Source organism: Hyla sarda, chromosome 5 (genome assembly GCF_029499605.1).
Source record: "Hyla sarda isolate aHylSar1 chromosome 5, aHylSar1.hap1, whole genome shotgun sequence".
In the NCBI taxonomy this organism is placed as follows: Eukaryota; Metazoa; Chordata; class Amphibia; order Anura; family Hylidae; genus Hyla; species Hyla sarda.
The window spans coordinates 177435219-177579397 of NC_079193.1; the positions used below are offsets into that span (position 1 = coordinate 177435219).

Consider the following 144179-nt stretch of genomic DNA (forward strand, 5'->3'; position numbering starts at 1 on the left):
GGACTTTTTTAATTTTTTTTCGTTCACACCGTTCACCGTACGGGATCATTAACATTTTATTTTAATAGTTCGGACATTTACGCACGCGGCGATACCGAATATGTCTATAAAAAATGTTTTTTACGCTTTTTGGGGGTAAAATAGGAAAAAACGGACGTTTTACTTTTTTATTGGGGGAGGGGATTTTTACATTTTTTTTTACACTTGAATAGTCCCCATAGGGGACTATTCATAGCAATACCATGATTGCTAATACTGATCTGTTCTATGTATAGGACATAGAACAGATCAGTGTTATCGGCTATCTTCTGCTCTGGTCTGCTCGATCACAGACCAGAGCAGGAGACGCCGGGAGCCGCACGGAGGAAGGAGAGGGGACCTCCGTGCGGCGTTATGAATGATCGGATCCTCGCAGCAGCGCTGCGGGCGATCCGATCGTTCATTTAAATCGCGAACTGCCGCAGATGCCGGGATCTGTATTGATCCCGGCACCTGAGGGGTTAATGGCGGACGCCCGCGAGATCGCGGGCGTCGGCCATTGCCGGCGGGTCCCTGGCTGCGATCAGCAGCCGGGATCAGCCGCGCATGACACGGGCATCGCTCCGATGCCCGCGGTTATGCTTAGGACGTAAATGTACGTCCTGGTGCGTTAAGTACCACCTCACCAGGACGTACATTTACGTCCTGCGTCCTTAAGGGGTTAAAGGAGATCTCTGGCTATTTTTTTTTATTCTATCATTATGCCCTAGCTGTCGCAATTAAAATAATAAACTTTGTCTTACCTCCTGCTGTTTCCCTGGTGCCGCTGGTGTTGCTATCCTGTCCTCTGCATCGGTCTTCGTCCTGCTTCTGGGGGTTGTCAGGTAACACTGCAGCTCAGCTCATTGCCAGCCACAGCAATGTCCAGCCTCAGCCAGTGATCGGCTGAGCCTCAGTGTGATATATTGATCCTGGGCTGTTTTTTTGTTCCCAGGCTCAATACGTTACACTGCTGCTCAGCCAATCACTGGCTGCGGTGGGAAATCGATAAGGTAGACGATTAGCATCGCTGCAGTGTTATGTGTCTATCTCAAGAAGCAGGAGGAAGACCACATTGGAGGACTGCACTGGGGAAGTAGCGGGAAGTAAGTCCATCTTTATTTGCAGCAGCCTGCGTATTATGGGAGAATAAAAAAAAAATGCTGGATAGTCCCTTAAATACATAACAATAAGTTAAGTTTTAAGGTGGGATTTTGAGTAGGTTATAAGCTGGGTGGTTATTTGCTGATAAAGAAAGCTGTAGAGGAGAAAGTGTACAGAATTTTTAATGAAGACCTATGGAGAAATGTTTTTTATATCATTATTAGAACAAATCAAGAATGAAAAATATGCTTTTCCCATAGACTTTAATAACCTTTTTCATATTAATTGAGAAAACATCATGTAAATAAGAGAGACACACAAGAAAGTTAGGATGTAGAATAACTTTACTTAACAGCTCACAACTTCTGACATACAAATCAATATTTCCAAAACTGATTACTAAAAGTTGAGAATATAGTAAATCTGCAAAAAGGTAGATGGCGTCTGACGCTTATCAATCTGCATGAGACAAAAATGTGTCCAATTTGCCCATAGCAACCAAATCACAGCTCAGCTTTCATTTTACCAGCGCAATTTGGGAAATGAAAGCTAAGCTGTGATTGGTTGCTAAGGGCAAATAAGACATTTTTATCTCATGTAGATTAATAAATCTGGGCCAGTGTATATTTGTTAACAACGACAGGATTTCATTTACCACAGTGCATTTAAAACTGCAATCCTCTACGTATGAGATCCATAACTTTTATAAAGAACTCATTTTTACAAAACAGATTTTACTTTTTAATGACACCCTTTATTTTATAGTATAATGTATTGCAAAATTGAGTGGAATAAAAAAAAATTACCATGTTTTGCTTTTTTTTGTTTTGTTTTGCTGGTATAAGTGAATTTAACTTTATTCTGTGGGTCAGTACGTTTACAGCAATACCACCTTTTGTATAGTTTAGTTATTTCATTGCTTTGCATCTTTCTATTCTGTTTCATATTACTTTGTTTATTTTTTCCATCAAAAAAGCTGTGTAAGGACTCACTTTTTGCATGATAAACTGTAGTTTATATTAGTATTATTTGGGGAAGATGTGACTTTTCTTTGCTTTTTAATTCATGTTTTTTTGGGTAAAGGCAGGGTGACTGAAAAACACCAATTCTCGCATTAGCTGCCGTATTTTTTTGACAGTTTTTTTTTTTTTTTTTTTTTTTTTTTTTTTTGTACTCTAAATCTCCCCAGGGGGCTTGAACAATTGCAAGTACAATACATTGCAGTACTCCGGGAAATGGAAAATCCCCACTGGCCCTACAGGCAACAATGTCCGGCAGATGGTGAATTATTTCCATAGCTGGTCTGTTTAAAGCTGTATCGTCAAATTTTATTGTACTTTCTTAATGTATTTATGCGTATAATGTTCTGCGTCTTTGACTTCAATGGCCTGCTGTCTAGAGTAACATTTTATGGTTTCTGCCAATAGTAAAATGGAAAGTGCACAACAAAATTAAGATCTGACTGTAAACTAGTAGCTACAATTGAGTATCGCTGCTGTTTTCTTCAGCTGAGTATAGTGATAGTTATGTTCTGATATTGCCCTGTTGCTTAGTCCTCAGCTAATTAAACAGTAGACCCTACCCAGAACACTTAAAGGGGCAATCAGTCCCTAGACATCAGATAAGATGTCTGATCGTGGCACAGAATGCTTGTGATGTCATTGCCATGCCCCCCTTGTGACCTCACGGCCATGCCAGCTTAATGCAAGTCTATGGGATGGGGCGTGACGGCCCCATAGACTTACACTGAGAGGGCATGGCCATGATGTCATGAGGGGGGCATGGGCGTGACATCATGCTGCATCGCTAGTTGTCAGGCATGGAGCGAAATTCGCTCTGTGAACCAGATGACTGCGGTGCCGCAGGAGAGATTGCAGGGGGTCCTATCTTATAAGACCCCCTGCAGTGCATGTGCAGATACAAAAGATCCTTTTATATTTGTGCATCTTCTGAAGCCATATACAAAATAATATTTTTTATTGTCCAGGTAAAAACTAAATTTTCTCAATGGCTGGGGGTTGTATACAAATTAATTAATTTACAAATCTGTTTAACTTTCCGGAGCCAGTTGATATATATAAAAAAAAGTTTTTGACTGGAATACCCCTTTAAGCAGTCTTCTCATTACCAACACCTCTATTGTAAGGGCAAATTCACTGCAAAATCCAGCTTAGATATTCAGCTTGTAAATTCTGATGCAACAGTCTCCCATTGTTTTCAATTGGATTCTGAAGCACAATGCACACGGCAAAATTCCCGCAGTGGAAAGCTCTGTATTGGAAATTCAAATTCAAGACTTTGCAGGAAGAATGAGCATGTGAATTATTTTAGCAAAATCCTCTCGGAAATGCATTGCCGTCTATAGAAACCGTCCTTGTGCTGACTGATTTGTCGGCACCTGCAGCACACAGAATATCCACCTGAAATTTTTATAGGTGGATATTCTCCCGTGTAAGTAGGTCATAACAATGGAGTTTTCTCCGCTATGCAGCATACTACTGCTATGTATACTCAGTCCCGGGTAAGGGGCACTACATTGGGGTCAAAACTGGGGGAACTATTTAATGTGTCTGAAACACATGGGGGCATCACTACTAAAGAGGGCAGGAAACTATGCAGAGATGAGACATGACTGGAAAAAGTCATTGTGGTGGTCTGGACCTAATACAGAAACAAAAAGGGAAAGTGAACAACTTCAGTCAGAGAAGATGTCACCTGAGTGACTGCATTGTACTGTGTCTATATATATATATATATATATATATATATACTTATATACGGTCTACAGTGATTGTTCCATGCAGAGTGCTAGTGTAGTTCTAGCATGTGATCTTAATATGGGCACTATTATTGGTATGTGGTTAGAGAAATACATGTTCACTTGTTGAAATACGCTGCATATACGCCAGGTGGGAACAATCCCTAAAACACACAAAGAAACCTACACTCCATTCTTAGTAAATCAGGACCATTGTGTTATTTATACCACAGGGTGAATGCTAAAAAGAAAAAAAAATACAGAAAGTCAGACTTTGGCCAATTTGCCTCCCAAAAAACAAAAACAAAATTGAAAGTGTTTAAAAAAAACAAAAACAAAAAAAAAAAAAACATGTGTATACCAAAATGGTGCTAAAAACTATGGCTCACCCTGCAAGAAGTAGCAAAGTTTCATCAAAAGAAATTTTAAAAATATATGGGTTTTTGAATGTGGCGACGCTAGACTATAATTTTAAGTAGTGAAACATACCGTATTTATCGGCATATAACACGCACTTTTTAGGCTAAAATTTTTAGCCTAAAGTCTGTGTGCGTGTTATACGCCGATACACCCCCAGGAAAGGCAGGGGGAGAGAGGCCGTCGCTGCCCACTTCTCTCCCCCTGCCTTTCCTGGGGTCTAGAGCGCTGCTGCCGGCCCTTCTCTCCCCTGGTTATCGGCGCCGCTGCCCGTTCTGTCCCCCTGTCGGTGCCGGCGCCGATAGCCAGGGAGAGAGAAGCGGCGCCGACAGCCAGGGGGAGAGAAGGGGCAGCGGCACCCATTGCCGGCGCCGCTGCCCCGTTGCCTCCCCCCATCCCCGGTGGCATAATTACCTGAGTCCGCATTGATTGCATCCTGGTGTGAACTCTCTTTGAACGATTAAATGTGATCATGATTCCCAATGCCATGTTTTGTAACCAACTGTTTTTAATTAAGATCCATGTGGTCATGTGACCAAACTCATGTGTATTTTAACCTGCATTATTGAATGTATGTCCATCTACGATTAAGCACCTGAGGGTGCGAAACGCGTCAGATTGTGTCCTGCCTAAGCGTGTGAATAAAGCCATTGACAAGTTTTACCTGCATTTTCTCGAGTGCCGGACTTTTTCTTTTCTGTGAGAGTTCTACTAAGCCGGGAGCGGTACCGGTGTCCGCAGCACGAGATAGCGCAGCAAACGCGAGAGTGGTGAGCAGCCTGACCCTATCTGCATCAAACAGTTCCCGCATTGGAGTGCTCCCACCGCGTGGACTAACATGGCTGAATCTAATTTGGAAACGCCAAGGCTAGGACTGGGGGAACCTGTAACCGCTGATGTGAGTAATATGGACAAATATGGTCCGAGCAGAGATGCGAAAGCTCAAACAGTATTCAATGATTTTGTTACAACCACGGTTAACGTGGTTCCCCCTGACATGCTTGCTATTACAAGACAGTTGGAGAATCTCATGATTAAGGAGACGAAGACTTGGTGGGATAATAAAACTCTCACTACATATTTAGAAAAGAACATTGTGCCAAGGGGTCTGAGACTGAAAAAAAGACCCATAAAAACATACTCACAGGGATTCATTACCAAATGGGACTCCGCATTGCTGGGATGTTCAGCCAAACTTATGACATATATTGTGGAGGAGGAATCCCTGGAATTAGCCAGTATGCAGCAAGAAATGGAGGGCCTTAGGACCCAGCTGGCTATGTACAAAGAGCACAAGGATTTTGCCAGTGTGGAACAAGCAGCATTGGAGAAACTAGACAGTGTGGAAAACTCCATAATGGACATTAAAAAAAGTAAATTCCAAAGAGATATTTTGGATTACAACAAAGAACAAGTGTTCTCGTGGCATCTTAACAAAGGGGACAATCCAGATACACCGCGTTCTATTTTACGCACACCACGATCCAGATCCAAACGCAGAAATCATCCAAGGTCCCAATCTGCAAGGAAAGTGAGCTTTTCAGACCCTGAAAGTTCCCAAGAGGAAAACACAGGTGCACAATATTCATCAGTACAACAACAGAAAAAGAAATCAACATCGATTGCCGCACCATCCAAAGAACTTGGAGCTGTTCCAAAAAACCGTCTGGGCCAGACCGACAGCCTAAAGGGTCAAAAACAAGGAGAGCTGGACGCAAACATAGAAGAAAGAAGATATCCCCTGCGCTCGCTACTGGTTCCGAGATAAATCCGGTAATGAACTTATCTGCATGCATCTTATCTGCTGACCAAATTACTGTACTTGGTAAAGGACTGAATTTTGTGCCGACAAGTAAGTTTGAACTTTTTAATACCATATTAGATGTTAATAAATTGGCAAGAGGACTCACTCTCAAAAGACATTTTCACAAGGGGGTTATGAGTCATGAGGAGGGAGAATCCTCAGGTACAGTGGTGGAAGGATCAGTAGCGAACGATGGTGATGAAATTAATGTTAATGTTACTAATTTCAAGGATCAAAATGTATTATTACAGCTTACCTGCTTGCAGAAAGAAAATGCAGTTGTCGATGATAGTAGGAACAATAACTACCGCTCGGCCAACCCTGGTTTCTATCCTGTTGCCTCCCGTTCGGAGGCACTGGATAGATTCCAGGAGTTGGTCGAGCGGGACCTAGTGAAACTCAATGAACAGGTGTCTCGGAATAATGCTTATGACAATTTAAATAAAAATGAACGTATAGCATTGAAGGAATTATCTGAGAATAAATCTATCGTAATTCGTAATGCTGATAAAGGTGGAAATATTATTGTTCTGGATTCAGGGTTATACAAACAACTTAATGAGGATATGTTATTAGACACATCTACTTACTGTAAATTAAGAAATGACCCTACTAAAATGTACCAAATGAAACTTAAGAGAATATTGGAAGAAGGCGTAGCACTGGGGGCAATTAACAAAAAACTGGAAGAATATCTATTTGTAGAGAATCCAGTTACTCCAGTGTTCCACTCACTCCCCAAGGTACATAAAGGTGTATTTCCACCTCCCCTTCGGCCAATAGTTGCTGGCATTGGGTCGCTGGGTGAACGCCTTGGAGAATGGGTGGATCACCATCTCCAACCCCTGACTAAAATCACCCCCACATTCACACAAGACACTAAGCATGTGATCAATATCTTAGAAAAAATCGTGTGGGATGAGCAGTTGTCATGGGCAACGTGTGATGTTATAGGCTTATATCCATGTATTCCCTGGTCTAAAGGCCTCGAGGCCCTGTCCATTCATATGGAAAAGTTCAGCACATACTCCCCTGGTCTGCGGGAATTCATCACCATCGCCACGGAGTTTTTGCTCAAACACAATTACTTCGTGTTCGATGGTGGTTTCTACCTGCAGACCAGGGGAGCATCAATGGGTGCCAAATATTCCCCGTCCTTTGCAAATATCTACATGTTTCACTGGGAGCAACTTTTTATTTTCAGTGACAAAAACCCATATTATGATAATATACACTGGATCAGTCGCTACATAGACGATTTATTGATAATTTGGAGGGGTACGGAGACACTATTTTCGGAATTTGTCAAGTATATTGGAAATAACAACCTAAATTTGGGGTTCACCTCACATTTCGATAAAAATACAATTAATTTCTTGGACATTTCGTTGATTAGTGGGAGTGATGGCATAGAAATTCGCCCCTATAGAAAAGATACAGCCTCTAACTCCATTCTGCTAGCCTCTTCCTGCCATCCACGACATGTCCTGGATAATATTCCCTATGGCGAATTATGTAGAATAAAACGTAATTGCTCTAGTGAGATACAATTTAAAATTGCAGCAGAGGAACTACATACTAGATTGGAACAGAGGGGTTATAGTGAAAAAATATTAAAAAAAGCAGAAATAAGAATAGAAGGACGGAGACGTGAGGAACTAGTATCCTATTCCAGCAGGCATCAGAACAGAAGGGACTCACATAAGGTTGGAGATATATCGGCCAAAAATACAAATGAAAATGTAAATTCGAGTAAAGATAGACCACCATTTTTCGTGACCTCATACAGTACTCAATTTGGACAAATTAAGAAAATAATAAATAGATATATCCCGGTATTAGAAACAGACCCAATATTAAGAGATTTATTATCAGAAGGTATTTCTATTGTGTCCAGGAGAGGCCCCACTATTGGAACCAGGGTCTCACCCAGTCTATTTATTAGTCAAAAGGAAAGTGTAAAGGATCGGGACTGGTTGAGGAATATAGGTAACCGCAAATGTGGTCATACCAGATGTATCACATGTACACATATGGTGAATACAAATACTGTAACGTCTTGCACAACAAATAGAACATACAATATACATCAATACATCAATTGTAATACTAAATCCATCATATATGTAGCCACATGCATTGCGTGTAACTTGCAATATGTAGGATGCTCGGGGAATTCATTAAAAGTGAGGTTTAGGAAACATATTACGGATGCTAAAAGTAGTTTGACTAACATGTCCATGCTATCACGTCACTTTAGAGAGTCCCATTCAGGAGACACTACCCATTTACGAGTATTGGGAGTAGAAAAAGTCACCTTAGGACCTAGGGGAGGCGATCTTAGAAAGAAACTATACAATAGAGAGGCACATTGGATGTTCCTCTTGGGAACAAGATTCCCGCAAGGATTAAATAAAAGATTGGATTTAATGTTAACGTGTGCATAAATGGAATAAGTAAATATAGTGGATGTACACAATTTATTCTTAATCATGTAAGTCTAGTCCCCAGTGTAATATTTATTCTTCGTTTCCTGTGCATATATAATAAATTTTGAATTGTTGTAAATTATAGGGGGATGTTCACACGACGTGATGCATATCATGCGGTTATCGATTTATATATATAAATATCTCGGATTTTGATGTTTACATATAGTTCAAAGTGCTTATTTCGGTAAATCTGTACCTCTAAACCAATATGAATATCGGTACATACGATAAATTTTGAATTGTCGCAAATTATATAGGGGGTTGTTCACATGGTGTGATATACACCATGCGGTTATCGATTTATATATAAAAATATCTCGGATTTTTTGATGTGTAGATAAAGTTTAAATTGCTTATTACGGTTAAATATGCACCCCTACATAAATAGGAATATTGGTAATATTGGTAGATTAGTCTTTGGACCATTTAAGTTTGAAATTTTACTTAAAATGTGAAAGCCGCATTGATTGCATCCTGGTGTGAACTCTCTTTGAACGATTAAATGTGATCATGATTCCCAATGCCATGTTTTGTAACCAACTGTTTTTAATTAAGATCCATGTGGTCATGTGACCAAACTCATGTGTATTTTAACCTGCATTATTGAATGTATGTCCATCTACGATTAAGCACCTGAGGGTGCGAAACGCGTCAGATTGTGTCCTGCCTAAGCGTGTGAATAAAGCCATTGACAAGTTTTACCTGCATTTTCTCGAGTGCCGGACTTTTTCTTTTCTGTGAGAGTTCTACTAAGCCGGGAGCGGTACCGGTGTCCGCAGCACGAGATAGCGCAGCAAACGCGAGAGTGGTGAGCAGCCTGACCCTATCTGCATCATATATATACTTATATACGGTCTACAGTGATTGTTCCATGCAGAGTGCTAGTGTAGTTCTAGCATGTGATCTTAATATGGGCACTATTATTGGTATGTGGTTAGAGAAATACATGTTCACTTGTTGAAATACGCTGCATATACGCCAGGTGGGAACAATCCCTAAAACACACAAAGAAACCTACACTCCATTCTTAGTAAATCAGGACCATTGTGTTATTTATACCACAGGGTGAATGCTAAAAAGAAAAAAAAATACAGAAAGTCAGACTTTGGCCAATTTGCCTCCCAAAAAACAAAAACAAAATTGAAAGTGTTTAAAAAAAACAAAAACAAAAAAAAAAAAAACATGTGTATACCAAAATGGTGCTAAAAACTATGGCTCACCCTGCAAGAAGTAGCAAAGTTTCATCAAAAGAAATTTTAAAAATATATGGGTTTTTGAATGTGGCGACGCTAGACTATAATTTTAAGTAGTGAAACATACCGTATTTATCGGCATATAACACGCACTTTTTAGGCTAAAATTTTTAGCCTAAAGTCTGTGTGCGTGTTATACGCCGATACACCCCCAGGAAAGGCAGGGGGAGAGAGGCAGTCGCTGCCCACTTCTCTCCCCCTGCCTTTCCTGGGGTCTAGAGCGCTGCTGCCGGCCCTTCTCTCCCCTGGTTATCGGCGCCGCTGCCCGTTCTGTCCCCCTGTCGGTGCCGGCGCCGATAGCCAGGGAGAGAGAAGCGGCGCCGACAGCCAGGGGGAGAGAAGGGGCAGCGGCACCCATTGCCGGCGCCGCTGCCCCGTTGCCTCCCCCCATCCCCGGTGGCATAATTACCTGAGTCCGGTCCGCGCTGCTCCAGGCCTCCGTCGTGCGTCCCCGGCATCATTGCTATGCTATTACTAAGTAGGAAGGCTCTTCTAGGTCTCTGTAACTCACTGAGGATGGAGAGGAGTGGACTTCCTTTTATTCTCCAAGGTTTCCTGTTCCTAGGGGCGGAGTCCCTCTCTCAGGTGGTGCTGTCATGGCTTGTGAAAACAGAATTACCGGTGAGTAATTACCGGCTTTTTTTGTTTCCCAGAAAATGTGCCACTCTTGTCCATTGTTTATCATTGGTTTGTAGTTCCATCTTACAGGCCTAAATACTGTAGTTCTGAGCTGCAATGCCAGAAACAGCCCAAGGTCAAGAGTGGCTCAGTTTCTGGGGGAAAAAAACAGATCCATTTTTTTGAACTTGGACAACCCTGAGGCCATGTTCACACATCTGAATTTCTGTGCATAATTCCGCTTGGAATGTCTGCATAGAAATTCCACTGTAGCAGAGTCCCTTTGAATTCAACGGGATTCTGCTGCTCTGTGCGCACGGCGGAATTTCCGTGCAAGATGTTTCCGCGCACGGAAATTCAATTTTCCGTGTCCGCACAAAGAATGTATAGCCGCCTATGAGACGGCGCATTCCTGTGCTGTCCTAGCACCAGCATATTATGTCTGCGCCATGTAGTTTGCTGAATGTCCGCAAGGAGATTCACCGTGTGGACATTCCAGTGAGTGAACATAGCCTAAATGGTACATTCTGATGTGGTATACTTGCAGTCTGGATTCTGCACCACAACTCCACAGCTCAGTACAGCAAAATACAAGTAGGTTGGGTTTTGAAATCACCATTCAGATGTAGTAGAGGTTTTCTGCATGAAAAAGAAGTATGCTGCTGATTTTCAAACCCACAGCATGCTTATTCTGTTTTGGAAATGCCACAGATTTTTATGATTCAATATATAGGAATGATATCTGCAGTGAAATCACAGTAAAATCGGCAAGCAACATACATTGTGTCACCTGCCCACATGTGGTTGTCAATCTCTGCAAAATGTTGACTGTAAGAATAGGTTCACACATGCAGCAGTTTGCCGAAGCCAGTGGGTAGCAAAATCAGCTGCAGAAAGTACACAGCAAAATAAGGCACATGTGACCATACCCTAATACTCTAGTTTTACAGAGCTGTGATATGACTGTTTAAGGGGTATGGACCAAGCCCATTTTCACCTTAAGGACCAGGCCAATTTAATTTTAGTGTTTTCGTTTTTTTCCTCCTCGCCTTCTAAAATCCAAAACTCCTTTATATTTCCATGTACATAAGGGCTTCTTTTTTTGCGTGACCAATTGTACTTTGTAATGAAACCTCTCATTTTACCATAAAATGTACAGCGAACCCAAAAAATATTTTTTTAGTGAGTAAATTTAAATGAAAACCACAATTTTGCACATTTTGGAGGGTTTCGTTTTCACACTGTACACTTTACGGTAAAAATGATGTGTTCTTTATTCAGTAGGTCAATACGATTAAAATGATACCCATGGCTAGATACTTTTCTATTTTTTTACCGCTTTAAAAAAAATCTAAAACTTTTTGTACAAAACCAGTAAGCTGATTGCTCTTTTTTGACCACCTATAAGTTTTTCATTTTTCCATATATAGGGCAGTATGAGGGCTCATTTTTTGCACCATCACCTGTACTTTTTATCGATACCACATTTGCATATATAAAATTTAATTTTTTATACATTTTTTTAGGAAAGATGACAAAAAAAAGCAGCAATTTTTTTTTTTTACCTTTTTTTATTTTTTACGTTGACGCCGTTCACCATACGGGAACATTAACATTATATTTTGATAGTTCGGACATTTACGCACGCGGGGATACCAAATATGTTTTTTTTAAAAAGGTTAAGCTTTTTGGGGGTAAAATGGGAAAAACGTATAAATTTTCATTTTTATTGAGGGAGGGTATTTTTCACTTTTTTTACTTTTTATTTTTAAATTTGTCAAATTATTATTATTTTTTTTTTACACTTTTTAGGTCCCCATAGGGAACTATCTATAGCAATCCTTTGCTAATACTGTTCAATGCTATGCATAGGACATAGCACTGATCAGTATTATCGGCTATCTTCTGCTCGATCTCAGACCAGAGCAGGAGACGCCGGGAGATGGACAGAGGCAGGTGAGGGGACCTCTGTCCGCCATTACAGATGATCGGATTGCCGCAGCAGCGCTGCGGGCGATCCGATCATCTATTTCAACATGCGCATTGCCGCAGATGCCATGATCTGTACTGATCACGGCATCTGAGGGGTTAATGGCAGACATCCACACGATCGCGGATGTCGGCCATTACCGGCGGGTCCCCGGCTGCTGATAGCAGCCGGAACCTGCCGTGTATGACGCGAGCACCGCTCCCATGCTGGCGGTCATACACAGGTTGTAAATGTACGTCCTGGTGTGCGAAGTACCGCCAAACCAGGACGTACATTTAAGTCCATGGTCGTTAAGGGGTTAAAGCCTGTGGCCATAAAATGGTCACTATATATAGGCTATGTGTAGGGGCTGTAGATCATGTATCACCAAAATCGTGGTTCTACTGGTGATTTAAGTAGTGTTCTGGCAATGTGAAACTAGTCATGGTTTTTATGAATGTATGCAATACTGTGGGCAGCATGTCTGGCTTCAGTAACAATTAATTGACCAGAAGTAAAACAATGTATGCATATTGTTTGTAATACTAAAGCAATAGTGAACAGCTATTTTTATTACAAATGCAGATACGTATATACAGGAATTCAGATAAATCACATTACACAGAATTTATCATGTTTTAACACAATGTCATCCAAAGTTTTTGCACAGTGACCTATTTAGTTAAATACTATTCACAGAACAATTTCCTATTTACACTTTGTTTTGATAGGAATAGGGATCCAATTTTAATACACTGTGAAGGTTTTATTTACACCCAAGTATCTTGGTTTAACCACACTGCCATACAAAACCTAACAAAATTCACTTATTCTAAGCCTGAAATGTTCAGCCATCATGGATAGATGATCTTATGGTTTCCTGTCAATCGTCATTGTAGAGATCTCCAGCATATGGCAAATGGACTCTGCTGCCTGTAACATTTGGTAGACGTGAAAGATCTGGGAGGTTTTGGATACGTAGACGCAGTTCTTTGCGGACTTGGGAAACCCTTGCCAGTTTGCGCTTGTACTCCTGAAAATCAAGAATTGACAATATAAACTGTGTGATATACGGTCATTTTGTATATTGGCTTAATAGTAACTAGAAAATGGTTAATGACTTATCTTAGGCATCCTCGGATTGTTTTTTAATTTGTATAAAATGTTATGAATTTCATGTCTTTTTACAGTGTTATTCAGACAATGTTTAATGTGTCTTTTTTTTCATGCATCCTTCATGTCCTATAGAGAAGCTAATAACTGGCAGCAGCATTTTTGGCAATTTTCCCCCCAAAATACCATGACCATGAGAAACTACCCTTAGGGTGAATTCACACACACTGCATCCACTGAAGATTTGAAGTTGTGGATCTGCAATTGTAAATTCTGCAGTTGAGGATTTTACAAGGCGATCAAAAATACATAAGGATTGCCTGGTAAAATCTGCAGCAGATCTGTAAGTAATTAATTCATTTTCCTAACACATACAGTATCTTACATAAGTGAGTCCACCCCTAAAATTTTTGTGTATATTTTATAAGATCTTTTCATGTGACAACACTGAAGAAATGACACTCTGCTTCAATGTGAAGTAGTGAGTGCACAACCTGTATAGTAGTGTTTAATGATATGTCCCCTCAAAATAACTCAACACCTAGCCATTACTGTCTAAACCTTGGCAAAAAAATGAGTATACCCCTAAGTGGAAATGTTTAAAGTGTTAATATTTTGTGTGGCCACTATAATTTTCCAGCAGTTCTTTAAGCCCCATGGGCATGGAGTTCACCAAAACTTCACAGGTTGTCACTCTTCCACTCCTCCTACATGACAGGATCACAGAGCTGGTGGATCTTAGAGACCTTGTGATTCCCCATCTTCCGTTTGAGGATGCTCCACAAATACTTAGATTTAGTCTGGAGACATGCTTGGTTAGTCCATCACCCTCAGCTTCTTTAGCAAGGCAGTGGTCACCCTGAAGGTAGGTTTGGAGTCATTATTATGTTGGAATACTGTCCTGCGGCCCAGTCTCCAAAGGTAGGGGCTCATGCTCTGCTTCAGTCTACTTGTCTTTAACTCCTTCAGGAAGAAGGGCGTACCTGTACGCCCCTCGCCCGGTACCGGTGTCTAAAACACTTCACACCGGGTCGGTCCCGGCTGCTAATGATAGCCGGGACCCTGGGATAATAGTGTGCGGCACCAATTGTTGTGCCGCACGCTATTAACCCTTTAGACGCGTCGATCAATGTTGATCCCTGCGTCTAAAAATGAAAGTAAACGCTTCCCGGCAGCTCAGTCGGGCTGATCGGGACATCGCGATAAAATTGCGATGTCCTGATCAGCCAGGACGCGAGCGGAGACCCCCTTACCTTGCTCCGTTGCGTCCGATTGGCGTTTGATTGCTCCAAGCCTGAGCTACAGGCTTGAGCAATCGAGCCCCTATCTCGCTGATCCATGCAAAGCTATGGCTTTGCAGGGATCAGGGTAAAAGATCAGTGCGTGCAGTGTTATAGCCCCCTATGGGAGCTATAACACTGCAAAAAAAAAGTGGGGAAAAAAGGTTAACAAAGGTCATTTAACCCCTTCCCTAATAAAAGTTTGAATCCCCCCCCCCCCTTTTCCCATAAAAAAAAACAAAACTGTGTAAATAAAATATGTGGGAATGTCCGAACTATAAAAATATATCGTTAATTAAACCGCACGGTCAATGGCGTACGCGCAAAAAAATTCCAAAATAGCGTATTTTTGGTCACTTTTTATATCATGAAAAAATGAATAAAAAGCGATCAAAAAGTCCTATCAATACAAAAATGGTACCGATAAAAAGTTCAGAACATGGCGCAAAAAATTAGTCCTCATACCGGCCCGAACACGGAAAAGTAAAAAAAGTTATAGGGGTTAGATGATGGGAATTTTTAACATATAGATTTTCCTGCATGTAGTTATGATTTTTTTTTCCAAAGTACGTCAATATCAAACCTATATATGTAGGGTATCATTTTAATCATATGGACCTACAGAATAAAGATAAGGTATTACTTTTACTGAAAAATGCACTGCGTAGAAACGGAAGCCACCAAAAATTACAAAATGACATTTTTTTCTTCAATTTTGTCGCACAATGAATTTTTTTTCCATCATATGAAATTTTATGTGCAAAATTTAAAGCGTTATGATTTTTAGAAGGTGATGAGGAAAAAATGAAAATGCAAAAACGGAAAAACCCTGCGACCTTAAGGGGTTAACAATCTGCCATATTTTTTGCACTATAAGACGCACCTGACCATAAGACGCACCTAAGTTTTAGAGGAGGACAACAAGAAAAAAATATTCTGAAACAAACGGGTACTAAAATATTTAATAAACTATAACAGAATAATTATTCAACCATGTTATTCAACCTCCCTTGTGGCCAGCAAGACCCCCCCCCCCTTGTGGCCAGCAGAATCCCACTTGTAATTGCTTACTTATCGCCGCTCCGCAGCCCCGTACTTATCACTACCACTGCCCTGTTCTGCCGTCCGCATAATGGAGTCTATGGAGGAGCAGGTGTCACACACGTCACTCTGCTTCCTCCGTAGCAGGTAAGCTTCAGCAGCCTCCCCTCTGCAGCCTTCCCTCCTCCTTCCTGCCAGGCGCGATATGTCCTCCTCCATGCTGCAAGCCAGGATCTGCTCTCCGCCCCTGCACTTTGGCACACACATTCGCTCCATAAGACGCACAGACGTTTCCTTCCCACTTTTGGGGGAGAAAAAGTGCGTCTTATGGAGCGATAAATACGGTATTTGCAGGCTTTCTTCTGCTTCATATTTAGAAAATGCTTCCTTTTGGGATGACAGCCATATAGACCAATTTAATGCAGTGTGTGGTGTACAGTCACAGTCTGACTGACAGTCCCCTACCCAACCCTTTAACCTCTGCAGCAATGCTGGCAGCACTTAAGTCTATTTCCTAAATAGAACATCTAGAAATTACGCTGAGCACGTGCATTCAATTTTTTTGGTGGACCATGGGGAGGCCTGTTCTGAGTGGTACCTGTCCTGTGAAACACTGTTTGGTCTTGGCTAGAGATGAGCGAGACGAATCCAGCGAACCTGCATTCAACCTGCATTTTATGATTTTAGTGGCTCACGAACACTCAAGCTTTTACTGGTTTGGCTGGCACAAGCCGATAAATAGTGCAAAAAAGTGAAAGCATGGTTTTTTGGCGGGAACAAGCACGGCAGGCAGAGGGCGGTGAGAATTTGTCAGCGACATTAGCATATCACATGATAACCAAGGTCTATCATGTGATTTGCTGCTTACTGTGTCCATCAGCACAAAGGCCAATAAGACACAGCAAGGAGAAGGGCATCTTTACACAAATGAGAGGGCAGTGATATCACCCACTGCACACAGAGCGGCGAAACTCCTGGATGGAGAGTGACAGGGGGATAGAAAGAGAGGAAGTGACAGGTAGTGATTAGAAAGATAGAGAGAAACAGATTAGAAAGAGAGAAAAAGATAGAGAGATGCAGATTAGAAAGAGAGACCTTGTGTGTGTACAGGATTCAATCGCCATGCAATAATCCTATAGGGGCTCCTATACAGTAAAACAGCATATAAGAGGACATCCTAATCACATCATCTGAAGAGCTCATCTTTTGCTTCCACAAATCCAAAGCCTTTCTCAAGGATCATACCTGAATTGAATAGTGTTCCTCAACCAGCTACAGTAGCCAGTGAGGTGCATTGATATGTATCTAGCCTGTAGTGTAAATCCAGTTCTTGTGCACTACATATTGTTCCACAAACACCTTCAATACTCGTGCTGCCATCCCTGCCACGCAAAAAGTATGTTGAAGTTACACATATCTAGCCTGTAGTGTTAATACAGTTCTGGTGAATTTTATATTGTTCCGCAAACGCCTTCAGTACCCATTGTGCTGTCTGCCATCTCTGCCACGCAAAAAGCTTTCAAACTTACATTTGACAAGTAGGTTGGGGAAAATTCACCCAAAAAGGATAAAAGTAAGCAAAAAATAATATGTCTGGAAAATGAGTTGGTGGGCAGGGTAGAGGGCAGAAGCCAGTAAGAATGTTCGTGGCAGTACTGGTAGCGGCAACAGCAGCCAAGTGTTGTGTTGTAGTAGTGGCAGCTATGTCAGCCATCCCAAGTTCTCACTGCCTGAGAGAGCTTATGTGGTTTCACAGGATGATCCAGCTTTAACCCCTTCATGACCCAGCAAATTTTGATTTCTGGCTCATGTTTTTTTCCTCCTTACATTCTGAGACCCATTCTGCGTGACTAGTTGGACTTACCAATGATTCACTTTTTTGTTTTTTTATCATAGAATGTATTACAAAGCCAGAAAAAAAATATGCAGGGCAAAATAAAAATACGGAATTGCAAAATTTTGGAGGGCAATGAAACCTTGAAATATAAAAATTCTCACCCCTATAACTTTATTTTTCCACCTACAGAGCTGTTTGCTTTTTGCGCCATGAGCTGTAGTTTTTAACGGTACCACATTAGTGTAGTTCTGTTTTTTTTTATGTAATGTATTGGGATATAATGTAACCAAAAATCAGCAATTTTGGCTTTTGGAATTTTTTGGCGTTTACGCCGTTCACTGTGCACGATCAGAAACATAATTTAATAGTTCGGATAGTTTAATCATTGCGCATGTGGCGATACCAAATATATATATTTTTTTGTTTGTACAGTGTTTTATAAAAAATAAATGGAAAAGGGGGGGTGATTAGAATTTTTATTAGGGGAGGGATTTTTTAAATATTTTTATACACATTTTTTTACTTTTTTTATACACAATTTTAGGCCCCGCTAGGGGCCTATCATAAGCCATCATTAGATGGCTTACATAGATCAGTGTAATGCTATTGCATTACATTGATCTATGAAATCTGCGCTTGATTGTTAAGGGCTGCCTAAGTGAGCCCTAAACAATCTCAGAGCCAATGAAGATGCCAAGGAGCAGGTAAGACCTCGGGCTTCCCTAGCATTTAGTGTCTAAATGCAGTGATCTGAACAGATCACGGTATTTAACCAGTTAAATGACAGATCGTCAAAGTCAGTCATTACCGGCCGCTGATAGCAGCGTACATCTCCCGGTTATGACATTGACCCAACCTGCGGGACCCAGTCATGTCCGCCCACCCGACCCATGAAGTACATGTATGTCATGGGTCGGGAAGGGGTTAATGGAATATTTCTGTCATATGACTTCTGAGGAGGAATACTATATAATGGTGAGCCATGGTCAGTGGATTACTTTGAATCTACACTCACATGGGGAAGTGGAAAGGTCCATCTTAGATGCTGAGCTTCCTCATCTCTGACTTTGCCCCGCCCCCCCCCCCCCCACTACAACGCAGAAGGATAGCACTTGCCACGAAGAGGAGTTGTGTGGGGATAGTACATTTTTGGAGTGTGTTGGCGAGGTTGTGGAGGTCGAATTAGTGGTTGAGCCCAGCACAATTGGGACTGGTGGGGATACTGTAAGGTGTCAAGGTGGCTATGCTGAGAGGGGGAGCAAGGAGCCCAAGAATTCCATTCAGAGGGGAGTGATGTTGACGATAATGTAGTGTTGGAGAGAACATGGGAACCACCTGGACATGAGCTGACGTGTTCAGAGCAGGAGGGTAGTGGCAATGACAGCAAAGAAGAGCGTAGCCAAGGAAGGGGAAGAAAACCTGTAAAATGTAACAGATGTAGAGCTGCTGGTCCGATGAGCTCAGGTGATGGCAATGCTGCTGCATGTTCAGGTTCTAATTAAAAAAACATCCAGAGGAGGTTCGTGGTGCAGTCTATGTCTGATATTCTGATGTTTGGAACTTCTTTTTTACCTTACCTGATGCAGAAAACATGGCAATGTCATCCCTGCAAACAAAGTAAGCCGTTGCCAGGGTCCGAGTATAGGAACTATGGGGGAGATTTATCAAAACCTGTGCAAAAGAAAAGTTGACCAGTTGCCCATAGCAACCAATCACATCGCTTCTTTCATTTTGCAGAGGCCTTGTTAAAAATGAAAGAAGCAATCTGATTGGTTGCTATGGGCAACTTTTCCTCTGCACAGGTTTTGATAAATCTCCCCCTATGTCTCTACGTAGGCATATGGAGCGTCACTACAAGGCCGTGTAGAACAGTCGAGAAGCCCCACAACCTGAGGAAAACGCTGCTGCTACTACGGATGATCCTCCAGATCGCTCCCAACTGTCTAACAACCAGGCCTCTTCCCCAGGCAGTACATTTTTGGGATTTGCCTCCTCTGTGTCGTGTCCTCCCCGATCCCGTCAGTTATCCATTGGGGAATCCATGTACTCCAGACAATAGTATACTCCCAGTCTCCCTGTTGTAATGCACCTTAATTCATACCTGGCCAAGTTGTTGGCCTTTAGGCAACTAATGGGGTGTGCCTGAGGCAGACTGTATTAGCAGAGGGGGCTATAGCTGGCTTGAAGACCTAAAGAAGGACTCCAGCCACCATCTTAACTGATTGGAACTACTGTATTGCACTGAAAAGGACCTGATCAGACCCCAGAAACTCCTGGCATCTTTCATTTCCACTTTAAGATGTCATGATCAGCATTGATTGTAGCATTTAAACAGTCATTGAGGCCTAGCCACGTGTATAAAATGAGCTGAAGATATAGATATAGGATTTTGTAACGGCTGATTCTCAGGGTTTTTATAACAGAACATTGAACAGATCTTTAAAACGGATACATTTTATAGTGTGAAAGCAGCCTTAGACCCATATGAATGCTTGCTATTTGTAATTTGTAATTACATCCCTCATTTTACTACCAACTCTATGATGAAACAAAAACAAAAAAAAAAAAAATTATACACACATATTTCTGGGGTGGAATTGAAAAAATAACTATTTGTTATGTTTGGGGCTTCAGCACTTTTTTGATAAAAAAAACAAAAAACTAATTTGGCTTAATTTACTAAGGCTTCTCTGAGTAGATTTTTTAGGGTCTTGTGCGCTAAAAATAAAAAAAATTGTAAAAATAAAAAATAACTCTCCACTTTACTCAGAAAATCCAAAAAGGAGCGTGCCTTAAAAAAAAAAAATCCCTACATAAAAAATAAATAAAAATATTAATTTACTAACGTTCACACATAAAATGTGGTAGTTTTGAGCTCTGGGAAACCCAACAGAGCATGTGTAAAAAAATAAAAATAAAAAAAATAAGTATAGGAAAAATCACCAAATACAATAGTAAATACCAAAGTTCATAGAAAAAGAAAGCCAACACTGATACTCGCTGTGAAAGCCTAACCACACACTTGAGCTGCTAAACACAGTGTACGGGGATACAGATCCTCTCTCTGCCACGCTGCCGTGCTCTACCATCCAGAGGGTATACAGTTCAATACAGAGCATATAAAAAGAAGCCAGGTGGCACTCACGGTAAGGTGTGCAGAATCTTCTTTTATTAAGTTAGGATCTGTGCGTTAAAACATCCAGCAGGGTGCCGGACTGGCAGCATGTTCAGACAACAGCTATTTCACACCGCTCCCGGCGCTTCTTCAGGTCATGCCTTCTCTGACGCGGAAGGCTAGGTAAATATACCCTGAGTGCCACCTGGCTTCTTTTTATATGTACAATAGTACATACAATGGAAAAAAAATGTGTAGTTTTATAGTTTAGTATACATAGTATAGTAATTTTGTTTTACTAGTTTGAAAAAAAATTGTAGGCTTAAAATTTTCCTTTTCTGATCCCTATAACATTTTTCTTTTTAGGAGGCTTTATGAGGGCTCATTTTGTTTGCATTGTGATCTGTAGTTTTTATCAGTACCATTTTTGTTTTGATAGGACTTGATTACTTTTTATTTTTTGCTGGTATATGAAGTGACCAAAAATACACATTTGTGGACTTCTATATTTTTACATTCACGCCATTTTTTATTTCACTATGCTACAGGGGCTGTAAAGTTAGTGTAGTTCATAATATAGTGTCTGTACCTGTGTTTAATCACTGGTCTCACAATTTTTATGTGATCTTTGGCACAATGTTTATTTTTAACAGCATACAAAATGAGTGTCGTCTTAGGTTTTCCCAGGTTGCAGTGCGACCCAAGACATTACATCACTAGTCAGGTGATGAAAGGAGCCTGTCTGCTTCAATGGGTGGAGCGACCTCTGGGTGATGTCATTCTGCAGTAAATTGTAGTTTTGCAACAGCTGGAGGCACCCTGGTTAGAAAACACTAGTCTATAGCACAGCATGGGAGCACAGATGTGCTTCAATGGGTGGGGTGGCTGATGTGTGGGAAGAAGAAAATTGACCTCACACTTATAATCAAGGAATCCTGGGACTTGTAGTCCATTATTGTCTGGTAGGTAAGTATTAAAATCACCTTATGGTGGATAACCCCTTTAATTAATATTTTAATAGTGTGGACATTTACACACATGGCGATACTATGTATGTATATCTATTTTTGTTTACTATATTTTATTAAAGAGGGAGCGGGATTCAAACCTTTATTAATGAAGGGGCTTATTCACATTTAACTCCAAGTTGATCCAAGGACACATTAATTTTGCCATAGTAGTCATCATTTTCTCCATCGAATAGTCTACCTAAACCTGATATTTCCAACTCTGTGTGTTACTACCATAACTACTGGGCAGCAAGCTTGCTGTCTTGGAGTCTTGCTTGACTCAGATGTCTTTCACTTTCTCTATTCAATCCATTTCCTGTTCTTGTCACCTAAAAATATCTCAAAAATCCCCTTGTTTATTGAAACATCTAAAACTTTGTTGCTTTGATTAATTTGCATCTTGACTAATGTAACTCGAATAGGCCTTCCCTTCTCTAAACTCTCCCCTCTCCAGTTCATCCTAAATGCAGACTCATATTCCCTTCTACCCATTACACAGATGTCTCTCCCCCCCCCCCCCCCCCCCCGGTTACTACACTGGTTACCGATTCAGTCTAAAATTGAGTACAAAATCTCTCTCACCCCCCAAAGCTCTCCACAGTGCTGCACCTCCTTTTCTCTCTACAATCCTACACGTGCTCTCCACTCTGTGAATGATCTAAAACTAATCATCTATAATCCAAACCTCTCATTCCCATCTACAAAGACTTTGCTCATGCTGAATCAGTTCTCTGGAATGAAATATCCAAAACTCTCAGACCTATACCCAATATCCACAGTTTTAAATGTACCCTAAATATAACTCTTCAAGCAGGCCTATAACATTCCCTAATTGGTTTCCCCTACTATCAATTTGCCCCCTTTTGAGACCTTTGGGTCTTGGAGAGATCAAAATTGCCATATTTGCCAATCTTCTGCTATACACTTTAGACATTCAAAATTTATTTGGCAACTGGTTCACCCACCTTTATGTAACCTAGCCTATTTTTAAAACATGGCTGGACCATTGTATCAATAAAGCATTTTCTGCCTTTTGTCTTAACCCCATTCCTCAAAGTCTGTAAGTTCTTATTCCTCCTGTTTCAATATTTAGGGTGTAATATTGTAAAGCCTGATAATTGTCTTTATTTGTATCCCAAAATGTGTTGCGGAATCTGTTCAGAACTCATCCCACATGAGTCCCAGGGTATAATATACCATACAACATCCCTCTGGGAAACCCCCTAGGGAAGAGGTCCATTTAATTGGGACCCACTAAAATATAACTTTTATTGTGTAATTTAAAACAGAAATAATAGAAAACGCACATGTGAATTAAAACTATCAATGGTTCCTCCTACTCTATCTGTGCTCGGGATAATTTCTCTTATTCCACTTAGGTATACATCTGATGGGTACTATCAGGAGTCAATGGGAGGTTTCTCATGCCTTTCCCCATGTGAGGTCTCTCACACCTTCCCAATTGCAGTTCATAAACTCTTACTCTATTGTACCACTATGATATCTAATGTGACACCTTATATTGGGTCATATTGTTAGGAAGAACCATTGTTTAAAATCTTTATCACCATTCTCCTCGATGTTGTGCCAGAGCACTGGCTTTGTCAAAGGTTCATGAGTCTACTGGTGACCATGACACTCACTTGGCTATTTATAGCCTTTTGTCATGACATCACTTCAGGGTCTTTTACAACTTCTGGTATGAGACTGTTACATATCCACCAATAAGGAGCTGCCACATCATAGTGTTATACTCCCCTTCTGTCTCTGATCCAATTACCTTGAAGCTGTGACTCCATCTTTCATGTCATGTGACTCCCATATGACCTCTTGATGCTGTGCGTATAATCCTGCAATCTCTCGAGACCTGTCATGTGACATATGGTCTCGTGATCCCTCGGGATTACTTCTGCAATCTGTGCTGACCACTGCGCATGATCAAGATCTTCAACTTCATCTGCACAGTTTCACGGATTTAGTGCCATGCGCATGATCGCAAACTTAGTGCCGTGCGTATCAGGTCCATATCCTGTGCACATGATCACGGACTTAGTCTCCGGTGTGTTTCTCTTACTATTTGCATGTAATACTGCACGTCAGCTTCTATATCAATTGGTTCCAGCAGTTACATTCACATAATCAGTTTTATAGGTACTGGATCCATATCTGGCAAAGTCATAGAATGAATCTTCTGTTAGATATATTGATGTAATAGATGATAGTCCTTCAGCCAGTATCATCATCTCCCTTACATTTTATTAGCATATTTTCTCCATTGATATCAATCTCTCCTATATGGCAATAACTAGTATATTTGTGTGTGTATATATATATATATATATATATATACACACACACATTTTTTTTATTTTTTATTTGGTTCCTCTATTTATTTGGTTCCTTTTATCCTCTGACCAATAAAGTGTTTCCATCTGATTCTAAATTTGTTATAGTTCACTCTATTCCTTTTTACACTCTATTCCTCTTTCTGTCTGTACAGTCATGGCCGTAAATGTTGGCACCCCTGAAATTTTTAAAGAAAATGAAGTATTTCTCACAGAAAAGGATTGTAGCAACACATGTTTTGCTATACACATGTTTATTCCCTTTGTGTGTATTGGAACTAAACCAAAAAAGGGAGGAAAAAAAGAAAATTGGACAAATGTCACACCAAATTCCAAAAATGGGCTGGACAAAATTATTGGCACCCTTAACTTAACATTTTGTTGCACACCCTTTGGAAAAAATAACTGAAATCAGTCGGTTCCTATAACCATCAATAAGCTTCTTACACCTCTCAGCCGGAATGTTGGACCACTCTTCCTTTGCAAACAGCACCAGGTCTCTTATTGGAAGGGCGCCTTTTCCCAACATTTCCAATTTTAAGATCTCTCCACAGGTGTTCAATGGGATTTAGATCTGGACTCATTGGGGGCCACTTCAGAACTCTCCAGTGCTTTGTTGCCATCCATTTTGGGTGCTTTTTGAAGTATGCTTGGGGTCATTGTCCTGCTGGAAGACCCAAGATCTCGGACGAAACCCAGCTTTCTGACACTGGGCTGTACAGTGCGACCCAAAATCCGTTGGTAATCCTCAGATTTCATGATAATTTGCACACATTCAAGGCACCCAATGCCAGAGGCAGAAAAACAACCCAAGACATCATTGAACCTCCACCATATTTCACTGTAGGTACTGTGTTCATTTCTTTGTAGGCCTCATTCCATTTTCGATAAACAATAGAATGATGTGCTTTACCAAAAAGCTCTATCTTGGTCTCATCTGTCCACAAGACGTTTTCCCAGAAGGATTTCGGCTTACTCAAGTTCATTTTGGCAAAATGTAGTCTTGATTTTTTATGTCTCTGTGTCAGCAGTGGGGTCCTCCTGGGTCTCCTGCCATAGCGTTTCATTTAAATGTCGACGGATACTTCGCGCTGACACTGATGCTCCCTGAGCCTGCAGGGCAGCTTGAATATCTTTGGAACTTGTTTGGGGCTGCTTATCCACCATCTGGACTATCCTGCGTTGACAACTTCAATCAATTTTTCTCTTCCATCCACGCCCAGGGAGATTGGCTACAGTGCCATGGGTTACAAACTTCTTCATAATGTTGCGCACTGTGGACAAAGGCAAATCTAGATCTCTGGAGATGGACTTGTAACCTTGAGATTGTGGATATTTTTCCACAATTTTGGTTCTCAAGTTCTCAGACAGTTCTCTTCTCCTCTTTCTGTTGTCCATGCTTAGTGTGGCACACACAGACATACAATGCAAAGACTAAGTGAATTTCTCTCCTTTTTATCTGCTTTCAGGTGTGATTTTTTATATTGCCCACACCTGTTACTTGCCCCAGGTGGGTTTAAAGGAGCATCACATGCTTGGAACAATCTTATTTTTCCACAATTTTGAAAGGGTGCCAATAATTTGGTCCAGCCCATTTTTGGAGTTTGGTGTGACATTATGTCCAATTTGCTTTTTTTCCGTCCTTTTTTGGTTTAGTTCCAATACACACAAAGGGAATAACATGTGTATAGCAAAAAAAAAAAAAAAAGTGTTACTGAAATCCTTTTCTGTGAGAAATACTTTCAGGGGTGCCAACATTTACAGCCATGACTGTATATACCTCTTTATTCTCATCTTTTCATTCTATTATCACGCTCCATCCTTATTCCAAGTATCTACTTCCCGTTATCTCCATCCAATCCCATCATGGTCCCATGGAATTTCCCATGGAGTTATATATCGCATCTCAGGTATATTAACATAAATCTATCTTGATGTATGATGTTTGTTATTTATTGTGGAATTTCTTTAGGAGTTGCATTCTTTTTGTTGTTAAGTCATTGAGAGATAGATATTTTATCATTAGCGGATTAGATTTTAGATCATATGGAAATAGTCTATCACTGAAGGTCAGGCCACCATCCAAGCGGTCCTCCTCAGTCACCTCAATATCCCATTATATATATATATAAAAAAATACTTATTCCTAACAGCTCTGTATTGCAGTGAAATTAGTCATGAGGATTATGTATATTCTCCATTTCAATGATAGTATCCTAGGAGATTATATATTTATCATTTCATAATATTACAGAAGATTATATGCACTCTGTATTACCAGAAGGAGATTGTATATGCTAACTTTTATCGTCATTTTACAGGGAGACATTAGGCATTGATTTTCCATCATCTAGTTGGCAGTATATAAATTATTATATGTGTGATTACAGTATTGGAGGAAAGGGATAAGTTTATTGGGGAAAACTATAAAACTAAAAGGAGGGTCTAATACCCTACTGGACTGCCTCTAGCCTGGATACAAGATGAGATACGGCTGAGCATAGAGGCATACAGGTTCCACATGGCACCCTGGGGCACATTTGCCCAGAGATGTTGCAGTCAGGTCTGATAACTCATAGGTTACTTAAGCTGGTTTACCATAAATGGTGATTAACCTGGCAATGAGGCAGGCCAAGAAAGTGTTTCTAGATGAAACATTCCATGTAAATCCTTGCAGTGTTTAGGTGAACATTACCCTGCTGAAAAATGCCAATTGGAAGCCCTGCCATGAGGTAACAAATGTGGCCAAAAGATGCCCTGCACATATTGCTAAGCTGTGTCCCTTGTCACTACTAGGGGTGAATGTCATATGCATTGGTTTCCTAGATCATCAGTTGAGGCAGTGTGTCGCTCCACAGTAAAGGCAGGACTTAAAAGGTGTCATCTAGTGCAAAACATCCTATCCTCTATCTGAACACAGGGGTCCAACCACCAGACCCCTGTGATCTCCTGACCGGCACCCCAGCTTTCACCTGCACCAGAGTACCCCTTTAAGCACTCGCACAAGGCCTCCATACATGAATTCAACTAATATAATGGGTACTGTGATACCAAATTCCCTTCTGCTAAGCATCTTGAAAAAGTTCTGGGAGAGACGGGTGAGTAATGAAGGAGTCACCTGTATCTGGATGGTGAGCAACAGAATTTTGGGAGCTGCTCGTGCTTGTAGAGGGATCTAACGATCCTCTTTTATGGAGGTCGGTCTGACCCTCAGTAGCCTGTTCACTGTGTGTATTCCCAGCACCTCCTAACAGCTTGGTCAGAACAGCCGAATTGGCAGGCAAATCGTTGAAATTACCATCCGCCTTCTCTCAGTTTAATATGTCCCCTCTCAAAGTCTGAACTGCGCAAAATGTCTGTGTGTCAGAGAAACCAAAAAGTAGACTGAGGACCTTTATTTCTTTTTGTATAGGGCCCTCTTGTGGTATGAATCAGTGTCTAATCAGACCACACTTATAATTTACATTTATGGTATGGTACAATTCAATGACTTAGTTTTGCATCTGTATTTGAACATCTTTAGAATGCTGCATTTATATGCTGCTTTTTTTTTTTTTTTTAGATTGTCGAGCTTCCTTTACTATGCCAGCCAGGTTCTATTTAAGTGTTGTTTAGATGGAACAGGTTTGGCCATAATTATGCCCACATATGGCTAGTGAATTTGGTTAACCAGCTGATTTAGTTGTTAAGGGGGGGGGGGGGGGGGCAATACTATTTTTACATATTCCCTTCAATAAATTAAACCATAATTTCATTACACAGGCCACCTTCCACTGCTCCACAGTCCAGTTCTGAGTGTTGGTAGTGGTGAATAGAAACTAGCATGGCCACTCTGAATGGTGCTATAAAGAAAGCAGTGAAGCACTGTATGTTTTTTTTTTAAACAATTTGTGCTACAGTATCTCCTCTGTGGGATACATGTCCTTCCTTGAACCACTTTGATACTAACCACTGCATACTGGGCACACACACAAAACCTATTTAAAGATGCTCTGACCCAGTCTTCTAGGTAATAGTTGGCCCTTGTCAAAGTTGCTCAAACTCTGGGGCTGTAATCACACGGCAGAATTTCTGCACATCTGCACCAATTCGACTTCTGCATTTATTTGAGTGGTTTAGGTCTTGTGCAGAATTGGTGCGTAATCCGCATGCGGAAATTCAGAAGTGTGAATGGGAGTGCAGAATCCCATAGAAGGCTATTGATTTCTAATTTGAGGCAGAATCCACATGGAATTCCTACCGTGTGAATATATCCTTAGGCTTGCCTACATTTGGTGCTTCTAACAGCCTGGCCCTTATTTACTAAGAGTATAGGGTTTTTACTAGTGTGGAAATTTGTTTCAGACTAGCAGGATTCTACTCTATTTACTATGGGGATTCACAAGTTGGAAAGGTTTTCTGACCAGCTTTTTTTTGGCAGAAATTTCAAGCCATTTATTCACAGGATTTTCTGTGAATGTAATAGTAAATAAGTTGGGTTTGTGACCAATGCCCCTTTTTCGAATTTGTATGTTTATTTTGGCACAATGCGCCAAAAAAACTGGCACAGACAAGTTGTGGTTGAATGTGCCACATCTTGGCGCAGAAACTGAAAATACAGGTCGGGTTTACAATAGTAACTTGGGGCCCTTAAGTTCAAAAAAATATATAAATAAAACTATAGTTTACAAATAGAAAACAGAAAATTGACGTGTGCGTATCTATTCACCCACTTGGTTAGGAAGCCCATAAATAGCTCTGATGCAACCAATTACCTTCAGAAATCACATGATTAGTGAAATTATGTCTACCTGTGTGCAATCTAAGTGTCACATGATCTGTCATTACATATACACACCTATTTTTGAAATGCCCCAGAGGCTGCAACACCTAAGCAAAGAGACATCAGTAACCAAACAGTGCCATGAAGACCAAGGAACTATCCAAACAAGTAAGGGGCAATGTTGCTGACAAGCACAAGTCAGGGTTAGGTTATAAAAAAAAAAAGATTCAAATCTTTGATGATCCCCAGGATCACCATCAAATCTATGATAACCAAATGGAAAAAAAACAAGGCACAACAGCAAATCTGCCAAGAGACAGCTTGCTCAACAAAACTCACGGACCGGGCAAGGAGGGCATTAATCAGAGAGGCAGCACAGAGACCTAAGGTAACCTTGGAGGAGCTGCAGAGTTCCACAGCAGAGACTGGAGTATCTGTACATAGGACAACAATAAGCCGTACGCTCCACAGAGTTGGGCTTTATGGCAGAGTAGCCAGAAAAAAACCATTACTTTCAGCTAAAAACAAAAATGCATGCTTTGAGTTTACGAAAAGGCATGTGAAAGACTCTCAAAATGTATGGAGGAAGGTGCTCTCTGTCTGATGAGACTAAAATTGAACTTTTTGGCCACCAAAGAAAACGCTATGTCTGGCGCAAACCCAACACATAACATCCCCCAAAGAACACCATAGGACTGGGAGACTGGTCAGAGTTGAGGGAAAGATGGATGGCACTAAATACGGGGATATTTTTGAGGAAAACCTGTACCACTCTGTGCATGATTTGAGCATAGGGGTGAAGCATTACACTAGATCATGAATTTTGGAGGGATGGGGAACAGGAAAGTAGCCTTATAAGTGGGGAAAGTTTTCTCTGATAAGATACACTACAAAGTTTATTATATTTGCATGTACTACTAATTTATGCAGTTTGAAATAACAGACTACTGTCAGGTCCATAAATATTGGGACATCGACAAAATGCTAACATTTTTGGCTCTATACACCACCACAATGGATTTGAAATGAAACGAACAAGATGTGCTTTAACCCCTTCATGACCCAGCTAGTTTTGGCCTTCATGACCCAGTCCATTTTTTCAAATCTGACATGTGTCTCTTTAAGTGGTAATAAATTTGAACTGCTTTTACCTGGCAAAGTGATTCAGAGATTGTTTTTTCGAGACATATTGTACTTTATGGTAGTGGTAAATTTTTGTTGATACATGAAGAGATTTTTGTGAAAAAAAATCTAATATTCTGAAAAATTTCCATTTCTCTATGTTTGAAACTCTCTACTTGTAAGAGAAAGTCATGCCAAATAAATTTAGTTATTAATTCACATCCACAACCTGTCTACTTTATGCTGGCATAATTTGTTAAACATTCTTTTACTTTTTTATGACATTAGAAGGCTTATATTATTATGAGCATTTTTTCAAATTTTCTACAAAAGTTCAAAATCACTTTTTTTTGGGAACAATAACATTTTGAATATATATATATATATATATATATATATATATATATATACATACACACACACACACACACACGTGTGTGTATATACATTATATATACACACACACACACATATTTATTTATTTTACTTCTGTACAACAGCTCCCCCTTAGTGTCTAGTGCACAAAACATGCAGTAACAGGTTTAGGACACTAGGGGAAGCTGTTGTACAACTAAACAGCTCCTTTACAAAAAAAAAAAAAAGTGAAAGTGAAACTAAAGCATGCCGACGGGCAGAGCGTTGGCAGTTCGGGATGGTTAAGGGACACCTGGGGTATCCTAGCAGAGCAGTGTGTGTGTCCCGATCCCAATGCTGCTCAGGATTTTTCTGTGCGAAACGCTGCCATCAGCTAGTCAGATTTGACTAGCTGATAGGTGAGATCGCTGTGAGGGGGGGGGGGGGGGGGCGACAAAACTCCCCTAGGTCCCGAGGCAAGATGGCTGTCTGTCTGTGATAGCCACCATCTTACCAGGCGCGGCGGGATGCAGTGAGTAGTGACCGGTATCTGCATGACGTACATGTACGTCATAGATCGGGAAGACCTTCCCGTCATGACGTACAAGTATGTCATGGGTCGGGAAGGTGTTAAAGGGGAACTCCGGTGGAAAAAAGTAGAAAACAAATGTTTTCATATCAACTGGTGCCTGAAAGTGAAACAGATTTGTAAATGACTTCTAATAAAAAAATCTTAATCCTTCCAGTAATTATTAGCTGCTAGATAAACAGGAGAAATTTGTGAATTTCTATTCTGTCTGACCAAAGTGCTCTCTGCTGACACCTCTGTACGTGTCAGGAACGGTCCAATATATCCCCATAGAAAACCTCTCCTGCTCTGGACAGTTCCTAACACGGACAGAGGTGTCAGCAGAGAGCACTGTTGTCAGGCTGGAAAGAACTTCCACATTTATCTGAAGTATACAGCAGTTGATAAGTACTAGAAGGGTTAAGATTTTTAAATAGACGTGATTTACAAATCTGTTTAACTTTCTTGCCAGTTGATTTGAAAAAAAAAAAAACTTTTTACACGAGTTCTCCTTTAACGGCAGATTGTCAGCTTTAATTTGAGGGTATTTACATCCAAATCAGGTGAACGGTGTAGGAATTACAACAGTTTGCATATGTGCCTCCCACTTGTTAAGGGACCAAAAGTTATGGGACAATTGGCTTCTCAGCTGTTCCATGGCCAGGTGTGTTATTCCCTCATTATCCCAATTACAATGAGCAGATAAAAGATCCAGAGTTCATTTCAAGTGTGCTATTTGCATTCGGAATATGTTGCTGTCAACTCTCAAGATGAGATCCAAAGAGCTGTCACTATCAGTGAAGCAAGCCATCATTAGGCTGAAAAAACTAAACAAAACAATCAAAGAAATAGCCAAAACATTAGGCGTGGCCAAAACAACTGTTTGGAACATTCTTAAAAAGAAGGAACGTACCGGTGAGCTCAGGAACACTAAAAGACCCGGAAGACCAAGGAAAACAACTGTGGTGGATGAGCGAAGAATTCTTTCCCTGGTGAAGAAAACCCCCTATGCAACAGTTTGCCAGATCAAGAACACTCTCCAGGAGCTAGGTGTATGTGTGTCAGAGTCAACAATCAAGAGAAGACTTCACCAGAGTGAATACAGAGGGTTCACCACAAGATGTAAACCATTGGTGAGCCTGAAAACCAGGAAGGCCAGATTAGAGTTTGCCAAATGACATGTAAAAAAGCCTTCACAGTTCTGTAACAACATCCTATGGACAGATGAGACCAAGATCAACTTGTACCAGAGTGATGGGAAGAGAAGAGTATGGAGAAGGAAAGGAACTGCTCATGAGCCTAAGCATACCACCTCATCAGTGAAGCTCGGTGGTGGTGGTGTCATGGCGTGGGCATGTATGGCTGCCATTGTAACTGCTTCTCTTGTATTTATTGATGATGTGACTGCTGACAAAAGCAGTAGGATGAATTCTGAAGTGTTTCGGCCAATATTATCTGCTCATATTCAGCAAAATGCTTCAGAACTAATTGAGTGGTGCTTCACAGTGCAGATGGACAATGACCCAAAGGGTTTATTGAGGGAAAGAAGTGGAATGTCATGCAATGGCCAAACACCTGACCTGAATCCGATTGAGTATGCATTTCACTTGCTGAAGACAAAACTGAAGGGAAAATGCCCCAAGAACAAGCAGGAACTGAAGAGAGTTGCAGTAATGGCCTGGTAGAGCATCACCAGGGATTAAACCCAGCAATGTCTGCTGATGTCTATCCGTTCCAGACTTCAGGCTGTAACTGACTGCAAAAGGATTTGCAACAAAGTATTAAAAAGTGAAAGTTTGATTTATGATCATTATTCTGTCCCATTACTGCATTTAATGTCTAGGGGCACATACAGTGTTCCAGAGGTTCAAGAGTATCTTAACAGGCACTTTACCAACATTGATGCTTATTTTGTAGAACATCTGGAAGAGTGGAGAAAGGAAGCAGGAACTCAATTCATAGTGGTATAAACCTATCCTCTGTAAATATTCATTATCAACTGTTTTCACACAGCTTTGTAACTATTTAAACATTATATTATAAGGATGGTATAAAACTTCTGTTCGCAGTACATGATCACAGGCTTAGAAACCAAAATATGTTGTCAAGTTACATTTTAATAGTGGCCTGCTGCTCGCCATTTCCTGATGATGTCAAAATGCATGGTTAGTGCCTGTTCAGCCAATAGCTACAGAAGAGAGTTGGAACTTACTTTTGTCATGAATAGACTAGGAAGTAGTGAGCAACAGAGACCTGGTGCCATTGGAATGGAGGCGTAGAGGGACTGCCGTGGGTGAATTTAGCTTTCAGTCCAGCCTGGACACTAGAATTTATTTTGCAGCAAAGCAACATCTGAACCCAGCCTATAAGGGATTTTGTAAATAACTCATGTTTATTATAGAAAGGAGAAGACTGTAGCACTCCAATAAGATGAAAAGTGAATGTGGCTTTATTCCAATTCAAACATCAAGGCAACGTTTCAGCTGCACGCAGGCAGCCTTTGTCAAGCAGTTACATAGTGCACATGGTGCGGTATATATATGGTGGAAGGACATGACGTCACAATTACATCACATCATTAGCATATCAAAACAAACAATCAATCTGTATTATATTACACCATAATCATTATATATCAGGCAGTAGTGAACTTCAAGTGCATATTAGGTGTACAGTGGTAATAAACATAAGAGAATGTGAAAAGAACTCACAACGTAAATCTACAGAGACGGGATCACTGGGCGGGTCCTGCGTGATGTCACAGAAGAGCATCGGGCGCTCCGTCCTATGGCGGAGTGGCGCGCGATGTTCAATGCAGCGGAGAAATACTTGGACCGCAACCGGAAGGTGGGGTTGGAACGCAACCGGAAATGGTGCGATCGCACCCAATCGTATGGGTGGAAAGGAACAGAGGAGACTGCAGTGCGGGCATAGGGGGATGTCGCGCACGCGCAGTGAATGAGTGTCACATGCGCATGCGCAGAGAGAGCAAGAAAGCATATCTGGCCATTATTGTTAAGGGCAGCTGAAAGGGCAAAAATAAAATGAGGGAAAATAATAGAGAGAGAAATAAAGAAGTGGCGGAGCAGCAGAAGTATGATTAGGGGTGCACCTAAAAGTAGTTGTTGTCCTGTGTAAGGGCGAAAAGTCTTGTATATATCTCTCGCCTAGTACAGACAGCAATGGATAAATGGGGCCACACATCCATTGCTGTCTGTACTAGGCGAGAGATATATACAAGACTTTTCGCCCTTACACAGGACAACAACTACTTTTAGGTGCACCCCTAATCATACTTCTGCTGCTCCGCCACTTCTTTATTTCTCTCTCTATTATTTTCCCTCATTTTATTTTTGCCCTTTCAGCTGCCCTTAACAATAATGGCCAGATATGCTTTCTTGCTCTCTCTGCGCATGCGCATGTGACACTCATTCACTGCGCGTGCGCGACATCCCCCTATGCCCGCACTGCAGTCTCCTCTGTTCCTTTCCACCCATACGATTGGGTGCGATCGCACCATTTCCGGTTGCGTTCCAACCCCACCTTCCGGTTGCGGTCCAAGTATTTCTCCGCTGCATTGAACATCGCGCGCCACTCCGCCATAGGACGGAGCGCCCGATGCTCTTCTGTGACATCACGCAGGACCCGCCCAGTGATCCCGTCTCTGTAGATTTACGTTGTGAGTTCTTTTCACATTCTCTTATGTTTATTACCACTGTACACCTAATATGCACTTGAAGTTCACTACTGCCTGATATATAATGATTATGGTGTAATATAATACATATTGATTGTTTGTTTTGATATGCTAATGATGTGATGTAATTGTGACGTCATGTCCTTCCACCATATATATACCGCACCATGTGCACTATGTAACTGCTTGACAAAGGCTGCCTGCGTGCAGCTGAAACGTTGCCTTGATGTTTGAATTGGAATAAAGCCACATTCACTTTTCATCTTATTGGAGTGCTACAGTCTTCTCCTTTCTACATTGTGAAGTGTCTCCCGTGACCTGGGATTCCGACCGTGTGCACCCATCTTCGACCTATAATCTACAGAGTGCTGCTCCTTATCCTTTGTTTTTTTTTTTTCATGTTTATTATAGTGATGAAAAAAAAAAAAAAGGTTGATTGGTTTTGTATTTCTACTGTAAATGGCAGGGGCAGTCGATCAAATAGGCTACAAAGTCATTGCTGCAATCTATCCTATACTGAAAGTTGAAAATGTCTAGTCAAGCTAATAGTTGGACAGCAAAGGCATTGCTGAAAGAGCATGGGTCACTTTAAAGGAGTAGTCCAGTGGTGATTCAGTGGTGAGCAACTTATCCCCTATCCTAAAAATAGGGGATAAGTTGCAGATCGCAGGGGGTCCGACCACTGGGGCCCCCTGCGATCTCCTGTACGGAGCCCCGACAGCCCGCGGGAAGGGGGCGTGTCGACCTCCGCACGAGGCGGCGGCCGACACGCCCCCTCAATACAACTCTATGGCAAAGCCGAAGCGCTGCCTTCGGCAATCTCCGGCTCTGCCATAGAGATGTATTGAGGGGGGCGTGTAGGCCGCCGCCTCGTGCGGGGGTCGACACCCGCTATCTCGGCGGAGAGCCGGGGCCCCGTACAGAGAGATCGCAGGGGGCCCCAGCGGTCGGACCCCCCGCGATCTCAAACTTATCCCCTATCCTTAGGATAGGGGATAAGTTTTTCACCACTGGACTACCCCTTTAAGTAAATCATACCTAAATGGTAGAGGTTTTCTTCATTGTCCTGAAACCCCAATATATATGTAATATTAATCTCTAACACAACATTTAATAGTATATATGTATAATGTTAATACTTATTTAAAAGTTGGATTCACACAAGACATAATTTTACCTCATGAGCCAATACACTGCAAAATTTGTATAACGCCTGGATTTTGCAAAGGGTAAAGTCAGTGGCAAAGAGCTATGTAAGCAGGGCTCAAGTCCTGCAGGAACGGAGTTCCTGCACTTTTCCCATTAGCATGAGTCCTGCAGGACCAGCCCTGGAGTGGAAATCTTGGGTTCCCACACTTTTTTTTCCCCCAGGACTTGACCCTTGTATGTAAGGCTATGTTCTAGCTAAAAAACAAACAAAAAAAATCTTACCAAATGGCTTCTGGTCTGACCTTTAAGCCCTTGGCTACAGTTATGAACTAGTCTACACTTTGCGGATATTGTGGCATTAAACTAAATAGACATGGCATGGCTGCACTGTCCTATACATTAGCTTACTGTTCTGCAGTCTAAGTCCCCAAATATAGATAATTTTGTGGTAGATAAATTTGTGGCATAGTAAATCCTACCTAAAGCTAATTTAAAGGTAACTGGAATGTAATATGGGCAGTAACATTAAAATCTCTGTTTTTTATTGCTTGCTTATTTTCCAGAGTTCACTAGGAGTTTGGCTTTGGCTCTGTTCACCGATTCAGCAGGTCAGGTTTTTAATCCTGCAAAATAACACACAAACAGAAACTCCACATACCCTATTTAAAATGAATAGGACCTGCTGGATCCATTGTGACACACTGTTTAACGCTGCTGTAAACATAGCACCAAACAACCACTTTAGGCTTTACCCTATGCACAGTACATTTTTGGGATGTAGGACAAACTAATTTATCTAATGCCTTGGTAGGATAACATCTTATTAAGGATGTCTTCAAACAAGCTTGTCAAACATTTTTAATAGCTTACGCACTGCTCATACTGTGTTTGCAGTGTATGGGAAAGGTATACATAGGGAAATACTTCATAAGTATACATGTCCATTGCCCATAGTTTCCAAACAGCAGACTACACCTTCCTATAATAAAAAAAATTAAGTCCCATGAGATTGTGGTTTTTCACCTCCTGTTTAATGCCATGTCCGCTACTTGATTTCTACAGGAAATTACAGTAAGTGTGTGTAGTGTAAATAGGCATAGACGCACTAGGATTTGAAAGGAAATGCTGGAGTGTATAGAAAGTTATATCAATGCATGATTAAGCCATAACCAGCTCAGAAAGACCATCACAGTAATCATTTGATGGAAGCCTAACATAACTGACACTCTAGTTTAGTCTTGCCCACATACATGTTTAGTTAAGGTGTAAGCAACGGGGTTTACATTTTCTCTTGATGATATTTTATTCCTTATGATTATGTTCTTCAAAAAAACAAAATATAAAATTTCCACATGTAATAAATAACATAGCATGTGCTAACTTGTTTAGGCATCTCAATTAGAGAAGAGTGAAGTTACAGTAATTCGATTAGTCATGAACCTCGCGGCTCGGCAGTTGATGACTTTAGCCTGCATAAATTAGTTCAGCTTTCAGGTGCTCCGGTGGGCTGGAAAAGGTGGGCACAGTCCTAGGACTGTATCCACCTTTTCCAGCCCACAGGAGCACCTGCAAGCTGAACTAATCAAGTCAGCAACCACCGAGCCGAGAAGTTTATGACAAATCAAATTACTGTAACTTCACTCATCTCTAATCTCAATCTTTGCTTAAAAACTTGAAGAAAAATATCCTTTAATACAACAACCAATGTAAATTTTCTAGTACAGTAGTAAATATATAAGTCTCTTTCTTTTAATGAGGCACGTCTAATTCGATAACACCAAAAGGTTTTAGATTTATAAAAAGGGTAAAAAAAATACCCACCTATATTTTAACTGCCACTCCTCTGCTGTGTGTACTTCAATGATATGTACACTGTCCTTGTGACACTGAAGTAAATCACTGGTCTCAGCAGTTTGAGCTTGCATGTACTGCACATAAAAACTAAGGCCAGTAAATGGCTGCAGTATCACATGAACAATGTATATCTCATCATCACAACAGGCATTACAGGTGAGTAACTTTTCTGCTTTTCCAGCTGGACAGAAGTCCTAAAGAACTCCTTTACAAATAAAGAGTAAAAAAATAAATAAAAGTGCTATATCAGTTTAGGAAGTCAAAAAGGAAACGTGTGTCCTAGCTTATTTTGATCACTTCATACAGATCCACATCTTTGAGTGAAAATGAAAGAACCATCTTTAGTTACATTTGTTACACAACTGGTAATTGGTTCAGAAAGCCCTAAGAATGGCAAATCAAAATAGTTAAATAGAGAAAGATAGGCGATAGATGTGATACAGATCAGAAATTGCATAATCTACATCGAGATAAGGCCCACAATTAAGAGGTTATCTGCAGATCAATCATTAGGATGACTTACAGCAGGGCTTTAGAGATTGTCCACAACACCATCTTCCAACAACTCAGCACTACCTGGATTTTAACCTAACAATGTTTAACCCTTCTTCCCACCTGACACTGCAGGGTCCCCAAGTTTATGGCTGACAATGCAAGCACCACACCTGATCTAATATGGCAACACCACACCTGATCTAATGGTGCAGGGTGTATGGGTATGCCCTTGCGTCCTGATACTTAAGGACGCAGGATATACTTGCCCTGGTCCCGTTACCGGGGTTTGAAGCATGCTCACGAGCTGAGCACGCTTTATACCTGGTGAGTCCTGACTGCTATCTGGGTTAAAGACTGACAATGCCGATCAGGCGATGTCCGGCCCTAACCCTTAAGATCAAAGTTGATCGCGGCGACAAAAAAAAAAAAAATCATAGCAGCGGAGCTGATCAGGACCATCGTGGTGTCTTGATCAGCTGAGGGGAAGGCAGGAGGGCCCTCACCTGCCTCCTCGTTGTCTGTTCAGTGCTCTGATGCGCCCAGCCTGCCATGGAGCAGCAGAGCACCGATAACACTGATCAATGCTGAGCCAAAGCTTCAAAGCTTAGCATTGAACAGTGTATGCAATCGAATGATGGAGACTAAAAAGTAAAAAAAATAAAATAAATGTGAATAAGCTCCTCCCCTACTAAAAGTTTGAATCACCCCCATTTCCTATTTTTTAAATAAAATAATGCAATGAAAAAAATTTTTTTTGTATTGCAAGTGCATAAACGTCCAAACTATTGAAATATAATGTTAGTTAAACCGCACGGTCAATGGCGTACATGTAAAAAAACAAAAAAAAAAACAAAAAAACTTTTGGCCCCTTCATATTCCATAAAAAAAATTATAAAAAGCGACCAAAAAGTCCCAACGCAGAGATGGTACAGATAAAAACTACAGACCACAGCGCAAAAAAAATGAGCCCTCATACAACCCTGTATGCGGAAAAATTTAAGTTATTAGGACCAAGCCCATTTTCACCTTAAGCACCAGAGCATTTTTTTTGCACATCTGATCAGTCATTTAAACCATTAATAACTCTGGGATGCTTTTCCTAATCATTCTGATTCCGAGATTGTTTTTTCGTGACAGTCATGGCCGTAAATATTGGCGCCCCTGAAAATTTTCAAGAAAATTAAGTATTTCTCACAGAAAAGGATTGCAGTAACACACGTTATGCTAATTTATTCCCTGTGTGTGTGTATTTGAACTAAACCAAACAAGGGAGGAAAAAAAGCAAATTGGACATAATGTCACACCAAACTCCAAAAATTAGCTGGACAAAATTATTGGCACCCTTTTAAAATTGTGGAAGAATAAAATTGTTTCAAGCATGTGATGCTCCTTTAAACCCACCTGGGGCAAGTAACAGGTGTGGGCAATATAAAAATCACACCTGAAAGCAGATAAAAAGGAGACAAATTCACTTAGTCTTTGCATTGTGTGTGTGTGCGCGCCACGTTAAGAATGGACAACAGAAAGAGAAGAAAACTGTCTGAAGACTTGACAACTAAAATTATGGAAAAATATCAACAATCTCAAGGTTACAAGTTCATTTTCAGAGATCTAGATTTGCCTTTGTCCACAGTGCGCAACATTATCAAGAAGTTTGTAACCCATGACACTGTAGCCATTTCCCATGGGCATGGAAGGAAGAGAAAAATTGATGAAAGGTGTCAACGCAGGATAGTCCAGATGGTGGATAAGCAGCCCCAAACAAGTTCCAAAGATATTAAAGCTGTCCTGCAGACTCGGGGAGCACCAGTATCAGCGCAAACTAGCTGTTGACACTTAAATGAAACGCTATGGCAGGAGACCCAGGAGGACCCCACTGCTGACACAGACATAAAAAAGCAAGACCACATTTTGCCAAAATTAACTTGAGTAAGCCAAAATCCTTCTGTGAAAAAGTCTTGTGGACAGATGAGACTAAGATAGAGCTTTTTGGTAAAGCACATCATTCTACTGTTTACCGAAAATGGAATGAGGCCTACTAAGAAAAGAACACAGTACCTACAGTGAAATATGGTGGAGGTTCAATTATGTTTTGGGGCTGTTTTGCTGCCTCTGGCACTGGGTGCCTTAACCTCTTAAGGACGCAGGGCGTATGGATACGCCCTGCATCCCGAGTCCTTAAGGACGCAGGGCGTATCCATACGCCCGTGGGAATTCCGGCCCCCACCGCTAGCCGGTTGGGGACCGGAGCCGGATGCCTGCTGAAATCGTTCAGCAGGCATCCCGGCATATCGCCCAGGGGGGTCATTATGCCCCCCCATGTCGGCGATCGCCGCAGATCGCTGGACAATTCAGTCCAGCGATCTGCGGCGATTCCGGGTCAATCGGGTCTCCAGTGACCCGGTGACCCGGAATTACTGGCTGTTCGGGGCCGTCTCTGACGGCCCCGAACAGCCAGAGCCTGCAGGGGTGAGGTGGCACTGATGCCACCTCACGATCGCCCTGATTCGTCGGCCGGATTACCGGCCGACCAATCAGGGCGCCTGCTGCGGGCGTCACTCCCGCACCCGCTCCGCCCCTCTTCCGGAGGGCGTGAGCGGGTGCGGGAAGACGACCCCGGGTGCTGGGGACCCCGATCCCCGGCGTCCATGTTGGGATCGGGGCCCCAGGAGCGACGGCGGCGGCGAGGGACAGTCCAGCGATGAAGCAACAGCAGGAGGTGAGTTACAGCCTCCTGCTGTTGCTTAGCAACAGCTCCCAGCATGCAAAAAGTGCATGCTGGGAGCTGTAGTTATGCAACAGCAGGAGGCAGACCACCACAACTCCCAGCATTCCCTTATGGGCATGCTGGGACTTATGGTTTTGCAACAGCTGGAGGCACATTATTTCTATGGAAAAGTGTACCTTCAGCTGTTGTATAACTACAACTCCCAGCTTGCACAAACAGCTAAAGTGCATGCTGGGAGTTGTAGTGGTGCATCTGCTGGTTGCATAACTACAACTCCCAGCATGCCCGTTGGCTGTCGGTGACTGCTGAGAGTTGTAGTTTTGCAACAGCTGAAGGCACACTGGAGTTTTTTTTTTTACCTAACTCAGTGTTTCACGACCGGTGTGCCTCCAGCAGTTGCAAACTACAACTCCCAGCAGTCACCTTACACCATGCACCGTACATGCTGGGAGTTGTAGTTTTGCAACAGCTGGAGGCACACTGGTTTTGAAACACTGAGTAAGGTCACAAATTCCGTGATACATAACCAGTGTGCCTACAGCTGTTGCAAAACTAAAACTCTCAGCATGTACAGTCTGTCAGCGCATGCTGGGAGTTTTAGTTTTGCAACAGCTGGATGTCCCCCCCAATGTGAACGTACAGGGTACACTCACATGGGCGGAGGATTACAGTAAGTATCCGGCTGCAAGTTTGAGCTGCAGCAAATTTTCTGCAACAGCTCAGACTGCCAGCGAGAAACTACTGTGAACCCCCGCCCGTGCGACTGTACCCTAAAAACACTACACAACACTACCACAAAAAATAAAATAAAAAGTAAAAAAACACTACATATACACATACCCCTACACAGCCCCCCTCCCCTCCCCAATAAAAATGACAAACATCTGGTACGCCATGGTTTCCAAAACGGAGCCTCCAGCTGTTGCAAAACAACAACTCCCAGTATTGTCGGACAGCCGTTGACTGTCCAGGCATGCTGGGAGTTTTGCAACAGCTGGAGGCACCCTGTTTGGGAATCACTGGCGTAGAATACCCCTATGTCCACCCATATGCAATCCCTAATTTAGGCCTCAAATGCACATGGCGCTCTCACTTTGGAGCCCTGTCGTATTTCAAGGCAACAGTTAAGGGTCACATATGGGGTATCGCCGTACTCGGGAGAAATTGGGCTTCAAATTTTGGGGGGGTATTTTCTGCTTTTACCCTTTTTAAAAATGTAAAGTTTTTGGGAAAAGAAGCATTTTAGGTAAAATTTTTTTTATTTTTTTTACATATGCAATAGTCGTGAAACGCCTGTGGGGTATTAAGGTTCACTTAACCCCTTGTTACGTTCCCCGAGGGGTCTAGTTTCCAAAATGGTATGCCATGTGGGTATTTTTTGCGGTCCTGGCACCATAGGGGCTTCCTAAATGCGGCATGCCCCCAGAGCAAAATTTGCTTTCAAAAAGCCAAATGTGACTCCTTCTCTTCTGAGACCTGTAGTGCGCCAACAGAGCACTTTTCACCCCCATATGGGGTGTTTTCTGAATCGGGAGAAATTGGGCTTCAAATTTTGGGGGGTATTTTCTGCTTTAACCCTTTGTATAAATGTAAATTTTTTGGGAAACCAAGCATTTTAGGTAAATTTTTTTTTTTTTTTTTTACATATGCAAAAGTCGTGAAACACCTGTAGGGTATTAAGGTTCACTTTACCCCTTGTTACGTTCCCCGAGGGGTCTAGTTTCCAAAATGGTATGCCATGTGTTTTTTTTTCTGTCCTGGCACCATAGGGGCTTCCTAAATGCGGCATGCCCCCAGAGCAAAATTTCCTTCAAAAAAGCCAAATGTGACTCCTTCTCTTCTGAGACCTGTAGTGCGCCAGCAGAGCACTTTTCACCCCCATATGGGGTGTTTTCTGAATCGGGAGAAATTGGGCTTCAAATTTTGGGGTGTATTTTCTGCTATTACCCTTTTTAAAAATGTAAAACTTTAGGGAAACCAAGCATTTTAGGTAAAAATTTTTTTTTTTTTTTTTACATATGCAAAAGTCGTGAATCACCTGTGGGGTATTAAGGTTCACATTACCCCTTGTTACGTTCCCCGAGGGGTCTAGTTTCCAAAATGGTATGCCATGTGGGGTTTTTTGCAGTTCTGGCACCATAGGGGCTTCCTAAAAGTGACATGCCCCCCAAAAACCATTTGACGCTCCTTCCCTTCTGAGCCCTCTACTGCGCCCGCTGAACAATTAACATGGACATATGAGGTATGTGCTTACTCGAGAGAAATTGGGTTTCAAATACAAGTAAAAATTTTCTCCTTTTTACCCCTTGCAAAAATTCAAAAATTGGGTCTACAAGAACAAGCGAGTGTAAAAAATGAAGATTGTGTATTTTCTCCTTCACTTTGCTGCTATTCCTGTGAAACTCGTAAAGGGTTAAAACGCTTACTGAATGTCATTTTGAATACTTTCGGGGGTGCAGTTTTTATAATGGGGTCATTTATGGGGTATTTCTAATATGAAGACCCTTCAAATCCACTTCAAACCTGAACTGGTCCCTGAAAAAAAGCGAGTTTCAAAATTTTGTGAAAAATTGGAAAATTGCTGTTGAACTTTGAAGCCCTCTGGTGTCTTCCAAAAGTAAAAACTCATCAATTTTATGATGCAAATATAAAGTGGACATATTGTATATGTGAATAAAAAAAAAATTATTTTGAATATCCATTTTCCTTACAAGCAGAGAGCTTCAAAGTTAGAAAAATGCAAAATTTTCAAATTTTTCATCAAATTTGGGGATTTTTCACCAAGAAAGGATGCAAGTTACCAAAAAATTTTACCACTACGTTAAAGTAGAATATGTCACGAAAAAACAATCTCGGAATCAGAATGATAACTAAAAGCATTCCAGAGTTATTAATGTTTAAAGTGACAGTGGTCAGATTTGCAAAAAATGGCCGAGTCCTTAAGGTGAAAAAGGGCTCAGTCCTTAAGGGGTTAAATGTGTGCAAGGCATCATGAAATCTGAGGATTACCCACGGATTTTGGGTCGCACTGTATAGCCCAGTGTCAGAAAGCTGGGTTTGTGTCCCAGATCTTGGGTCTTCCAGCAGGACAATGACCCCAAACATACTTCAAAAAGCACCCAGAAATGGATGGTAAAGCGCTGGAGATTTCTGAAGTGGCCAGCAATGAAGCAATGAGTCCAGATCTAAATCCCATTGAACACCTGTGGAGAGATCTTAAAATTGCTGTTGGGAAAAGGTGCCCTTCCAATTAGACAGACCTGGAGCAGTTTGCAAAGGAAGAGTGGTCCAACATTCCAGTAGAGAGGTGTAAGAAGCTTATTGATGGTTATAGGAAGCGACTGATTTCAGTTATTTTTTCCAAAGGGTGTGCAACCAAATATTAAGTTAAGGGTGCCAATAATTTTGTCCAGCCCATTTTTGGAGTTTGGTGTGACATTATGTCCAATTTGCTTTTTTTCCTCCTTTTTTGGTTTAGTTCCAATACACACAAATAAACATGTATAGCAAAACATCAGCAGCAATTTTCCAATTTTTCGCAAAATTTTTAAATTTGGAATTTTTCAGGGATCAGTTCACATTTGAAGTGGATTTGAGGGGCCTTCATATAAGAAATACCCCATAAATTACCCCATTATAAAAACTGCACCCCTCAAAGTATTAAAAATGACATTCAGAAAGTTTGTAAACCCTTTAGGTGTTTCACAGGAATAGCAGCAAAGTGGAGGAGAAAATTCAAAATCTATTTTTTTTTTACACTCATGTTCTTGTAGACCCAGTTTTTGAATTTTTGCAAGGGGTAGAAGGAGAAAAAGCCCCCCAAAATTTGTAACCCAATTTCTCTCGAGTAAGGAAATCCATCATATGTGGATGTAAAGTCTTCTGTGGGTGCACCAGAGGGCTCAGAAGGGAAGGAGCGACAATGGGATTTTGAAGAGTGGATTTTGCTGAAATGGTTTTTGGGGGGCATGTCTCATTTATGAAGCCCCTTTGGTGCCAGAACAGCAAAAAATATATAAATAAATGGCACACTATTTGGGAAACACCACCCCTCAAGGAACGTAACAAGGCCAGGTCCTTCAGGCCAAAATGGGGTGAGTCCTTAAGGGGTTAAAGAGGACCTGTGGCCTCCCTAAATATTATGAGATTTTAATATTCCCTGAAAGCTTTGAGTGCCCTGATTCTAGAGGTTTTCTTATTTTAATACACCCTTTCCCCCCGACTTCCATAGTCAGTTGGCGCCCGTAATAGACAGTTGTCTGCCTAAGTAGTAAAACTCTTACAGTAAAGAATTCTCTTCTACGTTCATATAGAAACCTTCTTTCCTCTAGACATAGTATGCTGCCTTGTTATGCATAAATTCCTGAGTATAAACAGGTCATGGGAGACATCTCTGTTTAACTATTTTTATATTAATATATATATATATATATATATATATATATATATATATATATATATATATATATATAGATGAGCTCAAAAGTTTGCATACCCTTGAAGAATTGGCAATATATGTACCATATGTAAAAAACATGAGTGAGCAGGCAAAACACGCTTCTTTTATTTCTTGTAAGATTCACATTCAGCTGTTTATTATAACAGAATGGTACAATCATAAAACAAAGCATGACAAAAAAATTTAAATGACCCCTGTTCAAAAGTCTGCATACCCTTATTTCTTAATACTGTGTATTGCCTCCTTTGGCATTAATGACAGCGTGCAGTTTTTCTTTATAAATTTTCTATTGGACCTCCAAATTCTTGCAGGTGATACAGCTGCCCATTCGTCTTAGCAAAATGCCTTGAGGTAATGCATAGTATTTGGTCATCTTGCATGAACTGCACGTTCTAGATCTTTCCAGAATAGCTTGATGATATTAAAGTCTGGAGACTGGGATGGCCACTCCAGAACCTTCACTTTTTTTTTTTTTTTTGCTGTAACCACTGAAGGGACAACTTGGCCTTGTGCTTAGAGTCATTGTCATGCTGGAAAGTCTAGGAGCATCCCAAACACAGCTTTTGTGTGTATTTTCTAATATCATGCTGCATTTAGCGTGCCATCAATTGTTATGATTCCCTGTACCTTAAGCTCATCCTCACCTCAAAACATCAATGTGCCACCACCATGCTTCACAGAGGGGATGTATTCTTTTTGCTATATAGGCCTGGCTGACCCCTCTGCAAACAAAGCACTTATGGTCTTGGTCTTGTCACTCCAAATTACACTGTGCCAGAAGCTGGAAGGCATTTAAAAGGTATAGTCAGGCATATTGTAACCAGGTTTTTTTGTATGACATTGGCACAGTAAAGTTTTTTTTTTTTCCTGGCAACTTGACCTTGCAGCTCTTTTTCCAAAGCATTCATTTCTCCTGAGGTTACCTGCAGAATTTTCTTTGTATCTCGAATAATTCCACTGGCAGTTGTGGCTAAAATCTCTTGGTCTTGGCTTGATGTCCTTGAATGTTCTACTTCTTAATAAGTGACTGAACAGTATCGACTGGCATTTTAAGGCTTTAAATATATTAAATATATTTTTATATCCTTTTCCATTTCTATAAATTTCCACAGGTCTACATGTTTCAGTGTCCAGCATGCCATTTTCATCCACGTGAGAGATAATTAACTTATTGTCTATTTAAACACAAACATTAATTGCAATTTAAGGAGCCACAGGTGTGGCAAATCAATTTTCAATTGCCATTTTAATCTGTGCGTCATCTTGTGTGTCTAACAGGCCAAACATTCAAGGGAAGGCAACATTTTGATCAGGACCATTTGGGTGATTGTTGTTTTGGCTCCTTTTTAAATCATAATGATAACAGAAATGTCATAATAAATGGCTTCATATAATCACTATCCTTAAATAAAAGACAATTTATTGCATGATCAGTCATATTTTCTACATCAATGCCAAAATGTCAGTTTCTGCCAGGGTATGCAAACTTTTGAGCACAACTGTACGTAGTTTTTATTCCATTGTCTCCCCTCCCCACACACAGAAGCTTTAAATACTCTAATAAGGGGTCATCAAGACTGCTTATTGAGCCACTAGCCTCAATCCACATTTATTCCCAACATTATGCATGTTATGTCATACCACGTTCCACCTTTGAGCCTCCACATTTATTCAAAAACTGAAGAGAGAGGCAGCTATCTCCATACATTTTTATGTTAGTTATGGAAACAGTAGAGCATGAAATTTGTTGCATCATTAGTAATAGTACAGGGCTTGTTAAATGAAAAAAGTCTTAGAGAATCTGACAGCTGGTTTACCTGCACTTAACCCAGTATACTGTGTTATAGTGCGGGTGAAAAAATTTAAAACGTATGGTCACTAACTGTTTTTTCTCCAGGCTCCAGTGCAGAGTTATGGATTTTTACACTTTTATTCTCACAGCGTACCAGCGTGCATTGAAGGCAGGAAACTGGCTCGCCCAGCTTCCCTGCCTCCTGAATATTTAGCCCCTGGCTTGCCCCCAATCTGGAGTATCCCCCCCCCACTCTTCTGGCTCACATCCTAGTGACACGAGAGTGAAGGCTGAATTTTCAAATTTGCGGGGTGGTTGCAGAATACTAAGGAGGCAGGAGAGCTGGACGAGGTGGATCCCCATCTCCATTGCGTGCTGGGGCCCAATATGAATAAGAGTATAATGATTCATAACTCTGCAAAAACAGTAATCAACCTTTTTTACTGGGTCTAGTGTGGGTGAACCAGCTGTCAGATTCTCTAACTCATTAAACACCTTTACCCATATTTATTAATATGTTGGTGACAAAAATGGGTGTGATTTACCCACAAAAAAATCAATCACAGCTCAGCTTTCAGATTGTGAGCTCTGGTAAAATGAAAGCTGAGCTTTGATTGGTTGTTATGGACAAATCACACCAGTTTTGTGTGGAAATTCATTTGTAATATACAGCCTACTATCAGTCAAGAAAACATGTGCAGTTTGCCTTTAAGCTACTCTGCTTCCACTACATTGTAAACAAAAGCTTTGCCAAGGCCAATAGTTGTGGCATCAGATGCGCAATTTCAAAAAGTTAAAAAGTAACTTACCTGGGACCATGATCTTTACTAATCTTTTCTCCCTCCTAAGGCTATGTTCATACAGCCGAATGTCCACCCAGAAAATTTCTGGGCAGACATTCTGCAGACCGTTCGGAAATACGTTGTTTTAATAGCAATGCATTTCCAAGCGGATTCCACAAAAAGCATTGACAAGTCAATTCTTTTTCGGGAGGCTGAAATTAGAATTTCTGTGACAGATGTTTCGCAGATGGAATCTCCACTGTGTGCACATCACAGCACGATCCCATTGAAAGCAAATTCTGCCATGTGAACATAGCTTACCCTCACTGCCTACTATGTACTTTAAAGGGGTTGTATGGTATAAGAAAACATGCCTGCTTTCACCAAAAATATTGCCACACCTGTAAACTGTCCCTGTGTGTTATGGCAGCTCCATCCCATTCACTTCATGGACTGATGCTGTACTGTTTCAGTGTGGAAGCAGCCATGTTTTCCTAGTCCTGTACAACCCTTGAAAAAAAAGAATACCACTGTTATGTAACACTGTGGAAATGAAGGCAGATTTTTTTTCATTTGATCATATTCTTTACCTGAAACAAAAGTCAGAAAATGTTAATGTAATATTTAAGTTGCATTTCATATAACCTTTATGAGATGACAAACTGATACTTAGCACTTAATTTAGACATTTAAGTTGACTTATATGCACCTTTAATTGAGCTCAGCCATGTCTAAAGGAAAATCTGCATCAATAATGAACATAATGTGCAACAATGGCCTAAGGTTGATTGCTCTGACAAAGAAGCATGTCTGCTCCATAACACGTAGGATTTTGGTCCACTGTGCCTGCCATAGTGACACCACTATTTTCAGGATCTTTTTGGCTTTATATCCGTACAGGATTGAGACGCTGCAGTCCGGGGTGCTCCCCCCTGCAGTTGGATTAGACAATCACACCCTAAAACAAAGGGTGTGGTAGTTTTGCCTGGGACACCTTTACACACATAAGACTTGCATTTGAAGATACTTTCAAGGTAACTCATTGGTATAGTCCATATAAGAGCTTGCCAATTCAGGGAACAGGACACTGACAAACCTGTCGTGGATGGTGAACGTTGCTGTATACACAGAGACGACAGACTGGTACCATTGTCCGTTCATTGTATGCATATTTGTGATTGATGGCTATGCTGTAATTGATAGTAATGTGCAAGGGTCCGTATCGGGGCACTTACTGTATTCATTATTGATTTGCAATGACCTATGGTGGCTAAGAGCTGGAGGTATCTGTAACTTTTGAAATATTAATAAACTAATGGGGGGAAAAAAAAGCTAAAAACACAATTTTTATTAACTGCTCGAAAAAATTACTGTAGAGTACAGTGCAATACCTAAAATAGTATTTACATAAATCGATATTTTCAAGTTTTATTGCATGATAAGATTCTCATTTCTATTGCCTGCTTCCTAGACTGCTGCAGCCAGTGTTTTGCAGAGTGGGTAGGTCCTGCTCTTGTCTCAGAAGAAAGCATAGAAATGAATATCAGAGGACTGGAAGGAGACAAATGGTAACTGAAGTGGGACTGGATGTAAACAAAGTTTAAAGTTATTAAAGTTTTATAGTGGCTATCAGTCATGTAAAAGTATTAAAGTTAATCTGGCGTATATATGGCGATGGTGCAAGAGTTGTGCCACATCATCCATAGCAACTGTCAGCTTTATGATACAGCTAACACTCTGCTGCAAGGACCAGTATCAAAAGCCAGGCCATTTAACCTTTCAATGCTTACCTTGGAATCCAAGTTACTTAAAGGGATACTCTGGTGGAATTTTTTTTTTTTTTTTTAAATCAACTGTAATTATCAGCTGCTGTATGCTCCACAGGAAGTTCTTTTCTTTTTTAATTTCTTTTCTGTCTGTCCACAGTGCTCTCTGCTAACACCTCTGTCCATGTCAGGAACTGTCCAGAGCAGGAACAATTCCCTATAGCAAACCTATCCTGCTCTGGACAGTTCCTGACATGGACAGAGGTGTCAGCAGAGAGCACTGTGGACAGACAGAAAAGAAATTCACAAAGAAAATAACTTCCTCTGTGGTATACAGCAGCTGATAAGTACTGGAAGGATTAAGATTAAGATTTTTTAATAGAAGTAATTTACAAATATGTTTAACTTAACAAATCTGTTAAAAAAATAAAATAAAGTTTTCTACAGGAGTACCCCCTTTAACTCACACAGCTGCTATGTTCATGAAAAATGAAAAAGTTGTGGCTCTTTTTCAAAATTTTCAGATTGTATTGAAGAAGTTTTCTATACCCTCTCCTCAAAAGAGCCTTTATAAAAGCCATTATATGGCCATGTCAACAAAATTGTCACACACTGATGAAATAAAATAGTTAAATAGTCTCAACACTGAAAATAGCTGGACCCTTTGACAGAAAAAAAAAAATCTAATTGCAGGGAAGTTAGAGAAGGGTAAAAAAAAAAACTTAGTATAAAAGTCAGTATAAAATAGTTAAACATTAATTAATTTATTATAGGGAACCGATTAGCATATTTTAGCATATAACACACTTGGCAATGCGTTATATATGCTAAAACCGTTATCCTCACCAGGCAACGTTTGTGCCCCCACCCAGGCGACGTTTGTGCCCCCAGGGATGGTGAAGATATTAAGTTGAACTTGCAATAGAAAAGTAAAGTAGTGTTGGAGCACTCCCCTCATACACATATGTTTCAGCAGTAAAACATCGTTATAGAGGGAGTAGGTGAGCTTACAGCAGGGAGGTGGACAGATGAAACCAAGACGGGTGGGTTCAGCCGGTGGGCGACGGTCCGTATCGCGCTTCTTGCGTTTCGTCAGGCCTCTTCCGGCAGGTATGTATCAGACAGGTATATACAAAAGAGACGGGGAGGGGTCACAGAAAACACCAAACCTAGTGCACAAAATAACTCAATGCCAAAACCTATAAATGCCTTTAAAAACCAATCTAAAAGGATGGCAGCAACATAAATCAAGCTGAAAGTAAAACCATGAGGGGAATTATAACAAGGTATTCATTTCATTATTATCATTCAGTCCCAGAGGTCTTGTCGCGTGCAGGCGAAGGATCCATCTGGCTTCTTTTGTAAGTAGGATTTTATGTCTATTTTTTCCCCCGTGCGTTTTCTCCACTCGTTCCAATGCGGCAAATTTTACTGCTTTAGGGTCGCTAGTATGTTTTGCTACCATATGCTCTATAAAGCGGGTGGACCCTCTGCCAGTTTTCAAGTAGTGGAGGTGCTCTCTAACTATGGAATAAGGGGCGAATGGTCTTGCCCACATAATAAAAACCGCAATCACATATTAACGCATAAACTACTTGATCTGTTCTACAAGTAATGAAGTGGCGGATTTGGACATTGTAGCTCCCCAATTTTACTGTTTTAGCTTGCAGATTGTGTTTGCAAAACGAACATGATCCACAACAAAAATTGCCAACTGGTCTACTGTCTGACAACCACTCTTTATTCATGTTATTCTTTCTTTGATGTTGTTTAATGAAGTTGTGTATTGTGTTATTTTTCCTATATGTCACTATGGGTGTTTCTTTAGTGAGAGTGGTTAACTGTGCATCAGTTTGGAGAATATATCAATTCTTTAATATGGCTTTTTTTAAAGGGGTAGTCCAGTGGTAAAAAAAAAAACATATCCCCTATCATAAGGATAGGTGATAAGTTTCAGTTCGCGGGGGGTCCGGCCGCTGGGGCCCCCTGCGATCTCCTGTACGGGGCCCTGGCTCGCTGGCCAGATAGCGCGTGTTGACCACCGCACAAAGCGGCGTCCGACACTTTCCCTCAATACAACTCTAAGGCAGAGCCGGAGATTGCCGGTTCGGATCTGCCATAGAGTTGTATTGAGGGGGCGTGTCAGCCGCCGCTTCGTGTGGTGGTCAACACGCCCCCTTCCCGCGGGCTGTCGGGGCCCCGTACAGGAGATCACGGGGGGCCCCAGCGGTCGGACCCCCCGCAATCTGAAACTTATCCCTATCCTTAGGATAGGGGATACGTTTTTCACCACTGGATATCTCCTTTAATTGTGTTGTTCATATTTTATTTTTATTTTTTTTCCGTTTAAAAATACTGACGTTCCTGACCTTCTCTCTTTCTCGGACTTCTCAGCAAATCCTGTCAGGCTACATTATTAATTGTCTTTGGCTTTTTGGCTTATATTTTTAGGGTTATCTACTTCTCAATCAGGATTCTAAGTTCTCCGCCTGTCTGTCAAATCTTTCCTGTGTATTACTGATCCTTTTCAGCCAGACCAGTTGGCCATAAGGGATGCTATCCCTGACTTGGGGGGGGGGGGGGGTAAATCAGAGGATTTGTAGTGGAGGAGGTCGTTCTTAGAGATTACCTTCCGGAAACCAGATATCTGTTTTTCCACTATGTCTATTTTAATATAAAGGAATTCCAAAAAGTCACCCTGAAATGACCGAGGTGAACCTCATATTAACATCCTTTATGTCATTGAGGTAGGTGACAAACTCATGGAATTGCTCTCTGGACCCATCCCAGACGATCAAAAGATCATCCACAAATCGAAGCAACAATTTAATGTAGCGGTTAAAAGGATTTAGTGGTGTGAAAATGTAATTTGGCTAAAAAGATGTTGGCAAACGAACAAGATATCGGCATCCCCATCGCCGTTCTGGACAATTTGTTAAAACATTGTGTATCAAACTGAAAGTTGTTGTTAGTGAGGATAAACCGTACAGATTCTGCTACAAACTCTGATCTGAACTCCTGTAACGTGTACTAGTAAGGAATTCTTTGAGAGCCTGTATACCCGCATCCCTCAGGATACAGGCTCTCTACATCCACGGACACCAATGCAAATCCTGGCTGCCAGACAAATTTATCAAGCACTATTAAGGCATCCCCAGAATCTTTCACATATGTGGGGATGTTTTTAAGTAGGGGGGCAATCAGCCACTCTATATAGCTCGATATTCGATATATAGTACTACGTTGGGGAGTCTATCCCCGCTACAATCGGCCTACCTGGGGGAAGGTATAACCCTTTCATGTACCTTCGGGAGGATATACTATTTAGGTATGGTTGGAGTGTCTGGTAGCAGCTTCTCTGCGATTTTCGTAGTGATTTTGCCTTTCTCAGTATACTTCCTAAGGTGAGTATGCAGTTTCCCCATTGTTTCCCTTGCAGGGTAAACCTCCTTATTATTTAATTGTTTTAGGGATTCCTGCTGATAATCTAACTTCTTCCAAACAAAGTCTCCCCCCCCATTGTCGGCTCTAGACAATCGTGCAGGGATGTGGAAATCCTATCGCCCGACGCCCGGGACAAGTAGTTTTGGGCGCCGGGCAGGTGAATTGTTCATAGATTTAGCCCTGTATCGGGCTAGCAGGGACAGACCGACTTCTCCCTTATTTTTCTTTAATGCCGGTGTGAGGCGCAGGAGCCGATGCAAGTCTGCACCTCACACCGGCGCTCAGGGTGTATGGAGGGTGCGGCGGCCCCCAGCTGACCGCAGAGCCCGAGGTCGCACGTTTGCGTTACAATACATAATTAAGCCACACCCCTTTATCTCCCCTGATGGAGGACGCAGCTCAGAAGACACAGCAGGGTGAGAGAAAGGACGTAGACAGCTCGGTACACAGCTCCCTCCCCCGAACACAGCTCTGTCCCTCCCCCTGCTCTGTCTCCACAGGACCTAATCCACCACGGGGAGGTTGCTAGTTTGCACGGGGAAAACACAGAGCAGGAGGGGTGAGGGGGAGGACGGAAATCTCACCTCACACCAGCCAGTGTGACTACCGCTCTGATGTCCACTCATGGCCATCTCAGGTGAGGAGGCCAAGAATGCAGGCAGCGGCAGGAAGGGTGGTTGTATATGTATGGTGTGATTGTATGTGTAATGTATGATTGGGGGGGGGGCAGTGGCGGGTGTTTGTATGATGTGTGCATATGTATGGTGTGAGTGTATGTGTGATGTGTGTATGTAATGTATGATTGGGGGGGGCAGTGGCGGGTGTATGTATGATGTGTGCATATGTATGTGTGATGTGTGCATATGTATGGTGTGAGTGTGTGTGTATGATGTGTGCATATGTATGGTGTGAGTGTATATGTGATGTGTATGTAATGTATAATGTGTGTATGATGTCTGTCTAAATGTGATGTGTATGTGATGTATGATGTGGGGTAGGCAGCGGCGGGTGTATGTATGATGTGTGCATATGTATGGTGTGAGTATGTATGATGTCTGTCTATGTGTGATGTGTGTATGTAATGTATGATGGGGCAGCGGTGGGTGTATGTATGATGTGTGCATATGTATGGTTTGAGAGTATGTGTGTATGATGTATCTGATGTGTGTATGTAATTTATGATGTGTGGAGGATGATGTGTGTATGAAGTGGCGGGAGTGTGTGTATGTATGATATGTTGTGCCATCTAATTTTATTTATTTTTAGTGGCTTCTGGCCACCCGCACTAAATTGCACCACCAGAATCCCGCCCCTTCATACTCGCCCGCCGACCAAGAGCCCCACGGATGTTGCACCATAACCTAAAATGTAGAACTATAAAGTGCAACATACTGGGAGTTTTGGTTCGGGTCAACTGCAGAGCTATAGGCTGCATCAGGGCATGCTGGGAGTTGTAGTTACTAACTGCAATTCCCAGTATTCCTTGACACATCCTATGGCTCTTGAGCTGACACAAACCAAAACTACAACTCCCAGCATGTTACACAATAACCTTAACTGTACTACTATACAGTGCAACATGCTGCAACACCCACACAACCATAGACTGTATCAGGGCATGCTGGGAGTTGTAGTTATCTAGTAACTAAATGCAACTTTCAGCATTTTCTGACACAAAATGCACCACATAAACTGGAGAAGCAGAACACCCCCCAGTAACACATAAGTCCCTATTGAGACTGAAAATAGTGATTAAAATATTTTAAAAAGTGCGTATGTATGTGAATAAGCCCATTTCCTAATAAATGTTTCCATTTTTCTTTAAATAAAAATAATGTACAAAAATAAACATAAGTGGTATCGCTGCATGTGGAAATGTCCAGACTATTAAAATATAATGTTAATTTAACCGTACGGTGAACGGTGTAAATGAAAAAAATAGTCCAGAATTGCTAATTTTTGGTCACTTCATATGAGAAATTTTTTATAAGGTGATCAAAAAGTTACATCTAGACTTTTCTGGGCTTACCTCGGGTGTAAAAGGAGCTACAGCTCTCCCGCTGCTAATGGCCTGGCATGCTGAGATCACCGTGGCCGCTATTAAACCATTAGATCACCACTGTTAAAGATGACAGCAGTGTCTAAAGGGATCTTATAACCATCCCTGGTGGTCTAGTGGGGTGAATCGTACTATTTTGGTTGAAATTATTTTATCTACCAGGACAAGTGGATTTTCTTGAGGGACAAGCAGATTGTGTTCCGCTTTAGTCCTTTGAACAAGTAGTTTTTTTTTAAATTTCCACACCCCTGATCCTGTCTGCCGGCTTGCCAAATCAGGCCTCAAGTTCCTTTTCAGATATATTGCTTTCTGTTTTCGAGTACATCAAAGCTTTCACTTCCTGGCAAACTGACTTGTAGAACCAATCAATGGGGTTCCCTGGCACTATAGTGGGGGGGTTGAATCTTGATGGGTTACCACATGAAAAATACTGAGAGTGGTCCACAGGTAATTCTTGGGGTTCCCACATAGGACGTCCTGTCAATGTCACTAGGTTACTAACCAATTGTTCATCTTGGGTTGCTAGATTCCTCACTACACTAAAGCACAATCTACACTACACAATCTGAAAGCTAAAAAACAGTAAAATTAGGGAGCTACAATGTCCAAATCCGCCAGTTCATCATTTGTAGAACAGATCACGTAGTTTATGTATTAATATGTGATTGCAGTTTTTATTATGTGGGCAAGAGTCAGAGAGCATCTCCACTTGTTGAAAACTGCAGAGGGTCCACCTGCTTTATAGAGCATATGGTAGCAAAACACGCTAGCGACCCTAAAGCAGTAAAATTTGTCACATTGGAACGAGTGAAGAAAACACACGGGGGAAAAAAAAGACATAAAATCCTACTTACAAAATAAGCCAGATGGATCAGTCACCTGGATTCCCCTCTGCGTTTTACTCAGCTTAATTTATGTTGTTGCCACCCCATCAGATTGTGAATGCCAAAACCTATAAATGTCTTTAAAAACCAGAGTTAATTTGTGCACTATGTTTGGGGTTTTCTGAGACCCCTCCCCGTCTTTTGTATATACCTGTCTGATGCACAGCTGCCGGAAGTGGCCTGACTGAGTCCAAGGAGCACAATACGGATCATCGCCCCCCGGCTGAACCCACCAGTCTTTGTTTTATCTGTCTACCTCCCTGCTGTAAGTTCACCTGCTACCTCAATAAAGACATTTTACTGCTGAAACATATGTGTATGAGTTGAGTGCTCCAACGCTACTTTCTACTGCAAGTTCAAGTTCACATTGTCATTAGGCTGTGAGCACCACATACTCAACACACTGAAGTAATATACCCCCAGCACGGTTAGCGCTGATCCTGCAAGTACAGGAGTATCCTATTGGCGTAAGGAAGTAAGGACTGTGGCGGGGGAAATTTGCTTTGGAGAAGCGCAATATTTGAAGATATTAAGTTATAAAGTCCCAACCCCGCGCGGCAAGTAGTCCCCTGGACAGGGACTTAAACTTACCAGCTCCATTCGCTGCAGCCGTGGCCCCGCCCCGACGGCTTGAGTCACCGCTCTGCTCCGTCTGCTTAGAGAGCAGAGTGGTGACATGAGCAGCCATTCAAGCAGTCGAGGCGGGCCACGGTCGCAGCGAACGGAGCTGGTAAGTGTAAGTCCCTGCCCCGGGGACTACTTGCAGGGTGGCCGGGGGGGGCTGGGGACTTCATAACATAATATCTTCACCATCCCTGGGGGCACAAATGGGGAGGATAATGATTTTAGCATATATAAAGCAATGCCAAGCATTATATATATGCTAAAATATGCCGATTGGTTCCCTTTAAACCGCATGAGGAAGCAGAATCTCTTCATTTTTGTACTTTAGTTTTTTCCTTCTCACTGTCTAATCATAATGCTTTCAATTTTGCACCTACAGATCCATATGAGGGCTTGTTTTTTGCACAACCAATTGTAAAAAGATTTTAAAAATTTTTGGCCAGAAAATGGAAGAGAATTTTTTTTTTATTATATATATATATATATATATATATATATATATATATATATATATATTTATATTATCACAAGTTTGTAAATATGGGTACATCCGTTTCTACTAAGTACATTTTTCACTAAAAATGACACATTGGGAAGATCAAAACCTACATAGAGGAAAAGTGGTGCAGTTGCCAATCGCAACCAGATTGCTTGATTCATTTTAAAACAGGTCTCTGAAACAACAAAGAAGCAATCTGAATCTTCCAATTGGTGGAGATTTATCAAAACCTGACCAGAGGAAAAGTTGCCCAGTTGCCCACAGCAACCAATCAGCTCACTTTCATTTTTAACAAGGCCTCTGCAAAATGAAAGAAGCGATCTGATTGGTTGCTATGGGCAAATCTCCCCCATTATCTTTATTCTGTAGGGTCATACCATTACAATAATACCCACTTTATGTAAGTTATTTTACTATAAAAAAAAGAAAATTCTACATTTTTTTTAAGGAAAATTTGTATGCTTAAAATAGTCTTATTCTCCACCTATAAAATGTTTTCGTTTACGGGCTATATGAGGGCTCATACTTTGTGCTGTGATCTGTAGTTTTGTAGTTTTTATCGGTACCATTTTTGTTTTGATAGGACTTTTGATCGCTTTTATACATTTTTTCATGGTATATGAGCAGGCCAAAAAAAATGCAATTCTGGACTTTGGTATTTTTTTATGTGTACACTATTGACTGTGCGGTTTGATTAACATCCTATTTTAATAGTTTGGAAATATATGCACGCAGCGACGCCACTTTTATTATTTTATTTAAAAACTGGGAAAAGGCGGATGAATCAAAATTTTATTAGGGAAGTCGTTAATTCCTGGAGTAGTGCCGATCAGATGGCGAGAAGAAAGGTAAGAGACCTCCCGCCATGATGCGCGCTCAGCTCCTGAACGCAGGTCACAGAACGGGAGCGGGCACATGGAATACATTTGCGCCCAGTGTCCTTGAGGTGTTAAATGCAACTTTGCATTTAAACAGCAATATCTTGCTTTACTTGAAGTGTAACCGATTAAAATGATACTTACCATGAGCCAGTCCGTTCCTGCTTTTGCCAGTTAGCCTTCATTTTCCATTTATACAAAATCAGCAGCTTGGTGCACAGGCGGCGCTCATAAGCCTCCATGAGCACGCTGACATCACGGCTGCTGGTTCCTCACTCTGCCCAGCTAATAAATATTCATAACCCTCCCTCTGCCTGCTCGCTCTGAAATGCCAAACAGCGTGAAACGGCTACCATCGCCCAGGAGAAGATCCCTCTGAGTCTGCCTTGCACTTCTACGGCACAGATTATATTGCAAGTCATTTAAGTGTTTAAAAGAACCCCTTCACAGGTGAGTGCACTCTATTTACTCCTCAATGTGGACTTTATGTGATTTGGATCTGTTACCCTAGAGTAGCACCACTAAGTTGATCTACTCCTCCTTGCCTGTGAGTGGATTAGTATGATCCACTTCTGCACGATGTGGCTGTGTCGGGTGTATCTCTGTCTGCTAAGCAAATTTTTTTTTTTGTTATGTCACTCATTGTCTCCCTAATGCCATTTCTCAAAAATAACCAAATACATATTGTTAGCAATTTCTTCCCCAATAATTTGTCTAATAAAATGTCTAACACTGCACAGAAAACTTAAAATTCACTTTTGCTACTGTGTAATGTTAGTAAAGCACCAACAGCTATGATAATTCAAAGCTAGAAGATGTTATCTTTTTCACTGAAAAGCTATTGAAAAATAAATGTATGTATGCATGCATGCATGTATTAGAGAGACTTCTAAAAGTAAAAAACAACTGACTTTGCTTTATACAGTGGGTCAGCCACCAATTGTGCAAGTTCCCCCAATTAAAAAGATGAGAGAGGCCTGTCATTTTCATCATAGGTATACCTCAACTATGAGAGACATAATGAGAAAAAAAAAAATCCATAAAAAAATCAGATTTTTAAAGAATTTATTTGCAAATTATGGTGGAAAATAAGTATTTAATCACCTACAAATAAGCAAGATTTTTGTTGCTCACAGACCTGTAACAACTTCTTTAACCCCTTAAGGACCAAGGACGTATGAGTACGTCCTTGGTCCCGCTCCCGTGATATAACGTGGGGTCCCACGGTGACCCCGCATCATATCACGGCAGGCCCGGCGTCATAGTGAAGCCGGGACCTGGCCGCTAATAAGCTGAGCCACGCGGCTAAAAGTGAAAGTAAAAACTGCCGGTTAGCTCAGTGGGCTGTTCGGGATAGCCGCGGCGAAATCGCAGCATCCCGAACAGCTTACAGGACAGCCGGAGGGTCCCTACCTGCCTCCTCGCTGTCCGATCGCCGAATGACTGCTCACAGTGCCTGAGATCCAGGCATGAGCAGTCAAGCGGCAGAATCATCAATCACTGGTTTCCTATCAGAAACCAGTGGTCAATGTGAAAGATCAGTGTGTGCAGTGTTATAGGTCCCTATGGGAGCTATAACACTGCAAAAAAAAAAGTGAATAAAGATCATTTAACCCCCTCCCCTATTAAAAGTTTGAATCACCCCCCTTTTCCCATAAAAAAAAACAAAAAAAACAGTGTAAATAAAAATATATGGTATCACCGCGTGTGGAAATGTCCGAATTATAAAAAATATATCGTTAATTAAACCGCACGGTCAATGGCGTACGCCAGTTCAGGTTTGAAGTGGATTTGAAGGGTCTTCTTATTAGAAATACCCCACAAAAGACCCCATTATAAAAACTGCACCCCCCAAAGTATTCAAAATGACATTCAGTCATCATTTTAACCCTTTAGGTGTTTCACAGGAATAGAAGCAAAGTGAAGGAGAAAATTCACAATCTTCATTTTTTACACTCGCATGTTCTTGTAGACCCAATTTTTTTATTTTTACAAGGGGTAAAAGGAGAAAATGTATACTTATATTTGTAGCCCAATTTCTCTCGAGTAAGCACATACCTCATATGTCTATGGAAAGTGTTCGGCGGGCGCAGTAGAGGGCTCAGAAGGGAAAGAGCGATAAGGGGATTTTGGAGAGAACGTTTTTCTGAAATGGTTTTTGGGGGCATGTTGCATTTAGGAAGCCCCTATGGTGCCAGAACAGCAAAAAACCCTCACATGGCATACCATTTTGGAAACTAGACCCCTTGAGGTACGTAACAAGGAATAAAGTGAGCCTTAATACCCCACAGGTGTTTCACGACTTTTGCATATGTAAAAAAAAAATATATTTTTTTCACTAAAATGTGTGTTTCCCCCCAAATTTCACATTTTTCCAAGGGTTAATAGCAGGAAATACCCCCCAATATTTGTAACCCCTTCTCTTCTGAGTATGGAGGTACCCCATAAGTTGACCTGAAGTGCACTATGGGTGAACTACAATGCTCAGAATAGAAGGAGTCATATTTGGCTTTTTGAGAGCAAATTTTGCTCGGGGGGGCATGTCGCATTTAGGAAGCCCCTATGGTGCCAGAACAGCAAAAAATACCCACATGGCATACCATTTTGGAAACTAGACCCCTTGAGGAATGTAATAAGGAATAAAGTGAGCCTTATTACCCCACAGGTGTTTCATGACTTTTGCATATGTAAAAAAAAAAAAAAAAAAAAATTTCCACTAAAAAGTGTGTTTCCCCCCTAATTTCACCTTTTTGCAAGGGTTAATAGCACAAAATACTCCCCAAAATTTGTAACCCCATCTCTTCTGAGTATGGAGGTACCCCATAAGTTGACCTGAAGTGCACTATGGGCGAACTACAATGCTCAGAAGAGAAGGAGTCATATTTGGCTTTTTGAGAGCAAATTTTGCTCGGGGAGCATGTCGCATTTAGGAAGCCCCTAAGGTGCCAGAACAGCAAAAAAAAAACCACATGGCATACCATTTTGGAAACTAGACCCCTTGAGGAACGTAACAAGGGGTACAGTGAGCATTTGCCCCCCACTGGTGTCTGACAGATCTTTGGAACAGTGGGCTGTACAAGTTTTCATTTTCATGGACCACTGTTCCAAAGATCCGTCAGACACCTGTGGGGGGTAAATTCTCACTGCACCCCTCATTACATTCCGTGAGGGGTGTCGTTTCCGAAATGGGGTCACATGTGGGGTTTTGTTTTTTTTGCGTTTGTCAAAACCGCTGTAACAATCAGCCACCCCTGTGCAAATCACCTCAAATGTACATGGTGCGCTCTCCCTTCTGGGCCTTGTTGTGCGCCCCCAGAGCACTTTGCGCTCACATATGGGGTATCTCTGTAGTCGGGAGAAATTACGTTACAAATTTTGGGGGGCTTTTTTCCCTTTTACCTCTTGTGAAAATGTAAAGTATGGGGCAACATCAGCATGTTAGTGTAAAAAATAAAAAATTTTTACACTAACATTCTGGTGTAGACCCCAACATTTCCTTTTCATGAAGGGTTAAAGAAGAAAAAGCCCCCCAAACCTTGTAACGCAATTTCTCCCGAGTACGGCGATACCCCATATGTCGCCCTAAACTGTTGCCCTGAAATACGACAGGGCTCCAAAGTGAGAGCGCCATGTGCATTTGAGGCCTAAATTAGGGATTTGCATAGGGGTGGACATAGGGGTATTCTACGCCAGTGATTCCCAAACAGGGTGCCTCCAGCTGTTGCAAAACTCCCAGCATGCCTGGACAGTCAACGGCTGTCCGACAATACTGGGAGTTGTTGTTTTTCAACAGCTGGAGGCTCTGCTTTGGAAACAGTGGTGTACCGGACGTTCTTATTGGGGGAGGGGGGCTGTGTAGGGGTATGTGTATATGTAGTGTTTTTAACTTTTTATTTTATTTTGTGTTAGTGTAGTGTAGTGTTTTTAGGGTACAGTCACATGGGCGGGGGATTACAGTGAGTTTCCCAGCGCAAAATTTGCTGCATCTCAAGATGCGAGAAACCCACTGTAAAAGCCTCGCCCATGTGAATGTACCCTGTACATTCACGGGGGTGGCGGGGCGGGGGGGGGGCTTGCATCAGCTGTTGCAAAACCACAACTCCCAGCATGCATGGTCTGTTAGTGCATGCTGGGAGTCATAGTTTTGCAACAGCTGGAGGCACACAGGTTAGGAAACACTGAGTTAGAAACAGACAATGTTTCCCAACCAGTGTGTCTCCAGTTGTTGCAAAACTACAACTCCCAGCATGCCCAGACAGCTGAAGGGCATGCTGGGAGTTCTAGTACGGCAACATCTGAAGGGCCAGATGTTGCTGAACTAAAACTCCCAGCATGCCTGGACAGTCAGTGCATACTGGGAGTTGTAGTTTTGCAACAGCTGGAAGAGCACAGATTGGAGACCATTATACAATGGTCTCCAAACTGGGGCCCTCCAGATGTTGCAAAACTACAACTCCCAGCATGCATGGTCTTTTAGTGCATGCTGGGAGTTATGGTTTTGCAACAGCTGGAGGCACACAGGTTAGGAAACACTGAGTTAGAAACAATGTTTCCCAACCAGTGTGTCTCCAGCTGTTGCAAAACTACAACTCCCAGAATGCCCAGACAGCTGAAGGGCATGCTGGGAGTTGTAGTTCGGCAACATCTGAAGGGCCAGATGTTGCTTAACTAAAACTCCCAGCATGCCTGGACAGTCAGTGCATGCTGGGAGTTGTAGTTTTGCAACAGCTGGAAGAGCACAGATTGGAGACCATTATACAATGGTCTCCAAACTGAGGCCCTCCAGATGTTGCAAAACTACAACTCCCAGCATGCCCAGACAGCCAAAGGCTGTCTAGGCATGCTGGGAGTTGTAGTTTTCAGACTCCTAGAAGCAGCAGTGAAGATCTTCACTGCTGCCTCTGAGGACCACATACTTACCCGTCGCTGCTCGTCCACGTGGCAGGTCCCGCGCTGCTCCTCGGTCCCGCCGCTGGATCAGGTAAGTCCGCCGGTCCCCACGTGTTCCCCCCGAATGCCGCAGGTCCCCGCGAGCCCCTGCAGCCTTCGTCCCCCGTTCTGCCCGACTTCCAGGGGCGGGCAGTGCGGGGGATCTGAACTTTCACCCCAGATCACTGTGATTGGTCCACAGGGACCAATCACAGTGATCGCTGACCAGGACCATCAATTGATGGTCCTGGGGGTGAAGCAGAAGTTGTCCCCTGCTGGAAACAGCGGGACTTCTGCCAGTTAACCCGTGCGATGCTGCGCATCGCCGGGTTAACTGAATGTCATTTATAAACGCCGGGATGCGCGAACGCACTGCACAACCCGGCATTTATATATGACATTCTGCGGGAAGGGGTTAATTTTCCTGCATGTAGTTATGATTTTTTCCAGAAGTACGACAAAATCAAACCTATATAAGTAGGGTATCATTTTAATCGTATGGACCTACAGAATAAAAGGTAAGGTGTCATTTTTACCGAAAAATGTACTACGTAGAAACGGAAGCCCCCAAAAGTTACAAAACTGCGTTTTTTTTTCCATTTTGTCGCACAATTATTTTTTTTTCCGTTTCACCGTAGATTTTTGGGCAAAATGACTGATGTCATTACAAAGTAGAATTGGTGGCGCAAAAAAATAAGCAATCATATGGATTTTTAGGTGCAAAATTGAAAGAGTTATGATTTTTTAAAGGCAAGGAGCAAAAAACGAAAGTGCAAAAACGGAAAAACCCCGGTCCTTAAGGGGTTAAGAATCTCCTCTGTCCTCCACTCGTTACCTGTATTAATGGCATCTGTTTGAACATGTCATCAGTATAAAAGACACCTGTCTACAGCCTCAAACAGTCATGCTCCAAACTCTACTATGGCCAAGACCAAAGAGCTGTCGGAGGACACCAGAAACAAAATTGTAGACCTGCACCAGGCTGGGAACTGAATCTGCAAGCAGCTTGGTGTGAAGAAATGAACTGTGGGAGCAATTATTAGAAAATGGAAGATATACAAGACCACTGATAATCTCCCTCGATCTGGGGCTCCACACAAGATCTCACCCCGTGGTATCAAAATTATCTCAAGAACGGTGAGCAAAAATCCCAGAACCACGCGGACCTAGTGAATGACCTGCAGAGAGCTGGGACCAAAGTAAAGGCTACCATCAGTAACACACTACGCCGCCAGGGACTCAAATCATGCAGTGCCAGACATGTTCCTCTGCTTCAGCCAGTACATGTCCGGGCCCGTCTGAAGTTTGCTAGAGAGAATTTTGATGATCCAGAAGAGGATTGGGAGAATTTCATATTGTCAGATGAAGCCAAAGTAGAACTTTTTGGTAAAAACTCAACTCCTCGTGTTTGGAGGAGAAAGAATGCTGAGTTGCATCCAAAGAACACCATACCTATTGTGAAGCATGGGGGTGGAAACATCATGCTTTGGGGCTGTTTGTCTGCTAAGGGACCAGGAAAACTGATCCGTGTAAAGGAAAGAATGAATGGGGCCATGTATCGTGAGATTTTGAGTGAAAACCTCCTTTCATCAGCAAGGAAATTGAAGATGAAACGTGGCTGGGTCTTTCAGCATGACAAAGATCCCAAACACAGCGCCCGGGCAACGAAGGAGTGGCTTTGTAAGAAGCATTTCAAGGTCCTGGAGTGGCCTAGCCGGTTTCCAGATCTCAACCCCATAGAAAAACTTTGGAGGGAGTTGAAAGTCCGTGCCCCAAGACATCGCTGCTCTAGAGGAGATCTGCATGAAGATCTGCCAAAATACCAGCAACAGTGTGCGAAAACCTTCTGAAGACTTACAGAAAAGGTTGACCTCTGTCATTGTCAATAAAAGGGTATATAACAAAGTATTGAGATTAACTTTTGTTATTGACATATACTTATTTTCCGCCATAATTTGCAAATAAATTCTTTAAATATCAGACAATGTGATTTTATGGATTTTTTTTCTCATTAGGTCTCTAATAGTTGAGGTATACCTATGATGAAAATGACAGGCCTCTCTCATCCTAACTAGGGATCGACCGATATCGATTTTTTAGGGCCGATACCGATAATCTGTCACCTTTCACCGATATTCCGGTATAAGTTATCGGCTATTTCAACCCCCCCACCGCCACCCGCATGTCCTGGGGTCCTGAGTCTAACCACCACAGTTGCCCCATCGCCTCCTCCCCTGTCCTCTGCCCACATACCGCCGCTGCCCCATTGCCTCCCCCCATCCTCTGCTCACATACCGCCGCCGCCCCACCGCCTCCCCCCATCCCCGGTGTTATAATTACCTGTTCCCAGGGGTCCGGGATCCTTCTGGCTCCGTCGATGTCCTGCGCTGTCACTGTGCGCATTGACTGTGACGTCTCGTTGGGGACGTCACTCGTCATTACGCATCGCACAGCAATAGCGCAGGAGCCAGAAGGATCGCGGACCCCCGGGAACAGGTAATTATAACATTGGGGATGGGGGAAGGTGATGGGGCGGCAGTATGTGGGCAGAGGATGGGGGGAGGCAATGGGGCAGCGGCGGCGATGGTCGCCTCTGGCCAGGGGCATTATCGGCCAAATCGATAATCGGTCGATCCGTAATCCTAGCCCCTTAAGGACCAAGCGTTTTTCTGTTTTTTGCACTTTCGTTTTTTCCTTCTTACCTTTTAAAAATCATAACCCTTTCAATTTTGCACCTAAAAATCCATATGAGGTCTTATTTTTTGCACCACCAATTCTACTTTGTAATTACATCAGTCATTTTACCCAAAAATCTATAGCGAAATGGGAAAAAAAAATAAAAAAAAACATTGTGCGACAAAATTGAAAAAGAAAACAAAACACAATTTTGTAAATTTTGGGGGCTTCCGTTTCTACGCCGTACATTTTTTGGTAAAAATTACACTATCTTTATTCTGTAGGTCCATAGGATTAAAATTATACCCTACTTATATAGGTTTGATTTTGTTGTACTTTTGGAAAAAATCATAACTACATGCACGAAAATGAATACATTTAAAATTGTCCTCTTCTGACCCCTATAACTTTTTTATTTTTCCGCGTACTGGGTGGTATAAGGGCTCATTCTTTGCACCGTGATCTGAAGTTTAAATTGGTACCATTTTTGTTTTGATCAGACTTTTTGATCGCTTTTTATTCCTTTTTTTTGTTATAAAAATTTACCAAAAATAAGTTATTTTGGATTTTTTTTTGCACGTACGCCATTGACCGTGCGGATTAATTTAAACTTTTAATAAGGAAGGGGTTAATGTGTGTTTTTGAACTTTTTAAACGTTTTTATATATATATATAATATTTTTTTTATTTTTATTTTTTACACTTTTAGTCACCTTAGGGGACTTTAAGGAGGAATCATTTGATTCCATAGAATCCCATTGATCCGAGTGCTCTGCGCTCGATTGATAAACCTGGCCCTGCCAGGCTTTATAATTTTGAGCACCAGAGCCAGCATGAAAGGAGAGGTAAGCCCTCAGGCTACCTCCACAGTGGATCGCCTTTGACAGCGGCGATCTAAAGGGTTAATAGCCGGCCGTGGTGATCGCCGCATGTCGACTATTAACGCTGGCCCTCAGCTACAGGAATCAGCTGGGGGCCGGCCGGTATGAAGTGGGCTCGAGTCGGGAGCCCACATCATACCTAGTTAACAGCACATGGACGAGCATAGATGTCCATGATCGTTAACTGGTTAAGTGGGAGAACTTGCACAATTGGTGGCTGACTAAATACTTTTTTGCCCCACTGTAACCTTACAAAGGGGTTGTCCAAGTTACATAAAAAGTATTTTACAGCCTGCTAGGATGATATAATAACATAAGATGCTAAACTCAACTGTTGCTGCACCTCCTCGATCAACATGCTTTATTTTCTTAACACCTATGACATGCCCGAAATCACTGCAACCATTTTGACCTGGTGCCAAGTACTGCTGTGGCCACTGATTGGCTGCAGGGTGCCCTGGCACCTCATCAGGGTAGGGATTCAAGCACATCAAGTGGAAAAGTAAGGATAAAATGGTATAGCGTATAGCATCTTTTGTTATTTTATCATTCTAGCAAGATAAAAAATATTAAAAAAAGAATGGATTAATTTAAAATTTATACTAAAAATATGGAAGATTAAATATAAACTACTAAAATGTGAGAAAATATGAGGAAAAAAAAACAAAAAAAATACTGTTAACATGTTACGCACTTCCAGTTGCTGTTCCTTTTCATCAAGTACTTCCTTCTGAGTTCGCAAGAAATCGGAAAGCATTCTTGTAAGTTGCTTACGATCATCTATTTCTGCTGCTAATCTGCCATTGTAATCTGCAAGGAGCATGCAGGCATCATCCACCATCTTAGATAGTTGATCACCGGAAGCTTTATCTAACAATAAAAGAACAGCCTTTTCACTTAAGTGATTCCAATGTAATGTCCCTACTTATTACTAAAATAGACCTATTGAATTAAAGTTATGTACCTACCAGTAATTTTATCCAAGAGAGACACATCTTGTACTTCCACAGGTAAAGATCCTATCCTCTGGTGTACAGCTGCATCTCCAGAAGCTGCATTTTCAAGTTCTTGCAATGCACGGATAAGATCTGTTGTCTAAGAGTATGAGCGAAAGCTGGTAAAGTTATCCAGCATAAAAAAAAAAAACATGATTGTTTTCCTCCAAAAACAGTACCACCCATGTCCACAGTTGTGTTGTGTGGTATTACAAACTCGGCTCCATTCCTTTCAATGTAACAGAGTTGCAGTACAAGAAACAACTGAGGACAAAAGTGGTGCGGTTTTTGGAAAAAAAGCAATCATGTTTTTCTAATCCTGACAAATCTCTTTTAAGCAGGAATGCACAACCACAGCCCAGACAGTGTGCGGCTGACAATTGTTTAAACAGGCAATTGCAAAGTTTTTGGGGACTCGAAGAGCAATGGTGAAGTAATTACCATGAAATAATTGTAATAATTTTTTATAGCGCACACAGATTACACAGTGCTGTATACTTTAATTGGCCCCTGTCCACATTGGGGCTCACAATCTAAACCTATGACATTCATCCACAACTTTTTTGCCTGATAACTATTCTTAATAAGCCTCACAGAAACCTGGCTTACATCCTCAGACACTGCCTTCCCTGCAATACTCTCCTACAGTGCCTTAGATTTCCCAAGCCCCTCCCCCCTCTGCCCTGTTAAACTCAGGGACTGCTCTTTGACCCTGACTCCATCTCTTTGCTCCCGTGTTCCCTTTTGTAGATGACAGTCACTTGGAGACTTAGAACACCAGGCTCTGCAGCCACATACATCGACCACCACCTGGCTCTTACAGTTCCTACCCTTGGATATCCCCACTATCATTATGGATAACATCCTCATCAACACATCCCAGTCAACTGCCTCTAAACTCCTATCACTAACCTAGTCTTTTGGCCTCTAATAGTGGTCCTCCAGGGGGACACACAATCTGGTCTTCACACGCATTTGCTCTATATCTAACCTCTCAAACGCACCCCTCCAGCTACTCCCCCCCCCCCCCCCCCGCCCTTTTCCCGGTACAGAACCCTGCCCACCCTCAGAAACCTCAAACATCTCAACATCGACAAACTCTCTGACTCTCTTACCACTCTCCATGATACAGATGCAGCCACCACATTCTATAATACTACAGTCACCTAAACTCTCGACTTAGGTGCCCCTCTCACACACACACACACACACACACACACACACCTCAACGTATCAATAGACACCTCTGGCATACTAATGTGACTTAACAACTGAGGCAAGCCTCTAGGGCTTTAGCGAGTAGTTGGAAGAAAACCCACTCCACAAGACTTCACAGCATACAAACATGCACTCCTCACCTTCAAATCTGCACACACTTTTGCTAAACAGAACTACTTCACTACCATCATATCCTCTTTCCCACAACCCCAGGCAACTCTAACACCTTTAACCCCCTTCTCCATCCCCCACATCCCTCATCTCAGCAGACAACTTTGCTATGTACTTCAAACACAAAATCAAAACTATCAGGAAAAGCTTTATTTTACAGTCCCCACAACCCATCTTCACACCTGCCCAGCACCCCTCCCCCATGCCTCAATTTTCTACCATTTCCTCCAAACTACACATTCAGCATCTCCCACTCTCATGCTACCTCCTCACCTCCCCCTCTTACTGTTGGGAGTCCCCAATGCTCTGTCCTAGGGACCCTACTACTCTTTATCTACACCCTTGGCCTGGGACAGATTATAGAATCCCATGGCTTCAAGTACCACTTCTATGCTGATGACACTCAAATCTACCTCTCTGGCCCTGATGTCACCTCTCTCCTATCCAAAATCCCAGATTATCTATCAGTTATATATGTTCCTTCTTCTCCTGCTTTCTCAAACTCAACAAGGGGAAAACAGATTTTAATCACCCCCCCCCCCCCACCAATCCTGCTCCACACCCCCACCCAGTGTATCATTCACAATCAATGGCTTTACTCTCTCACCAGCCCCACAAGTCCACTGCCTTGCCGGTCACCTTCGACTCAGCGCTGTCTTTCAAATCACATATCCAGATCGCCTTCACTTCAAAAAAAACTCACGAATATGCGCATTACTCAACTTTGACTCAACTAAACCATTGTTACAAGCCCTCAAACTCCCGCTTGGACTAATGCAACATCCTCCTCTGAGGCCTTCCATGACAAGCACTTGCTCCCCCCAATCAACTCTGTCAACTGTGCTGCTAGACAAATCCACCTCGCTTCTCCTCTGCCTCTCCCTTCACTGGCTACCACTGCCCAATGAATTTAATTTAATCTGTTTACCGTGATAATCTGTTCCCCCCATATATCTCTGACGTGATCTCCCGATACCGTCCCTCATGTAATCTCCAAACATCCTGAGGATCTCCACCTATGCTACCCCTGGTCCGCACTTCACATGACCGTCTCCAAGACTTCTCCCGAGCTTCCCACATAAAATGTAACTCACTACACGGACACATCCGGCTCCCAAAACCTTAAAAGCAACCTGAAGACCCATCTATTTAAGCAAACCTACGAGCTTTTACTAAATTCCTGCTGTCACTGCACTATATATGGCTTCTTTACCACCTGTTCACAGATGACCTGCTGCCCCCTTCAGCTACTGTTTGCTTCCCCTCTCCTTATAGATTGTAAGCCCTTGCAGGCAGTGCCCTCTCCCCCTCTATGTTCCTACATTAGTGTTATGTACTATTACCATTATCATATGTACAGAACCCCGGAACCAAGGGCACTTTATAACTTTCCAATAATAATAATAAATAACAAATAATCACTGAGCCACCAGATTTTTACCCAGAAAGCCGCCCATCTTGGGCTCAACATTGCTTGAAGGCAATTTAAAACATAAAACCGATTTATCTTTCACTGGTCTACTAACCCAGTATAACATAGATCAGACTGGTGCAGCCACAAATGTCTAGCAGTACCTCCCAGTTTGACAATGACTGCTCTATAAACAGACTTTAATCTAATGTTTGGGTAAGACAAAGTTCCCATCTATTAACTGTAAATCAGACACTTGAATTTACATACTGAAGTCCACAATAAACTTTTGCCAATACCTGTGGAGGTTCCTCTGGTGCCATCTTAGATAAATGTTCATCCTCATCGTCCTCATCTTTGTCAATCTTTACTTCTTCATATGGTCGCTTTTTTGTTTTTTTCTCACCATCTTTAAAACAAGAGTTTAAGATTAATATTAGGCAGTATAACCATAAATCCATAGCATTATATACAATACAAAGTAGAACAAAATGATCTTAATGTTACTTGCAAATTTAAAGGGGTAATCCCGTGGAAAACGCTTTTTTTTTTTTTTTTTTTTTTTAAATCAACTGGTGCCAAAACAGATTTGTAAATCACTTCTATTAAAAAAAATCTTAATCCTTCCAGTACTTTTTAGGGGCTGTATACTAAAAAGAGAAATCCAAAAAATAAATGCATTTCCTCTGATGTCATGACCACAGTGCTCTCTGCTGCCCTCTGCTGTCCATTTTAGGAACTGTCCAGAGCAGCATATGTTTGCTATGGGGATTTTTTCCTGCTCTGGATAGTTCATGAAATTGACAGCAGAGGTCAGCAGAGAGCACTGTGGTCATGACATCAGAAGAAATGCATTTTGGGGGGGGGGGGAGGGGGGATACTGGAAGGATTAAGATTTTTTAATAGAAGTGATTTACAAATCTGTTTAACTTTCTGGCACCAGTTGATTTAAAAAAAAAAAAGTTTTTTTACGGGAGTACCCCTTTAAGGAATATACAAATTACAATGTCAAGACAGACTAGTGCTGATAGACCTTGTGAATGCTCCATTAAGAGAGCATGCAAGTTATTATCTTGCAAAGGTCATTCTTTAAAGGGGTTATCCAACCTTAGAAAAACAGAGCTGAGGTCTTCAAAAACAGCACCACTCTTGTCCTTAGTTTGGGTGCGGTATTGTAGATCAGTTAAACTGAATTGAATGGAACCAAGTTGCAATACCACACAATCTGAGGACATGGGTGGTGCTGTTTTTGGAAGAAATGAGCTGTCTTTCTATTGCTGGATAACCCCTTTTAAACTTGGCCAGATACAAAATATGGAAGATCAATTCCAAAGTTGATATAGTTTACATTGTTGATATTGATATTGTTGGTCCTTTTTTTTTTTTTTTTTTTTTGGACAATCAGATTGCATCTTTTATTTTTTTTAAAAGCTACAAAAAATAAAAAGCTAAAATCTGTCTGGTTACTATGGGCAACTGTTCCATTGTTTCTCGGCTCAAGTTTTAATAAATCTCCCCATATTCCTTCTCTGAGTGGACTTTTTTTTGCCTGCAATAATACTTATCCCATTCTCAGGAGCACTGGAGAGATTGAACCATCTTCTGTTTGCAATGAGGTTGGAACTATAAGCAGGCAAGCTAAGCTTCTTTCATGCTGAAAATGAAAGCATGAATGAAAGGGTCTCCCTAGAATTAATAGGCCCAGAGACAACTGTGAAACCAGTTCAAGACCATTATTCCTTCTTGATGTTCTCAGTTTGTTATGTGTCTGCAAGGTCATGAAAACCATATTAATTACAGCTTCCTGGAATAGCCTGGATTTTGGCAGCAAGTGATACAACCACGACTATTTTTACTTATGTGCTTCAGCAGTTAGCAGCCCTGTTGAGGAACTTGTGTTTTATACACTGCTCAAAAAAAAAAAAGGGAGCACTTAAACAACACAATGTAACTCCAAGTCAATCACACTTCTGTGAAATCACACTGTCCACTCAGGCAGCAACACTGATTGATAGGGATCGACCGATATCGTTTTTTAGGGCAGATACCGATAATCGGTGGAGGTTAGGGCCGATAGCGGGGCATTATCGGCAAGGTAATTGCCGATATCGATAATGCCCAAAATCGTGATTATCGGCCGATAATATCGGCCATACCGATAATCGGTCGATCCCTACTGATTGACAATCAATTTCACATGTTATTGTGCAAATGGAACAGACAACAGGTGGAAATTATAGGCAATTAGCAAGACACCCCCCCCCCCCAATAAAAGGAGTGGTTCTACAGGTGGTGACCACAGACCACTTCTCAATTCCTATGCTTCATGGCTGATGTTTTGGTCACTTTTGAATGCTGGCGGTGCTTTCACTCTAGTGGTAGCATGAGACTAAGTCTACAACCCACACAAGTGGCTCAGGTTGGCACATCAATGCGAACTGTGGCAAGGTGGTTTGCTGTGTCTGTTAGCGTAGTGTCCAGAGCAAGGAGGCGCTATCAGGAGACAGGCCAGTACATCAGGAGCTGTGGAGTAGGCCGTTGGAAGACAACAACCCAGCAGCAGGACCACTACCTCCGCCTCCGTGCAAGGAGGAGCACTGTCAGAGACCTGCAAAATGACCTCCAGCAGGCCATAAATGTGCATTTGTCCAAACGGTCAGAAACAGACTCCATGAGGGTGGTATGAGGGCCCAACGTCCATAGGTGGGGGTTGTGCTTACAGCCCAACAACGTGCAGGACATTTTGAATTTGCCATAGAACACCAAGATTGGCAAATTCGCCACTGGCACCCTGTGCTCTTCACAGATGAAAGCAGGTTCACACTGAGCCCATGTGACAGACGTGACAGAGTCTGGAGACGCCATGGAGAACGTTCTGCTGCCTTCAACATCCTCCAGCATGACCGATTTGGCGGTGGTTCAGTAATGGTGTAGGATGGCATTTCTTTGGGGGGTCCGCACAGCCCTCCATGCGCTTGCCAGAAGTAGCCTGATTGCCATTAGGTACCGAGATGAGATCCTCAGACCCCTTGTGAGACCATATACTGGTGCGGTTGGCCCTGAGTTTCTCCTAAGGCAAGACAATGCTAGACCTCATGTGGCTGGAGTGTGTCAGCAGTTCCTGCAAGAGGAAGGCATTGATGCTATGGACTGGCCCAGACCTGGATCCGATTGAGCACGTGGGACATCATGTCTTGCTCCATCTACCAATGCCACGTTGCACCACAGACTGTCCAGGAGTTGGCGGATGCTTTAGTCCAGGTCTGGGAGGACATCCCTCAGGAGACCATCCACCACCTCATCAGGAGCATGCCCAGGTGTTTTTTTTTTTAGGGAGGTCATACGGGCACGTGGAGGCCACACACACTACTGAGCCTCATTTGACTCATTTTAAAGGACATTACATCAAAGTTGGATCAGCCTGTAGTGTGGTTTTCCACTTTGATTTTGAGTGTGACTCCCTATCCAGACCTCCAAGGGTTGATAAATTTGATTTCCATTGATAATTTTTGTGTGATTTTGTTGTCAGCACATTCAACTATGTAAAGATGAAAGTATTTCATATGATTAGTTCATTCATTCAGATCTATGATGTATTATCTTAGTGTTCCCTTTATTTTTTTTTTGAGCAGTGTATTTTGAAAACTGTTACTTGCTAAAAAGGTCCCGGAAGAAGCATTTAATTGCGAAACGTTGGGTGACGGAGGTCCTGGTGTGTCCTTAGAAGGTGAAGTTAACAACCCCTTGCTATGTGTATAAATGTATATGGCTGTTACCTTACTGGATGTAGCCACTAGTTGGGACACCTTTGTTATTACAAAGTAGGCTCTTTTAGCCATCTGTATATACAGGCATTTTTTTGGGGATTAACCCCTTGTTCTATGGACCTCCGGTTGTGTATCTGTAGGATCATCTTGGTATTTTGTACCTTTTTTTAAATGTATGTCCTTTTTTCTAAACAATAAAGTTTGAAATTTGTGTCCCAGAATACCTTGGTTTTTCTTTGATGTCATAATTGCTAAAAAGGTGTAATACTAGTTAAATTTTTTAACTGATCAGTTCTACTGTTGATATTTTGACGATATCTATATGATTGATACTTTGTGATGCTTGGTTCACACTTGTCCAGCGACATTAGTTGCCATACAGGATGGATTTCAACACAGTTTTATATTATTTGCACAACCACACTAGATGGCAATTACGGTGAAACGTCCTTAGTTCTGGTAGCATAAACCACTTCAGCTTAAGGGGCATTAAAAAGGCATATCGCTGTACATAAGTGATCCCTTTCTAAGCAGTGGTTTTTGGCTAAATTGGTGAAATGTAACTTAAAGGACATCTGTACTGCATTAATTTTACATATTCCTTTGCCCGGGTTGCAAAAATAAACAAAATAAACTTTAACTCATCTTCCTATGTTCCCCCGTTGCTCCGGTACCAGCCTCACGGTCTTCCGCTGCGATCCTCTTGCTGCTTCCTGGGGACGTAACGTCACAGAGCAGTCAGCGTATCACCGGCCGCAGCGATGTCCCGCCTCGGCCGGTGATAGGCTGAGCGCACTAATGTAGGGAGCTCTGGCTGGCTCCTTACTTGACAGTGCACTCTATCACTGGCCGAGGTGGGACATCGCTGTGGCCGGTGATACGCTGACGGCTCTGTGACATTACTGTCCCCAGGAAGCAGCAAGAAGATTGCAGCGGAGGACAGTGAGGCTGGTACCGGTGCAACGGGGGAACGTAGGAAGGCGAGTTGCAGTGTACTGCCATGGAGGAGGCACGGTGACATGTATTGTCATGTGCTCCTCCATAGGCAGCCATGTATGGACAATAAGCCTTCTGGCTTCACACAGGGACTGAAGACCGAGCGGGAGAGGAGCCAGGTGATTTGAGAGAACGGGCGACTGGGAATCCTCAGTGTGTGGAAATAACATCTCCATAATCACAGCACTAATTTATTAAAAAACATAAATAAGGTGGCCAACCCCTTTAAATTATGTTATAGGTTTGCCATAGATACCATTGCAAGAAAAATTAAACCCTTTGGAATTAACTCAAACTGTGTTCTGATTGTTAACATTATAAGTAGAGATGAGCGAACTTACAGTAAATTCGATTTGTCACGAACTTCTCGGCTCGGCAGTTGATTACTTATCCTGCATAAATTAGTTCAGCTTTCAGGTGCTCCCGTGGGCTGGAAAAGATGGATACAGTCCTAGGAGACTCTTTCCTAGGACTGTATCCACCTTTTTCAGCCCACGGGAGCACCTGAAAGCTGAACTAATTTATGCAGGATAAGTCATCAACTGCCGAGCCGAGAAGTTCGTGACGAATCAAATTTACTGTAAGTTCGCTCATCTCTAATTATAAGCAAACAGAATTTAAGCTAATTACAGTAATTGTAATGTTCAGAGTTTGTTTTTGTTTTTTATGAAGTCAATAAAAAAAAAAAAAATCTAAAGTGCAGGGAGATAAAGTAATTAAACCTATGTAAATGGCTTCAAGAACTAACTGGCAAAAACTGTTTCAGTTAACCCATTAAGAACAATGGACGTAAATGGATGTACTTTTACATCCTGTACACTGTGCATTCTGGTTAGTGCGAACCATGCCTTGATGCAAACATTTCAGGAGAGCTCAGAATACTGTTATAGAAACTCAAAGCTAAAAAACAGACTGAAAAAAAAAAAAAAGGCTAAAAAAAAAAAAAAAAGACCTGGGTGTACATTAGATGCTACTTTATATGTGGATATTTTGCTAAGATCACTCCAAGAGCACAATGGGCAATCCAGAACACTGAATAAAATGGTGTTCATGGAACACCACAAAGAAAGCTGTCTGACACCATTGCAGCCTGTCTCAAGTTTGCCTGAGACCATCTAAAGGGTTCCACAGTGATTCTATGGACATACCTTTTTCTATGTGAGCAAAAAAAACATTGAAACCATTCTGTATGCCACTGCACTTTTCATTATATGAGATATTTTCTTTTATTATACTATATAATGCAAAAAAAATAAAAATAAAATAAAACGGGGAGGGAACAATTGCTCAAAGCATACAATAAAATCAGTGATTATAGGACTCCTATTAGTTTTTTTTTTTTTTTTACTTTAAAAGTTTCATTTTGTCTTTCTGTACTGTGCTTAGTGTACTAAATAAAACATGTGCAGTATAATATTTGTATGTTATTAGTTTACACAGATTGTGTTAGTTTATAATGGACTTTAAAATGCTAAAGCAATAGAACATAGTATCAAACTTCACGTTCAAAATATCTAAAAAAATCAAAATTCAAAATATATATAAATTTCAGTTACATAGAACAAGAAGGTCAGTACTGTGGATCTGTGATCTATACCAGACCCAACAATTGCTACTTAACCCCATGTAAAACTGGTAGAGTTAAATCAATTCTACTTACACAATGCAGTCTTCAGGTGATCTAGGATATCATTCTCATAGACAGCCCTTTCTTCCCAAATTGATAACACCCTGCCCAAGTGCTTCTTGCAGCCTTCATCTGCCTCACTGTATAAATAAGGTAACAATATACTGTAATTCCATACATTATATATTCTAATATTTTAGTAACCTTTACAAGAATATTTCCAGATGCTATATTTAATGGAAAAATAGTGCTGCATGTTACACTATTTTCTTACCAAAACACAAACACCTCATTGGATCCTGACTGACCCCACTAAAAGTGATAGAGTCCATCGGGAGCCTATGTTGTCCATCAGCAGTGGATCTAACATTGCATCGTGGTTTCCACCACACTACACCGTATCTAAGGTAGGATAACAGTGACGAAACCTAACACAGCACAGGTCAAGAGACAGACTAAAAAATCTGTCCTCTGTCAGCTTTCTTGCATGTGGTGGCCCGCTTCCAGTTATTGATTTAATCTCTGCAAGCAGAAGCAGTCACAGTGCAGAGGCCAATGCATGAGATGAATACGTAGGGGGGATACTTTGTTCCCGGGGCTGCTTTTCGACAGAATCAGCTCAACAGCTGCCCTGATGTGACCTGCTCCCTTCGGGTCTCACCATGAGGCTGAGAAGTTGTAGAGCAGAGGTACTTTTGTGCCTTGGGGAGTTGTGACCCCGAGGTGCCGAAACTCACAGAGAGGATGGGCTTACTGAGTGGAAGCACTTGCACCATATCTCTACACCTTGTGGCACTCGCCTCTTGATCACCGGCCTTCTGGCTAGGATCGGAGAAAATTTTATAGATCCGGCCGAATGTCCAGGTAGTAAACCTGCACACATTCACTTATTAATTTATTTTTGTTCAGTGTGTAACTTTTTGTGTATTGTGTGTACACAGGCTTTGTCAGGATGTGGTAGCCCTTCTGGGTGTCCCTCCTGGCATCTATGGGAGGTGTGTGTGGCCATGAGGGTCCACACCTCTATGAAAAAACCCTGGGTACCCCTGCATGGGCAGGGTATCGACTGTTTCCGGCTCTGTGGGCACATACTTTAGCTAACGCCAAGGAGGATGCCGGGAGCATTTGTGATCCCTTAGCAGCTTCGGCAAAAAGGGACATCGAACCTAGAACCTTGCAGGTACCTTTTGGTCCAGAGGTGAAGGGCTTGCGATAGACCGCATCCTTTGTGCACTTTTTTTTTTAGTGCAACATGTTTTGTACTTTTGGTGATTCGAGAGCACATTCCTCGGCTCTTAGAATGGAGCTGCATTTCCAGTCACTACAAAATGTTCAGAGATGTTCCTAGTAAACAATTACGTGGAAGAGATGCTGATTGAAACACTGCAGCCCTTTAGTCTGCTTAGTTGTAGGAATGCTAGAGATTAGTTCCCCTTGATCTAACATTGATGGCCTATAATGAGGCTAGGCCATCAAGATCAAAGTCACAGAAATGCTCTTTAAGGGTCTATTCGGATGTACAGTATCCTGCGTATATTTGAAGCGCAGGATTTGAAGTGTAAGATTTTATGCTGCAGAGTCCAATGTAAACTCAATGACTAAATAGCTTTCAATCTGCAGCTTCAAATCCTGTGCATCAAATATACACAGGATACTGTACATGTAAATACACCATAAGTGACACATGCAACTTATGAGATAAAGATAACTAAAAGGTCAGTGTTGCATAATTTAAGTGGAGGAAGGGAACAATTATAAATACCTTGAAACATGTTTAAAAGCATCCACTATAACGGGGGCAAAGTCTTTTGTGAATTCAGGTCCTTTCCTCTTGCTATTCTGAATCACATCATTTGCCAGATACAGAAAAGTTAGTTTTCTGTTGGGTTTTGCTGCAAAACATAGAAGATAATAAAAAGTGTTAATACAGTCAAATAGATTAATAAACATCAAGGACATGAAGACAGAATTATTGGAACAATCTATTTTAAGTAAATCTGATATACTACATGTACACATTGAAACTATTTCATGTTTGCAAACCCTTAAGGACAATGAAGGTAAAAGTACATCCTTGTGCCCTGGTACTTAACAACTAAGAATGTACATTTATGTCCCAATCTGCATTCTGGCTATATAGAAAGTATAGGAGCCGCACTCGTTTCATAGACTGAGCCGATTGCAGCAGGTGTCTGCCATTAACCCCTCAAGTGCTGTGATCAATAGTAATCAAGGCACTTAAAGGGGTACTCCGGTGTTTAGACATCTTATCCCCTATCCTTTGGAGATGCCTGATCACGGGAGTCCCGCCGCTGGGGACCCCCGCGATCTTGCACTCGGCACCCCGTTTGTAATCAGTCCTCAGAGCATGTTCTCTCCGGGACTGATTACCGGCGACTACAGGGCGGGTAGCGTGTGACGTCACGCCCCCCCCCCCCCCCCCCCGTGTGATGTCACGCTCCGCCCCTCAATGCAAGCCTATGGGAGAAGTCTCTCCCTCTCACCTCTTCTACTCTGTGCAGTTCCCAAGACAGAAAAGAACTACTCAACTTCAGCAGCTGTTAATTAATGAAGGAATAAGATTTTTTTTAAATATAATTTACAAATCTTAATTTCCTGGAATACCGCTCTTGTTGGTGTATAGACTAAGGTCAGACCAGGACTTGTGGCCATAGTACAGGCACAAACATGCATATGTTATCCTCCTGTGAATCCAACATCAAGATCAGTTTTTGCATATGTATAAGAGGTTTTAATTCAACCTATAACTGAGTCAGATTGCTTCTTTTCTTTTTAGGGACCCCCGCCGGCAGGTATCACGGAGGTGCCCTGTGCACGTTACCGAACTATGCAGTATGCATCATAGCTGGGACCTATGGCTAATGCCGAACATCACTGATCATGGTAATGTCCGGCATTACCCTTTAGACACAGCGATCAAAGAAGATTTTGGCATCCTACAGTCTGGAAATAACTGCCAGTTAGCTTAGGGATGCTGATCCGGATCACTGTAGTGAAATGGCGGTGTCCGGATCAGCTTAGAAGATGACCTGTGCCATCCAATCATCACTACTATACTGCAGCCAGCCATGGCAGGCTTAGTAAAGGAGTGCCGATAACACTCAACAATGCTATGAGATGAGCAAAGTTACAGTGATTCGATTTGTCACAAACTTCTCGGCTCGGCAGTTGAGGACTTTAGCCTGCATAAATGAGTTCAGCTTTCAGGTGCTCCGGAGGGCTGGAAAAGGTGGATACAGTCCTAGGAGAGAGTCTCCAGCGCACCGGAGCACCTGAAAGCTGAACTAATTTATGCAGGCTAAAGTCAGCAACTCCCGAATCGACAACAAATCGAATCACTGTAACTTCGCTCATCTCTAGCTATGGTATAGCAGTGATCAGTGTATGCAATCTACAGATTACATGCAATAGTCCCCTAAGGAGACTAAAAAAAAATTTTTTTATGTGAATTAACCCGTTCTCTAATAAAAAAAAGTTTAAATCACCACCCTTTTAAAAGTTTAAAAAAAAATGTTTTTTCTTCATTTAAATTGTACCTGTCAACAAAAACTTTATTTAATGTAGATAATACCATTCTATGTATATTTGTAATATACATTGGTTAAAATTTTTTGTATATTTTTGTCCCTACAGCTATTGTTTGGGTCTATGAGGAGTCCAAATACAGGAAGTGAGGGTGGACAAACAGGGCTCTGTGCACTGAGAACAAGCAGGGCTCTGTACAGTGAGGCTCGGTGACATGCGCCCGGCTCACACAGCAGGATGATTGACAAGCCAGGAGCCTGCACAGAGCCCTGCTTCTCCTGCCCTCACTTCCTATATTTGGACTCCTCTTAGACACACACAGGCAATAGCTGCAGGGACTGCATGTTTTCACCCAAAAATACACATTTTTTTTTAAATCAATGTATATTACAAATATACATATAATGGTATTATCTACATTATAATCAAAAGTTTTTGTTGAGGACAGGAACACTTTAATATAAAAAGTATCGGTACTAGCATACTAGCACTTTGTCTTGAAATATGTTATTGGGGCATCCTTATTTTTGTAGAGCCCTCCTAAAAATTATAGAAAAAAGGTTTGGTTGGTTGCTATGGGCAACGGTTTCACTTTTCCTCTGCAAAGGTTCCATAAATCTCCCCCTGCATACCTATATTAAATATGTACTTATAATGCATTAAAAATGTTTGTTCAACCAGAGACTACATTTATATATAATATTTCTGTATCATTCTCTTAAAAAAGCAATAAGGAAAAACCTCTTTATTTACAGGACAGAGGTATAGCAAAACACCACACGTTATTTTTCCCTCAATTTTTAATAGTTCTTTACTTGCTTTTCAGGCTCTAATTATACATGTGTGTGTGTAAAATATATAACAAAGTAATTATGCACAAAGCAGTAAGATGGAGAGGTTTCTAATAACATGGTTTGTCAGCTATGACTTCCCCTGAGGGTTCATTACCTTCTGTAATCCTAGGTTATCCTGCAGGGTTTTAAGCTGAATGATATAAATCAGGTTCATCACACAACAGTGTTCATCAACATTGTGTAAAAGCTTCCCTAATGAAAGCCTTTGAGGATTCATCTTTTAACCCCTTAAGGACCAAGCCTATTTTCACCATAACCCCTTAAGGACGCAGGGCATATCCATACCCACCCGTTTCCGAGTGCTTAACCCCTTAAGGACGCAGCCCTTTTTCACCTTAAGCCCTTTTTTGCAATTCTGACCACCGTCACTTTACGAATTAATAACGCAAAAACGCTTTTACCGAATATTCTGATTCTGAGATTGTTTTTTTCGTGACATATTCTACTTTATTTTGGTGGTAAATAAAAATTAATTGCAACCTTTTTTGGTGAAAAATCCCAAAATTTCATGAAAATTTTGAAAAATGTAGCATTTTTCTAACTTTGAAGCTCTACTTGTAAGGAAAATGGATATTCACAATAAATTTAATTTTTATTCACAAATACAATATGTCCACTTTATGTTGGCATCATAAAATGGACATATTTTTGCTTTTTGAAAAAATTTGAGGGCTTCAAAGTAGAGCAGCAATTTTCAAAAATGTAATAAAAATTGCTAAATCTGAAGGGACAGATGTTACAGAACTAAAACTCCCAGCATGCCTCCCAGTTTGGCAACATCTGGAGGGCTACCATTTGGGCACCACTGTAACAGTGGTCTCTAAACTGACCCTCCAGATGTTGCAAAACTACAACTCCCAGCATGCTGTCTGGGCATGCTGGGAGTTGCAGTTTGGCCTTCCTAGTGGTTGCCACAGTAAAGATAGTTTTACTTTCACTTTCAATTCCCCCCCCCCACCGTCGATTCCCTACCTGAGCAAGGTCCAGCAGGCTCCAGCGAAGATCCCAGGTCCCCAGGCATCTTCTCCTGCAGGTACGGCCTCCATCTTCTTCCCAGATCCCCTCGACATCCAGGGGCGGGCAGAACGGGGGTTGCCCTGGCAACCCCCTGTCCTGCGCTGCCATTGGTCAGAACTCCGTTCTGACTAATGGCAGGGGCTAGGAGGAGATCGCAGCTTTGCAACCTCACTCCTATCCCTTAGGCTGATCGGGCTGTTGCTGACAGCTCCAATAAGCCCTATTTTCCGGGTTATCGGGTCACCAGAGACCCGATCAGCCCGGAATTGGAGAAAATCGCATGTCTGAATTGACATGCAATTATCTCCGATCGCCGACATGGGGGGGTCTCAGGACCCCCCTGGGCGATGTGCCAGGGTGCCTGCTAAATGATTTCAGCAGGCATCCGGCTCCGGTCCCCAACCGACTAGCGGTGGGGACCGGATTTCCCACGGGCGTATGGATACGCCCTCTGTCCTTAAGGACTCGGAATGCAGGGTGTATCCATACGCCCTGTGTCCTGAAGAGGTTAAGTACTCAGGGCGTATCGGTACGTCCTGCGTTATTCCGGCCCCTGCCGCTCACCAGGCGGGGACGCCTGCTGATATCGTTCCGCAGGCATCCCGGTGGTCCTGAGGTCCCCCCATATAGGCGATCGCCGCAAATCGCCGGTCAATTCAGACCGGCGATTTGCTGTGATTCCGTTCCCTGCCGCTTGCCGGGCGGGAATCGGAGCCGGTGCATTGCCGTAGAATGAGATTTGCCATAGAATGAGATGGTCCGCCTCCATCACATCCTATTGGCTCTCTCTTGTCACGTGACATATTTAAACGTCACGCATCGATGCGCACAGTAGTGTCAGTTTGGCTATCACAGGGAGAGGATCTCCTCACCCTGTGATAGCTGTAGCTGTACGGAGCTCTCATGGCCTCTGTGGCCCGATAGAAGTTCACACATGTACACAGCTCATACGGCTGCCTCATATACATTTACTGTTGATCCACAGCGCTATCGGGATCCCGATGCCGCTGTCATCAGTGTGCGTCCCCGCGAGCGCCACACGCCCGCAGCTCTACTCCCCGTCACCCCGCAGCTCTACTACTCGTCCTCCACAGCTCTACTCCCCGTCCTCCGCCCCCGCAGCTCTACTCCCCGTCCCTTTAACGCTCAGGGAGCGGGGAACAGAAAGTAGAGCATCGGGCACAGGTAAAGTTATTCGCGTAGTGCTGCGCATGCGCAGTACTACTTTACCTGCGCCCGATGCTCTACTTTCTGTTCCCCGCTCCCTGAGCGTTAACGGGACGGGGAGTAGAGCTGCGGGGGATGGGGAGTACAGCTGCGGGCGTGGGGCGCTCGCGGGGACACACACTGATGACAGCGCCATCGGGCGTAGGAATCCCCATAGCGCTGTGGATCGCTCCCTGAGTGTTCACAGGGGACGGGGAGTAGAGCTGCGTAGGACGGGGAGAAGAGCTGTGGGGGACGGGGAGTACAGCTGCGGGGGGCGGGGAGTAGAGCTGCGGGGGGCGGGGAGTAGAGCTGCGGGGGGCGGGGAGTAGAGCTGCGGGCGTGGGGCGCTCGCGGGGACGCACACTGATGACAGCGCCATCGGGCATAGGGATCCCGATAGCGCTGTGGATCAACAGTAAATGTATATGAGGCAGCCGTATGAGCTGCGTACATGTGTGAACTTCTGTCGGGCCACAGAGGCCATGAGAGCTCCGTGCAGCTTCAGCTATCACAGGGTGAGGAGATCCTCTCCCTGTGATAGCCAAACTGACACTACTGTGCGCATCGATGCGTGACGTTTAAATATGTCACGTGACAAGAGAGAGCCAATAGGATGTGATGGAGGCGGACCATCTCATTCTATGGCAAATCTCATTCTATGGCAATGCACCGGAAGCCTGCTGAAATCATTCAGCAGGCATCCCAGGAGAGTGCCGAGGGGGATCCTGAGGATCCCCCATATCAGTGATCGCCGCAGATCGCCGGTAAATACTAACCAGCGGTTCCGGGTCATCCGGGTCACGTGTGACCTGATGACCCGGATATTGATGATCAGTGGTGTAATATATTCCACCGATCATCAACCGTACAGTACTGGGGGGGGCGGCACTGTTGCCATCCCCCAGTACAGCAGTGACCGCACCAAATCACTGCAGTATGGGGAGGTGGGTGCAGGAGCACGCTGCTCCATTCTTCCCACCATTTCACAGAGATCTGGTGTGCAGGACGGAGCCCCATGCTGCCATCTCCCCCCTCAGAAGAAAAAAATTTTTTTTTTTAAAAAGTGCCCCCTTTCTGTGGCTCCTTGGCAGGGAAAGCATTAGATTAGGTAGGAACAAGTAAGGGGTAAAAATTTTTTTATTGGCGTACCGTCTGTAGGTGTCCACAGGTCCGTAGCACCTTTTAGCTGCGTTACCCCGGACCTACAGGGTTGCCGTGGTCTGCCCCCAGCGTTTTTTTGGGGGCACAGACTTTTTTTTTCCAGTGTACCAACTTGTAGGTGTCCGCAGCACCTTTAGCTGCGTGACCGCGGTCCTACAGGGTCGCTGCGGTCTGCCCCAGCATTTTTTGGGGGGCGCAGACCTTTTTTTTTTACTAAACGTGTGGCCAGGCCCTCTTAGCTATAAAAGAGCAGTCCGTCACCATTAGCTAAAGCCCACCCGCCGCTTATCAGTCCCGTAGTAATGACCAGCGTTTTTGTGTGTGGGGCAGGCACTTTTTCGGGTTATAGGAGGCTTTTTTTTATTAAATTTTTTGCACCTATAGGCGGTCCGTGCCACCAGTAGCAGGCCTGTGCTGTGTGAATGGACCGTACCTCTGTGTGCGGCCTGCCCCATTGCTGTCAGTGATTTATCACTGATTGGCTTTTTTGGGGGTTCAGGTGGGTGAATTTTTCAAGGGTTAAGCGTTTATTTTATTTTTCTGGTTTTTTTGTGTGTGGGGGTCTGTACGTGCCACCAGCCACTGTTCTGGGCTGAGTGGCCAGACCCCCCACTGACTTCTATGCCCCCTGCCGCCACCAAGTGCTAATCAGTGCGCACACCACTAATTAGGTAAATGCTTTTTTTTGGCGTAGGGTTTTTTGTGCTAGAAGTCTTTTTTTTTTTAAGTTTCTTTTCTTTATAGTTTAGTTTTATTTTATATTTTTGTTCTTAGGCGGGTCAGGTTAGGGCGGTAGTCTCACACCACACCACATGCAGCACATACACTTCACCCCCCTGTTTTCAGCGGATGAGGCATATGCTTTACTTGCCTCAGACTCTGAAAGCGCCACAGGACGAGGAAGACCCCACCTTCCTTATTTCCTCGTCCTCCTCATCTTCTGAGGATGAGCCACCAAGGCAGCGCAAACCTCTTCTGCTCCTGATCCTGTGCCCCATGCTAGTATGAGTCCCCCTGGCGCTCATACTAGTAAAGCCCCCCAGCCACATTCACTGGTGCCCCGTACCGGCGAACTTGTCTACACTCAGCCAGCGGACCACAAGCCCATGATTCCTAAGTTTGTTGGCGACTCAGGAATCAAGATTGACAGCACTGGGTTTACTGAAATGGACTATTTTTTTTTATTTTTTTTCAGTGACGACTTTGCCAATCTGATGGTTTATCAGATGAACCTGTATGCCCAACAGTTTGTCGCTGCAAACCCGGGCAAATTTTTAGCTAGACCCAATGGATGGTACGCTGTCAATGCGCCCGAAATCAGGACCCTGTGCTGCATATGGGTCTAGTTAAAAAACCCAGTGTCAGACAATACTGGAGTGGGGACGTCTTCTACCAGACCCCACTCTACGGTATGGCCATGACACGTCCCCGGATGGAAGCCATTCGGAAATGTTTGCATTATGCTGAAAATGCGGCCCGTTAACCCCCCCGAACTGATCCCACATATTCAGGCCTGTCATCAATCACTTTGGGGCCAAATTTTGGGAGGCCTATGTCCCTGGGCAGGAGGTCACTTATCAGCTTTAAAGGGGAGACTCAGCATATGGCAATACATCCCAACCAAGCGAGCGCGGTACGGCGTGAAGATGTATAAACTTTGCGTGAGTACCTCAGGGTACACTTGCAAGTTTATGGTGTATGAGGGACGAGATTCCTGTATTGAACCCCCATAATGTCCGCCCACTCTGAGTGTTAGCGGGAAAATCATTTAGGGCCTTTTGCACCAATTGCAAGATAAAGGATACCACCTTTACGTGGATAACTGTTATACTAGTATACCTCACTGCCAGATCCACGGTTGCTTGTGGGACAGTCCGGCGCCTTCCGCACCATCCCCCTACACGCTCCTATCCTCTGGGGTGAGTCCTGTGCCTTTTCCCATGAAAACCTGTTGCTGGTCAGGTATAAGTTCAAGAGGGATGTCCTTATGCTCACCACAATCCAGAGGAACGGCAGCACCCTTGTCCCTGTGTGAGGTACCGCGGGACCGGTCCTCAAGCCTGATTGTATTCTGGACTACAATCAGCATATGGGGGGGGGGGGGGGGTTGATCTCTCTGATCAAGTCCTAAAGCCATATGATGCCATGCGGAAAATGCAAGTATGGTACAAAAAAGTTGCGGTCTACATGGTACAGGTTGCCATGTATAACTTTTGTACTGTCCCAGTACACTGGCAACACAGGGACATTCCTGCAGTTTCAAGAGGTAGTTCTAAAGGCCCTCATCTTTGGTAACCGCCAAGGAGCGGGTCAGAGCACCTCTGGAACTTCAGTGCCCTGGATTGATCCCAGAAAAAAAATGCAGAGTGTGCACACAGGAGGGGGATTCAGAAGGACACCACTCAGTGTGACACTTGCCCCAATCATCCGGGCATCTACATTAAAAACTGCTTCAAGGAGTATCACACTTTCATGGAGCACTAAATTTTGAATCCTTTTCCCTGATTTTAAATTCCCCAGAATTATACTCCAATGTACCAGTCCAGAGTACATAGTCTTCTAAATTTTAAAACCAAACATCCCCCCCCCCCCCCAAAAAAAAACAAAAAAAAAAAACACCTCTTTCCCAATACCCCTGATATATTTTTTTTTGGCTCCAAAAAAAAATAAATAAAAAAAAGGGTCATGGGACACAGAGTCCACAGCATTGGGGGTTTGCAGTTGCCTCAACTTAGGGAACACCTGTCTGTTCCAAATGTCCACTTCACCCCTATTAACCTTCCCTAGGGGGTGTACTGTTTGTAATAGGTTCTAGGGATCGACCGATATCGATTTTTTAGGGCCGAAAGCAATACTCTTTGGAGGTTAGGGCCGATAGCCGACAACTTATACCGATATAAGTTATTCTCCCCCCCCCCCCCCCCCCCCCGGCGACACCGCTGCAGATCATCGATTTAGAGCGTGCGCTTTAAATCAATGAACTGCAGCGGCTTTTGTGGTGCCAGAGACAGCCGCCACCACCCGCTTCACCCCCTGCCTGTCCTGGGGTCCTCCTGAGTCCTATTAACGCCACCGCACCCCCCCCCCCGCCACCACACCGGCCAGAGACCGCCGCTGTCCCATTGCCTCCCCCATTCCCGGTTTTATAATTACCTGTTCCCGGGGTCCGCGCTACTTCTGAGCTGTCACTGTGCGCACTGACAGTGACGTTACGTTGAGGATGTCACTCGTCATTGTGCAGCGCACAGCGTAACTCAGGACGCCACAGGAGCCAGAAGTAGCCCGGGCCCCGGGAACAGGTAAACCGGGTATGGGGGAGGCAATGGGGCAGGAGCGGCGGCAGTCTCTGGCAGGGGCATCATCGGATTATCGGCAAGGTAACTGCAGATACAGATAACGTCCAAAATCATGAATATCGGCCAAACCGATAAATCGGTCGATCCCTAATAGGTTCACATGTGGGTGTTCCTTTCTTGTATTTTCCTCTGAATGTATGCAACTATGTAACTGTCAGGTCCATAACAAACATCGGCTTCAAAAGCGAAGAGTTCACCCTTATGTGCTCTGTCGTATTTCCAGGCGACAATTCTGAGTCACATCTTAGTTGGTCCCAGACAGATGAAGCAGAGCATAGGTTGAAAATTGCAATTTTCAAAAGAAACCCTTCATCCATTCCTGGAAAATAATACCCAGGGTGGGTACTTTCTGTAATGGGGGTCACATGTGGCGTTTCATATTTGTATTTTCCTATGAATGTATGTAGCCGTCAGCTATTTATAAGCCATAGGCCTCAAATGCAAACAGATCTCTGACTTCTGAGCCTTGTTGTGCACCCGCCTAGCATATGTTACCCCATATGTGGATGTATTTCCATAGTCAGTGGAAAAAGCCCTCACATTTGTAACCTCATTTTTCTTATTACCCCTTGTGAAAATGTAAAAAATTGGGTAACCCCAGCATTTTAGTGTAAAAACTAAAAATGTTCAATTTACGGCTGACTGTACCTCCTGTTACCTTCCTTGAGGGGTATAGTTTAAAAATTGTGGTCACTTGACTTTTTTTTTTTTTTTTCCAGATTTTATGTCAGAACCTCAACCATTGCAGTGCAAAGCGCCACTTTAGGCCTCAAATCTCATTGGTGCTGTCTCACTCCTAAGCCCTGTTTTGCACACACAGTACTTTACCGCCATGTATGGGGTATATCCTTATTCTGGAGAAATTGGGCTACCAATTTTGTGGAGTTTTTTTTCTCTTACTACTTGTGAAACTAAAATAAAATTTTGCCTAATACCATCGCTTTAGTGTTAAAAATCAAAATTTTTCACTTTTACAGCACACTGTTCAAAAAACCTGTAAGGTTTAAATACTCACTGTAACCCTTGTCACGTTCCTGGAGGGGTCTAGTTTCCAAAATGGTGTCACATGGGGGGGGGGGGTTTATGCTGTTCTGGCATCATGGGAGGTTTGAAAATGCACATGGCCCCCCAACTTCAATTTCAGCAAAATTCTGTCTCCAAAAGACCAATGGCGCTCCTTCTGTTCTGAGACCTGTAGTGCACCAGCAGAGAACTTAACTTCCACATTTGGGGCACTTTCTTAATCGAGCTTCACGTTTTGGGGTCCATTTTCACCTATTACCCCTTGTGAAGAAGAAAAATTTGGGGTAACACCATTTTAGTGTTCAAAATCTAATCTTCAGTTTTCATATTCCAACTTCAACACAAAGTCGTCAAAACACCTGTGAGGTGTTAAGGCTCACTTTACCCCTTGTTACGTTCCCTTAGGGGTGTAGTTTCCAAAATAGTGTGTCATGTGTTTTTTTTTTTTTTTTGCTGTTCTGGCACCCTGGGGACTTTCTAAAGGCAACATGGCCCCCAAAAAAACATTTCAGCAAAGTTCTCTTTCAAAAAGTGAAATTTTGCTCTTCTCTTCTGAGCATTGTAGTGCGTCAGCAGAGCACTAAATGTCCACATATGGGGCATTTTCTTAATCGGGAGAAATTGGACTTCAAGTTTTGGGGTCCATTTTCACCTATTACCCCTTTTGAAAAAGAACACCTGTGAGGTGTTAAGGTTCACTATACTCCTTGTTACGTCCCGTAAGTAGTGTAGTTTCCAAAATGGTATGCCATACGTGAATTATTTTGCTGTTCTGGCACTATGGGGCTTCCTAAATGCAACATGGCCCCCAAAAATTATGACAGCAAATTTTTTTTTTTTTAAATCCCACAGTACTCTTTTGAGCCATGTTGTGAGCCTGCAGAGCACTTTATGTCAACATATGAGGTATAGCTACAGGGTGGGCCATTTATATGGATACACCTTAAAATGGGAATGGTTGGTGATATTAACTTCCTGTTTGTGGGACATTAGTATATGTAAGGGGGGAAACTTTTCAAGATGGGTGGTGACCATGGCAGCCATTTGAATCCAACTTTTTTTTTCAATAGGAAGAGGGTCATGTGACACATCAAACTTATTGGGAATTTCACAAGAAAAACAATGACGTGCTTGGTTTGACCATAACTTTATTCTTTCATGAGTTATTTACAAGTTTCTGACCCCTTATAAAATGTGTTCAATGTGCTGCCCATTGTGTTGGATTGTCAATGCAACCCTCTTCTCCCACTGATAGCAACACCACAGGAGAAATGCTAGCACAGGCTTCCAGTATCTGTAGTTTCAGGTGCTGCAGAATGGGCAAAACAAAAATTGGAAAAGGACCCTCAGTTTACGCAGATTTTGTTCAGTGATGAGGCAAACTTTTATGTGAATGGTGAAGTTAACAAACAAAACCACCGCTATTGGTCTAACACTAACCCACATTGGATAGATCCCTCAAAGACTGTTGGAACCCAAAAATGTATGTTATGGTGTCGTATATGGTGTACAAAGATAGTGGGGCCATTCTTCATCAATGGAAACCTCAAGGCCACTGGATATGCAAAATTGCTACATGATGATTTGTTTCCCTCTTTATGCACTGAAGCTGGCACGTTCCCTGAGTTTTTCCAGCAAGATGGTGCACCACCACATTATGGGTGTCAGGTCCGAGCATTCCTAGATGAAGTTTCCTGGAAAGTGGATTGGTCGTCGTGGGCCAGTTGAATGGCCCCCAAGGTCTCCCGATCTGACCCCCCTTAGACTTTTAGCTTTGGGGTCATCTGAAGGCAATTGCCTATGCTGTGAAGATACGAGATGTGCAGCACCTGAAACGACAGATACTGGAAGCCTGTGCTAGCATTTCTCCTGCGGTGTTGCTATCAGTGTGTGAAGAGTGGGAGAAGAGTGTTGCATTGACAATCCAACACAATGGGCAGCACATTGAACACATTTTATAAGTGGTCAGAAACTTGTAAATAACTCATGAAATAATAAAGTTACGTTAAAACCCAAGCACATTATTGTTTTTCTTGTGAAATTCCCAATAAGTTTGGATGTGTCACAGGACCCTCTTCCTATTGAAAAAAAAGTTGGATTCAAAATGGCCACCATGGTCACCACCCATCTTGAAAAGTCCCCCCCCCCCTCACATATACTAATGTGCCACAAACAGGATGTTAATATCACCACCATTCCCATTTTATTAAGGTGTATCCATATAAATGGCCAACCCTGTATACTTGAGAGAAATTGGGCTACAAATTTTAGGTGGCTTTTTCACCTAATACCACTTTTAAAAATGAAAAAATATGGGGCTACAAGAACATCTTAGTGTAAAAAATGCAGATTTTGATTTTTCTCCTCCACTTTGCTGCTATTTTTGTGAAACACCTAAAGGGTTAAACTTTCTGAATATCATTTGGAATACTTTTAGGGGTGTACTTTCTATAATGGGGTCATTTATGGGGTATTTTTCACAGAAAGGCCCCTCAAATCCACTTCATGTTGCCTTGACGACGACGCAGAGGTACGTTCATTACCAATGTCCCTCTGCGTCATTGTCAAGGCAACGCCTCTATTCCGGGCCCGAAGCGCGGAGTAGAGGCCTCCCCGGTGAAGATGGCAGCCCGGAACCACTATCCCACCGGACGACCTCCCCACCGGACAGTCCTGCAGCACCGGACCAGCGTCAAGCGGAGGAGAGTACAGAACTAAAGGGGGTGAGAGGGGGCTGGATGATGTCGAAGGCCGCAGTGGTCTTCAACCTCCGGACCTCCAGAGGTTTCAAAACTACAACTCCCAGCAAGCCCGGACAGCCGATGGCTTCCCGGGCTTGCTGGGAGTTGTAGTTTTGAAACCTCTGGAGGTCCGCAGGTTGAAGACCACTGAGGGCGGATAGTTCACAAGAGGATGACGACAAGAGGATGACAAGGGGATGATGACAAGGGGATGATGAAGGGGGGGTTTGGGATGATGACAAGGGGATGATGAAGGGGGGTGTGGGATGATGACAAGGGGATGATAACAAGGGGATGATGAAGGGGGGTGTGGGATGATGACAAGGGGATGATGACAGGCGGTGATGATGATGACAGGGTGATGATGAGGGTGTTAATGACGGGGGTCTGGATGATGACAGGGGGGGGGGGATGATGTATTTCCCACCCTAGGCTTATACTCGAGTCAATAACTTTTCCTGGGATTTTGGGGTGAAATTAGGGGCCTCGGCTTATATTCGGGTCGGCTTATACGGTAAATGGTTTTTGGGGGGCATGTCGCATTTAGGAAGCCCCTATGCTGCCAGAACAGCAAAAAATAAATAAATAAACACACGCATACTATTTTGGAAACTACACCCCTCAAGGAATGTAACAAGGGGTACAGTGAGCCTTAACACCCCACAGGCGTTTGATGAATTCGTTAAAGTCGGATGTGTAAATGAAAATTTTAAAGCATTTTTCACTAAAATGCATTTTTTCCCCCAAAATTTACCATTTTTGCCAGAGGTAATAGGAGAAAATGCCCTGTTAAATTTGTAACTTGTTTCTTCTAAGTATACAAATACCCCAATGTGTGGATGTTATGTGCTCTGCAGGCAAACTACAATGCTCAGAAAAGAAGGAGTGCCATTGGGCTTTTGGAGAATTTGTCTGGAATTAAAGGCGATGTGGGGTGTCAAGGCTCACTATACCCCTTGTTATGTACCATGAGGGGTGTAGTTTCCAAAATGGGGTCACATGTTGGTATTTATTTTTTTGCATTTATGTCAGAACAGCTGTAAAATAAGCCAGCCCTGTGCAAATCACCAATTTAGGCCTCAAATGTACATAACTCGCTCACTCCTGAGCCTTGATGTGCATCCGCAGAGCATTTTACACCCACATATGGGGTATTTCGGTACTCAGAAATTGCGTTACAAATTTTTATTTTTTTTCCCCTTTTACCTCTTGTGAAAATGAAATTATGTATGGGGCAACACCAGCATGTTAGTGTAAAAAATGTAATTTCTTTTACAATAACATGCTGGTGTAGACCTTTTCCTAAGGGCTTTAAGGGAAAAAAAACTAAAAATTTATTAAATGTTAGGCAATTTCTCCCGAGTATGGAAATACCATCTGTGACCTGTTTCCTTGAAATAAGACAGGGCTCTGAAGTGAGAGAACATAGGGGTATTCTACGCCAGTGATTCCAAAACAGGGTGCCTCCAGCTGTTTCAAAACTCCCAGCATGCCTGGACAGTCAATGGCTGTCCAGCAATACTGGGAGTTGTTTTGCAACAGCTGGAGGCTCCATTTGGAAACACTGCCGTACCAGACGTTTTCATTTTTATTTGGGGGGGGGGTAACTGTAGGGGTACGTGTACACGTAGTGTTTGTTCACTTATGTGGTAGTGCAGTGTTTTGGAGTTCATTCACACGGGCGGGGGTTCACAGCGAGATGTTGCGAGAAACTTGCGGTAAACCCCCGCCTATTTGAATGTGCCTTGTACACACACATGGGGGGGCCCAAACCTCCAGCTGTTGCAAAACTACAACTCCCAGCATGCCCTTTGGCTGTCCGTGCATTCTGGGGGTTGTAGTTATGCAACATCTGGAGGCACACTGGTTGCAAGACACAGATAGGTAAACTGTTTCACAACCAGTGTGCCTTCAGCTGTTGCAAATCTACAACTCTCAGCAAGCACTGAAAGCCAAAGGGCAAGCTGAGCGTGGTAGTTTTGCAACAGCTAGAGACACACTACTACAGCTCCCATCATGCCTTTGGCTGTCCATGCATGGTGGGAGTTGTAGTTATGCAACAGCTGGAGGCACATTTTCATAACTACAACTCCCAGCATGCCCAGACAGCCAAAGGGCATGCTGGGAGTTGTAGTTGTGCCTCCAGCTGTTGCAAAACTGCAACTCCCAGCATGACCTTTTGCTGTGTATGCTGGGAGTTGTTGCTAGGCAACAGCAGGAGGCAAACAGCGCTTAGATCTCTCCGAAGAAAGCTGGGACCACCGCCACACTGGACCCTGGGTAAGCCTCCCCACACCGCCGTTCACCCCCTTCCTCCACCACTGATGCCTTCCAGCAGGACGGGTGATTGGTCGGACAGTCCTGTCCCCACCCAGCATGAGGAAGCCGCAGATAGCGGCAGAACGCGTGGAGCTGCTGTGGTCCCCTGTCCTGGTGAGGTATCCCTGGGTCACACATTTATATTTGTGATCAGTGGTATTTTTCTTTTTCCCTTGTTTCGTACTATTGGGCTTTTGTGTATTCTCAGTTCATATTCTGATATATTGTTAATCTTTTAACTGCCCATACGGATACAGGTTTCCACCTCCCTGTGTGTTGGGACACCCACCAGGGACCATTGTTGGTCTGGCAGGGGGCCTTAGGTGTTTTTGTAGGGCTACAGCCCTCCACCTGATTTATGTATGTGTTTTTAAGTGGTTTTAAATGTTGGTGTTGCTGTCTTATGTATTAGTATCAATAAAGATGTGTATATTTTCTGTATGATTTCTGGTGTGCGTCTTCTATAGTGGTTACTTCTTCCTCCTTTCAGTATAGTCTCTGCTTAACCACTGACTGCACCCGCCTATGATTGTGGTGTCCATCCTGCAATTTTGTTTGCACCCAGCAAGAGGTACACTTCCGTTCTATGAAGCAGGGACAGAAGCTAAGTGCGTGTCACAGTGGGATGGTTCCGGTTGCTATCAGCTCGTGGCTAATGCAAGACATCACCGATTAGGCCGATGTCCAGCATTAACCTTTTAGACACTGGAATCAATATTGATTGCGGTGTCTAAGAGTCCTGAAAATCACTCTACAGTAACTTAGGGTGGCTGATCGGGACACCCACGACAAAATCGCAAGGTCCTGATTAGCTGTTAGGACAGAGGGAAGTCTCTTACCTGCCTCCTTGCCCAGGAAGCCATGGCAGGCTAGAGCAATGGAGCTCCAATAACACAGATCAATGCTGTGCTATGGTTCAGTGTATACAATCTAAGGATTGCATGTAATAGTCCCCTATGTCGATAAAGTTTGAATCACTCCCTTTTTCCATTTTTTTTTTAAATAACGTAAACAAAAACCATATATGGTATCCCCGCATATGTAAAATGTCTGAAGTATTAAAATATAACATTAAACTGCAAGGTCAATGGTGTATACATCTAGAATTGCGTATTTTTAGTCAGTTCATATATCACAACAAAAAATGGTATCAAAAACTATAGATCACTGCGTAAAAATTTAGCTCTTATACATCCAGTATATGGAAAAGAAATTGTCAATTGTAAACATACTAATTTTCATACAAAAAAATCATTTTTTTAAACTAGTAAAACCTATATAAAATCAGGTATCATTGTAATCATATGGACCTAAATAAAAATGGTGTAATTTAAAAAAAAAAAAAAATGCACTGTGTAAAAATTTTTGCCCCAAGCTTTACTAAATGTTTCTCTTTTTCCATTTTGCCCCTCAAATAATTTTTGGAATTTCACCAAAGATTGTGGTAAAATGAGTTATATTACAAAGTACAATTGGTGGTGCAAAAAACAAGCCCTCATATGGGTCTCTAGGTAGAAAATTGTAAAAAGAGTTCTGATTATTAGAATGCCTGATGAAGCTGCTTTCCCGCAGCGAAACACGTTGCATCTTGGGAAATAAACTACCTCGATTTTATCTGATCTCCATTCCTTTTGTATCCTGCTCCACGTGGAGCCAGCTTTCTCCTTAAAGCCAGACCGATTAAATACCTTGCCTAGCCGGAGGGCTGCGGATACACTACCTCTTGATGTGCTTACCATTGTTGTGTATGACGTTACACAACCAAATCCGGTGAGCTGCTGTCTTATTTCAGTATCTCTCTTATCACACCAAGAAGCGCTCTCCCTTTTCTCCCCTTTAGACTGATTATTAGAAGGCTAGTAGGAAAAAACTAAAAGTGAAAAAATGCACTGAACAAACATGAATGAACATAAAGTGGAGGGGATGGAATATGAAATAAGGAGAAAGGAACTTATTTCCTCCTCCCATTTTATTTACCTGGCCTGCTATAGCGAGGCTGCACCCTCCCACACAGCTGTGCTACACCATAGAACACTCGAAGGAAGTGACCTCATCAAGTGAAAGATCACTTCACCCCAGCTTTAGACACTGCTGGGAGTGAATACACTGTCAGATAGGGATCGACCGATATCGATTTTTTAGGGCCGATACCGATTATCTCCAACCTTTCAGGTCGATAGACGATAATTTATACCGATATTTCGGTATAAGTTATCGGCTATTACACCCCCCACAGATCAATGATTTAAAGCGGGCCACCACTGCCCCAATTGCCTCCCCCATCCCCGGTTTTATAATTACCTGTTCTCGGGGTCCGTGCTACTTCTGGCATCGTCCTGAGCTGTCGCTGTGCGCACTGACGTCGACATCGTGTTGAGGACATCACTCGTCATCGCGCAGCGCACAGGATGCCCTAGGAGCCAGAAGTAGTGCGGACCCCGAGAACAGGTAATTCTAAAACCGGGGATGGGGGAGGCGGGGCATTATCGGCATGGTAATTGCCGATACCGATAATGTCCAAAATCGTGATTATCGGCCGATAATGTCGGCCAAACCGATAATCGGTCGATCCCTACATGGGAGGAACTGGGCCATGCCCAAAAAAACACTGTCAAGGGAAATGCATGGGAGCTGGGCCAAACCGCCACCAAAAAACAAGGGACATGCATGGGCAAGGTAATAATCACAGCATTTTGCCAAGGGCATAAAATCAAAGTAATTGTGATTGGCAAATATTGCAATTCAGTTAGTTAATATAATTGCTATACTGTGTACAGTACTAGGCACCAGTGTACAAGAAAGATATAGTAGAGCTGGAGAGGGTTCAAAGACAGGCAACCAGGGTAATACGGGGAATGGGAGGACTACAGTACCCAGAAAGATTATTAGAATTGGGGTTATTTAGTTTAGAAAAAAGAAGGCTTAGGGGAGACCTAATAACTATGTATAAATATATCAGGGGACAGTACAGAGCTCTCTCCCATGATCCATTTATACCCAGGACTGTATCTATAACAAGGGGGCATCCTCTACGTTTACAGGAAAGAAGGTTTCTACACCAGCACAGACGGGGGTTCTTTACTGTAAGAGCAATGAGACTGGAATTCTCTGCCTGAGGAGGTGGTCATGGTGAACTCTGTAAAAGAGTTCCAAAAGGGGTCTAGATGGATTTTTAGAGAACAACATAGATGCTTATGTACACTAGATATTTAGGGACAGCATGTTGATCCAGGGATTTATTCTGATGCCATATTTGGAGTCGGGAAGGAATTTTTACCTCTAGTATGAGGGTTTTTTGCCTTCCCCTGGATCAACTCAGTAGGGACTCATTAGGGTTATAGGTTGAACTAGATGGACTCTGGTCTTTTTTCAACCTTATGAGCTATGTTACTATATATCTTGCAGCCCTAACCACATAAAATGACTTGTGTGCAGAATATTTGACAGCTCGAAAGTGACAATGTACAATTGGTAGTAACTGTAGCAATGTATTAAGGGGTACTATGACATTATACTAATCGCTAAAAGGCCTGACCTAGTTCAGCAATTACCTGAACCTCCAAGTCAGAATGTCCTAAATGCATGTTAATGAAATTTATTTATTTATTTTTTTATGTATAAAGAACGGTGAATGAGTTTAAACATTTCCTAATAGCTTCTAGTGTACTCACTTTTACACTAAGTACTAATAACTTACCTTTATACAGGATTGCCAGTCCTCTGGACTTGATGTACCACTTCTCCAAATAACATGCAAATCGCATGCTGGCCATATAGAAATATTACAATAATCCCATCTACACAGACAGTTAAAGGCTGTGGGAAGACACACGAGACTGACAGACTCCTTCATTCAGGAGGCTATGTTCACAAAGAATAAGTTCTGCATGGATTCCAAAATATGCAAACTGCATTTCATGATTCTGAATGGGAAATCCTTGCGGTTGATTAAGCAAAGTTTTTTTATGTTGATTGTACAGCGTAGAGGAAAAAGGTGTCATGACAATAGACATGGATTACGTGCTGACTAGCCTCACCAAAAATTACAGCAAAGCCTGAGGGTAAAAGGTTGTATGAACACAGTGCTTTTGGAAATTCTTCAGACCTTGTGCTAAAATTAACAAAAGTCCCCCCCCCCAAATCATCATTCTGTACTCAATGGGGTAGATTCATCAAAACTTGTGCAGGAAACAAGTTGATTAGTTGCCAATAGCAACCAATCAGATCATTCCTTTCACTTTTGAAAAGGTCTCTTAAAAATAAGACGCAATCTGATTGGTTGCTATGGGCAACTCGTCAACTTTTCCTCACCACAGGTCCTGAGGAATCTCTTGCAACACCCCAAAATGAATCATGAATGTGAAAACAGAATTTAAGACATTTCTGCAAATTTATTTAAAAGGAAAAACTAATCAGTACTTAGTTGAAGCTCCTTCCGCCGAGATTACAGCCTTCAGTCTTCTTGGGTATGATGCCACATGGCACTGGGGGATTTTCTGCCATTCTTATCTGCAGATCCTCTAAAACAGGTTGGATGGAGACTGTAGGTGGACAGACGTTTTCAGATTTCTTCAGAGATGTTCAATTGGGTTCAAGTCGAGGTAAGGTAAAGACGAGCGTAATGAGCATCACATTCACTATTAGTCACCGGTGCTAATATCTGATTCCCTTTAAACTGTCTACCATATGTAGCTTCAAGTCACGGCTACAGTTATCAGTGACCCCATACAGAAAAATAACTTTCAGCTTCTGACTGGTCATTAAATGTAAACATACTATTGGTCAGGACTAGAGATGAGCGAATTTACAGTAAATTTGATTCGTCACGAACTTCTCGGCTCGGCAGTTGATGGCTTATCCTGCATAAATTAGTTCAGCTTTCAGGTGCTCCGGTGGACTGGAAAAGGTGGATACAGTCCTAGGAGACTCTTTCCTAGGACTGTATCCACCTTTTCCAGCCTACCTGAAAGCTGAACTAATTTATGCAGGATAAGTCGTCAACTGCCGAGAAGTTTGTGACGAATTGAATTTACTGTAAATTCGCTCATCTCTAGTCAGGACCTTGCGTTACTCCAAAGTAGAGCTGGGCAGTATGACCAAAAATGTGTATCACGGTATTTTTGTAAGTTATGGCAGTTCCACGGTATTTAACAGTATTTTCCACCCCCCCCCCCCATGTGACCTGTAGGCACTGCTTCTCCCCCCCAGTTTATCAGCCCAGTGCTGCACTGTCCCCCACATCGGGGAACTAATATGTCACCCGCGAGCCGCCCCCCCCCCCAAATAATTGTACTGTACTATCCTGTGCCCGGGCTGCTAAAACAAACACAATAAACTTTAACTCACCTTCCGACATTCCCCATTACCAGCCTCACGGTCCCTCCGCTGCAGTCCTGGGGAAAGGAACGTCACAGAGCCGTCAGCCTATCACCGGTCGCAGCATTGTCCCTCCTGAGCGGATTGTCAGCATATCACAAGGCAAGTTAAAGTTTATTTTTGCAGCCAGGGCACAGCATAGTAAGTACAGCGGCTGGTGTGTGTGTGTGTGTGGGGGGGGGGGGGACAGCGCTCGCAGGCGACATATGATTTGTTCCCCGATGTGGAGGACTGCACAGTGCTGGGCTGATAATTCATTGGGGGGGGGGGGGGGGGGGGGGAGAGAAGCAGAACAGCGCCCGCCGCCCCACCACCTCACTGCTCCGGCCAGAGACCACCGCTGCCCCATTGCCTCCCCCATCCCCGGTTTTATAATTACCTGTTCCCGGGGTCCGCACTACTTCTGGCTCCTGCTGTGTCCTGTGTTACGCTGTGCGATGCGCAATGATGAGTGACGTCCTCAACGCGACATCACCGTCAGTGCGCACATTGACAGCGTAGGACGCCGCCGCCAGAGCCAGAAGTAGCGTGGACCTCGGGAACAGGCAATTATAAAACCGCCCCCCCCCCCCAATCAGGGCACTGGCAGTCTGCTGGAAGGGGTCATGCTGACCCCCGCATGGAGTGTTGGCTGACACACGCCCTTCATGTATCCCATAGAGATACATGGAAGGTGGGGGGTATTCGGTCACGGTTACCAGCAGGTGTCAGAATGGCCACTTCCAGGCCAAGTTCATGAGATTGCGGGGTTCCCAGCAGTCGGACCCCTACAATCTATCCTTTGGATAGAGGATAAGTGATCGTTCACTGCACTACTCCTTTAAATCTTGTGCTCAGCTGAATGATATAGAGGGGTCTCTAAACTGCAGACCTCCAGATTGTGCAAAACTACAACTTCCAGCAGGCCTGGACAGGGGCATGCTAGGAGATGTCCATAGTTTGTAAAGCACTAGTCTATATCAGATTACACTGCATGTTACCATGACAGACCTTGCCAGTATATCATGGCCTGGACACTGTACACACGCAGCACTGGGCTCCAGTGACCATTTGTCACCAGTAATTGGCACAGACATGAAGCCAGGTATACCGCATATCCCCTGCCATGTCCCCGCTCCTCCCGCCTTACCTTTCCGCAGCTCCCTGTCCCATACAGAGACAATGACGCGGGAATGCTTTCTATGGTGGATGAGCCATAGGGACAAGGTCTGAACGCTCTGCTGCGAGTTACTCAGCTCCGACAACTTCTTCTCCAGCGCCGCCTCAGAGAACGCAGACATGCCTACCGGCTGCAGGGGTCGCTGTCCGGGTAACGCAGCCGGGAGAGAACAGTGGCCTCCTAATGTCCCGCTCGCCCCGCGCCAGTGGGAGAGCCCCCGGGGTAGACTCGCGCCCGGCTCCAGATACGGTTACTACATCACCTAGCTAGACTACAAACGGAAGTGACGTCAGTGTTTGGGCCGCCCGGCAGTGAGCAGAAGCGACGGCTTTGCACGTGCGCTACGCTCTCCTATGGCAGATAATAAAAATGGTGCTGCCACTCAGCGGTTGGTGCGTCATATTGACTATACAACCAGTCCGGGATTGCGCAGTTTTTAGTGTGGACAGGCGCTCACTGAGAGACAGGTAGTCACGTGGATGAATAAATCAGCAGACTAAAGCTAGAACTGATGTGAATTATTGGGCCCGTTCACGTTTAACGTTTTCTAAAGAGGTTGCCCTCTGCATTGTTTTCACATTGTACATAATGGGATCCTCATGAAGAAGGACAAGAAATATATATTTACAACCCCCAGAAGAACCATGCAGCAAAACACGTGTTGGGTGGGAGGTGAGCGCTGGTCTGTGTGGGTACTTTTAGAAGAAACTTAGGAGAGAATCTTTAACCACTTAAAGGGGTAGTCCAGTGGTGAAAAACTTATCCCCTATCCTAAGGATAGGGGATAAGTTTGAGATCGCGGATGGTCCGACCGCTGGGGCCCCCTGCGATCTCTCTGTACGGGGCCCCGGCTCTCCGCCGAGATAGCGGGTGTCGACCCCCACACGAGGCGGCGGCCGACACGCCCCCTCAATACATCTCAATGGCAGAGCCGGAGATTGCCGAAGGCAGCGCTTCGGCTCTGCCATAGAGTTGTATTGAGGGGGCGTGTCGGCCGCCGCCTCGTGCGTAGGTCGACACGCCCCCTTCCCGCGGGCTGTCGGGGCTCCGTACAGGAGATCGCTGGGGGCCCCAGCGGTCGGACCCCCCGCGATCTGCAACTTATCCCATATCCTTAGGATAGGGGATAAGTTGCTCACCACTGAGTCACCACTGGACTACTCCTTTAAGGACTCAGCCCATTTTGGCCTTAAAGGGGTACTCCGGTGCTTAGATATCTTATCCCCTATCCAAAGGATAGTGGATGAGATGCCTGATCGCTGGGGACCCCCGTGATCTTGCACGTGGCACCCCGTTTATAACCAGTCCCCGGATCGTGTTCGCTCCAGGTCTGATTACTGGCGACCACAGGGCCAACGGCATGTGATGTCACACCTCCGCCCCCGTGTGACATCACGCTCCGCCCCTCAATGCAAGCCTATGGGAGGGGGAGTGACAGCAATCACGCCCCCTCCCATAGGCTTGCATTGAGGGGCAGAGCGTGACGTCACACGGGGGCGGAGGCCTGACTTCACACGCCGTCGGCCCTGTGGTCGCCGATAATCAGACCCGGTGCGAACACGCTCCGGGGACTGATTATAAATGAAGTGCCACGTGCAAGATCACGGGGGTCCCCAGCGGCGGGACTCCCGCGATCAGGCATCTTATCCCCTATCCTTTGGATAGGGGATAAGATGTTTAAGCACCGGAGAACCCCTTTAAGGACAATTTTATTTTTACGTTTTCGTTTTTTCCTCCTCTCCTTCAAAAAATCATAACTCTTTTATATTTTCATCCACAGACTAGTATGAGGGCTTTTTTTTTTGCGTGACCAGTTGTCCGTTGTAATGCCATCACTCACTTTACCATAAAATGTATGGCGCAACCAAAAAAATACTATGTGTGTAGGGAAATTAAAAAGAAAACTGCAATTTTGCAAATTTTGGAAGGTTTTGTTTTCACGCCGTACAATTTACGGTAAAAATGACATGTGTTCTTTATTCTTTGGGTCAATACGATGAAAATGATACCCATGATAACATATTTTTCTATTACTGTAGTGCTTAAAAAAAATCGCAAATTTTTTAACCAAATTAGTACATTTAAAATCCCCCTATTTTGGAGACCTATAACTTTTTCATTTTTCCGTATAAGCGGCGGTATGAGGGCTCATTTTTTGCTTCGTGATCTGTACTTTTTATGAATACCATATTTGCTTATATAAAACTTTTAATACATTTTTTACTATAAAAAATTTGAATAAAATGTTATAAAAAAAGCAGCTATTTTGGACTTTTTTTTTTTTTTTACCTTCGCCGTTCACTGTACGGTATCATTATCATTTTATTTTAATAGTTTCGATATTTACGCACGCGGCGATACCAAATATGTATAAAACATTTTTTTTACACGTTTTGGGGGTGAAATAGGGAAAATGGGACAATTTACAATCAGCTGAGTGGACGGCGGGAGGGCCCTTACCTGCCTCCTCACCATCCGATCGGTCCTCTGCTGCTCCCAGCCAGTCATGCAGGCTTGAGCAGCAGAGCACTGATAGTACTGATCCAAGCTATGCTATGGCATAGCATTGAACAGTGTATGCAATCTTCAGATTTCATGGTATTGCCCCCTATGGGGACTAAAAAAAAAAAAAAACGTTAAAGGGGTATTCCAGCTTTATACACCTTATCCCCTATCCAAAGGATAGGGGATAAGATATATGATCACAGTGGTCCTTCCGCTGGGGACCCTCGGACGTTACGCCCCCTCCCATAGACATGAATGGAGGGGGCGTGGCGTGACCTCACTAGGGGGCATGGCCATGATGTCATGTCCCCGTCTCGGAAGCAGCACCCGCCACAGAATGCCGGGGGCTGTACCGAGATCGCAGGGGTCCCCGGTGGCGAGACCCCTGCAATCATGCATATTATCCCCTATCCTTTGGATAGGGGATAAGATGTATAAAGCCGGAATACCACTTTAATAAAAGTAAATTAACCCCTTCCCTAATTAAAGTTTGAATCACCTCTCTTTTTCTATTTTTTAAATAAAATAATGTAATCAAAAATAAACATAATCATATGTGGTACCGCCAAGTGCCTAAATGTCCAAACTATTAAAATATCAAACAGTGACTCCGGTCGGTTCAATTTTGCCCCGTATCCGGTTTTGTGACCGGACCTAAAAACAACGGCATACCACTGTTTTTGGAAGTAAGTGTGACTGTGCACCAGGTCAGTCCACATTTGAACAACAGTATAACACAAAACAAGGTAGTGAGCCTTTCTCATATGTTCATTGAGCTGAAAGACAATATGACATATTGTTCAGGAGAGCACATTAACCCCTTAAGGACCATGGACGTACGCGTACGTCTAAGCATCCTGGTAGTTAAGGACCAAGGACGTAGGCATACGTCCGTGGAAATTTCTGTCCCTGCCGCGCGCCGGGCGGGGACTGGGGTGACTGCTGATATCGATCAGCGGTCACCCCGCGCAAATACCCAGGAGGGTCATCAGACCCCCCCCATGTCGAAGATCGGCGCAAATCACAAGTGAATGCACACTTGCGATTCCGGGTCATTGTGGTGAACCGGTGACCCGGAATATAAGGGGGATCGCGGTTGTCCAAGACACCCACAATCCCCCTGAAGGGATAGGAGTGAGGTGGCAGGGGTGCCACCCCTCCTATCCCTGCTATTGGTCGCATAGACACGACGACCAATAGCAGATCGGGGGCAGGGGGGATTAACTTTTGTTTTCCCCATTCTGCCCACCCACAATAGGCCGGGCAGAACGGGGAAACGACAGAGGACCGGCGCGGGAGTTGTAGTTTTGCAACAGCTGGAGGCCCACTGGTTGGAAAATACTGAGTTAGATAACAGAACCTAACTGAAGGTTTTCCAACCAGTGTGCCTCCAGCTGTTGCAAAAGTACAACTTCCAGCATACACGATCTATCAGTACATGCTGGGAGTTGTAGTTTTGAAACAGCTGGAGGTTTCCCCCCCCCCCCCCATGTGAACGTGTAGGATACATTCACACTGGCGGGTTTACAGTACGTTCCCTGCTTCAAGTTTGGGCTGCGGCAAATTTTTCGCCGCAGCGCAAACGCCTAGCGGGGAACTCACTGTAAACCTCCGCCAGTGTGAATGTACCCTAAAAACACTACACTAAACTACACTAACAAATAATAAAGGGTAAAACACTACATATACACCCCCTTACACTGTCCCCCCCCCCACTAAAAATGAAAAACGTATTGTACGGCAGTGTTTCCAAAACAGAGCCGCCAGCTGTTGCAAAACAACAACTCTCAGCATTTCTGGACAGCCACTGACTGTCCAGGCATGCTGGGAGTTTAACAACAGCTGGAGGCACCCTGTTTGGGAATCACTGGCGTAGAATACCCCTGTGTCCACCCATATGCAATCCCTAATTTAGTCCTCAAATGCGCATGGTGCTCTCTCACTTCAAAGCCCTGTCGTATTTCAAGGAAACAGTTTATGGCCACATATGGGGTATTTCCGTACTCGGGAGAAATTACACTACAAATTTTTGGGGCTTTTTCTCCTTTTACCCCTTATGAAAAGGAAACATTGGGGTCTACACCAGCCAGCATTTTTACACTAACATGCTGGTAGTGCCCTTTACTTTTTATTTTCACAAGAGGTAAAAGGAAAAAAGACCCCCAAAATTTGTAACGCAATTTCTCCTGAGTACAGAAATACCCCATATGTGGTCGTAAAATGCTCTGCGGACGCACAACAAGGCTCAGGAGTGAGAGCGCACTATGTACAGTTGAGGCCTAAATTGGTGATTTGCACAGGGGTGGCTGATTTTACAGCCGTTCTGACATAAACGCAAAAAATGAATACTGACATGTGACCCTATTTTGGAAACTACACCCCTCACGGAATGTAACAAGGGGTATAGTGAGCTTTAACACCCCACAAGTGCTTGACAAATTTTCATTAAAGGGGTATTCCGCCCCTAGACATCTTATCCCCTATCCAAAGGATAGGGGATATGATGTCAGATCGCCGCGGTCCCGCTGCTGGGGACCCCCGGGATCCCCGCTGCGGCACCACGCTATCATTACAGCACAGAGCGAGTTCGCTCTGCACATAATGATGGGCGGTACAGGGGCCGGAGCATCGTTATGTCACGGCTCCGCCCCTCGTGATGTCACGGTCCGCCCCTTTCGTCACGCCCCCTCCCATAGACTTGCATTAAGGGGACGGGCCGTGATGTCACGAGGGGCGGCGCCATGACGTCACGCTGCTCCGTCCCCCGTATCGCCCGTCATTTCGCACAGAGCGAACTCGCTCTGTGCTGTAATGATAGCGGGGTGCCGCAGCGGGGATCCCGGGGCTCCCCAGCAGTGGCACCGCGGCGATCTGACATCTTATCCCCTATCCTTTGGATAGGGGATAAGATGTCTAGGGGCGGAATACCCCTTTAAAGTTGGATGGGAAAATTAAAAAAAAAAAAGGTTTTTCACTAAAATGCTGGTGTTACCCTAAGTAAGAACATACCCCATACGTGGATGTAAAGTGCTCTGCGGGCGAACTACAATGCTCAAAAGAGAAGGAGCGCCATTGGGATTTTGAAGAGAAAATGTGTCCGGAATTGAAGGCTACATGTGTTTACAAAGCCCCCATAGTGCCAGAACAATGGACCCCCCACATGTGACCCCATTTTGGAAACTACACCCCTCATGTAATGTAATAAGGGGTACAGTGAGCATTTACGCCATACAGGTGTCTGACAGATTTTTGGAACAGTGGTCTGTGAAAATGAAAAATGCCAAAGATCTGTCAAATGCCAGTGGGGTGTAAATGCTCACTGCACCCCTTATTAAATTCTGAGAGGGGTGTAGTTTCCAAAATGGGGTCACATGTGGTGGGGGGGGTCCACTGTTCTGGCACCACGAGGGGCTTTATAAACGCACATGGCCCCTGACTTCCATTCCAAACAAATTCACTCTTCAAAAGCTCAATGGCGCTCCTCCTCTTCTGAGCATTGTAGTGCGCCAGCAGAGCCCTTGACGTCCACACATGGGGTATTTCCATACTCAGAATAAATGGGGTTACAAATTTTGGGGGTAATTTTCTCCTATTACCCCTTGTAAAAATGTAAAATTTGGGGAAAAACCAGTATTTTAGTGAAATTTTTTTTTTTCATTTACACATCCAACTTTAACAAAAAGTCGTGAAATACCTGTTAAGTGTTAAGGCTCACTGTACCCCTTGTTACGTTCCTTGAGGGGTGTAGTTTCCAAAATAGTATGCCATGTGGATATTTTTGCTGTTCTGGCACCATAGGGGCTTCCTAAATGCGACATGCCCCCCAAAAACCATTTCAGCAAAATTTGCTTTCCAAAAGCCAAATGTGACTCCTCTTCTGATCATTGTAGTTCATCCGCAGAGCATTTTACGTCCTAACATGGGGTATTTACATTAGGGATCGACCGATATCGTTTTTTTAGGGCCGATACCGATAATCGGTGCAGGTTAGGGCCGATAGCCGATAACTTATACCGATATTCTGGTATAAGTTATCGGCTATTTAACCCCCTGCGACACCGCTGCAGATCATTGATTTAAAGTGGGCGCTTTAAATCAATGATCTGCAGTGGCTTTTGCGGGGCCATAGGCCACCGCCGCCACCCGCTTCTCTCCCCCTACCTTTCAGGGTGGTCCGGGCCATCCATCCTTCCTTCCTGTAGTGTCCGGGGGCGTTCCGGGTGGAGGGTGAACCGGTCCGGGCTGTCCTTCTTCTCCAGCGGTCATCTTCTCCACTCCAGGCAGGCTCCGGCCTAGTACGCTGCATAGACGCTGCTGCGCAGTGACGCCCGTGCGCAGCGACGCACCTGGCGTCACGGCGTAGCGGCGTCTATGCAGCGTACTAGGCCGGAGCCTGCCCGGAGTGGAGAAGAAGACCGTGGGAGAAGAAGGACAGCCCGGACCTGTTCACTCTTCACCCGGAACGCCCCCGGACACTACAGGAACGATGGATGGCCCGGACCACCCCCATTACGGGTAAGTTTAATTTTTTTATTGACTCGGAGGGTGGGGGAGGGGCCCGACCGGTATAGCGGTATGGGCAAAAATCCATACCGGTATACCGCCCAGTATCACGGTGGGGGGTGCGACGCGGTGCGGTGGGTCGGGGTGCGGTGCGGCGGGTCGGGGGGTGGCGGTGGCGGTGCGGGGGGCGGGGCATTATCGGCTTATCAGCAAGGTAATTGCCGATACCGATAATGCCCAAAATCGTGATTATCAGCCGATAATATCGGCCATACCGATAATCGGTCGATCCCTAATTTCCATACTCAGAAGAGATGGGGTTACAAATTTTGGGCAGCATTTTCTCCCATTACCCTTTATAAAAATGGTAAATTTAGGTAAAAAAAAAAGTTTTACATTTACACATCCGACTTTAACGAAAAGTCGTCAAACACCTGTGGGGTATTAAGGCTCACTGGACCCCTTGTTACGTGCCTTGAGGGGTGTAGTATGCCATGTTGGGGTTTTTCTGCTGTTCTGGCACAATAGGGGCTTCCTAAATGTAACATGCCCCCCCAAAAGCCATTTCAGAAAAACTCACTCTCCAAAATCCCATTGTCGCTCCTTCCCTTCTGAGCCCTCTACTGCGCCCGCTGAACACTTGACATACACATATGAGGTATTTCCTTACTCGAGAGAAATTGGGTTACAAATTTTGAGAGAATTTTTCTCCTTTTACCCCTTGTAAAAATTCAAAAACTGGGTTTTTAAGAACATGCGAGTGTAAAAAATGAAGATTTTGAATTTTCTCCTTTACTTTGCTGCTATTCCTGCGAAACACCTAAAGGGTTAACACACTTACTGAATGTCATTTTGAATACTTTGAGGGGTGACGTTTTTATAATGGGGTCATTTGTGGGGTATTTCTAATAAGAAAGCCCTTCAAATCCACTTTAAACCTGCACTGGTCCATGAAAAATTCAGATTTTGAAAATGTTGTGAAAAATTGGAAAATTGATGCTGAACTTTGAAGCCCTCTGATATCTTCCAAAAGTAAAAACATGTCAACTTTATGATGCAGACATAAAGTAGACATATTGTATTTGTGAATCAAAATAGAATTTATTTGGAATGTCTATTTTCCTTACAAGCAGAGAGCCTCAAAGTTAGAAAAATGCAAAATTTTCTATTTTTTCATAAAATTTGGGAATTTTTCACCAAGAAATTATGCAAGTATCGACAAAATTTTACCATTAACATAAAGTAGAATATGTCACGAAAAAAAAATCTCGGAATCAGAATAAAAGGTAAAAGCATCCCAGAGTTATTAATGCTTAAATGGGCGCTCTCATTAAAACACATTTTTGCTATTGCACTCCTTATGGTAAATAAGAAATCTTTTTAATGTACTTTGTTTAAAAAAAATGACGTTTTCTATGTTTTGTTTGTGTTTAAAAAAGCTGCCACTAGGTGTCTCCCTACTTGTCCAGAGCAAATTTCCCCCCATCTTTTCACAGACTTTGGTCTCCTGCTGGCCTGGCAGAAGTCCAAACACAGGAAATGCAGTCTGGAGTGCTGAGGGGGTGTGCAGACTCATCCAATCATAGCTCCTCTCACACTTAACTGCCGTTTTCTGTTGGTTGCAGAGTAAGGGAGGAAGTTCTCCCCTGTAAGGCTTGAGATGATGTCACACCTACTGTGTAACTCCCCTTCCCAGTCTGTGAACCTGAACCTGAGGCTAAGCAGAAAATACAGAGCAATATCAAGGTAGAAAACTTAAAAATAAAGGCAGGGGGTGGTTTATCATGATGGGGGCAGTGAACTGGGAGAATTATAACATTTATCAAGTTACTGAGAGGTACTCTTTAAAGTGAAAGTGGTCAGATGTGCAAAAAACGCTCTGGTCCTACAGTGAAAAATGGCCTGGTCCTTAAGGGGTTAAAGGGGTACTCCTGTGTAAATAATTTTTTTTTTTTATCAACTGGTGCCAGAAAGTTAAACCGATTTGTAAATTACTTATATTTAAAAATCTTAATATTTCCAGTACTTATTAGCTGCTGTATGCTCCAGAGGAAGTGGTATAATTCTTTTCTGTGTGATCACAGTGCCACTGCCACCTCTGTCCTTGTGAGGAACTGTCCAGAGTAGGAACAAATCCCCATAGCAAACCTCTCCTGCTCTGGACAGTTCCTGACATGGACAGAGGTGTCAGCAGAGAGCACTGTGGTCAGCCAGAAAATAACTATACAACTTCCTGTGGAGCATACAGCAGCTGATAAGTGCTGGAAGGATTACAATTTTTAAATATTAAGTAATTTACAAATCTGTTTAACTTTTTGGCACCAGTTCATGGCGTGGCTATAGGAGGAGATAAGATGAACCTAGTGATACAGTCATATCCCCATTGCACCAGTGAGCTCATTTGCATATTGACAACAAATAAAAATACAAATTCTGGAATAGGTCTGCAGGGAAAGTCAGGTAAGTGGATAAAAGGATGAAAAGAGAAATAGTTTCTTAGTAGGTTATGGGATCTGGAGCTATTTAAAATGTTTCAGCGTTGGGGAAGCAATAATTGTGAGGGTCAAATAAAATTTTTTGTTTAAATAAGTTGATTTGTGCAGACAGAAAGCAAAAAGAGTAGAGAGTATGTTTAAGTTTAGTATGTTTAAGTTTTTGCAGTTCCAGTAAATAGGTACACACACCAGTTTTGCTTAGTCCCTTAAAGGGGTACCCCACTGGAAAACATTATTTTTTTTTTTTATTAACTGGTGCCAGAAAATTAAATAGATTTGTAAATGACTTCTGTTTAAAAATCTTAATCCTTCCAGTACTTATCAGCTGCTATATGCTCCACAGGAAGTTATTTTCTTTTTGAATTTCCTTTCTGTCTGACCATAGTGCTCTCTACTGACACCTCTGTCCATTTTAGGAACTGTCTGGAGCAGGAGTGGTTTGCTATGGGGATTTTCTCCTACTCTGGACAGTTCCTAAAATGGACAGAGGTGTTAGCAGAGAGTACTGTGGTCAGGCAGAAATGAAAATCAAAAAGAAAAGAACTTTCTTTGGAGTATATAGCACCTGATAAGTACTGGAAGGATTAAGATGGAGCATACAACAGCTGATAAGTACTGGTAGGGTTAAGCTTTTTAAATAGAAGTAATTTACATATCTAGCAAAGTAGAAGAGTAGTCAGCTCACCCGGCCACCGCACGGCAACAAAATCCTCCAAGGATACTTAGAAAGCAGGTAGATGCCAGCGATTAAGAAACTTCACCTTTATTAGAACCACGTAAAATCATCGACATGGAGAGACTTCAATAAGACAAACATTTAAAATTCCAGGAATCAGCGCCAAGCATGACGCGTTTCAGGTCATGTGACCTTTCATCAGATGCATGGTGGGAAGCAGAGGGGTGGGGGAATATATCCCAACCTTCTAATGGAACAGGTGAGTAAAACTTCTATCCTATGACAAGGGATTAACCCTGTCCGTTCCAAAAGTTAAGGCACCCTTGTGCTAAACATAACAGGTATAAAGTCATAAATTATTAAGCACTTATAACATAGTTATAAACTAAATGCAAACTCATATATATGAAACCTGTATATTATATTTAAGGAGACACAAAATGTACATTGGGAGGAAAAGGGTTGCAAAAAACACTAATAAATAGTGAAACAATAATGTGTATAAAATATCACATGGCAACCTAAAACTAATAATGAAGGATGACGTCTGATTTAAAATTTAACCCATGCGGTTGAAATGTACGTAAAGAGTAAATCCAAAAGATTTCCCTATTACGTAATGATTTGATGCAGTCTCCACCACTGTCATGTGAACGAATTATTTCGATACCCGAAAACGAAAAATGAGCTACATTGCCATCATGGACATTTTGAAAGTGTTTAGAAACATTTGATGCGTTAGTGTAAGAACTGCTGCCAATGGCTCTAAGATGTTCTTGGATGTGTTTTTTTCAAGGTTCTTTTAGTGCTGCCGACAAAAGAGACATTACAGCTATTACAATCTATTTTGTAATTTACGTGAGTGGATTCGCAATTAATAAATCGGTACAGAATTCGAATCAGGAATTGAAATCGTACAAGTCTTGGAAGCATGCACACACACAACGCATCTAGGTAAACCGCATTTGAAAAACCCATTTGTTTTAATCCATGAACGAGAACTAACAGCAGAAGCAAGTGGCAAGGCACTCGGAGATAAAAGATTACCTAAATTAGGGGCCCGTCTGCTCGAAAAATTGATGCCATTTTATAAATATTTATTAAGGATGGTATCCTGACATAAAATAGGTAAAAATTTATTGATAATAGATTTAATACTGTTAAATTCTAGACTGTAAGTAGTTGTAAAGGTGGGCTTCAATACCATATTCGAAAATGTTTGATAAGGTTAGAGATAGACTATCTCTAGATTTTTGTAAAACTTTACGTTTGGCTCTGTTTAGACATCAGGACTGGTAACCTCTCTGACCCAGATGATGAAAAATATTATCTGATTCAATTTGAAAAGATTCGTCTGTGGAACAATTTCTGCGGGCACGAGTCAGCTCTCCCACCGGAACGGCTAAAACCGTATGTTTTGGGTGGCATGACTCTGCGCGCAGAATGGTGTTGCCTGCAGTCGATCTTCTGTATGTGGAAGTGTGAACACGTCCCTGTCTGCTGTCAAGTAAAATATCCAAAAATGGAGTGACGGATCTGTGCCAAGTTGATGTAAAAAATAAATTATGAGGGTTATTGTTAACATAGTCAACAAAACAGGAAGCATTATGCTCCGAGGACGACCAAATTATGATGACATCGTCAACGTATCTTCCGTACCAAACAATGTTGGAAAAGAAGGGGTTGATGTCAGAAAATATATATTGCATCTCCCACCAGTGGACAAAAATATTTGCCACTGAAGGGGAGGATTTGGCCCCCATTGAGGCACCAGTCCTCTGAACATAATACTGATCCTGAAATTTGAAAAAATTATGAGTTAATATATAATTCAACGCCTCAAGAACAAACTGGCACAGGTCCTCACTGTAAGTGGAAAAATTGTAAATGATATCCGACACTGCTAGAAGTGAAAGTGAATGAGGGAGAGAAGAATACAAGGATTCGATGTCCATAGTAAGCCACGAATAAGAAGTATGCCATTCAATTTGATTCATTATCGAAAGTAAGTGTTGAGAATCTTTAATGTGGCTTGGACACATAGAGACAAGAGGTTGGAGAAGTGAGTCTACCCATTCGCAAAGGGGTTCATTAAGGGAACCAATACCTGCCACTATGGGTCTCTTAGGAGGCGGGAATTGGCCCTTATGAATCTTCGGTAAAGAGTGAAATATTGGAGTAATGGGATTAGAAACCCATATGTAATCAAACTCTTTTTGTGATAGTACCCCTGATGATAAACCATATCTAAGTAGCGATTCCAATTTAGAAGAAAACAAAGTGGTGGGATTATATGTGATTGGTGTATATGTGACCTCATCATTTAAAATGCGCTTATTAAGCATACAATAAAGATCAACATCCATACATATAACAGCCCCCCCCCCTTGTCAGCTGATCGAATAACTCAATTATTGTTATCTGGAAGGATTAAGATGGAGCATACAACAGCTGATAAGTACTGGTAGGGTTAAGCTTTTTAAATAGAAGTAATTTACATATCTGTTTAACTTTCTGGCACCAATTGATAAAAAAAAATGTTTTTTCAGTGGAGTACCCCTTTAAGGACGAAGGGGAGTATGGGTACGCCCTTGTGTCCTGGTACGCCCTGGTCTTGTTGCTATCGACAGCAGGTGGGTCCCCACTGCTATCAGCAGCCATTACCCAGGGTTAATGCCTGGCACCACCGATTAGCCTGATGCCGCAGCATTAATCCTTTAAACGCTGCAATCAAAATTGATTGCAGCATCTAAAATGAAAGTAAAACAATCCCAGCAGCTCAGCAAGATCACAATGTCCTGTTCATCTGAAAGGATGGCGGGAGGGCCCTTACCCTTTAAAAGGGAAGGGGGGAAAATAAAAGTGCAAAAAGGGGTTAACAGTCTCTTCTGGAGATGATTTATTTTGCACTTTTGCACTTCTTGCACTTCTCTTCTGGTTGAATTCTGGTATATGTCTGCTTAATACACTTATAAGCTGCACTTTTAGAAGCTGCACTGAACTGTATATTTTATTAATACTATTTAAACCCTTCATAATTATTAATTGTTAAATAACAAAGCAGAGACAGTTTAATGCACTTCTTAGCATCTTTAATTAAGATTATTTCATTTCTCATTATCATTTCTACTAATGCTATTACTTCTTCACAGTCTTTGCAGTATTAGTCTATTTACCTGCATTCGTATTGCTTCTGCTACACACAACCATCTAGTGGTATCACAATAGCATATGAGATATAATATAATGTCTATGAATTGTTCTTATCCTGTCATACAGCACCATCTAGTGGCTGCATAATATATTACACCAATATGCTTTTCTCTACTAGTGCCTATGTGGGGTGTGATTTGGACCATCTATGTAACGAGTTGTAAAACTTTTAGTCTCAGGCTCTCAGACGAAGAGCTAAAGTTACAGTGCCTTGCATTTTGTCATGGTATAACCACACATTTATTTCTTTGCAGTTTTATTTAATGGACTATCACAAATTAGTCCATCATTTGGAAGTGGGGAAAACAGTACATTGATTTAAAAGTTATTAAAAAAATATATATCTGTGTATATTTATTGGTCCCCTTTATTGTGAAACCCCAACAAAGATCTAGTGCAAACAAATGCCTTCACAAGTGACAAAATTAGTAAAGAGAGTCCAGCTGTCTGCAATTTAATTTCATTACATACACCTGTTCTGTAAAGGTGAGTTTGAGTTTGTTAGTGAGCATTACTGAACAAACAGCAGCATGAAGACCAAAGAGCTCAGCAGTACAAGCAGGGTTAGGATATATAAAATATCCCAGGATTTGAGCATCTAAAAGACCCCACTAAAAACCCATCATTAGAAAATGAAAAGATATGGAACAACCTCAAATCTAACAAAACAAGTCCGTCCACCCAAAAGGAGAAACTCAGAAAGGCAACCAAGAGGCCTATGGTAACTATGAAGAAGCTACAAAGATCAACAGCTGAGGGAGAGAATTTGTCCCCAGGACAACTATTAGTTGTGTACTCCACAAATATGGCCTTTATGGAAAAATGGCAAGAAGAAAGTAGTTGTTAAAAGTGAGCCACAAGAAATCCTGTTTGGAGTTTACCACAAGCCATGTGAGAGACACAACAAACATCTGGAACAAGGTGAGAGACCAACATTTTACTTTTTGGCCTGAGTGCAAAATGCTATGTGTGGCAGAAACCCAACACTACCCATCACCCTGAGCAACCACTGAGAAACATAGTAGTGCCTCTCTTCAGCAGGTACAGGTAAATTGGTAAGAATTGATGGAAAGATGGGTGAAGCCAAATACAGGGCAATCCTTGAAGAAAATCTGATTTGCATTCTGCAAATGTCTAGGCATAAAAAGATCACTCTGAACTGTCCATTCATATATTTGTACATTGTGATCAAATCGCCAAACTTAATAATTCCAAGTTTGATAACCTGTCTTGCGTATGTATCATTGTCATCATTGTTACCTCCACTACAAGCCTGTACAAAAGGTTAGTGCAGTGATATTGATGACAGATTCCCTTTAAACTAAGGTATGTCCTGTAATTAGTGTCACAGGTGTCTCCGAACATTTAGAGGGTGAAAAGTTGTCACTGTGCTGTTTGGTATCATGGTGTGTACCACATTGAACATGGACCACAGAAAACCAAGGAGAGATTTTAGACAGGCATGGTAAAAGTAAAGGCTATAAGGCCTTCCCCAAGCAACTTGATGTTCCTGTGACTACAGTTACAAATATTATTTAGAAGTTTAAGGACCACAAAACTGTAGCCAACCTTCCCTGGACATGGCCGCAAAAGGAAAATTGATTACGAATCGAAAAGAGAGATAATACAAATGGTCAGGACAACTTCCAAAGACATTAAAAGGTGTTATCCACCATAAGGGGATTTTAGTACGTACCTGGCAGACAGTAATGGACATGCTTAGGAAGGATCTGCACTTGTCTTGGGGCTAAATGGCTATGTTGTGAGATTACCATAACATTGTGGCTAGCTTTTTGTGAACTGGTATTTCCTGCTTGAGTTTTCTTTTTTTTTACTGCAAATCCCATAATTCCATTTCCCTCCCTCCCACACATCAGCCACCCCACCCATTGAAACATAAATGAGCTGCATCCATTCTAAAGACCTGTGGTTTTCAATCAGGGTGCATAAAGCTGTTGCATTAGTTGTAGATTGTTCCTTCCCATTGAAGCAGACAGGCTCCCTGTCATCAGCTGACTAGTGAGTCAGGTCTCGGCTGAAAACCGTCACACACAGGTACAGACACTATATATTATGAACTACACTAACTTTACAGCCCCTGTAGCATAGTCAAATAAAAATAATTCCTGGAATACCCCTTTAAAGGTAAACTCCAAGGTCAAAGTACATCAGTGTCAGATTCCACCATCTGTCGCTGTTTCAGCCAAAGTGGATTTAATGAAAGATGTCCAAGGAGGACAACGCCATTGTAAGAAAATCATAAAAAAGTGATATAGGAAATTTCCAAAATGCATATTAAAAAGCCACAAAACTGGGAAATTGTTCTTAGAACAGAGGAAACAAAACTGGAGCTTTTTGGCAATTTACAACAGCTTTATGCTCCCAGACGCAAAAATGAAAGATACAAAGAAAAGAAAACTGTACCTACTGTGAAGCCTGGTTGTGGCTTGCATATGTTTTTAGGCTGCTTTAATGCATCTGGCACAGGGTGTCTTGAGTCTGTACAGGGCACAATAAAATATCAAGACTATCAAAGCATTCAGCAACAATATGTGCTGCCCAGTGTCAGGAAGATTGGTCTCATTCGCAGACCATGGGTCCTCTCACAAAGTAATGACCCAAACACACAGCTATGGGCAAAACATTGGACTATTCTGAAGTGGTTTCTATGAGCCCTGATGTGAATTCTATTGTCGCATATGCCGTGATCTGTATTGATCATGGCATCTGAGAGGTTAATGGCAGACATCGGCGCGATTGCTGATGTCCACCATTACCGGTGGGTCCCTGGCTGGTAATAGCCGCTGGGACCTGCTGCGCATGACTCGAGCACCTATCCGGTGACCTTGACGTACATTGGGGATCAAAAGTTTGGGCACCCCAGGTAAAAATTTGTATTAATGTGCATAAAGAAGCCAAGGAAAGATGGAAAAATCTCCAAAAGGCATCAAATTACAGATTAGACATTCTTATAATATGTCAACAAAAGTTAGATTTTATTTCCATCATTTACACTTTCAAAATAGCAGAAAACAAAAAAATGCCGTCTGCAAAAGTTTGGGCGCCCTGCAGAATTTATAGCATGCACTGCCCGCTTTGCAAAGCTGAGACCTGCCAGTGTCATGGATTGTTCTCAATCATCATCTGGGAAGACCAGGTGATGTCAATCTGAAAGGTTTTAAATGCCCAGACTTTCTGACATCTGACCTTGCCCCAACAATCAGCACCATGGGTTCTTCTAAGCAGTTGTCTAGAAATCTGAAACTGAAAATAGTTGACACTCACAAAGCTGGAGAAGGCTATAAGAAGATAGCAAAACGTTTTCAGATGTCAATATCCTCTGTTCAGAATGTAATGAAGAAATGGCAGTCATGAGGAACAGTGGAAGTTAAAGCAAAATCTGGAAGACCAAGAAAAATATCAGACAGAACAGCTCGCAGGATTGTGAGAAAAACTATTCAAAACCCACGTTTGACTGCACAATCCCTCCAGAAAGTTCTGGCAGACACTGGAGTTGTGGTACACTATTCCACTATAAAGAGATACTTGTACAAATATGGTCTTCATGGAAGAGTCATCAGAAGAAAACCTCTTATATGTCCTCACCACAAAAATCAGCGTTTGAACTTTGCAATGAACATATAGACAAGCCTGATGCATTTTGGAAACAAGTTCTGTGGACCAATGAGGTAAAAATGTAACTTTTTGGCCAGAATGAGCAAAGGTACATTTGGAGAAGAAGGGGAACAGAATTTAATGAAAAGAACCTCTGTCCATCTGTTAAGCATGGGGGTGGATCAATCATGCATTGGGGTTGTATTGCAGCCAGTGGCAAAGGGAACATCACACGAGTAGAAGGAAAAATGGATTCAATAAAATTTCAGCAAATTTTGGATGCTAACTTGATGCCATATGTGAAAAAGATGAAGTTAAAAGAGAGGATGGCTTCTACAAATGGATAATGATCCTAAACACACCTCGAACTCCACGGGGGATTACATCAAGAGGCGTAAACTGAAGGTTTTGCCATGGCCTTCACAATCTCCTGACCTCAACATAATTGCAAATCTTTGGATATACCTTAAAAGAGCAGTGCGTGACAGACAGCCCAGAAATCTCAAAGAACTGGAAGACTTTTGTAAGGAAGAATGGGCAAAGATACCTTAAACAGGAATTGAAAGACTCTTGGCTGGCTACAAAAAGCGTTTACAAGCTGGGATACTTGCCAAAGGGGGCAGTACAAGATATTAACTCTGCAGGGTGCCCAAACTTTTGCAGACGCCTTTTTTTTTTGCTTTCTGTTATTTTGAAAGTGTAAATGATGAAAATAAAATGTAACTTTTGTTGACATATTATAAGAATGTCTAATATGTAATTTGATGCTTTTTGGAGATTTTTCCATCTTTCCTTGGCTTCTTTATGCACATTAATACAAATGTTTACCTGGGGTGCCCAAACTTTTGATCCCCACTGTACATCATGGTGCGTTAAGTACCACCACACCATGACGTACATTTATGTCCATTGTCGTTAAGGGGTTAAATGATTGTGTTAACCCCTTAAGGACCAAGGACATACTGGTACGTCCTTGGTCCTGCTCCCGTGATATAACGCGGGGTTACACGGTAACCCCGCATCATATCACGGCGGGCCCGGCGTCATAGTGAAGCCGGGACCCGCCGCTAATACCGCGCTGCGCCAATCACGGCGCCGCACGCTATTAACCCTTTAGCCGTGCGCTCAGAGCTGAGCCGCGCGGCTAAAACCGAAAGTGAAAGCTGCTGGTTAACTCAGTGGGCTGTTCGGGATAGCCGCGGCAAAATCGCAGCATCCCGAACAGCTTACAGGACAGCGGGAGGGCCCCTACCTGCCTCCTCGCTGTCCGATCGCCGAATGACTGCTCAGTGCCTGAGATCCAGGCATGAGCAGTCAAGCGGCAGAATCGTCGATCACTAGTTTCCTATGAGAAACCAGTGATCAATGATAAAGATCAGTGTGTGCAGTGTTATAGGTCCCTATGGGACCTATAACACTGCAAAAAAAAGTGAAAAAAAAGTGAATGAATATCATTTAACCCCTCCCCTATTAAAAGTTTGAATCACCCCCCTTTTCCCATAAAAAAAAAACACAGTGTAAATAAAAATAAAAATAAACATATATGGTTTTTATATAATTTTAAAAAGAATAAAAAGCGATCAATAGGTCCTATCAATACAAAAATCATACCGTGAAAAACTTCAGATCACAGCGCAAAAAATGAGCCCTCATACCGCCCCATACACGGAAAAATTAAAAAGTTATGGGGGTCAGAAGATGACAATTTTAAATGTATTAATTTTCCTGCATGTAGTTATGATTTTTTCCAGAAGTACCACAAAATCAAACCTATATAAGTAGGGTATCATTTTAATCGTATGGACCTAGAGAATAAAGATAAGGTGTCATTTTTACCGAAAAATTTACTACGTAGAAACGGAAGCCCCCAAAAGTTACAAAACAGCGTTTTTTTTTTTCAATTTTGTCGCACAATGATTTTTTTTTCATTTAACCGTAAATTTTTGGGTAAAATGACTGACGTCATTACAAAGTAGAATGGGTGGTGCAAAGCAAAAAATAAGCCATCATATGGATTTTTAGGTGCAAAATTGAAAGAGTTATGATTTTTTAAAGGCAAGGAGCAAAAAACGAAAATGCAAAAACGGAAAAAACCCCGGTCCTTAAGGGGTTAAACCACAATTCAGAAACAATTTTGTCCAAGTCTGCATGTAATGGCCGGGGGCTTAAGGCGTGTGTTTATCACTCTCTGCCTATAGTGTACTTATGAGGAATCTGCCAGTCACCCTCCCTCCACTTCCCTTATTAAAGGAGTACTCCAGGATATAAAAACGTATCCCCTATCCTAAGGATAAGGGATAAGTTTCAGATCGCAGGGGTTTCGACCTCTGGGACCCCTCCTTGGGATCTCCATACGGCGCCATGGCTCTCTGGCCAAATAGTGGGTGTCGACCACCACACGAAGCGGCGGCCAACATGCTCCCTCAATGCAGTTCTATGGCAGAGCCGAGGATTACTGTCACAGAATTTAATATAGCTCTTATAATAAACTTAACTTTTCATATTATGAAGTAAAATACATTAGCGCTCCAGCACCAAACGTGTGCAAAGAAATAAACAATATACTAAATATAATACAAAAGAGGAAGTACCTGTACAGCACAGTATCTGATATTCAATGGAATGCAGGCAAAGCATATATAGCCAAAAAGTCACCACCTACAAAGTCAAGACATACATTGCAGGCTATGTACAATATTGATAGGGCTCACCAAAGAGAAACGGAGCTACTCAAATTACAGTGCAAAAATTATAGAAATCTTTATTGTATACAAATCACAAGATAAAAAACGTGCATGATTAAAATTGGCAGGAAAACGACATAGAATTGGCGGCAAACCCGGGACATATCATTGTGTCAGAGCATATGTGGCAAACATTACAGTGCTGGTATGTAAATAGATGGTAATAGTAACTGCTGGAGTCACTCAAATATACACAGTCTAAATGAAAGACTGGGGAACTTAAGAAAGGGCAAGTGCAAAAACTAGATGCATATAAGGTGCGAATACAGCAGTACCAGTGTGCAGATACAGTGATACACAGGGTACACCGCTTGATACATACCACAAGGCTATCGTAGCTGCTACAAGTCCCAGGATGCTGCCACCCCTACACGTGTCTCGGTTCGCTGACCTTCGTCCGGGGGTGACGGCATCCAAATAGATGTTGGCTTATATGTATACAGAGGACCAATCATGGAGAGAGCTGTATATTTGTTTATGCGCCTTTCACCTGGTTTGCATGATGGCACGCATACTCCCGGCAGCTTCTGGCACCGCAGCCCGCAGCGTAGCCCGTCATGTGACCGTCATGTGATTTAAAAGAACCACAACCTAAAAGGAAACCAACTAGAGGAATAACTGGCCAGATAATGTTTTTAAAGAAAAGGAGCAAAGACCTCGTTGAGGCCAAACGGTTGGATCGTGTTTAAACGCCAGATCCACCTGCTTTCACATTGTGCCAGACGCTTTCCCACATCACCCCTCCGCATACCTAAATTGATGCGGTCTATTCCACGGATCCGGAGGAGAGAGGAATGACAGTTATGTGTTTGTTTGACGTGTTTAGGCATCGGCTTCAAATCTTCAACAACATCAACAGATCGAGCTAAATTAATGTCACGGGCATGTTCCCTCGTTCGAATTTTCATGGCTTGTGTGGTAAGTCCAATATAGATCTTGGGGCATGGGAAGGTTGCGTAATAAATAAACGCTTTCGTTGAGCAGGAAATATAATGTTTGATGGTGAACTTCTTTGTTCCAGTGGAATCTGTAAAAACAGAGACACATTCAATGTTGGGACAAGCTACACATTGCCCACAAGGTACACAGCCCACCCGTTGACCAGTCGCACCAAAGATATTTGCAGTTGGTGTTGGAATATATTTGCTCTTGACCAGCATGTCCCTTAAATTTTACCCTGCGAGCGGTAATTGCAGGTTTAGATATTACATAATGTTTGAGAATGGGATCTACCGTCAAGATCGGCCAGAATTTCTCCATACATTTATACATGCAGTGCCATTGGGAATTATATTTGGTGACAAAGCGTACCTGATCACTTAGGGGTTGTGCTTGTTTTGATTGTAGAAGTTGTTGACGTGATTAGTTCTTGGCTCGATTATAGGCCTTCTTGATGTTCCGGTTACTGTATCCTCTGTCTCTAAAGTGTTGTCTTAGATCATCAGCCTGATGCTTGAATGTTATGTCCGAAGAGCAACTGCGTCTGGTGTGTAGGTATTGACCATAAAGTACTGCTTTAATCATGTCGGGTGGATGGGAAGATCTTGCATGAAGATAAGAGTTCACCGATGTCTCTTTTTAGAATACATTTGTTTGAAGACACCCAGCTGCATCACGTTCTATTAGGACATCAAGGAATTCAACTCGGATAGAGTCATATTTATATGTGACATTGATGTTTTTCGAGTTGTTATTAACCCCTTAACGACGAAGGACGTATATGTTCCTGTGACATATCGGTGTCCCCGCGACATATCGGGTCGGTCCCGGCGGCTAATACAGGACATCGCCGATCTCGGTGATGCCCTGTATTAACCCTTCAGACGCGGCGATCAAAGCTGACCGCCGCGTCTGAAGTGAAAGTGAAAGTATCCCGGCTGCTCAGTTGGGCTGTTCGGGACCGCCGCGGTGAAATCGTGGCTTCCCGAACAGCTTACAGGACACCGGGAGGGCCCTTTCCTGCCTCCTCGGTGTCCGATCGACGAATGACTGCTCCGTACCTGAGATCCAGGCAGGAGAAGTCAAGCGCTGATAACACTGATCACAGGCATGTTAATACACGCCAGTGATCAGTATGAGAGATCAGTGTGTGCAGTGTTATAGGTCCCAATGGGACCTATAACACTGCAAAAAAAAGTTAAAAAAAAGTGTTAATAAAGGTCATTTAACCCCTTCCATAATAAAAGTTTGAATCACCCCCCTTTTCCCATAAAAAAAATAAATAGTGTAAATAAAAATAAAATAAACATATGTGTATCGCCGCGTCCGTAAATGTCCAAACTATAAAAATATATCGTTAATTAAGCCACACGGTCAATGGCGTACACGTAAAAAAATTTAAAAGTCCAAAAAAGCGTATTTTTGGTCACTTTTTATACCATTAAAAATTAATAAAAAGTGATAAAAAAGTCAGATCAAAACAAAAATGGTACCGATAAACACTTCAGATCACGGTGCAAAAAATGAGTCCTCATATCGCCCTGTACGTGGAAAAATAAAAAAGTTATAGGGGTCAGAAGAGGACATTTTTAAACGTATAAATTTTCCTGCATGTAGTTATGATTTTTTCCAGAAGTACGACAAAATGAAACCTATATAAGTAGGGTATCATTTTAACCATATGGACCTACAGAATAATGATAAGATGTCATTTTTACCGAAATACGCACTGCGTAGAAAGGGAAGCCCATTAAATTTACAAAATGGTGTTTTTTCTTCGATTTTGTCGCACAATGATTTTTTTTCTGTTTCGCTGTGAATTTTTGGGTAAAATGACTAATGTCTCTGCAAAGTAGAATTGGTGATGCAAAAAATAAGCCATAATATGGATTTTCAGGTGGAAAAATGAAAGGGTTGTGATTTTTAAAAGGTAAGGAGGAAAAAACAAAAGGGCAAAAACTGAAAAACCCTGCGTCCTTAAGGGGTTAAGAAAAATCATAAATTCATATAACTGAGAAGAGTTGCCCTGCCAGATCATGAGGACATCATCAATGTAATGCTCCCAGAAAAGGACGCGGTCCATTGCGACGTGCTCATGATCTGCCAGGAAGAGGTCCCTTTCCCAAGCGCCAAGGAACAGATTAGCATAGGAGGGCGCACAGGCCACCCCCATGGCTGTTCCGTGGAGCTGTAGGAAGAGGGACCCATTAAAAGTAAAAAAAAATGTGCGTAAGAGTGAATTCCAACAACTCCATGATGAAATTTACCATGTCTGCAGTATAATTGCTGGTGTCCAAAAAGAATTTGGTAGCCATAAGACCATCTGCGTGTCTGATGCTAGTATATAAAGATTTAATGTCACAAGTAACCAATAGAGTCTTGTGTTCCAAGTGGATCTCCTCAATTCTTTGCAGTAGTTCAGTATTGTCCCTATTATAGGACGGAAAACATTCCACCAATGGTTTTAATTTTACATCAATAAATGTTGCCACATTTTCAGTCAAGTTAACAGAAATAATGAGCCTATCTGGTGGTCGAGTCTGGCTCTAATGCACGTTGGGTAAGAGGCACAGAGTTGGTATCACTGGGTGAAGTACTTTCAAAGCATTGGCTTACTCTTTGGTAATGGTGGATCTTGCAGGGTCCAATATCCCTTGTACACTGGAAGGTGGAAAGTGGATTAAACATTAATTTCTTGTAACAAGTTTGGTCACACAATTGACGATAGGCTTCTGCCTCGTACATTTTTTTAGGCCACACCACAATGTTTCCCCCTTTGTCAGCGGGTTTATATACAATATCTGTTAGGCTGCATAAATATTTCAAGGACGAACGTTGATCTTGTTTTAAATTGTCATTAGAAATGGTTCTGGGGATGGTCTGAAATTCCCTTGTGACTAATTTGACAAAGAGTTCAACAGGTGGACAGATGGATAGAGGGAGGAATTTCAGTGAGCGTTTTTTGATGCATGGTGGTACCTGTTATTCCAACGGGACTTCTTGTTCTGTTAGTGGCTCATCTAGGATTCGTAAAGCAGCTCTATCTTCCATAGTAGACAAACTAGGGATATTGGACACTGCAAGATCCACTTCCACCATTACCAAAGAGTTAGACGATGCCTTGAAAGTACCTCACCCAGTGATACCAACTCTGTACCTCTTACCCAAAGTGCATAAGACCAGGTAGGCCCACTATTTCTGTTAACTCTAACTTGACTGAAAATGTGGCAACATTTATTGATGTAAAATTAAAACCATTGGTGGAATGTCTTCCGTCCTATATTAGGGACACTACAGAACTCCTGCAAAGAATTGAGGGGATCCATTTGGAACACGAGACCCTATTGGTTACTTGTGACATTGAATCTTTATATACTAGCATCAGACACACATATGGTCTCATGGCTACCAAATTCTTTTTGGACACCAGCAATTATACATCTGACATGGTAAATTTCATCATGAAGATATTGGAATTCACTCTTACGCACAATTTTTTTTACTTTTATCGGGTCCCTCTTCCTACAGCTCCAAGGGCCCTCCTATGCTAATCTGTTCCTTGGCGCTTGGGAGAGGGACCTCTTCCTGGCAGATCATGAGCACGTCGCAATGGACTGCGTCCTTTTCTGGGCGCCTTACATTGATGACGTCCTCATGATCTGGCAGGGCAACTCTTCTCAGTTATCTGAATTTATGATTTTTCTTAATAACAATTTGAAAAACATCAAAGTCACATATAAATATGACTCTGACCGTGTTGAATTCTTCGATGTCCTAAAAGAACATGATGCAGCTGGGTGTCTTTAAAAATCCATCGGTGAACTCTTATCTTCATGCGACATCTTCCCATCCACCCGACATGATTAAAGCAGTACCTAATGGTCAATACCTACACATCAGACACATTTGCTCTTCAAACATAACATTCAAGCATCAGGCTGATGATCTAAGACAACACTTTAGAGACAGAGGATACAGTAACCGGAACATCAAGAAGGCCTATAATCGAGCCAAGAACCAATCACGTCAACAACTTCTACAATCAAAACAAGCACAACCCCTAAATGATCAGGTACACTTTGTCACCAAATATAATTCCCAATGGCATCGCATGTATAAACGTATGGAGAAATTCTGGCCGATCTTGACGTTAGATCCCATTCCATTATGTAATATCTAAACCTGCAATTACCACTCGCAGAGAGCAAAATGTAAGGGACATGCTGGTCAAGAGCAAATATATTCCAACACCAACTGCAAATATCTTTGGTGCGACTGGTCAACGGGTGGTCTGTGTACCTTGTGGGCAATGTGTAGCTTGTCCCAACATTGAACGTGCCTCTGTTTTTACAGATTCCTCTGGAACAAAGAAGTTCACCATCAAACATTATATTTCCTGCTCAACGAAAGCGGTTATTTATTACACCACCTGCCCATGCCCCAAGATCTATATTGGACTTACCACACGAGCCATGAAAATTCGAATGAGGTAACATGTCTGTGACATTAATTTAGCTCGATCTGTTGACATTGTTGAAGATTTGAAGCCGATGCCTAAACACACAAACACATAACTGTGATTCCTCTCTCCTCTGGATCCGTGGAATAGACCGCATCGATTTAGGTATGCAGGGGGGTGATGTGGGAAAGCATCTGGCACAATGTGAAAGCAGGTGAATCTGGCGTTTAAACACGATCCAACCATTTGGCCTCAACGAGGTCTTGACCTTTGCTTCTTTTCTTTAAAAACATTTTCTGGCCAGTTTTTCCTCTAGTTGGTTTCCTTTTAGGTTGTGATTCTTTTAAATTGTTTATCATTTTGTGATTTTAACTCTCCTTTTATTATGTCTTCTTAGGATCATCAGGTATTCGATATTTGAAGTGACTCGTATACCATCTTGTCGGTCCAGTGTCAATATGCTATATTTTCAACATATGTAATAACTTTTCTATTCCATCGTGAAATTTTTTCAAACAAAGTGTTTATGTACTGCATACATACACGTATCAATTCTTTTTTTCTATTCATTACTGCTTATGATTCTACAAACTATTAGTAATTTGACAAATAATCACATTCACGTGTGTTCACTTCATGTATGCGCATGTGTGTGTATGCACATATGCGCATATGTGGTTGTATCGTTTACACTTTTACTTGTTTTTTTGTGAAAAATTATTTTACACAATTGCCGTATGTGCGGGCGTGTGTGCACCACGTCCACACATTTGGCATAATAATTTTTGTAGCACCCCATTCACACACACATATATAAAAATATTTTTATTCTTTCACGTATACTGCGATTGACGTGTGAGCGTGTGTGCGTGTACACATGCTTTTATATATATGTTATATACATGTTTTTCCATTCAACATGGATGATTTTCATCCATCACAATATCACTTTATTAATATATTCTTATTTTTTTTATATTGTCTCATCATTATATGTATTAATTGACTTATATAATCACATCACATTTATATTTATACCTATATGAACTCAACACCATTTTATGTATTTATTTCGTGAACATGAATTTAACATTATTTAACATTATTATTTATGTATTTATTTTATGTATCAATACTATTTACTGTTTAAGGGGGATATTTGTATGTATGTATCTATTATTTACTTCTATTATGCCTGTCATTCACTTTGTACCCACTAGATGTCACTATTTGACTAACATCTTATGCGCACCCCTGATCCTCGCTGCGCGCGCATCCCCGGCCTTCCATGCACACGCGCTCACAGCGGCGTGTCTCTATGTGGTTCTTTCATGTGATCTGATTGCATGACGGTCACATGACGCGCTACGCTGCGGGCTACGATGCAGGAATCTGCCGGGAGTATGCGCACCACAATGCGAACCAGGTGAAATGCGCATAAACAGTTGTACAGCTCTCTCCATGATTGGTCCTCTGTATACATATAAGCCCACATCTATTTGGATGCCGTCATCCCCGGACAAAGGTCAGCGAACCGAAACACGTGTAGGGGTGGCGGCGTCCTGGGACTTGTAGCAGCTACGATATCCTTGAAGTATGTATCAAGCTGTGTGCCCTGTATATCACTTTATCTGCACACTGGTACTGCTGTATTCGCACCTTATATGCATCTAGTTTTTGCACTTGCACTTTATTAAGTTCCCCAGTCTTTCATTTAGACTGTGTTTACAATATTTGAGTGACTCCAGCAGTTACTATAACCACCCATTTACATACCAGCACTGTAATGTTTGCCACATATGCTCTGACACAATGATATGTCCCGGGTTTGCCACCTATTCTGTGTCATTTTCCTCCCAATTTTAATCATGCACGGTTTTTATCTTGTGATTTGTATACAATAAAGATTTCTATTATTTTTGTACTGTAATTTGAGTAGCTTCATTTCTCTTTGGTGTTCTATATATTGGAGTCTATACATTTTTGCATGTATTTGCATTTCTTCTAATATTGATAAGGCTGCAAACAATGATGATCATAGAGATTCAGCTAGTGGGTAGTGGGTATAAATAACATGGTACACTATGAGACCACTAACTTAGATACGGGTGACACTCTGAAGCACTGGGTAGTAGAGAGAAACCAAAGATAACCAATGATGAAAAAATAGAATGGCAACTCCTCTCCCTCTGGCAGCAGCGTGGGAACTGAATAAGACCTCCTTTATGTATGCCTATTTGGTGCCCAGGAGCATAGAAGCGCCCATTTACCATTCCCCCTGAATACATCTCAGGTCAGCTGACTAATCAGCTTACCTCCACTGAATAACATAGTCCCATAGCTGATACAAAGTAGTGATGCACTGTGTCCGGCTTAGAGCATGCGCACCACCAATCAGAGTGCAATGATCTGGCTCTCCTGAAGAGTTGTATTGAGGGGGTGGTTGACACGACCCCTTCCTGAAGACTGCCAGGGCCCCGTATGGGAGAGCGAGTCCAAGCGGTCGGACCCCACACGATCTAAAACTTATCCCAGCAGGTATACTGCCAAATCAAAATCAGCTGCCAAGAGGACAGTGGCCTACATAATTCTTTAGTGAAAGAAGCTTGGAACAACCAGGACTCTTGCTAGAGCTGACCACCCCACCAAAACGAATTAGTTGAGGAGAAGGACTTTGGTAAGATAGTAGACCAAGCACCCAATGGTCACTCTGGCTGAGCTCCAGAGATCCTGTGTGCAGATGGGAGAAACTTCTGGAAGGTCAGCCATCACTGCAGCACTCCACCAATCTAGGCCAGAAAGAAGCCTCTTCTCAGTAAAAGACTTGAAAGCCTGCCTGGAGTTTGCAAAAATATACCTAAAGGACTCCCAGACTGTGGACAACAAGATTCTTTGGTCAGGTTAAACCAAAATTGAACTTTAATTTGGCCTCAATTCTAAGTCTGGTGTCTGAGGGAAGTTAGGTAGTGCTCATCACCTGCTTAATACTATCACTACAGTGAAGCATGGTGGTGGCAGCATCATGTGGTGGAATTGTTATTCAGTAGCTGGGGCAGGGAGACTGATCAGAATTGAAGGAAAGCTGGATGGAGCAAAGTAGAGAGATGCTCTTAAAGGGGTACACCAGTGGAAAACATTTTCTTTTTAATCAACTGGTGCCAGAAAGTTAAACAGATTGTAAATTACTTCTATTTAAAAATCTTAACTCTTCCAGTACTTATCAGCTCCATAAGAAGTTCTTTTCTTTTTGAATTAATTTTCTTTCTGACCACAGTGCTCTCTGCTGACACCTCTGTCCATGTTAGGAACTGTCCAGAGCAAGAGAAAGTCCCCATAGCAACCCTCTCATGCTCAGGACAATTCCTAACATGGACAGAGGTGTCAGCAGAGAGCACTGTGGTCAGACATAAAAGAATTTCAAAAAGAAAAGAACTTATGGAGCTTATAAGTACTGGAAGAGTTAAGATTTTTAAATAGAAGTAACTTACAAATCTACAAAAAAAGAATGTTGCAGCAGCACTCTTGGTCAAAAATGGAGGCTCTTAGCGCACTCTTTGATCAAAACGTGTCCCCCCCCATCCACCACGCGGAGGTTGCCTCATTTTGAATGGGACCCTAACACACATTCTGAGTCTAACACTCATAACACTCTCCTTTGCTGGGCATATAGCCTCTGACTGGGTGACATGCTGGATCCATTATCATTTTAAAAAGGGGAGGGAGGACGGCTACAGAGGGTGCCTTTCCCCCTAAGTTGCACAAAAACAAAAGGAAAAATAGCCAGCACAACTACCTAATACACGGGTGCATGCTGCTGTGGCAAATACAGAGTATACAAAAAAAGAAGGTTGCAGCAGCACTTGACCAAGAGTGCTGCTGCAACCTTCTATTTTTGTATAATCTGTATTTGCCACAGCAGCGTGCACCCATGTGTTAGGTAGTTGTGCTGGCTAATTTTCCTTTTGTTTTGTTTTTTTGTGTAACTTACAAATCTGTTTAACTTTCTGGCACCAGTTGATAAAAAAAAAATGGTTTTCCATCGGAGTACCTCTTTAATGAAAAGTTGATGTCAGACTGGACTAAAGGTTTCCCTTCCAACAAGAAAATGACTCTGACAACCCTGTGAATATCCTTGAGTAGCCCAGCCAGAGCCCTGCCTTTGACCCAGTCAGACATCTCATGGCTGTCCACCTTATGCCCCCTCCCCACTACATATATGTACATATAAGTAATAGTATACATACAGTAAAACCTTTCCTAAAGACCACTTCTTTGAGAAGACCACCCACTTATCCAGACATGAATTGATGTGATAGATTTTCCAACCACCATACCATGTATAGTGGCTATATTTAATTAGCAATTTGCAATTTTGGGTGGTCTACTCAACTATTGCTTTCCTCAGGTGAACAAAACCTACTAAACTTCCTTTACAAAAGGGCATCTAGTAAGAGCATTATAGCTGCTTAAAACCATTTATTCACACGTGTCATATCATGGCCAACACAAACACAACAAAAGAAATTATTTGTAACACTTTGTAAGCACAAAAAGCAATGTAATATGAATTTGTCAGTTAAACCGGGAGCTGTAGATCAACAGCATTATAATGTCATCTTTTTAATGTAACACAAACATTATTTTTCCTCTACCTGATCTCATGGGAAGGCAAAACCGGTGTATCTAATTAAGTGAACAGCAGAAAACATATAGGCATGGTAAGTGACAAAATTAGAAATCTATCGGAACCATGTGTTTTCTGATTAAACTCTGTTCTTGCCAGTTCTCGGCAATCATGTTCACCTCAATGCTTGTAGTATAACTGCTTGTGTCAAAGCTGAGAGTCTTTGGCGGAAAGACAAGTTATAATTTTAATTTAGGTGGAGATTCTGTAATTGTAGCCTGCCTTTCTTTAGGCTCACTGCATCACATTAGAATTGATGAACTTGGCATGGATGGAAATACTCGGTTAAGCCCTGAAGGCCTTTAGTTTAATAGTATATGAAAATCTAATAGCCCCCAAATCACAACCACTGAAGTTAGAAAAATACAATTTAAAAATTCAAAGCAAACGGCAAGGTTCCAGTGTTACTGCGTTGTACACCATTTAAAAGTGCTCATTCCTCCAGGGTAATGCATTTTAACTTCTACTATCGCTCGATTACAATTGTAACACCGTGTGTTGAAAATTGATCTTTCTGACATCCCAAAGAAAATTAACTTGTTTCCTTTTGGAAATATTACATTTTACATCTTAAAAAATAAATGTTATGCCTATTATGCCTGCTTTATATGACTTCTTAAGTTGTAGGACTGGGTATGTACACTTACCTATAAATATATTCTTATTATTTAGTTTAATTTACAGCATTCTGTTAAACTTTGTGTTTTCTTTTTTATTGTTGGGTTTCATATTAAAATAGCCAGTTATTACTCATATTTGGATTATCATAATGCAATGTATCTTTGAGTACAAATAGGTTAGAAAGGCACTATTCACATATGTATTGTGTAGATTCCATCAAGATTCTGCTATATTTCTAATGCCATCACCTATATAGAAACGCAAAATGGAATCCAAAATCATATGCTGTTCCTTTTTTTTTTATTATCTATATTTTCATAACATCTGTTTATCTGTGTGTATCATCTAGGAGGTGCATCATTACAGTCTATAGATGGGGAGTTTGTTTAGAGGGGTTAAAGGGGTATTCCAGGATTTTGTTTTATTTGACTATGCTACAGGGGCTGTAAAGTTAGTGTAGTTCATAATAAAGTGTCTGTATCTGTGTGTGACGGTTTTCTCACAATTCTTCTGTGATTTTTACCCCAATATTTATTTTTACCAGCATACAAAATGACTGTTGTCTTGGATTTTTCCCAGGTAGCAATGCGGCCGAGACCTGACTCACTAGTCAGCTGATGACAGGGAGCCTGTCTGCTTCAATGGGTGGAGGGATCAATCTGCAAGTAATGCAACAGTTTTGCAACAGTAATGCAACAGTTTTGAATATGACCCCCTATGTGCATTTGAGATCCAAAAATACAAAACTGTTACAGATGTCTTTGAAGTCCAGAAGTGGACTTTATTTTCATCCTTGCCTGACACTTTTTTTTTTTTTTTAACAATCCAGTAATCACACCTCCATGGTTTGTCATAAGGGGATCTCCAAGCATTGAGGAAACTTGTGCTTTGGTTTTTAGCAGAAGAATTGCCCGGACCAGATTCCTGAGGCGACTTCTTACAGTGCATATACGCTTGTGTCTGCTCTTCAGATCGAATCCGGCCCTAGCAGAGTGTGGATACTAACCTCATTGCATATTCAAGCAACCATATTGTTATTGATAGTGCCTGCTATCGTTGCTGAAAGTCTACCTGCCGGGGTTGAACATTTGATGAGATTGGCACCTGATGTAACATGCTGCTACTTTCTAATGGCACTGATCGTGCTGCTGTAGTGTTTGGTTCTCCGCAGGTTCTTAACAATGCTCTGCAATTTGTAGTCATTGTTGCTTTTTCATTAACTTTTCCAATAATGTTCACACAGTGGAATTTCTGTGCTTCTGTTCAGGTTCCTTTCTGCCAAGCTGACAGCAGTTTTTGCAGTTATGCAGATTCTGTGTAGAATGTGCGTGGAATTTGCGCTGAATTTATGCAGAATTTCTACTGCATGGTAATTCTGCCGTGTAAACATAGCCTCAAAATGCTTAAAGGACATGTATCATGAAAAAAAAAAAAAAAACTATTCTCTATCCAAAGGATAGGGGATACGTTTTAGATTGCGGGGGTCCAAGCGCTGGGGCCCCCCGCGATCTCCTGTTTAAAGCCCCAGCTCTCCTTCATAGTGGCCTGTCACGACCCCTGCCCGAAGTGGGGGCTGCCACTCCCCCTTTATATAGTTCTATGGGAGAGCCAAAGATTGCCAAACGGCTCTCTCATAGAGCTATATGGAGGGTGCGTGGCGGCCCCCGCATCGGGTGGAGGTCATTCCCCACATTAGGTGCAGTATAGTTCCCCCACATTAGGTGCAGTATAGTTCCCCAAATTAGGTGCAGTATAGTTCCCCTACATTAGGTGCAGTATAGTTCCTCCACATTTGGTGTAGTACAGTTCCCTCACATAAGGTGCAGTATAGTTACCCATATTAGGTGCAGTATAGTTTCCCCACATTAGGTGCAGTATAGCTCCCTACATTAGGTGTAGTATAGTTCCCCACATAAGGTGCAGTATAGTTACCCACATTAGGTGCAGTACTGTTCCCCCCACATTAAGTGCAGTATTGTTCCCCACATTAGGTGCAGTATAGTTCCCCACATTAGGTGCAGTATAGTTCCCCATTTTAGGTGCAGTATAGTTCCCCACATTAGGTGCAGTATAGCTCCCCACATTAGGTGCAGTACAGTTCCCCCACATTAGGTGCAGTACAGTTCCCCACATTAGATGTAATATAGTTCCCCCACATTAGGAGCAGTATAGTTCCTCACATTAGGTGCAGTATAGCTCCCCACATTAGGTGCAGTACAGTTCCCCCACATTAGGTGCAGTACAGTTCCCCCACATTAGGTGCAGTACAGTTCCCCCACATTAGGTGCAGTACAGTTCCCCCACATTAGGTGCAGTACAGTTCCCCCACATTAGGTGCAGTACAGTTCCCCCACATTAGGTGCAGTACAGTTCCCCCACATTAGGTGCAGTACAGTTCCCCCACATTAGGTGCAGTACAGTTCCCCCACATTAGGTGCAGTACAGTTCCCCCACATTAGGTGAAGTACAGTTCCCCCACATTAGGTGAAGTATAGTTCCCCACATTAGGTGCAGTATAGTTCCCCACATTAGATGCAGTATAGTTCCCCACATTAGGTGCAGTATAGTTCCCCCCACATTAGGTGCAGTATAGTTACCCCACATTAGGTGCAGTATAGTTACCCCACATTAGGTGCAGTATAGTTACCCCACATTAGGTGCAGTATAGTTACCCCACATTAGGTGCAGTATAGTTACCCCACATTAGGTGCAGTATAGTTACCCCACATTAGGTGCAGTATAGTTCCCCACATTAGGTACAGTATAGTTCCCCACATTAGGTGCAGTATAGTTCCCCCCACATTAGGTGCAGTATAGTTACCCCACATTAGGTGCAGTATAGTTCCTCACATTAGGTGCAGTATAGTTCCCCACATTAGGTTGGCAGTGTAGCTCACCCACATTAGGTGCAGTATAGTTACCCCACATTAGGTGCAGTATAGTTACCCCACATTAGGTGCAGTATAGCTCCCCCACATTAGGTGCAGTATAGCTCCCCCACATTAGGTGCAGTATAGTTTCCAAACATTAGGTGCAGTATAGTTACCCCACATTAGGTGCAGTATAGTTACCTCACATTAGGTGAAGTATAGCTCCCCCACATTAGGTGCAGTATAGCTCCGCCACATCAGGTGCATTATAGCTTCCCCACATTAGGTGTAGTATAGTTCCCCTACATTAGGTGCAGTATACTTCCCCCACATTAGGTGCAGTATACATTAGGTGCAGTACAGTTCCCCCACAAACATACAGCCTTCAGCCATATACAGTGAATGGCTGGAGGCTGTATGTCTGTGTACTGCCCCACTTCAGTGTTCCGACCACCGGTCCTCCAGTGGTCAGAGCACCGAAGAGGACGTGCTGCTGCCCGCTGGTCAGCGGGCGTCCTCCTCACAGCTCCACTCCTCCCTTGCTCTGGGCGCATGCACGGGACGTCATTGACATCCCTGCGTGCGCTAACTCCCGGCGGCCCCTGCGTTTTCAAAGTTAACGCGGGTGCCGCCGCAGAAAGGTAACAGGGACATCTTTGTGTCCTGAAAAGATTTTTCGGGACACAGGGATGTCCAGAATGTGACGGGGGCCCCCTTCAGGCTGCTAAGTGGCGGCCGCCGACCCCCCTGGCTTGATTAGGCCTATGCTGAGCAGCCGGCAGGGGGCCCCGCCCTAACGCCAGCCCTGCATGTTGTTACTGATGTAAATTAAAGACCTTTTGTAATGTGGTTGTTAAAAGATTTTGAATATTTAATAAAGAAAATGACTCCTGAAAATCCCATCACTAGGGGTCCCCATACCAACTGGGACATTAATCTGCAAACCTACAACTTCTAGCATGCCTTTGGCTGTCCGGTCAAGCTGGGAGTTGTAGTTTTGCAACAGCTGGAGCACCTGGTTGGGAAACACTGTCCTAGAGAAAAACAGCTAAAATTCTGTACGTATGTAGTATTACAATATGCCCCATTTATTGAAAACTGTGTACTATTTAGAGGAGTTGAAGAAACTATTTTTACGAAACTTATATTTAAAAAAATGTCACACAAAATGACATACCTTAACTGGGTTGGTATTTTAAGTCAAGTTTGTGCCTTAGGAAGAAAGCTCTGAATGAAGGTTTAATGAAAAATAAAGTAGAATCTGAATGAGGTCACGTTTTATGTGTTGTATTTATTTATGTGAAGTCTCTAGTAAGGTTTAGTGACTCTTGCAATGAAAAAATGTCTTCGTAGGGCATTTTCATAACATAATGCTGCCACTCACAGCAACTATGATTTCCTACCGGCCCTTCGGGCACTGGTGACAAAGGAATCAAGTTGCTTAGAGGAAAAGCTATCAGTTTTTATCCATCCACTTGAAACATACCCTGCAGGCTAAGGCCTAGATATGTGACAAGTTGACCTGTGTTATGTTTGTCCACAAAAATGTTTTACCAGCCACGTACAGCGATTTGCCAGGTATACATGACCTTTAGAAAGGGGTTTGAAGAATAAGTTATTATGCCTTCATTTTGGAAAATAGAGAGTTACACACAGCTTTATCAGTATAAAGTACATTTAGCATACACTGGTAAATATGAAGCTCTTTCAAACAGTCAATATCTCAATAAAAAATGCTTTATTATTTGTTTATGATACAGATACATTTTGTATAACAGTAAATAGCTGTGATATAACACTTTAAAGTCAACTTTAAACCTTGACAACAATTTTTAAATCTTATTAGGGGCAAACTTCTGTCCTTCTTAATCTATGTATGGTGTAATGTATTGGCTAGAACCTGATTTTTCTCATACAGAGGGGAAAATACTCTGCATAGACATATACAGTGATCCCTCAACTTACAATGGCCTCAACATACAATAGTTTCAACATACAATGTTTTTTCTGGACCATTGTAACTTGAAACCAGACTCTACATACAATGCTACGGACAGTCCAGATCTGTGAAACGTGTCAATGGCTGGAAGAACTGACCAATCAGAATGGGCATTTTACTGGTAAATCACCTGTATTACTGAAGCGTATGCACTGACTGGTGTCTGGTAGCGCCCCCTACAGTATAGGGAAGAACTACTCTTTACCTGTGCCAGGGTTAGCTGCTCCTTTGGACACCAAGTAGGGGCGGCTCCATTTGGGACAATGTGTGTACTGTATAGGACCCTGAAGAAGCTCCTGTCCTCTACTTAAACCATTGTTTCCCAACCAGGGTGCCTCCAGCTGTTGCAAAACTACAACTCCCAGCATGCCCGGACAGCCAACGGTGGTCTCAACATACAATGGTTTCAACACACAATGGTCGTCCTGGAACCAATTAATATTGTAACTTGAAGGACCACTGTACTGAGTTTAAGGTGTTGTCTGAGTTTCTTTATTTTTTTAATGGGCCAGCTTGGGTTGAAAGGAAAGCATGCTTGCCTTCTGATCCCCCCCCATTGTTTCCATTCTGACACTCATCATACCCCCTCACTGTCATCCCTTTCCAGCCTCCATTTAACACAAGGAAATGCCAATCACTGGCTAAAGCAGATCAGTGTTGCTGCCAGTGACTGGCCGAGTGGGCATTTCCTGTATGCCTAGTAGAAAACAGTAGGCAGTCAACAGTGGGGACAGCCGGATATTGTGAGGTAAGTAGCAATTTGTTTTTCTAACCTTTTCTAACCCTTTCTGGACCCATGATGTACCTATACCTCATTGGGTGTACTTGGGAGTATGGTTCAGGCTCAGGATATGGGTCCATGCTGTTACCAGCAGATTCCCTCTGCTATCAGCATTAGACATCTGCCAGTAATGACCGACATCTATACTGATCATAGCATTTAAACATTAACATTAAGACAGTCATACTTGCTATCTAGTGGCTGCATTGACTCCTCCTCCGCCTCCACCCCCCCACATGGGGAGCCGATGGGTTGCTGGGGAATTGCGGGGCCTTACCTCTGCATCTGTGTCTTCATGGATCGACGATTATTGAAGCCTGTAAAATGTTAAAAAAAAAATAAAAATAAAAAAGCTGTAACTACACAGCATTAGAAACTACAACTCATGATGCAAACAATAACACAGCTCTTAAGGTGGAAAAATAAAAAAGTTATACGGGTCAGAACACAGCAATGAACAGATAATTTTTTCACATTTTCTATTTTATTTAGATTTTTTTTTTTTTTTTTTGCCAAAAAACACAACCTCAATTATCTAAGTTTGGTATCACTGGAATTGTATTGACCCATAGAATAAAGTTAGCATGTCAGTTTTACCATATTGGGAACCCCCCCCCCCCAAAAAAAAAAAAAAAATTATTGCCCCATAAAACTGTGCAATTCCATATTATTTGGCTTCATAATACATTATATGATAAAACAAATAGTATAAATGAAAAGTACAATTTGTCTCACAATAAATAAGCCCTAACACAACTTTTTCAGTGAAAAGTTAAAAAGCTATGAGTCTTAGAAGGTGGAAAGGAAGAAAATGTAAGCCTCAGAGAGTTGTAAAAGGTTAAAAACAACTAAAACAATTCTGGATGTTCTTATCTGGCCAAACCCATTAAAAAGTGCAGTTTTATGTAACTCTGTGCAGCTTGAATCATTCACAGATAAAGGAATTTTTTTTTACATAAATTGGGTCACTGTGACAACTTGGTATCACTCGCACCATAAAACTTTTGCAGAAGTAAGATACTCCTCAAACACTTTTTGTGGGGTACAATACATATAGGCCATGATTTATCCATTAGCCTGATACCCTAATGGAATAGTTTTTCCCATATCAACCAATCACAGCTCAACTTTTACTTTTCATGAGCTCATCAAGATATAAAAGCTGAGCTGTGATTGGTTGCTGTGGAAAAAAAAAGAAAATTAGGGTTTCAGGCTGATTAATAAATCTCCCCTATACAGTTCAATATAACATAGCACACAAAAACACTAATTAGTATTTCTTAAGACATAAACTAATACAATGGGTCTCATTGTGGAGTGGAGTTTTCTTTGTGATTTTAATGGTATTTACTAATGTATCTTCTATTTGGTGATTTTCCCAACATTTTGCTTTTTTTTTACACCTGCTCTGGGCTGTCTGTTTTTTTAGAGCTCAAATCCACCAATTTTTATGTGGAAATATTAGTAAATTTGTTGGTTTTGAAAATGTATATTTTTTTGAAGACTCGGCCCTTTTCCCTAATGGCCATGCCACTTTGAAGAGTATTCTGAGCAAAGTGGAGAGTTAGTAGGGATTTTTAGATCTTTTGTCGGAAATTCTGTTGCACGACACATGCGACACAAAAATATAAAACCCTACAAAATCTGCTCTGAAAAGCCCTATAACTTTTATGGGGAGAAAGTGTGGGTTACCGGTAGTTCGCCCCCTATCCAAAGGATAGGGGATAAGATGCCTGATCGCCGGGATCCCGCCGCTGGGGACCCCCATGATCTTGCACCCCATTACAATCAGTCCCCAGAGCATGTTCGCTCCGGGTCTGATTACTTGGGATCACAGGGCCGGAGCATTGTGATGTTACGGCCCCGCCCCCATGTGACGTCACGCTCCGCCACCTCAATGCAAGCCTATGGGAGGGGGTGTGCACAGCTGTCACTGTGCATTGAGGAGGGTAGCATGACATCACATGGGGGCGGGGCCATGACGTCACAAAGCTCCGGCCCCATGATCACCAGAAATCAGACCCGGAGCGAACATGCTCCGGGGACTGATTATAACGGGGTGCTGTGTGCAAGATCACGGAGGTCCCCAGCGGCGGGTCCCCCACGATCAGGCATCTTATCCCCTATCCTTTGGATAGGGGATAAGATGTCTTCGTGCCGGAGTACCCCTTTAAAATGGTTCCTGTTCATAACCATAGTAGCAACTCGGTCAGAAGACAACTATTTACACTTTACAATGGAATAACACAAACAAGACAACTTATGTGTGAACAATCCATTCCGTGAACCTGAAACAATAATTTTGTTAGCTATCTTCGGCATGTTCCCCCTACTTACTTAGAGATTGTTACTGTTGTTTACTTTCTTTGGAATACGTTCAGTAATCTATTTTTTTTTAGGTGTCGGGGTGCAGAAATGGGAAAACATTCTTCAAACCCTACTTGGAGGATGACTATAGGAATAACAAGGTTTGCTTTTGTCTGGTACAACGGTTGAGTGATGGTTAATCCTGTAAGTGGCTTTGGTCTACTAGCAGGTGGGTACTGTGCCAGAGCTACAATCTGCTTTGCTTCATTTTCAAAGCTTTGAACATGAGCTGCTTTAGCTGGACCTGCTTTCATACTTTTCTGTCATTACAAACAGGCAGCACGTTTCATAACAAGTAAGGGCTGATAAGGTTAGATATATATTACAGAAGCATATGTTCTCTTGTCTCCACAGGATAAGAACCCAGTGTAAAACAAAAGAGATCTTTGTGTAAGATGCAACTGTATGACTGACATTCCTGCATGCCTGTCTTTCATAAACTGCTCAATTGCGAGACACCTGTACAGTGTAACTTTAAACTATATGATCTTTCAGGGCAAACAAAGTTCATTCCTACTTGTCAGATTTCATTCAGAATAACTAAAGACGTTAATCTATTCTAAAAACAAAAAGGATAATATGACCCATTTAGTTTTCACTACACCCGTTTAAAAAGCTCCTAGTTTTATATTAAGAATTCTGTTTGGGGGATAGTTCCACTTACGAATGTCATGAATTACACACACCTTGGACTGCCTTAAAATGGAGTGTGTCAGCAGATAATACAGACAACAGATTGGGCCCAAGGGACACTATACACCCTTACATACCCCGCACCTCATAAAATGTACCTTTTATTAGGTAATCCAATAAAAAACTAGTGAAAAAACAAATAGATAAAAACATATGTATGGACATTTATCAACGGGTTTAGTCAGGTTTTCTTTACTATAATTGTCGCAAAATTGTCGCAACTGCGACTACTCGATTTTTCGTGCGACATTTTGACTGGAAAGCGAGAAAAGCAAGTTTTCCAAAAATTTACTACGTAGTAATAATTTTAAAATGGACTACGGGTAGTCAGGTATTTATTAACTGCGACAGTCGCAACTGCGCAAAAAAAAGTCGCAACAGGGTTAAAAATTTACTAAATTTACTCCAGCTCAAACATGGAGCAGAAAAAGCTACTACCAAAGTAAAAAAGGAAGAAATTGCTTACGTGAAAGAAAATTATCAACAGACTGAAACCAGTTGATAAATAAGTCACACATAAGCAAAAAAAAAGTAAGGAAAAAATTACAAAAAAAAAAAAGAATACATAAGCAAACATTAATAAATGTCCCTCATGGGGGGAGATTTATCAAAACCTGTGCAGAGGAAAACTTGCCCAGTTGCCCATAGCAACCAATCAGATCGCTTCTTTCATTTTTCACAGGCCTTCATAAAAATGAAAGAAGCAAGCTGATTGGTTGCTATGGGCAACTGGGCAAGTTTTCCTCTGCACAGGTTTTGATAAATCTCCTATGGTCCTTATACCCAGGTTTTATCCATCAACCGGGCTATATAGGTGTTTACATTAAAGGGGTACTCTGCTGGAAAACATTTTTTTTTTAATCAACTGGTACCAAAAAGATAAACAGATTTGTAAATTACTTCTGCTTTAAAATATTATTCCTTCAAGTACTTATCAGCTGCTATATGCTCCACAGGAAGTTATTTTCTTTTTGAATTTCTTTTCAGTCTGACCACAGTGCTCTCTGCTGACACCTCTGTCCATGTCAGGAACTGTCCAGAGCAGGAGAGGTTTGCTATAGGGATTTGTTCCTGCTCTGGACAGTCCCTGACATGGACAGAGGTGTCAGCAGAGAACACTGGGGTCAGGAAATTCAAAAAGAAAATAACTTCTTCTGGGGCATACAGTAGCGGATAAGTTCTGGAAGGATTAAGATTTTTAAATAGAAGTCATTTACAAATCTGTTTAACTTTCTGGCATCAGTTGATTAAAAAAAAATGTTTTCCAGTGGAGTACCCCTTTAACACTACAAGTGATCAGCCTTTGCTTTATTAGAATTGACCCATTACCCCTACATCCCCTCCTGGTTATGCAGGATCATGTTAGATCCACTTGTGTTTTATATAGGATTATTTCAGTGGGGTTAATGAGGGAGATATTAATGTTCTTAATCTACTGTGGACCCTACCCATAGTTTACACAGGTTGCTGAATAGAAAAATAAGGGTGTCACACTCATGGGGGCTGGGATTTTAATCTATTTGCTTTTCACTTGTTTTTTTTTATTGAATTACCTAGTAAAACAAAAAATGACACTCCTCAAGAGCTACCTATTTGGGATAATCTGGACACATGAGGAAGAATGGAAGGGGAAGGAGGAGGAATAGGGGGAAGGAAGAGATGAACTGCAAGTTTACCTTACCTGATCATTAGTACACATATATCTTAATAATAAAAAGATTTTAGCCTAATGGTTTAATTATTTATTTCTTCCTTTTTATCATTATTATTGGTCTTTTCTTTCTCCTTTATTTCCCCTTTACCTTTTTGTCTCTTCCCTCCCCCTATTCCTCCCCCTTCCCCTTCCATTCTTCCTCATGTTTCCAGATTATCCCAAACAGGTAGCTCTTGAGGACTGTAATTCTTTGTTTCATTATCTGTTACCACTTAAAGGGGTACTCCACTGGAAAACATCTTATTTTAAATCACCTGGTGCCAGAAAGTTAATCCGATTTGTAAATTACTTCTATTAAAAACCGTAATCCTTCCAGTACTTATCAGCTGCTATATGGTCCACAGGAAGTTCATTTCTTTTTGAATTTCCTTTCTGTCTGACCACAGTGTTCTCTGCTGACACCTCTGTCCATTTTAGGAACTGTCCAGAGCAGAATGGCTATAGGGATTTGCTCCTACTTTGGACAGTTCCTAAAATGGACAGAGGTGTCAACAGAGAGCAATGTGGTCAGAAAGAAAGGAAATTAAAAAAGAAAATAACTTTCCGTGGACCATATAGCAGCTGATAAGTACTGGAAGGACTAAGGTTTTTAATAGAAGTAATTTACAGATCTGTTTAACTTTCTGGCACCAGTTTATTAAAAAAATATATATAATAATGTTTTCCAGTGGAGTACCCCTTTAAGGCACTTTGGGTATTTAGTGCCACAGTTAACCTCAGACCTTCCTTTGTTTAGCCAATTGTGGAGCTGCACACCTCTATTTTTTTGGATTACCTAATAAAAGCTAAACTTTATGAGGTGTAGGGTACATGAGGTTATATAGTGCCCCTTGGGCACAATCTGTCGTTTGTATTCATGGCACCCTTCTCCACTTCTGGGCATAATTTTGTGCTGTTAATATGTCAACAGACAATGACCTATTGTTTAATAATTTTTAAATACATTTTTTATCATTAACTAATCATTAAATAATTTTTGGTGATGGCTTATCTAATTTTCCATTTTACTATCTATATGATAAAATAATAGTTTTCAGTCTGACCACTGAGACAGTTCTGTATAGACAACTTTCCAACAGTCTCCAGCATGATTTTAGTGAAAGGTGAGCCACCATTTACAATAGCGTAAGCTCAGAGCTTTTCCATGAAGTGCCCCGAGCTGCTTCACCTCTACCTACTTGCATCACCCGCTCTGCTCCTCCATTTATGATTGACAGGCAGAGCTCTCCAAGACCTGCTGAAATCCTGTGCAAGCCCCATTTATTTGGATTATGGTGCAGCTCCAGGGATGGCTTGATCACTCACTGCCCCTTTGCTATCCGGATTAAAAGCTTTTTCTTACTCTCTCCATTTTAGGGGCCACATCTAGAGCTGCGTTTCTTGCCACCAGTGCTCCTTTACTTCTTTGTTCTTTTTTCTTTGCCCAATCACAGAACAACATCTGCTGCTTTCTGGTTTGTCACGACATTACTGGTAAAAGTGCATTGAACTGAACAGGCTGGCACTGTGCTGGGAGATAATTTACAGTACACTGCAATAAATTGCATGGGGGGGGGGTGTTAGAGGGAGGTAATGTTGCACTTGCTTTGCATGGTACTATGTAAGCGGAAAGGAAAACAGCAAAAAGATCTCAGCAAGGAAGCGGTTACATCGCAAAAGCAGACCTGGTATAAGCACTGAACTACTGCTACAGCTAATGATGAGAAGAGGGGGAAGATAAGAAGATGAAATTGCATTTAGGAGACAGCTCTGTGAATGCAGTAAGAGGGATAAAAGTTATCAACCTTAAAGGGGTACTCCACCGAAAAAAATCGTATCCCCTCTCTAGAGGACTCTTGCGATCTCCGGGCTGACAGCAGTGGCGTCCGGAACACGGAAGCTTGGAGCTTTCGTGTTCATGCTGTCACGCCACGCCGCCTCCATTCATGTCCATGGGAGGGGGTGTGACGGCTAGTACGTAGTCATCTTGGCTCCTCCCATAGACATAAATGGAGGGGGCGTGGTGTCTGTAGTCGCCTGCACGGTGCAGAGTTTGCTCTGTGCATGGATGACTAGGGTGCAGCGCTGGAAATTGCAGGGGTCCCCAGCAGCGGGACTCTCACGATCAGACATCTTATCCCCTATCCTTTGGATAGGGGATAAGATGTTTTCCAGCAGAGTACCCCTTCAAATGATCATTCAAGCACAGTATTGGATAGGGGATAACATGTTTTCCGGCAGAGTTCCCCTTCAAATGATCATTCAAACACAGTATTGACCCTCTGTAACACAAAGGGGACCTTCTAAAGGAGGTAAACTGTCCCAGTTTGCATGCACACAGTCCAGGCTTTCTCTCCAGTATTTCATTCTGGCAGCTAAAAATGTAAACAAACATATATACTATATAAAGTAATGTGCATATACTACAGGGGATTAAAGTTATGCTTTTATAGTTTTAATATACATAATTTCGATATACATACTGCTTTATTTTTATTTTTGGTGCTATTTGTGCAATTTCCATTTTCCTTCTTGTTTGCTATTGAGATGTTAATGGTGGGTAAGTGGAATCCATTTCTGTCATACTCTACAAAAATAATACAGGTTTTCTTATGATACAATTTAGTATTGATGTCTTATGATGAAAGCTGACATGTAACAAATAATGCTTTTGAAGCATCGTACCTGCCTTGATAAACTTGGGTTTTATATTGTTCTCACATCAATGTGACAAGTCACATCTGAACATTTATTCACTGTACATAAGCAATGTAATGGGATTGGAATGCTAACCAGTGAC

At 42.4% G+C, this 144179-nt stretch overlaps 1 protein-coding gene across 4 annotated transcripts; it reads right to left on the reverse strand.

Annotated features, from left to right (window-relative positions):
• Nucleotides 1-10234: 10234 nt before the first annotated feature.
• Nucleotides 10235-100936, reverse strand: RPRD1A (regulation of nuclear pre-mRNA domain containing 1A). 4 transcript variants are annotated; one of them, XM_056520812.1, is made up of 8 exons: nt 100493-100936; nt 78524-78653; nt 76795-76901; nt 70671-70780; nt 67545-67671; nt 67271-67446; nt 48338-48446; nt 13352-13466 (listed from the first exon to the last, which is right to left on the reverse strand). In XM_056520812.1, exons 1-7 carry the CDS (start codon nt 100641-100643, stop codon nt 48378-48380), a joined length of 870 nt encoding a protein of 289 aa, XP_056376787.1. In that variant the 5' UTR covers nt 100644-100936; the 3' UTR covers nt 13352-13466; nt 48338-48377. The 4 variants fall into 4 exon arrangements, with proteins under 4 accessions (XP_056376786.1, XP_056376787.1, XP_056376788.1 ...); XM_056520811.1 differs by lacking the exon at nt 48338-48446 and having other exon boundaries at nt 10235-13466; nt 100493-100921; XM_056520813.1 differs by lacking the exons at nt 13352-13466; nt 48338-48446 and adding an exon at nt 36682-36805 and having other exon boundaries at nt 100493-100934.
• Nucleotides 100937-144179: the final 43243 nt, after the last annotated feature.

Bases quoted from the DNA above. Each gene is read 5' to 3' on its own strand.
- RPRD1A (XM_056520811.1), bottom strand. From the start codon at position 100,643: ATGTCTGCGTTCTCTGAGGCGGCGCTGGAGAAGAAGTTGTCGGAGCTG. The intron at 67,672-70,670 runs GTATTGGCAAAA...TCATACTCTTAG, and splicing joins CACCAGAGGAACCTCCACAG to ACAACAGATCTTATCCGTGC. The intron at 13,467-67,270 runs GTGCGTAACATG...CTTGATTTTCAG, and splicing joins AAAAGGAACAGCAACTGGAA to GAGTACAAGCGCAAACTGGC.